Source organism: Rattus norvegicus, chromosome X (genome assembly GCF_021556685.1).
Source record: "Rattus norvegicus strain SHRSP/BbbUtx chromosome X, alternate assembly SHRSP_T2T, whole genome shotgun sequence".
In the NCBI taxonomy this organism is placed as follows: domain Eukaryota; kingdom Metazoa; phylum Chordata; class Mammalia; order Rodentia; family Muridae; genus Rattus; species Rattus norvegicus.
The window spans coordinates 82637291-82781469 of record NC_141554.1 but is presented as its reverse complement, the minus strand read 5'-3'; the positions used below and the strand labels follow the sequence as shown (position 1 = coordinate 82781469).

At 36.8% G+C, this 144179-nt stretch overlaps 1 protein-coding gene across 1 annotated transcript; it reads right to left on the bottom strand.

Annotated features, from left to right (window-relative positions):
* Positions 1-52427: 52427 nt before the first annotated feature.
* LOC102554937 (transmembrane protein 182-like) lies at positions 52428-118943 on the bottom strand. Its single transcript, XM_087600990.1, has 5 exons — positions 118700-118943; positions 109708-109828; positions 95279-95377; positions 81662-81799; positions 52428-55233 (listed from the first exon to the last, which is right to left on the bottom strand). Exons 1-5 carry the CDS (start codon positions 118853-118855, stop codon positions 55211-55213), a joined length of 537 nt encoding a protein of 178 aa, XP_087457116.1. The 5' UTR covers positions 118856-118943; the 3' UTR covers positions 52428-55210.
* Positions 118944-144179: the final 25236 nt, after the last annotated feature.

Here is a 144179-nt window from a genome sequence, read left to right as displayed (position 1 = left end):
AAAGAGAACTTCAGACCAATTTCCCTTATGAATATCGACGCAAAAATACTCAATAAAATTCTGGCAAACCGAATTCAAGAGCACATCAAAACAATCATCCACCATGATCAAGTAGGCTTCATCCCAGGCATGCAGGGATGGTTTAATATACGGAAAACCATCAACGTGATCCATTATATAAACAAACTGAAAGAACAGAACCACATGATCATTTCATTAGATGCTGAGAAAGCATTTGACAAAATTCAACACCCCTTCATGATAAAAGTCCTGGAAAGAATAGGAATTCAAGGCCCATACCTAAACATAGTAAAAGCCATATACAGCAAACCAGTTGCTAACATTAAACTAAATGGAGAGAAACTTGAAGCAATCCCACTAAAATCAGGGACTAGACAAGGCTGCCCACTCTCTCCCTACTTATTCAATATAGTTCTTGAAGTTCTAGCCAGAGCAATCAGGCAACAAAAGGAGATCAAAGGGATACAGATCGGAAAAGAAGAGGTCAAAATATCACTATTTGCAGATGACATGATAGTATATTTAAGTGATCCCAAAAGTTCCACCAGAGAACTACTAAAGCTGATAAACAACTTCAGCAAAGTGGCTGGGTATAAAATTAACTCAAATAAATCAGTCGCCTTCCTCTATACAAAAGAGAAACAAGCCGAGAAAGAAATTAGGGAAACGACACCCTTCATAATAGACCCAAATAATATAAAGTACCTCGGTGTGACTTTAACCAAGCAAGTAAAAGATCTGTACAATAAGAACTTCAAGACTCTGAAGAAAGAAATTGAAGAAGACCTCAGAAGATGGAAAGATCTCCCATGCTCATGGATTGGCAGGATTAATATGGTAAAAATGGCCATTTTACCAAAAGCAATCTACAGATTCAATGCAATCCCCATCAAAATACCAATCCAATTCTTCAAAGAGTTAGACAGAACAATTTGCAAATTCATCTGGAATAACAAAAAACCCAGGATAGCTAAAGCTATCCTCAACAATAAAAGGACTTCAGGGGGAATCACTATCCCTGAACTCAAGCAGTATTACAGAGCAATAGTGATAAAAACTGCATGGTATTGGTACAGAGACAGACAGATAGACCAATGGAATAGAATTGAAGACCCAGAAATGAACCCACACACCTATGGTCACTTGATTTTTGACAAAGGAGCCAAAACCATCCAATGGAAAAAAGATAGTATTTTCAGCAAATGGTGCTGGTTCAACTGGAGGGCAACATGTAGAAGAATGCAGATCGATCCATCCTTATCACCCTGTACAAAGCTTAAGTCCAAGTGGATCAAGGACCTCCACATCAAACCAGACACTCTCAAACTAATAGAAGAAAAACTAGGGAAGCATCTGGAACACATGGGCACTGGAAAAAATTTCCTGAACAAAACACCAATGGCTTATGCTCTAAGATCAAGAATCGACAAATGGGATCTCATAAAACTGCAAAGCTTCTGTAAGGCAAAGGACACTGTGGTTAGGACAAAACGGCAACCAACAGATTGGGAAAAGATCTTTACCAATCCTACAACAGATAGAGGCCTTATATCCAAAATATACAAAGAACTCAAGGAGTTAGACAGCAGGGAAACAAATAACCCTATTAAAAAATGGGGTTCAGAGCTAAACAAAGAATTCACAGCTGAGGAATGCCGAATGGCTGAGAAACACCTAAAGAAATGTTCAACATCTTTAGTCATAAGGGAAATGCAAATCAAAACAACCCTGAGATTTCACCTCACACCAGTGCGGTTGGCTAAGATCAAAAACTCAGGTGACAGCAGATGCTGGCGAGGATGTGGAGATAGAGGAACACTCCTCCATTGTTGGTGAGATTGCAGACTGGTAAAACCATTCTGGAAATCAGTCTGGAGGTTCCTCAGAAAATTGGACATTGAACTGCCTGATGATCCAGCTATACCTCTCTTGGGCATATACCCAAAAGATGCCTCAACATATAAAAGAGACACGTGCTCCACTATGTTCATCGCAGCCTTATTTATAATAGCCAGAAGCTGGAAAGAACCCAGATGCCCTTCAACAGAGGAATGGATACAGAAAATGTGGTACATCTACACAATGGAATATTACTCAGCTATCAAAAACAACGAGTTTATGAAATTCGTAGGCAAATGGTTGGAACTGGAAAATATCATCCTGAGTGAGCTAACCCAATCACAGAAAGACATACATGGTATGCACTCATTGATAAGTGGCTATTAGCCCAAATGCTTGAATTACCCTAGATCCCTAGAACAAACGAAACTCAAGACGGATGATCAAAATGTGAATGCTTCACTCCTTCTTTAAATGAGGAAAAAGAATACCCTTGGCAGGGAAGGGAGAGGCAAAGATTAAAACAGAGACTGAAGGAACACCCATTCAGAGCCTGCCCCACATGTGGCCCATACATATACAGCCACCCAATTAGACAAGATGGATGAAGCAAAGAAGTGCAGACCGACAGGAGCCGGATGTAGATCGCTCCTGAGAGACACAGCCAGAATACAGCAAATATAGAGGCGAATGCCAGCAGCAAACCACTGAACTGAGAATAGGTCCCCTATTGAAGGAATCAGAGAAAGAACTGGAAGAGCTTGAAGGGGCTCGAGACCCCAAAAGTACAACAATGCCAAGCAACCAGAGCTTCCAGGGACTAAGCCACTACCTAAAGACTATACATGGACTGACCCTGGACTCTGACCCCATAGGTAGCAATGAATATCCTAGTAAGAGCACCAGTGGAAGGGGAAGCCCTGGGTCCTGCTAAGACTGAACCCACAGTGAACTAGTCTATGGGGGGAGGGCGGCAATGGGGGGAGGGTTGGGAGGGGAACACCCATAAGGAAGGGGAGGGGGGAGGGGGATGTTTGCCCGGAAACCGGGAAAGGGAATAACACTCGAAATGTATATAAGAAATACTCAAGTTAATAAAAAAAAAAAAAAAGAAAAAAAAAGAAATGTATATAAGAAATACTCAAGATAATAAAATAAAATAAAATAAAATAAAATAAAATGCTTTATTATACCTATTTAAGGTTTTGTTGTGCAATAATTCATGATGCATGTTAGCATATATACTATCTTATGACTATTGGATTCCTTCGCCAGTTTACAAAAGCCTTGTTATTCTACATATAGCTGAATCAAAGAGTTTCAAAACTTTTCATGACAACTTGTTCTTTAATTCAATCTCAAGGTATTTTTTTATGCCAGTAGAGTATCTTGTTCTTAGCAGTCAGTCAGTCTATTTCTAACTGGTCATTTTAACCTAGAAGATTACTTTAATTGCTTAGCACAAAATCATCATTGTTCTATGAGGATTGGAAGGAGACAGATTGAAGGCCAACCCTAGAAGAGTTTTAGTGATAACAAGCAAGTTCCTTAACATTCATTTTCTTATACCTAAAACTACTAGTAATATGTGCATTATGTAAGACCCTTTAATAAATATACTTAGCCGAGTGCCCAATACCTTGTAGGATTTTTTTAAAGAGGAAAAACAATGAGTGGGTTTTTTCAGGAATTGAGTTAACATAAATATATCCTTCAACAATGATTTGTACTAGGAGGAAGGATCTCAAGATCACTAGAGCCATGATTACCCCTTTTAGGTGGGAAAGTGTTAGTATGAAATAGTACATTATGTATGAAACAGCATGAATGGAGCCTTAGATGACAACTTTGCTCTTTAACGTGGGAAGAAGGTGCGGGCCCAGATGGAGAAGCTGTGAGGGATTTGGAGGGAGTTGAGAGAAAGCCAGGGTCACAGAATATGGAAGGCCCAAGAGGCATTAAGGAAGAAACAGATCAAGATGCTCCAAGGGAGAGGAGAGGGAACTCTCAACATATAGGCCCAGGAAAACACACAGATGGGTAGAGCACAAAGATTCAGGCTGGAGGAAGCTAGGGAAAGGGTTGCAGTAGTCATAGGTGAGACTAAAGGAAGGACTGTGTCTCCACAGGGGAGTCAAGAAAAGACTCCAGAAAAGAGCTGGGACAATGTTTATAAAATAGCATAGTGACTAGAATTTCAATGTGGGGCATCCCCAAGGGGAATGAAAAACTGGCTTGAGAGATTTTTATAATAACAGAGAGGCATCACTTCCCAGATGACTAGAGGTCCAGCAGAGTAAGAAGTATCTTCCTGGCACAGTGCTGTATCTTTTATACTAATAACAGACAAAACAGGCAGCTCTGGAATAGCACATACCTAGTAGACAAGTAGAAATAAGTGATTTAAGCAGGTAGAAGAGAAAAAAAGTTATAGAGGTAGACTGGAAGATATTTTTAGGAAAAAGGGGGGCTTTTAAGAGAGGGAAAGTATATTAGTATGGAAAGATGCCCAGAAGGGTGTAGTAGGCTCCAGGAACCAGAGAAACATTTATCAAGTATTCAAGGAAATACAAATGGAGTCAGGGAGAAGCTGAAGATTTGGATTCTAGAATTTGAGCCAAAATTTGTGGCAAAAGCCAGCAGAAAGAAATGATCCATAGATACCATAGGAGATTCAGATCGGCATCTCGGTACCAAGTAGTGAAATTTCTTGGAAGGGAACACATTTATGACACTCCCAAATTTTGACATCAGATGAATGATAAAACAAAAATAAAAGGAAGATAGGACTGCTCCTAAAGGGTTGAAGGTTGTATTATAGATATGAGGGAGCACATGCAGAGCCATCTGGAATGGTTGAGACTGACCCTGGCCATGAGAGGAGACCAAGAGAGGAAGAGAAAAGACCTAGAGTCAATAGGCAGGGAGCTATCCAGGATACCAGGAGATCAAAAGACCAGGATAGCCCAAATGGCTGGAATTATATAGGGAAAAGAAGCTGGGAGAAGGGTAGCACAATCACTGGGCAGAAGAGGTTAGGGTGGGAGGTAAGTGTGCCAGCCAGTGTGACTCTGTAACTGGTCAGGACTGGGTGAGACAGGTGGCCAGAGTCTGCACTGATATGCTAATAGACACTTCGATTAGCCCTTTCATCCTGGTTTTGAGACTCAACAAAGATTAACTTAAAGTAAGAGTAAGAGAGCTAGCTATCACGGACCGAATGGAGGCATGTTGGGGAATTGGGACAAAGCTGAGTGAACAAACCTTTAGGGATATCCTCTGGAGGTGGAAAATACCTGATTTTTAAATTTGTTCTTGAAGATGTTTGGAAATTTTATGTGATTTAGTTCAACAACGTTTAGTGAGAAAGATTCTGGAGAAGCCAACTACCAGATAGGACCACAAATAAAGAGATACTGAAAATCACAATATAGATCATTTTCTAAACTTTTTCCCAGAAAAGTGGGAGTGGGGTACGGATGGGATCTATAGAAGGATATGACCTTATTTGTTTAGGCTGTTGATCTGGATCTGGCCTCTTAGGGTGATAAGTGTCTTAAAGGGTACTGTCATGATCTACCATGTCTTAAGAAATGTATTAAATATTTCATGCAATGCCCTATATACAATCCAAGAAACATGTGGTAAACAGTTGTCACTTCTTGCTATGTGACACTCTTTAATATTTATAGCTTAGCTTTACACTTGTGGGAATATTCTTTTCACCTTCATTTTGTCTCTAATTTTTAACCCATAACCTTTAATAAAATATATAATATTGGAAGATGTTCTGTGAACTGCTTTGTCTAGAAAATACTGACTTGTCACTTGGATCTATAAGGTACTGAAAGCTGTATAAAAGTATGGCATCTGTGTCTTCATTGAGTTTGGCTCTTACTTTAGTCAAAAGCACAGAAACAAATCATTATGCTTAACCTTTACTCATGACTCATCTTGATTTCTAGAAAGAACAAACTGTTGTAATATAGACTGTACCCATGAGGCCACATAACAATGAGGGTGATCTTGTTCTATAGAAAAGAGATAATCATTTTATAATAACCATGTTGGTCCCTTGGATGATGGTAGCAATTATCAGACTAACAATTTATCAGACTACCTTGCAAGAATGGATCTGAGACAACAATTAGTCCATGGTGTATGATATCATGTCATGACCAGACTATTTTATTCTCATTTATTTATAAAAATATCAATGAACTAAGAAAGTGAGAAAAAATAAAATCTGACATAAAAAGAATCTACATTAACTTACATATTCTTGCCTTCCATTTCAATGTAAACTTATAAGCACACCCAAAATATGAACCTTGGCATTGCTGGGCCCATTTATTTAATTGTTCCTGTTTCAAAGTGACCTCGTTGTATATTTTTTTCTGTTCTTACTTTCAACATTACTCATCATTTCCTTATACTAAGAAGGTAATTGGAACTAGGCTTTAGGGGCTTCCAAAGCCTTGGTCATTAAAATTTTTAACAACAAGTGACTATGATGTTTGTGTAGCATCTCAGTACAGTGACTGATAATCTCTTTTAATTTTTTTATTGACTATTTTGTTTATTTACAATTCAAATGCTATCCTCCTTCCTGGTTTCCCCTCTGAAAATACTCTATTACATACCCCCTGCCTCTGCCTACACAAGGGTACTCCCCCACCCACCCACTCCCACCTAACTGGCCTAGCATTGCCCTAACCTGTGGTATCAAGCCTACAGAAGACCAATGCAGGACCAAGGGTTTCCCCTCCCATTGATGCCAGACAAGGCCATCTTCTGATACATATGCACCTGGAGCCATGGGTCCCTCCATGTGTAATCTTTGGTTAGTGGTTTAGTCCCTGGGAGAACGGGGGTGGGGAGGGGAGGAGGCGGTCTGGTTAGTTGATACTGTTGTTATTCCTATGGTGATCCCATTTTATAGCAAAATAATTGAAGATTAAAAAATAAAACAGAAACTTTCTCAATATTAAACACATTGCTGATTGCAGCACCTGTGTCTAAATTAGGTTTGTCACTTTGTAAAATTTACCTTCTTTCTTCAAAGTTCACTAATGTAACACTAAACACAAATCTAATTCTGATCGTGGATTTTTAGAGGCCTAATTAAGTAACATCAGTTTCCATTTCAGAAACAAAGTCCATACTTCGTGTTACCTATCAATTCTTGACAGTTATAACCAAAGTCATAAGCAAGTGTAAGAGTAAAGATTCCCTTTATTTCAGTTTTTTTCTCACTGTATTTGTCCTTTGAGAATGCCATAACAATTACTTTGATCATGTTTATTCAGCCTCTCTCCGATTCTTCCCACATCCACTTGAGCCCTTTTCTCCTCACCTGTGTGTCTCTTTTGTATTACTTTTATTGTTTGAGATTATAATCTAACTGTACCATTTCCCCTTCTCTTTCCTCCATCCAAATGCTTCCATATACCCTTGCGTGCTTTTTAAAGTTTACAGATGGCTTCTTTTTTTAAATTGGTGTTTCATATATATATATATATATATATATAGATAGATAGATAGATATGAATAATTATACATATTTCATCAAATATAGCTTTACTGCACAAATATTCTAAGCATTGACAAGATGAATGACTTTTCCTCTCCAATATCTATCAATTGCCAATAACACCTTAGATACAGATAAAAATTTGTTCCCACCTCCCCTCTCCATGTTGGGATTTTGTGTAGCTTGAGCTCGCACAGATCTTGTGCATGCTGTCACAATTGCCGTGAGTTCATATGTGCAGCTTCCCTAATATGTCCAGAACTCAGCTTCCTTGTAGTCACCCATTGCATCTGGATCCCTGAGCCTTGGGTCCTGTATAGATATTCTATTTAGTACTAAATATTTAGCAATCTCTCATTCTCTTCAACTGGAATAATTGTGGGTCTCTGTGTTAATCACCATGTACAGCAGAAACTTCTCTGGTAAGGAAAGGTAGATATATTTTTCTATGGGTATATGGCATTAAAAGTTAATCTGATACTATGCCTATTTTTCAAAATAAGAATACTAGGTTCTTCCTTAATTTCAGACCTGATAACAGTGTTAAGCATGGGCTTCAACTTATACTCCAGGCCTTAAAACCCAATCACAAAGCAATTGGTTTCTCCCATGACAATACTTGCAACAATGGAGCCAGTGGGAATGTATTGTCAGATAGACCTTTATAGCTCACATTCTCACATTATTTTTTCCTCGAGTAACATTGATATGTTCTAGCACTATGAAACTTATCTGGTAGGTGAGTGAAAAAAGAAATTAAAAAGAAGGACAGGAATTTTGATGGGGATTGCATTGAATCTGTAGATTGTTTTCGGCAAGAAGGCCATTTTTACTATATTAATCTTGTCAATCCATGAGCACAGGTCATTCAATCTTCTGAGGTCTTCTTCAACTTTTTCTTCAGAGGCTTCAGTGCAATTCCCATCAAAATTCCAATTCAATTCTTCATAGACTTAGAAAGAACAACTTGAAAATTCATTTGGAATAACAAAAAGCCAAGGATAGAAAAAACTAGTCTCAACAGTAAAAGAACTGCTGGGGGAATCACCATCCCTGACCTTAAGCAGTATTACTGAGCAATAGTGATAAATACTATATAGTATTGGTACAAAGACAATGGTAGGTCAATGGAAAAGAATTGAAAATCCAGAAATGAACCCACACGCATATGGTCACCTGATCTTTGAAAAAGGAGCTAGAACCGTTCAGTGGGAAAAAGACAACATTTTCAACAAATGGTGCTGGTTCAACTCAAGGTCAGCATGTAGAAGAATGCAAATTGACCCATTCTTATTACCCTGTACAAAGTTCAAGTCCAAGTGGATCAAGGACCACCACATCAAGTCAGATATACTAAAACTAATAGAAGAGAAAGTGGGAAAGTGCCTCAAACACATGGCCACAGGGGAAATATTCCTGAACAGAACACCAATGGCTTATGCTCTAAGATCAAAAATCGACAAATAGGACTTTCTAAAATTGCAAAAATTCTGTAAGGCAAAGGACACTGTTAATAGGACAAAATGGCTACTGACAGATTGAAAAAAAGATTGTTACAATTCCTACATCCAGTAGAGAGCTAATATCAAATATATACAAAGAACTCAAGAAGTTAGACTCTAGAGAATCAAATAAAATGGGTTATAGAACTAAACAAAGAATTCTCAACTTAGGAATATTGAATGGCTGAGAAGGACCTAAATGTCCAACATCCTTAGTCATCAAGGAAATGCAAATCGAAACAACCCTGAGATTCTACCTCATACCAGTCAGAATGGCTAAGATAAAATACTCAGATGACATCAGATACTGGCAAAGATGTGGAGAAAGAGGAATACTCCTTCATTGTTGGTGTGATTGCAAGCCTGTACAACCACTCTGGAAATCAATCTCTTATTTCCTCAGAAAACTTGATGTAGTACTACCTGAGGACCCTCCTATACCACTCCTGGGCATATACCAAAAAGATGCTCCAACATATAACAAGGACACATATTCTGCTATGTTCATAGCAGCCTTATTTATAATTGCCAGAAACTGGAAAGAACCAGATGTCCTTCAACAGAGGAATGGATACAGAAAATGTGGTACATCTCCACAATGGAGTACTAATCAGCTATCAAAAACAATGACTTCATGAAATTCTTAAACAAATGGATGGAACTGGAAAATATCATCCTGAGTGAGGTAACCCAGTCACAAAAGAACACACATGGTATGCACTCACTTTTAAGGGGATATTAGCCCAAGAGTTTGGAATACCCAAGATACAGTTTACAGTTTACATGAAGCTCTAAAAGAAGGAAGACAAAAGTGTGGATTCTTCAGTATTTCTTAGAAGGAAGAACAAAATACTCACAGGGGAAATATGGAGACAAAGTGTCGAACAGAGATTGAAGGAAAAGAGGACATCCAGAGACTCCCACAAGTGGAAATCCATTCCACATACAGTCACCAAATACAGTCCCTATTGGGGATGCCAAGCAATGAATGCTGACAGGAGCCTGATATAGTTGCCACATGAGAGGCTCTGCCAGAACATCACAAATACAGAGGCAGATACTCAAAGCCAACTATTGGACTGAGAACGGGGTCCCCCCAATCGAGGAGTTAGAGAAAGGACTGAGGTAACTGAGGGAGTCTGCAACACCATAGGAAGAACAATGTCAACGAACCAGACACTGCAGAGCTCCCAGGGACTAAACCACCAACCGAAGAGTACACGTGAAATGATCCATGACTCCAGCTGCATATGTGAAAGAGGATGGGCCTGTTGGACTTCAATGGGAAGAGAGGCTCTTGTTCTTGTGAAGGCTAGATGTCCCAGTGTAAGGGAGTGCTAGGGCAGGCAGGTGGTTGGGTTGGGGAATACCTGCCATGGTAAGGGTTTGGGGGTTTTTGGAGGGAATACCAGGAAAGAGGATAACATTTGAAATGTAAATAAAGAAAATAACCTTGGTCCTGCCAAGGCTGGACCCCCAGTGCAGGGAAATGTCAGAGGGGGGTTGTTAAGGGGAGTGGATGGGGGGGAACACCCATATGGGGGAGGGGATGGGAGCTTTTGGACAGGAAACTGGGAAAGGGAATAACATTTGAAATGTAAATAAAGAAATATATCTAATATAAAAATAAAATTTCAAAGAAAAAAAAGAAAAGAACCAATTACAGAAAAGAAATAAAAGGATAGGACTACTTCTAAGTGTGGTGGAGGAGAAAGTTTATTGTAGAGAAGAAGGTCCACTTTGAGCCATTTTTGATTATATGATAAGGGGTATCATAATGTTTTTATGACGATTTACTGTTGACATTGGGGCATCATTGTCCAAGGAAAGCTTTCTGGAAATGTGGGCAAGTCTGGGAAGAGCAGGCTCTTTCCCTCACTGTCCAGGCTATGTTGGACTATCAGGGGCTAGGAAAGAGCAAACAAGATTGCAACAGTCTGTGAGTCTGGACCACCTACCACTAGCCACTTTGAAATCTTCTAGAACGTAGAGGCTCTGGCTGATTTGAAATTCCATCAGAAGTACCTAGGGACTTTGGAGCAGTCCCTTTGGAGACAAATATAGTTTTGGAATAGGCAAATAGAGTTTTGGAATAGAAGTCAATGTTAAGGGTTTACGGAGTAAATTTTTTATCTTGGGTGTCTACTTGAAACTGTCAGGCTTACAATACTGTCAGTTGGGAGAATGGAAAGATAGATCCCACCCTCAGTAATAGGCAAAATAGGCAGGTGGAGAAACAGGCTGCTGATTGACAATACTTATCTGGAATACATTTGACCAGTGGGAATGGGATCAGAGTCAATCCCCGGAAGCTTACGAGATTTTTTTTTTTTACATTTAAAAAAAGAGATTTTAAAAAAGTTAGCAAATTGAAGAAGACCTCGGAAGATGGAAAGATCTCCCATGCTCATGGATTGGCAGGATTAATATAGTAAAAATGGCCATTTTACCAAAAGCGATCTACAGATTCAACGCAATCCCCATCAAAATACCAATCCAATTCTTCAAAGAGTTAGACAGAACAATTTGCAAATTCATCTGGAATAACAAAAACCCAGGATAGCTAAAACTATCCTCAACAATAAAAGGACTTCAGGGGGAATCACTATCCCTGAACTCAAGCAGTATTACAGAGCAATAGTGATAAAAACTGCATGGTATTGGTACAGAGACAGACAGATAGACCAATGGAACAGAATTCAAGACCAAGAAATGAACCCACACACCTATGGGCACTTGATTTTTGACAAAGGAGCCAAAACCATCCAATGGAAAAAAGATAGCATTTTCAGCAAATGGTCCTGGTTCAACTGGAGGTCAACACGTAGAAGAATGCAGATCGATCCATGCTTATCACCCTGTACAAAGCTTAAGTCCAAGTGGATCAAGGACCTCCACATCAAACCAGATACACTCAAACTAATAGAAGAAAAACTGTGGCAACATCTCGAACACATGGGCACTGGAAGAAATTTCCTGAACAAAACACCAATGCCTTATGCTCTAAGATTAAGAATCGACAAATGGGATCTCATAAAACTGCAAAGCTTCTGTAAGGCAAAGGACACTGTGGTTAGGACAAAACGGCAACCAACAGATTGGGAAAAGATCTTTACCAATCCTACAACAGATAGAGGCCTTATATCCAAAATATACAAAGAACTCAAGAAGTTAGACCGCAGGGAGAGAAATAACCCTATTAAAAAATGGGGTTCAGAGCTAAACAAAGAATGCACAGCTGAGGAATGCCGAATGGCTGAGAAACACCTAAAGAAATGTTCAACATCTTGCAAATCAAAACAACCCTGAGATTTCACCTCACAACAGTGAGAATGGCTAAGATCAAAAACTCAGGTGACAACAAATGCTGGAGAGGATGTGGAGAAAGAGGAACACTCCTCCATTTTTGGTGGGATTGCAGACTGGTACAACCATTCTGGAAATCAGTCTGGAGGTTCCTCAGAAAATTGGACATTGAACTGCCTGAGGATCCAGCTATACCACTCTTGGGCATATACCCAAAAGATGCCCCAACATATAAAAAAGACACATGCTCCACTATGTTCATAGCAGCCTTATTTATAATAGCCAGAAGCTGGAAAGAACCCATATGCCCTTCAACAGAGGAATGGATACAGAAAATATGGTACATCTACACAATGGAATATTACTCAGCTATCAAAAACAATGACTTTATGAAATTCGTAGGCAAATGGTTGGAACTGGAAAATATCATCCTGAGTGAGGTAACCCAGTCACAGAAAAACACACATGGTATGCACTCATTGATAAGTGGCTATTAGCCCAAATGCTTGAATTACCCTAGATCCCTAGAACAAATGAAACTCAAGACGGATGATCAAAATGTGAATGCTTCACTCCTTCTTTAAAAGGGGAACAAGAATACCCTTGGCAGGGAAGAAAGAGGCAAAGATTAAAACAGACACAGAAGGAACACCCATTCAGAGCCTGCCCCACATGTGGCCCATACATGTACAGCCATCCAATTAGACAAGATGGATGAAGCAAAGAAGTGCAGGCCGCCAGGAGCTGGATGTAGATCTCTCCTGAGAGACACAGCCAGAATACAGCAAACACATAGGCGAATGCCAGCAGCAAACCACTGAACTGAGAATAGGACCCCCGTTGAAGGAATCAGAGAAAGAACTGGAAGAGCTCGAAGGGGCTCGTGACCCCTTATGAACAACAATGCCAAGCAACCAGAGCTTCCAGGGACTAAGCCACTACCTAAAGACTATACAGGGATACCCTGGACTCTGACCTCATAGGTACCAATGAATATCCTAGTAAGATCACCAATGGAAGGGGAAGCCCTTGGTCCTGCTAAGACTGTACCCCCAGTGAACGTGATTGTTGGGGGGAGGGCAGCAATGGGAGAGGATGGGGAGGGGAACACCCATAAAGAAGGGGAGGTGGAGGGATTAGGGGGATGTTGGCCCGTAAACCGGGAAAGGGCATAACACTCAAAATGTAAATAAAAAATACTCACGTTAATAAAAAAAATTAAAAAAAATTAAAAATAAAAAATAAAAAAGTTAGCACTTCCACTGTTTGAAATCTGTGCTGTCCACCCTCTGAATGTTCCATATCCCATACCTCCTCCCCAACCCACCCCCTGTCTCCATGAAGATGTCCCTACCCTACCCAGCCCACCAGACTTACAAATGTCCTAGGGTCTCCAGTTTCTTCAGGGTTAGGTGCATGGGACCATCCATGTTGCATTTTTTAATTGGGTTATTTTCTTAATGTATAGTTTTTTGAGGTTATAAAGATAATTTAAATATTGGGCCAGGAACTTGAGCCAGTACAAATCTAATGAGAAACAGTAGCAGAATCTAAGAGGGTCTTTCAGATTTTATTTTGAATTCAGTTCCCAAATGTTTTCTACCAAAAATAGTATTTCAAAGATTTAGAATATTAAAATCAATATTAAAGCAAGTTTAATTCAGGGATGTCATTAACATTGTGCTTGCATCTTTGTTTTGTAAGTCAGGAATGAGATAGTTTTGCAGCTGAAGAATAAAATCAAGCCTCTCTTAGATACAATAGAGTTCACACACACACACACACACACACACACACACACACACACACACACACACACTGGACAATATACTACATAAAATACATTGATTAAAGATCAAGTGAACTCAAGTTACTTTCCTTGTAAACGTTAAATCACAGACACCTTCTTTATCATGCCAATCTTCACTGGTCTGTTTGGAGGTTTGACTACCTTCTTTATGCTCAATTCTTAGAAAATAGGTCTACAACCTTAGTGAATTTGATGTTGTGGAGCCCTGAATTTTACTTTATTGTACTCTTGTGTTTTAAGACCTAGTACATGAGCTTAGAAGTTGCTTCTCTATATTTTATGCAAAAAAACCATGTAGCATAGTGGTGAAAAATCATAAACAGTGAAAAAGATGAAAAGATACTTGAGGTATCTACTGCAGCTCCTAAGACCAAGAGGAATGAGTGCAACAAGAAAGGAAGATGGTATTTAAATCTAAGTGGATTTTTAAATTATTTTTTGAGGTAGTAATTACATCATTTCCCACTTCCACTTATATTCTTCAAACCCCATTCATTGCCCTTCATTGCTCTTTTTCAAAATCATGGTTTCTTTTTTCATGAATTGTTTTTACATGAGAGTGTGTGGATTCCTAAATACACAAACACCACTTAGTCTTTATAATGGAAACATTTCCTTGTTTTCCCTAATTGCTCCTTCTTCCATGTGAGAATACAACAAGAAGTACCACATATGAATTTTACTATTTCCCCATAAGCACTGAAATCTGCTAGTTCTACAATAAGGGACTCCCCCGTCTTCAGAACTGTGAGAAATAAATTTATATTATTTGTCAATTGCCCAGTCTTTCAATGGTTGGCCCCATTTGTGGAAAGCATTTATACAAAAGAGACAAAATCTTGTCTATTCAGTATTTGAACAAAATATATCTGTGATGTTTTCTGCTTAATTCAGACTACCTAGAAGGCCACGTTCAAATGTAGCTAGGACAAAAGCTGGAATGAGACTGAAATTGCCGCTAAGTGCTTCATGAAGTCAATAATTAATTGATGGAGAATACAGAAGCTCGTTTCAGAATTAACAATAAATTTCCTTTTAGGAATTCAAGAATGGAGGATTTGGACCCTTCAAAACTGGTAAACACTCTACATGCTTTAGATTTGGTAGCAGGAGAGGTTGCAGGATTTTGAATGAGACAGGCTCATGGAAGGTAATGCCAGAAAGGGCATTTCAAGACTGTTACTATGGTAACCTATTTATCTCTTACCATTAGATGTAAACAAGTCTGACATGCTGCACTTTATGATATAAATTTGAATACAATCTTGTAATAACATCCATTAATTAAGCTGCAATAACATCTTAATTAATAAGAGGAATTATACTTGAGTTTCCTAATGTCTAACAGGACAGACAAGTTATTTTGAGGATGAAGAGATAAAATGTGCATGCCACTTCTAAATTTTGTGAAATGGTCAATTAGTTTCTCCCTATAGGAACACTTTTTTTTGGAGGAGTAAAGGTAATAGGGAGAAAGAGACTATATTATTCCCACATACAATGTTACAAAATCGTAGTTGTTTCCCTCCACCCCGCAAACACTTTACACAGCTTTATACAGTCAGTGCCACAAAATATACCAAGCAAACAACTGACACATTAGTTAAGAGGCCTTCCATTTTACTTTGACAGTTCATGATAATGGAATTTAATTGTGGAAAAAAGAGAATAATTTTAGCTGAATGTCATTTGGTTCATTCAAACTGGGAATCAGGGACATTTTTAACAAAGGTTTTGAAACTTCTTTTGAAATCAGGAAGCTGCTATGCACAGATAAGAGGAGAGGTTTGAGGATTCTCTATCAGAAATTTCAAGGTTTTTTCCATCTGCTTTTTCACATTAACTGGTAATTATCCAGAAAGGCACATAATAGTGAGGAAATGACAGAAGCCAACAAAGGTTTTCCTAAGATATGTAAATTGTCAGTGATCGGCAAGGTGCAACAGAAAGGCTTTCTACAGCACAATTATTTATGCCAGTTCAGTTTGCTTTTAGGTAGCAGTTACTGCCCGCTACAGAGCAGCTCCTTATCACCAGCTCTGCACATTAGCTTTCACGAGTCACTAAGAAAATGTGGCAAAAAGGTTGCTTAAAAGGCTGGTGCTTGTCCCTTATTTAGAGATGGTTTTCTGAGAAATTGTATTTTGATGATGAGTCTGTCACATTAAACAATAAAAATGTTCTTTAATTTTCCTGTTTTATATATATGTGGTATGTGCAGAGATGTTAAATACATATTTATGTGTTTATGTGCATATATGTATGTGTATATATAGTACAACTCATGTGTATGTAAAGGCAGTACGGATGTGAATTATATTAGGACCTCATAGATCACCAAATGATGCTGTTAACTCCAAATCTTCTCTGGGAATTCCTTAATGTACAGTCCTTTTTGGTTTGTTTACAGAACCTTTTCTGTCTAATAAAGTTTGACTAGGGCTAAAAGAAAATACCCCATCAAATCTCTAACAAGTCCATAGTCCTAGAATCTTTCTCTTCATAACTGCTTCGCTCTATTTGCAGTGTTAATTACACAATATGTATTTATTTTATTTCAAATTATGTCTATGTATATCATATATATGTATAAATGTATACTGTGCATGTTTTCACAGATGACACATAATGAATAATCTTAATATTAAAAATTAGCTGCAGTGATGTTTTATTGTATCTATCATGTTTGAGGTTTTACTAAAAATGAACTAATAGTTTTTATAGAAAAATAAACTCATCGAATCTTACTGAGCCTATGAGATGCTTTTTACTGTCTCTATTTTCAGATGAGGAAAGAGAATCAGAAAAACTTCTTCATTATTTAAACCTGTATTTGAAGTACTAAATTAGATATCAGATATAGGGTATACCTTTATCTAGAGTCTATTCCTTTATGAACTAAAAGACAGCAATTTAAAACTGAACATTTGTTAAAGAAATATTTAATAACACCTGTAATTCTTACTATCAGTCTCTGGTTCACATCATCATTTTAATTCTTCCTTTGAATAACTCCTCCCTTTTCCTTCTAATTCCAGTATTAATTCTACTCTGAGGCTTTAGGCATTTTCTTGGCTCAACAATTCCATGAATAGCCTTCCAAAGAAATAACCTTAACTAGCATGACCTATGAACAACTCTACTAGAATTTTATTGCAATAATTTTCCTCGAACATATACATCTATTATAATACATTGATAACATTATATTTTATTCTCAATAATTTTTACATTTATTTAATGATACTTTCCATAAATATGGTATTTATGAGACTGAACCCTTACAGTGGCCCTCCTTTTAGATAACTAACATGCACAGTCATTGATCACTGGTTGAAGAGAAAATTATGTACTGATTTTTCAATATGTACTGACAAGACAAGATATTAAAACTAAAATGAATTTTAATATGAAAATGAATGTAATTATATTTATTGTCCTTTGTTTTCTCAAATGTCTAGCTCTTAGGATATTTGAAATATTTTTTAAGTACTAAATGAAGAATTAAGCTTCAGAATAATGTTTAGTATCAGATAGTTCCTTAGACACCTGTATAATAGTGTAGTATATGAAAATCCACAATGTTTTCTCCTTTGTCATTCATACTGCCTAAGTAATATATTTTGGTTTCCTAGAATGTTTAGATAGAAGGAATAACAAGCCAGTAGACATAAAGCAGTACAGCTCCCACCGTCTGCAGAGCAGTGATGTCCAGATTATGAAGGGACATTTTACTTAGCTCACATTACCACCTAAAGAATAATGAAAACAAGAGGAGCTATCAACTCAGCTCAAAAATAACATAAAATTACTTATAACACTATGAGACTGTTTTGGTTACTTGATTTTATTTGTGCCACAACATCAAAAGTTTGAACATGCCAGAAAAAAAATCATTGTATCGAAATTCACACTACAATGCTAGGATGAATTTGTCTACATTTATTCATTATACAAAGATTGTCAAAATATAAACAGGACCAATCAAATGACCCATGCAAAGAATTCTTAGTGGACTCTTAGTATATTCTAACAAAAGGAACTTTGTGAAATTATACTATTACTAATTAACTAAGAACATTATATGCCTATTACATATTTTTAAATGTCTACTGGGTGGCTGTTAAGTTGGAAAGTAAAGAGAATGATACAGGGACAAACAAATAGTCCATGACAGAAATTGATATAGCATGGATGAAAAATCAAAGGAAGGTTGAAAAAAGGGAAAAAAGCAGAGTGAAAAAGCTAGATAGGAAGGGAGAAAGCTACTGGATGAAAAGTTTGAGAATACTAACGGACTAATAGGATAAAAAGGCAGAAAATTGGATATTGCCAATTCTAATTAATAAAAATTATATTAGAAAATTCTCTTTTAGGTGCACTCTTCCATTGTTAGTGAGACTGCAAACTGGTGCAACCACTCTAGAAATCAGTCTGGAGGTTCCTCAGAAAATTGGACATTGTACTACCTGAGGACCCAGCTATACTACTCCTGGGCATATACCCAAGAGATGCTCCAACATACAACAAAGACACATGCTCCATTATGTTGATAGCAGCCTTATTTATAATACCCAGAAGCTGAAAAGAACCCAGATGCCATTCAACAGAGGAATGGATTCAAAAAATTTGGTACATCTACACCATGGAGTACTACTCAGCTATCAAAAACAATGACTTTATGAAATTCATAGGCAAATGGAATGAACTGGAAAATATCATCCTGAGTGAGGTAACCCAATCACAGAAAAACACACTTGGTATTCACTCATTAATAAGTGGATATTAGCCCAAATGCTCGAATAACCCAAGATACAATCCACAGAACACAGGAAGCTTAAGAAGAAGGATGACCAAAGTGCGGATGTTCCCACACCTTCTTAAAAAGGGGGAACAAAAATATCCATAGAAGGGGATATGGAGGCAAAGTTTGGAGCAGAGATGGAAGAAACGGCCATTCAGAGCCTGCCACTGAACAGGCAAACCACTGAACTGAGAACAGGACCCCCTTTGGGGGAATTAGAGGAAGGATTGAAAGAGCTGAAGGGGCTTGCAACCCCATAAGAGCAACAATGCCAACCAACCAGAGCTTCTAGGGACTAAACCACTACTGAAAGACTATACATGGACTGACCCTGGGCTCCAACTGCATATGTTGCAGTGAATAGACTTGTTGGGGCACCAGGGGAAGGGGAAGTCCTTGGTCCTGCCAGTGTTGGAACCCCAGTGCAGGGGAATGTCAGAGGGGGCACCGTAAGGGGGTTGAATGGGGGGGGTGCCCGTATGGGGGAGGGGGAGGGGAAGGAGCTTATGGACAGGAAACTGGGAAAGGGAATAACATTTGAAATGTAAATAAATATATCTAAATTTTAAAAATTCTCCTTTTTTTACTAAGAGATGTTTATTTTGATGTACAGATTTTATTTTCTTTTTGATACTTATTTAAATTTTTTAATGTTAGCTATCATCATATCATCATGGTGTCTAAGCAAAGCTCTATTGACCTTTTTATGGTTTATTTTGCTTATTTACATTTCACATATTATCCACTTTCCCAGTTTCCACTCCACAAGCCCCCTATCTCTTCTTCCCTCCCCTTGCCTCAGACCTCAGTTGCCTAACACTTCCCTATCCTGGGTTATCATGCCTCCACAGGACAAAGGGGCTCCCATCACAGTGAAGTCAGATAAAGCAATCCTCTGCTACATATCCATCAAGATCTGTATGAAAAGAACTTCAAGTCTCTGAAAAAAGAAATTGAAGAAGACCTCAGAAAATGGAAAGATCTCCCTTGCTCATGCATTGAATCTGTAAATTGCTTTAGGTAAGATGACCATTTTTACTATGTTAATCCTGCAGACCCATGAGACTCAGTGCAATTCACATCAAAATTTCAACTCAATTCTTCACAGAGATCAAAAGTAAAATTCTCAAATTTATCTGGAATAACAAAAAACACAGGATATCAAAATCCATTCTCAATGATAAGCTGGGGGAATTACCATCCCTGACCTCAAGCAATACTACAGAGAAATAGTGATTAAAAAAAAAACAAATGGTACTGGTATAGAGGCAGACAGGTCAATAGAATAGAATTGAAGACCTAGAAATGAACCTGTACACCTATGGTCACTTGATCTTTAAAAAACGAAGCCAAAACCATCCAGTGGATAAAAGACAGCACTTTCAACAAATGGTGCTGGTTCAACTGGAGGTCAGCATGTAGAAGAATGCAAATGGAACCATTCTTATCTCCTTGTACAAAGTCCAAGTGGATCAAGAACCTCCACATAAAACCAGATACAATCAAACTAATAGAAGAAAATATGGGGAAGAGCCTTGAACACATGGGCACTGGGGACAATTTCCTGGACAGCACAACAATGGCTTATGCTCTAAGATCAAAATTGACAAATGGGACCTCATAAAACTGCAAACCTTCTGTAAGGCAAGGGACACTGTCATTAGGACAAATCTGCAACCAACAGATTGGGAAAAGATCTTTACCAATCTTACATCTGATACAGGGCTAATATCCAAAATAAACAAAGAACTCCAGTTAGACTCAAGAAAGCCAAATAACCCTATTAAAATGGGGTATAGTGCTAAACAAAGAATTATCAGCTGAGGAATATCAAATGGGTGAGAAGTACCTAAAGAAATGTTCAACATCTTTTGTCATCAGGGAAATACAAATAAAAGCAACCCTGAGATTCCACCTCACACCAGTGAGAATAGCTAAGATCAACAACACAGAGGACTGCAGATGTTGGCAAGGATATGGAGAAAGAGGAACACTCCTCCATTGTTGGTGGGATGGCAAACTGGTACAACCACTCTGGAAATCAGTTTGGCTGTTCATCAGAAAATTGGACCCACTTATACCATTCCTGGACACATACCCAAAAGATGCTCCAACATATGACAAGTATACATGCTCCACTATTTTCAAAGATGGTCTCTTATAATTCATATTGCACATAGTAATTGAAGTTCAAGCCCATATAATTTAGAATACAAAATAAACAAATAAACACAAAAATTAATAGATAAATACATAATAAATAAATAAATAAATAAATAAATAAATAAATAAATAAATAAATAATACAATTCTTCATGGAATCATGGTACACACCTATATCAGAATGAAGGCCAGTCTTGGTTTCATAGTGAGATTCAAATCAACCTAGTTTGCCTGAGATCCTCTCTCAACAAATAAAATAAGGTGTTTGTACTTACACCCAGAATATAGGAATGATTTCCTTGCTCCATATGCTCAGCAGCATGTGCTATCATTACAGTTTTGATCTTGGCCATTCTGATGGATGTAAAGGAGAAACTCAGAGTTGATTTTACTTTCATTTCACTGATGACTAAGGGCATTGAACATTTCTTTAAGTGCTTCTCTGCCATTTATGTTTCCTCTGTTGAAAATTCTCTGTTTAGCTCTGTACCCCATTTTGTAAATGATTTATTTGGGTTTTTACTGTCTAATTTTTTGAGTTCTTTACATATTTTGGATGTTAGATGTGTATTGAATGTAGATCCTTTTGTGAAAATCCTTTATTAATCTCTAGCTTGCCCTTTTGTCATACTGACAGTGTCCTTTGCCTTACAGAAACTTTTCAGTTTCATGAGGTTCAATTTAACCATAATAGATCTTAAAGCCTGAGACATTGGTCTTCAGTTAAGAAATTATCTCCTGAATCGATGTTGTCAATGGTATTTCCCACTTGCTCTTGTATTAGATTTAATGTATCCAGGTTTATGTTCAGGTCTTTGATCCACTTGGACTCAAGGTAATAAGTATGGATCCACATGCTTCTATATGTGGACATGTGGTTAGATCAGCACCCACTTGTTGAAGAAGCTTTCTTTTTAATTGTATGATTATGATTTCTTTGTCAAAACTCAAAAGACATAGGGAAGGCAAGTATATATTAATTAAAGAAAAACATCATCAAAAAGATATTACAATTCTAAGCATTTATGCACCAAACAAAAAGGTAAACGTAAGTTCATAAAAGGAATACATCTACTCCTACATCTAAATTCACATACAGACCCTAAAATGATGTTAGTGGGTGACTTTAGTAAACCACTCTTGATAATAGGCAGGTCACACAGAAACTGAACTGGAAACATTGTCCTTGCTTGCTAGTTTCATAGTCCCATAAGGTTTCCTGTAATCATTAACACACTTATCTATGAGCCCCACATGCTAACTACTGAGTCACCATAGATGATATGTCCACTTGTACAAAAATGGAATAACTATTATGGAAGTAACCAATTGCTTTTTGATAAGAATTGAGATGGACCTGAGAACAAAGTGGCTATATGGGTAGAGGCAGTTTATATATGAGCTCTCTAATATGACCTGACTGACACTCACAAAGGCTGACCTAGCTACAGCTGATTCTGATTGCCTGGTGTGACTATAACAGAGGCTAACACTGAACCCTGGATATGATACCATTCATCGAGGTGAACAGAAAGCAACCTGGTAGCAGGTTAACTGTAATGAAGCACTTTCTCCTTTGTCTTTATTGGAGTAGATACTTATTATGGTTATGGATTTGCCTTTCCTGTATGTCAGGATTCTGCAAAAACTACCAGCCTTGGATTACAGAATGCTTTATCCACACTCACAGTATCCCACACAATATTGCCTCTTACCAAGAAACTAATCTTATCACCAGAGAAATATGAGAGTGGACCCACGATTATAGGATCCATTATTCTTACCATGTTTCCCTCTATCCTGATGAATCTAGATTAATATAAAGAAGGAATGGTCTCTTTTTTTTTCTTTCATTTTCCTCCGAACCCTCAGTTGTATTTCTTTTTTTTCTCCATCTTTATTATATTGGGTATTTCTTATTTACATTTCTTTTTTTTTGAGATCCAATTGATAAGATATAATTGCCCACTTAACCGTACAAAGCCTGGTACCATCCATCCCTTAGGAACATTAATAACAACCTATAAATACACAGAGCAGATTCTTAACATCACCTGCCATGGCTTCTCACCCTCTCCTCTGTCTCTACGTTTCTGTCCTAGTCTCCTCCTCCTCCTTCAAACTTCTCTCCCACCCATCCTTCCTTCTCATCCAATGATAGGCCTCCTTCTATCTTGCGCCTGCCTCACCTGTAACATCATCCTACATTTCACCTTTTTTGTCTAATTAAAAAAAACTTTTCTCTCAAATATTAGCTGAGCACAACTACTATCATTTTGTAATTAAGAGCATAAAATATATCCAACACCCAGTCCAACACTACATCAGTTAAACAGAACATTTAGTTATCCATTCCAGCTTAAGAAAGGCTTAAAGTCTGTATTATATCTTGGCTAGTTTGTATACTATCTGATAACTATCCAATAAGATATGTATATTTAGAGTTAAACAGCCTGATAGGCTATGAGTCTATAATGTCTTCAACCCTGTCAGAAATCTGGGAATGACCAAATATCTATACACATAGGAAGCCTAACACGGCTTCTAAGAACTGAGAGGTTGTAGAGACAAATCTCCACTAGCACAGTCCCCTGTTAGCAACATCTAAGCGCAAGTCTTCAGCCTTCTGGCCCAAAATCAACTGACAGACTCTTGAAATGCAGATTTTGAAGGGCTGATCACCCTGTCTTGGCAGGGTTTATCAGTCAACTATTCTGTATATTTTGTCCTTTTCTGTACAGTATTAGTCTGCAGATGAAACAGGCAGTTTTGTCCAGTGGCTGGCTAGCCACAAAGTATTGCCTCACCTGGTGGTAGAGATGTTCAAATTCTTCATTAAATCTGCCAAAGGGGAATGGTTAGGAGCAGATATGTCTCAACAAAAGATAAATAACTTTAAATCTCAAATTTTGTGGATATCTGATGTTTTTGAAAACCATCTATCTATGTAAGGTAATCTGAACTGTTGTCTCCATATCCTGAATTTTATCTTGAAAGTACTCTCACAAACTCAGAGCCATGACTTGGCTATTTGTATCTTAACTCACAGGTGTAATCAAATCAGAAAATCAGAAATTTGTAATGACAACAATATGATATGACAGTATATATAAGCGATCCCAAAAGTTACACCAGAGAACTACTAAACCTGATAAACACTTTCAGCAAAGTGGCTGGGTATAAAACTAACTCAAATAAATCAGTAGCCTTCCTCTACACAAAAGAGAAACAAGCCGAGAGAGAAATTAGGGAAACGACACCCTTCATAATAGTCCCAAATAATATAAAATACCTCGGTGTGACTTTAACCAAGCAAGTAAAAGATCTGTACAATAAGAACTTCAAGCCTCTGAAGAAAGAAATTGAAGAAGATCTCAAGAGATGGAAAGATCTCCCATGCTCATCGATTGGCAGGATTAATATAGTAAAAATGGCCATTTTACCAAAGTGATCTACAGATTCAATGCAATTCCCATCAACATTCCAATCTAATTTTTCATAGCTTTAGTCAGAACAATTTGCAAATTCATCTGGAATAATGAAAAGCCCAGGGTAGCTAAAACTAGGCTCAACAATAAAAGTACATCTGGGGAAATCACTTTCCCTGAACTCAAGCAGTATTACAGAGCAATAGTGATAACAACTGTATAGTACTGGTACAGAGACAGGCAGATAGACCAGTGGAATAGAATTGAAGACCCAGAAATGAACCCACACACCTATGGTCACTTGATTTTTGACAAAGGAGCCAAAACCATCCAATAGAAAAAAGATAGCATTTTCAGCAAATGGTGCGGTTCAACTGTAGGTCAGCATGTAGAAAAATGCAAATCGAACCATGTTTATGACCCTGTAGAAAACTTAAGTCCAAGTGGATCAAGGATCTCCATATCAAACAAGATACACTCAAACTTATAGAAGAAAAAAATGGGGAAGAATCTCGAACACATGGGCACTGGAGAAAATTTCCTGAACAAAACACCAATGGCTTTTGCTCTAAGATCAAGAATTGACAAAAGGGATCTCATAAAACTACAAAGCTTCTGTAAGGCAAAGGACACTGTCATTAGGACAAAAGGACAATCCGCAGGTTGGGAAAAGAGCTTTACCACTCCTACAACTGATAGAGGGCTTATATCCAAAATATACAAAGAATTCAAGAAGTTAGACTGTAGAGAGACAAACAACCCTATTTAAAAAATGGGGTTCAACTCCTCCATTGTTGCTGGGATTGCAGACTGGTACAACTATTCTGGAAATCAGTCCGGAGGTTCCTCAGAAAATTGGACATTGAACTACCTGAGGACCCAGCTACACCTCTCTTGGGCATATACCCAAAAGATGCCCCAACATATAACAAAGACACATGCTCCACTATGTTCATAGCAGCCTTATTCATAATAGCCAGAGACTGGAAAGAACCCAGATTCCCTTCAACAGAGGAATGGATAACGAAAATATGGTACATATACAATGGAATACTACTCAGCTATCAAAAACAATGACTTTATGAAATTCATAGGCAAATGGATGGAACTGGAAAATAACCTGAGTGAGATAACCCAGTCACAGAAAAACACACATGGTATGCACTCATTGATAAGTGGATATTAGCCCAAATGCTCCAATTATTCTAGATGCACAGAACACATGAAACTCAAGAAGGATGACCAAAATGCAAATGCTTCACTCCTCTTTAAAAGGGGAACAGTAATAGCCTTGAGAGGGAATAGGGAGGCAAAGTTTAGGGGGGAACAAGAATACCCTTGAGAGGGAATAGGGAGGCAAAGTTTAGGGCAGAGGCAGAAGGTACACCCATTCAGAGCCTGCCCCACATGTGGCCCATACACATACAGCCACCAAACTAGATAAGATGGATGAAGCAAAGAAGTGCAGGTTGACAGGAACAGGATGTAGATCTCTCCCGAGAGACACAGCCAGAATACAGCAAATACATAGGCGAATGCCAGCAGCAAACCACTGAACTGAGAAAGGGACCCTCATTGAAGGAATCTTAGAAAGGACTGAAAGAACTTGAAGGGACTTGAGACCCCATATGAACAACAATGCCAACCAACCAGAGCTTCCAGGGACTAAGCCACTACCCAAAGACTATACATGGACTGACCCTGGGCTTTAACTACAAGGTAGCAATGAATAGCATAGTAAGAGCACCAGTGGAAGGGGAAGCCCTTGGTCCTGCCAAGACTGAAACCCCAGTGAAAGTGTTTGTTTGGGGGAGGGTGGGAGGTCGGTAATGGGGGAGGATAGGGAAGGGAATACCCATATAGAAGGGGAGGGGAGGGGTTGGGGGATGTTGGCCCAGAAACCAGGAAAGGGAATAACAATCAAAATATAAATAAGAAATTCCCAAGTTAATAAAGATGGAAAAAATGGGGTTCAGAGCTAAACAAAGAATTCACAACTGAGGAATGCTGAATGACTGAGAAGCACCTAAAGAAATGTTCAACATCTTTAATCATAAGGGAAATGCAAATCAAAACAATCCTGAGATTCCACCTCACACCAGTCAGAATGGCCAAGATCAGAAACTCAGTTGACAACAGATGCTGGAGAGGATGTGTAGAAAGAGGAACACTCCTCCATTGTGGTTGGGAATGCAAGCTGGTACATCCACTTTGGAAATCAGTCTGGAGGTTCCGCAGAAATTTGGACATTGTGCTACCTGAGGACCCAGCTATACCACTCCTTCACATATATCCAAAAGATGCTCCAACATACGACAAAGACACATGCTCCACTATGTTCATATCAGCCTTATTTATAACAGCCAGAAGGTGGAAAGAACCCAGATGCCCTTCAACAGAGAAATGAATACAGAAAATGTGCTACATTACACAATGGAGTAGTACTCAGCTATCAAAAACAACGGCTTCATGAAATTCGTAGGCAAATGGATGGAACTAGAAAATATCATCCTGAGTGAGCTAACCCAATCACAGAAAGACATACATGGTATGCACTCACTGATAGGTGGATATTAATCTGAAAGCTCGAATTACCCAAGATACAATCCACAGACTACATGAAGCTCAAGAAGAAGGAGGACCAAAGTGCAGATGTTTCCATCCCTCTTAAATGGTGGAGCAAAAATATTCATAGGAGGAGATATGGAGCAAAGTTTGGAGCAGAGATTGAAGGAATGGACACTCAGAGCCTGCACCACCTGGGCATCCAGCCCAAATATATACAGCCACCAAACCTAGACAATACTGATGAAGCCAAGAAGTGCATGCTGACAGGAGTTTGTTATAGCTGTCTTTTGAGAGATTCAGCCAGAGTGTGACAAATACAGAGGCAAATGCTACCAGCAAACCATTGAACTTAGAACATGGTCCCTGTTGGTGGAGTTAGAGAGAGGATTGAATGACCCGAAGGGGCTTGCAACCCCAGAAGAACAACAATACCAACTAACCAGAGCTCCCAGGTACTAAACCACTACCCAAAGAGTACACATGGACAGACCCATGGCTCCAGCTTCGTATATAGCAGGTGATCTGCCTAGTTGGCCAGCAATGGGAGGAGAAGCCCTTGGTCCTACCAAGGCTGGATCCCCCAGTGTTGGGGAATATAAGGGTGAGGAGGTGGGATGGGGAGTGTTTTGGGAGGGAGAACATCCTCATAGAAGAAAGGGGAGGGGGATGGGATGGGGGTTTTGGATGGGAAACAGGAAAAGGGAATAACATTTGAAACGTAAATAAAAAATCCAATAAAAACAGTTCCATGTTACAGTACTGCACCTTCCAAGAGTCTCTAATGCAGCATTTTCACCTCGCAACATGGCTTCTCTGGCAATGGATAACACCCAAAAACCTTTTCAGTCTGTGTGATCCAGCTGGATAGAATACAGACAAACCTTTAATCCCAGGAGACAGAGTTCAAGCAGCTTTCTGAATTCAAGGTCAGCCTTGTGTAGAGCAAGTTTCTGGCAAAGAAAAGCATAGGTAAAAGTGTGGTGTTACAAACCCCACTTAGGAAGCAGAGGAATGCAGCTCTCTGAGTTCTAGGCAGTCAGTTTCATTGAGTTGTAATTTGAAAGACAGTGCAGTAGAGTTTGTGGCAGTTCTGTTCAAGGATTCAGAGGCAGTTTTGCAAACAGAACAAGTCAGATCCACCTGAAGACAGAATGACCCAGAGAATGAGAAGGAACCAGACAATTAGAACTGATTGCTAGAGTTTGACATCAATCAGAGCAATTCACCTAGAAGCTGAGAGAAACCAGATTGAATTGGTCAGTTTGTAGAGAGTGTTGAACCAGTCAGCCAGAGTTCAGAAGATCTAGAAAGGGTGACCATATTTAACAGTAAACCTCCAAAACTGCAGATACTTCAGGTGAATAAATGATACTTGTACACAGACAGCTTTAAATTTATCCTCACAGTTAACCTGATACTAAGTATGCTATCTCTAGAAATATTATATATGTATGTATATATGCATATAACAACAATTAATAAAAAATGAATTTTAAAGAGCTCATTCAGGGTTATATAATAGGATTTGGAGGCAACACCTCGCAGTTCAGGAATCATCAGATTTATATTTTCAGCCTTGTCTTTATAACTCAGCCCTGCCTTTATAAGGGACTTTTCTCTATTGCTGATTTTAATGCCCTTTAAAATGTAGATTTTTCAGGACTCAGAGAGAGGTACCTTAGATGAAATGTACAACAGTGAGAAGAGGGAACCTGTAGATTCCACTTCCACTGGAAATACAGGGAATCAAGTAGAGGAATGGGGTTGCTATCCAAGAGTCAAAAACTCTGACTCAGGATTGTCCCTGTCTAAAAGAACTGCAGGGACAAAAATGGAGAAGATATTGAGGAAAAGGAGGTTCAGTGACTGGCCCAAATAGGGAACCAGCTCAAGGGGAGGCTGTAAGGCCTAACCCTATTACTGATGCTATGATATGCTTACAGACAGGATCTTAGCATGGCTTCCCTCCGAGAGGCTGAACAATCGGCTGAAAGAGGCAGATGCAGATACTTTGCACCCAATCTTACACCCAACCAATGAACAGAAGTCAGGACCCCAGTGGTTGAACTAGGGAAAGACTGGAAGAAGCTGAGGAGGAAGGCTACCTCGCAGGAAAACCAGCAGTCTCGACTAACCTAGACCCCAAAAATCTCTCACACACTTACCCACCAACTAGGCAGCATATACCAGCTGATATGAGGCCCCCAACATATATACACTGAGAACTTGTCTGGCTTCAACGAGAGGAGGAGCACCTAGTTCTTGAGAGACTTGAGGCCCCAGGGAGGGAAAGGATCTTGTGAGGTGGGGTAGGGTGAGGACATCCACTTATGGACAGAGGGTACAGGGAGGAGTAGGACAAGGAACTGTCTGGGGGTAGACTGGAGGAGGATAAATCTGGACTGTAAAAAAAGATTAAAGAATAATAATAAAACAAAAATAACTTGATGACTCAAAGGAACTTTCAAATACAGAAGGAACTGGAAAGATGTACCCCAAGGACCTCAATTTAAGACCATAGACTATTATACTCAGTTAAACTATTAAAATTGAAGAACAAATAAAAATCTTTTTATGACAAAAACATATTTGAGCTACATACGAACAGTAATACAGTAATAAAGGGGACACCAGAAGGGATACTTCAGTCTGAACAGAAAGAAAAACACATCTAAGAGGTTACCAGAGATAAACAATTACAGGATAACTAATCAAAAGACACCTGAGTAAATACTAGAGAAACAGGAAAATGACAGAAATCAATACACATTATTATTCAATAATAACTTGCAACACTAACAGTCTCAATTTCCTAATAAATAGAAACAGACTAGTTTGTTGGATTAGAAGATAAGATCAATCTTTTTCTTGCCTCCAAGACACTTAAATTTCTACCAAGGATAGATATCATCCTAGTGGTAAAAGAATGGGGAAAGTTATTCCACACAAATGAAACTAATAAAGTAGCAGGCATAGGTATTCTAATAGCTGCCAAACTAAACTTCAAAACAAAATATTCAGAAAAGATAAGAATGTTCATTTCAGACTCACTATAGTATCAAATGTAGTTTTTGATTGTATTTGAAGCCTGTTCCACAGGAAGGATTTAGGCCTAGTATTCTACACATAGTCAAATGACATGGTTAAGTAAGTCACAGGATAAGAGGGGAATGATTTGGTGTCAGTTACAGTTAGAGTTGCCAAGTGGCATTCTAAATATTTGTGTTTCTTCCATAGATTTGTGCTACTGTCACTCTCAGCTTTACTTGGAGAAGCTTCTTGTTTCAATGGGTAGTTGTTATTACACAGACTCCTACACATCCAAACTACTGAGAATTACTAACTATGAGTGCGCAACAAGATAAAACATTTACATTGACTCTATTCTCCATGATGTAGAAAATACGATGGAATGGGGAGTAGAAAAGAATGTAACTGACAAGAGGTGCTGGGATTCTATAAAGAGATACCCTCAGTATGTTTTGGCAGGGATGCAGATTGGTTCAGACACTCTGAAAATCAATATGAAAAGTTTTCAGAAAAACTAAGTAAATCTATCACATCATCCAGCTATTCCATTCCTGGTAATATTCCCAAAGGACTTGATATCTTTCTCACCAGATACTTGAGCAATAATGTTCATACCTGGTGAATTCACAATTCCCAGGATATGGAAACAGCCTAAATGTCATTCAATAGGTGAAAAAATAATGAAAGTGTTATAAATAGGCACAATGCAGTACTCTTCTGCTATCAGGAAAAATAAAATTTTCAGGCAAATGCATGGACCTAGAAAATGTTATATTTGGTGAGATAACTCAGAATAAGCAAGATAAAACACTACACATTCTCTTTCATCAATGGTTCCCAGCCCCAAATTTTTAAACATGAATATGCAACATGGAGTAACCACAAAATTCAGGAAAATATAAAGGGACCAAAGGGTAGGAGGGCTTTGAGAAGGGAATAGCAAAATACAGATGATATAAAGTAGTAAAAAATATCCTGGGAGGAGTCTTCAGCTGGGATGTGGGAGGGAGGTCAAAGCAGAAGAAGGAGGAGGAACAAAGGAAAAATACCACCAAAGTTTTTGATAGAGCCTCAGGGAATCATATTATTTTATATTTATTTAAATTCTATACAATACATATATATTGGGAAGGGTTCACTCAAGTAAGATAATTTATAGAATACATCTCTTTTCATAGACAAAATGCTGAATTATTAAAATGATTTCTAGGCTGCAAAACAGCTAACCCAATAATGGCTGGCTATGAACAGAAAGTCCAACAGTCCATGAGGTTTGGAATATCATGAAGGAATGTACTTGATAACGAGGCAAGAATAAGCAGGCAAAGAGCAAAAGCCTCCTTCTTTCATGTTTCTCTCCAGCAGAATGTGTTGTCCATATTAGTGTTGGCTTTTCCCACCTCAAATGATCTGGATTAAAGGTATATCTTCCTACCGCATAGATCCAGATTAAAAGTAGATCTTTCTATTTCAAAATTAGAAAAAACCCCTCACAGGTGTGTCTTTTATTTTGGGGTTTTACTTAATTCCTTAATTCAGATATAGCCAAGTTGGCCACCAAAAGCATTACAACATATGAACATGCATATATATATATATATATATATATGTATATATATATATATATGTGTGTGTGTGTGTGTGCGTGCGTGCGTGCGTGAGAGAGAGAGAGAGAGAGAGAGAGAGAGAGAGAGAGAGAGAGATTCTACACAATGTAAATATAGAAACTTATGACACTTGCCAACTCTTGACAAGAACCATAGACTAATATAAACAGTAGTAAACAGGTACCAGGAACAGGAAAACTCTTTTTGAATGAATGGACAGGATAGTTATTATCAAACCATGTGATGATTTATGTAGCATTTGGCTATTTCTTAAGATTTGAGGGTTCGTCCTTATTGTTGAAGACCACACACACTTAGGACACATGAATCAGATAATTAAAGCCGGATCTGGGCTAGAAATCTCTTTCCTGTGTTCTAGGTCCCATGGTTCCAGAAAGTATTCTGAATGCTGCCAAGGGAGGGAAGCAATTAAACAGTACTAACCAGTTGCAGTATATATGCAGCATGGATATATATATATATATATATATATATATATATATATATATATATATATATATATATATGTTTGTGTGTGTGTGTGTGTGTGTGTGTGTGTGTGTGTGTGTATAATATGGCACTCATTTATTTGGGGTAATGAACAGATGTTTAATTGACTTAATGCCACTGAATAGGAATGAAATGGCTGGTACTGGAAAACTAACTAGCTTCCTGGAGCTAGTGAAGTCATGACCATTACAAGAGAAACTCCTAATGACACTTTGCTAGAACAGCATAATTTTTTACTATATTCTAAATCTTTATACATAGAAGTGTAGATATCACACCTCATTAAAAAGCCTTCATTTACAGCAAATGGAGACCCTTGCAGAAAACAAAAACAAAATGTAATGCAGAGATCAATGGATTATGCAAAGACCAGCCTCAATGGTTAGAATACATCTATATCACAGCACCTGCATCTACAGTTCAGTGAACATTATGGAAAAGGGAGATGAAAAATGTATCAGAAATCTTCTATGTAACTGTCTCTATGTGAAACAGTACTTAACAGTACCATTATACCCAGATAATGGTAGCATTGGAGACAAGAATTGTTATGGCATTTCATCTTTAGACAAAGAATCCAAACAACTAATGCTGCCTTGGGGAGAATTAGTCTTTCACAAGGATGAGCTCCCTTATGGATTTTCCATTGCAAAGAGGGCTTCTTATGCTCTAGCCCTACCTAGCTGAAGAGCTATTGGTATTTGATGGTACTCTGGAAATGGAAAGTTATTCTTCTCTGAGGAGTGTACATTGACAGGTTTTCTATACTCTATTGAGTAACCCCTCAGTGACACACATATTAGCAGCACTGTTTGAATGCAGTAGGTTATTTCTTTTAAAGGACTTGAAGCTGGAAAAGTGCTTGACAGTGGAGAAAGGGAAGATTGAAGGAGGGAGATAAGATGATTAAGTACATTGTTTACATTATGACTATTTCAAAGAATAATATTTTAAAACAATAACAAATACATGTATATATAAAACCATATAAAAGTTGCTCCTATCTTCTAGTAGAGATGAAAGAACTCTTGAAATGGGCCATTTAAAGGAAGCGCTTCAACTCAAAATGGGAAAATATGTCCTAACAATGGAGTTTTGAATCAGATTTAGTAGCCAGAGCAATAAAATGAACCACTAAAAGGCATGAAATAAACATTAGAAACAAACTGTACACATGACAGTTTTATTGAAAATCAATGTTTTCCCTGAAAGAAGATAGATATTAAGACTATCTAGTGAAACTCTATAAAAAGTACTTCTCAGAAACCCTACTGATAACTGAACAGGTTACTGCCTTCTCATCCTATCATGGCCCATCCTCATTCTTATTGATATCACAGGCCTTTGAGAAATGAGCTTTGAAATAAGGATATGCAATGTACAAACACACATTCATTTTAATTGCTAAAACTGTACATCAAGTTGAGTTTATTATACATGTTTTTCAATCAAGTCCTGAAATAGGAAGACTGTGCACTGAGCTGTAGAGAAAAACTCATTATTGATAAGACCAGACAGATCATTCTTTGCTTCACCAAATGCTAATCTTAACTGTGACAGGCATACTTTTTAATGTGCCAGAAGGAATCTATAATTTAATAAAATATCATCTACCTTATCGGAGTCATTACATGATAAAACCCACTTCAGAGAGCAAAGCTTCTCTTGTATAATTTGATAGATTTTCTACAAATGTCAGGTTCCAGGAAATAGTTTCATTTCTATGTCAGCCAAAGCATATATGTTTGGCATGACAGGTTTATGCTTAAGAAGGGAAAGAAGAAATAAGTTTTCCTAGCGATACATATCATATAAAAATGTGTACATATATCTTACTATATACTTCTCTAGAACTCATATTAACTTATCTAAATATTATTTCAAACCATTCCTAATATGAAGAGAGAGAGATGACAAAGTACATGAAATAGGCTTTGTGGTCACTTAGGCATGTGGAATTAAGTCAGTGACCTTTTTTTCTATAAAGCAATTTTATTTATTTATTTTTATTTACAATTCAGCCATTGCCCCACCCTCTGCCATCCCTTCCACAGCTCATCATCCTATTCTTCCTCCTCATCCCGGTCCCTGATACTCCACCACTACCAGGTCTCCACTTTTCCTGGGGCCTCAAGTCCCTCTAGGATTCAATGAATCTTCTCCCACTGAGGCCAGATTACAAAGTCCTCTGCTATATGTGTGTTTCAAGGTCCTTAGACCAGCTCCTGTATGCTGTCTGGTTAGTGGATAAGGATCTGGGAGTCCCCAGGGGTCTGGGTTAGTTGAGACTGATGCTCTTCCTATGAGGTCACCCCCTTTTCTGCTTCTTCCATCCTTTCCTTAATTCAACCATAGGAGTCCCCAACATCAATCCAATGGTTGCATGGAAGTACCTGCTTATGTCTCAGTCAGCTGCTGGTTGCACCTCTCAAAGGACAGACATGCTAGGCTCCTGTCTGTAAGCATATCATAGCACCAGAAATAGTGTCAAGCCTTTGTATCTCCTTATGAAGTGGATTCCAAGTTGGGCCAATCACTAGACTGCCTTTCCCTCAGTCTCTTTTCCATATTTATACCTGCAATTCTTGTAGACCGGAAGACTTCTGAGTCAGAAATTTTGACTGACATTATATCCGCTCTTGAGACCTTGTTTATCTACTGGAGATCGACTCTGTGAGTTCTCTTTGCCCATTGTTGGGCACTTCTATAATCATTCCCATTGAATCTTGAGAGTCTCTCACTGCTCAAGTTTCTGGTATTTTCTAGAGGGTCTCCCTACCTCCCATCTCCTGAGGCTGCATATTTTCATTCATTCTGCTGGCCCTTTGGGCTTCTTTCCTGCACCACCCCCCACCAGATGCTATTTTCCTTTCCCCCTCTTCCTCACCTCTCCTACCCAATTTCTCCCTTCCTCTGTCTCCCATCGTTATTTTCTTCCTACCTATTAAGTGGGGTTGAAGCATCCTCACTTGTCATTTATGCTTGTTAAAGTTCTTAAATTCTGTGGGGTGTATCCTAGATATTCTGTAGTTTTCATTAATATCCACTTATTAGTGAGTACATACCATGTACACTCCTTTGAGTCTATGTTACCTCACTCAGCATGATACTTTCTAGTTCCATCCATTTGCCTGCAAAGGAGATCAAGAGAACACAAATTAGAAAAGTAGAAGTCAAGATATCACTCTTTATGGACGATATAACACTGTATATAAGCAACCCCTAAAATCTACCAGAGAACTTCTGCATTTGATAAACAGCTTCAGCAAAGTTGCTGGATATAAAATTAACTCAAACAAATCAGTAACCTTCCTTTATACAAATGATAAATAGGCTGAGAAAGAAATTATGGAAACAATAACCTTCACAATAGCCATGAGTCATAAAATATATTGGTGTAACTTTTAGCAAGCAAGTGAAAGAACTATATGACAAGAACTTCAAGTCTCTGAAGAAGGAAACTGAAGAAGATCTCAGAAGATGGAAAGATCCCACATGCTCATGAAACTGGTAGGCTTAACATAGTAAAACTGGCTATCTTACAAAAAGCAATCTACAGATTCAGCACAGTCTCATCAAGATTCCAACATGGTTCTTCACAGGTATGAAAAAAGCAAGTCTCAATTTCATATGGAAAAACAAAATACCCAGGATAGCAAAAACAATTCAAACAATAAAAGAACTTCTAGGGAAATTGTGATTTCTGACCTCAAGCTGTACTACAGAGCAATAGTGATAAAAACCAGAAGGAATTTGTACAGGAACAGACAGGACAATCAATAAAATAGAACTGAAGACCCAGAAATAAACCCATCCACCTATGGAGACTTGATCTTTGACAAAGAAGCCAAAACCATACAGTGTAAAACAGAAACCATCTTCAATAAACAGTGCTATTCTAGTTGGTGGTCTGTATGCAGAAAAATAAAAAGACCTATATTTATTACCTTTGCACAAAGCTCAAGTCAGTGACTTTTATAACTAAGCAGAATCTCCAAGTTACTATATCCTTATACTAGAAAAATGAGAAATTATATGTATCATTTGTTGTGTACCTTTAAAATTTTATTGAAACTGGCACAATCACTTTTCAATTTTGAAGGAACACAGAACATCTTACATTAGTCATTAACTGTTTACAGAACATTCTGAAAACTGGCTGAGCCGGTATCAACTAGCTAAAAGACAACAACTCCTGAAACTAGTCTTTTTTTTTTTTTTACTCATTACTACATGAATAACAATAAAAAAGGAAGGGAGATTATCTTTAAGTGAGATAATTATACTTGCATAATGTTTCATACTACACTCAGAGCTACAGGTGTTTATTGAGTCACTGAATGCTGAGCCCTGCAAAAACCACAATGTAGCTAGCATGAACAAATATCCATCGTTTCATCTCAAATGACAATTATCTATTAATATATTGGGTAGACACATGTCCAAGTTCCTCCAAAACAGTGTTTGCTTGTGCCATTTGCTCCATCTTAATAGCACACACCATAACTAAAAGTGTTCTAGTGTGAGCAATAAGTTATATGGCCTCTTTATTTATGCAGAATGCGTTAGGAAATAAAAACAACACCAAAATCTGTATAATAAAGCACGGTGCTCAGTGTTGAAAGAATCCCCAGGGGATATTTGAATATTCTTGAGAAAGTAAGTGAAGCAGAACTTGAGCTATTCACCAGATGCTTCCCTTCTATACGTAGACACATAATTGAAATACAATTCACAGCTCTCCTTGAAGTCAGTTGTTCAGTTGTAATCATACGCCTTGGTTCATGGGAAAAATATATTTGCAGAAATTGTGTTAATTTCCAATGAGATTCACAAAACCAAATCACACAATACTATGATCTTGTTTCTGTGCTCATCTACCAGCTGAACAGATGAAACAGATGATACTCTTAGAATTAAGAATGTGCTGAAAATGTGGGAGACACGCTGACTCCAGATTGGCTTCAGTTAGAAAGTATTACATCTCACTGATCATTTTCTAGAATTTTACTTCAAATACTTATTTTTCTAAAAAGATAAGTTCTGAATGTTCTTGGTTATAACCAGGTAAATTAAAAAAACTAAGAATGTCACTTCTCTGTGACAGAACTGCATAAGTTGAATATTTCCTAGCACTTGGACAATACTAGAATAAATTTAAAATAAAGAAAATGAACTGTCACTGGTCAAGAAAGAATTAACTTCTATAGTCAAAACTTCATAATCTAATAACCAGCCATATCAGCTATCAGAAAAACTATTAGATTTTGACTACTTCCCCTGTGTTTTGGACCTGTTTTACCTTGGAATTCATATTGTTTGTGCTCCATTTGTTTCTAAGTATGAATGAGAGGCATGTCATTGCAAATCTTAACTTTCTATGCTCTTATACTATTATTGTATTTGAGCATAAGTATTCATATCTACATTGACTAGATAATTAAAAGACAAAAATATCATCAAAAGTGAAACCATAGAAAAGAATTACCAGTTGAACCGTCAATACAATATAAGCAACACCCTGGGATATCATTTATAAATACTTAAATAAATATCTTTAAATAGAAGTATAATTCATAATATCACTAAATCAGGTTTTCTGTGCTTTTGAGTAACAAGTATATCATGTGTGAGATTTTAGGAGCCTTCATAGGGTGGTACTTGTAAATATAGAATGCACTTATTCTTTGGTAAGAAAATAGACATGTAGAACTCATTATCATTTTAAAGTGTTTTTCGCAAATAATATCTGATTTTCTATCCCCCAAAGTTCTCAAAGGGGAATATGATCTTCACTAATGAGAAGTATACCACTCCTGGGCATACACCCAAATAATGCTCTAAAAATCCCACAAGGACACGTTTGCAGTGGCTTTATTCTTAATAGCTAGAAACTGGAAACAGCCAAGGTGTCCCTCAATCAAAAAAATAGATAAACAACATATGGTACAACTACACAATATTAAACAAAGATATCAAGAATTTTGTAGGCAAATGAGTAGAACTAGAAAATATCATCCTGAGTGAGGTAAGCCAGTCCTAAAAGGACAGGCATAGTATGTACTCACTTATAAGTGGATATTAGCCATAAAGTGCAGGATAGCCATGCTTCCATCAAGAGACCTAAAGGTGCCAAATAACAAGGAGGACATAAGGAGGATGCTTGAATCTCTTTCAGAAGGGGAAATAAAATAGATATTAAAAGTGTAAGGAGAGAGGGAACTTGGTGGGAGAGGGGATGGGAAGAGGAATGGGAAAAGGGATGGAGAAATCAAGTATAGGGAGAACAGGGGAGAAAGAACAGAAATCAGTGGTGGGCAAGAGACTGCATCTCTAGGACAGACCAGAAACCTAGGAAGGGGTATGTTTTGGAGTTTATAAGGGTGACTCTAGCTGAGACTCCTACAAGTTGAGGATATGAGACCTGAAGTGACCACTGCCTGTAGCCAAACAGGACTCCCAGTGGCAAGATAAAGGCAATAACCCACCCATACAACCTTTGATTCAAAACGTGCTCTGTCTACAAGATGTACAGGGACAAAGAAGGAAAGGAAACAAAGGGAATGACCAAACATCCCAGGAACCATTGTAAAATGTGTAAGAGACACAGAATGATAAAGACCAAATCAAGACGATGTCTTTCAGACATAATAGTACCATTGTACTCAGGACTTTAGTGCTTCCTAAGACCTGTACAGGATTAAGTCAGTCAATATTCAAATGTAAAGGTGGAGAGGGATCATTGACAAATGATGACTTCTGAGGAAAGGTGAGCCAATTTTTAAGGGTGTGTTTCTTGTCATGTTGACCATTAAATGGTGGGTGCTGCCCACCCAGAGTTATACGGGAAGCACAAATTTGGACTCTGTGGATTATTTTAAAAATAGGAGAACATGAACTTTGAAAGAGAAATGAATCTTTGAAGAGTTAGGATGAGTGGGGGTAAATAATATCAAAATACATTGTATATGTGTATAAAATTCTCAGAGTTAATAAAAATATTCTATTAAAATATATACTACCAATATATAATTTTATAGAGATAACTGTTAAATTAATAGTTATTTCACTTAAATGTAAGACTACTGAAAACCATTATGATATTGTATTTACCTGCAACAAGACTCTGGACCTTAGGTTTCTTTTTTTTCTTATATGGAAAACAAATGTATGAAATATGACAATCATCAGTTGCCAATAGAAATCTGACTTAAAACAAAATAAGTTAAAATTATAAAATGAAAGAATATGAAATTATCATTAGGAGTGGCAAAGTATGAAATTGACTGAATTAGATCTCTTTTCAGCATTTGCTCAAGTGCAGAAAATATGAGAAGGTATTTATCCACCAACCAGCTTTCCAGAAGAGCTAACACAAAGCATGGATATATAAGTGTGTGTGTGTGTGTGTGTGTGTGTGTGTGTGTGTGTGTGTGTGTATGTGTATTGCTGTAAAATTATAAAAATTGGCTGATTTTTATCACGCACTAGATCCAGCACTGTAGCGCCCCACGATATCTGGTGTATATCTTCATCTCAGTCACCAAAGTATCTCACTCGCTTTGTTCCATCCCACATCATACTGCCATTGGCCACTCTTTGAGTCTGGTAACAATCTCTATACCCGTCTAGATCCCAAGGCAGGTTGCCACCATGCCAAACATACACATCCCAATTTGGTGACAGGCTAGTGCATGAGGCCACCACATACTTTCTTAAACTTAAATCGCCACATGAAAGAACACATAACACAGTAACCTCTGATCCAATTGATAATATATAATTTGTTCATCTAGACATAAAAAGTCCTGTACACATCCATCCTTTAAGAATATTCATAACAACCTGTAAATGGCCAAAGAGGAATCTTAACATCTGCTTCCATGTTTTCTCTGCTGCCTCTCTGCTCGCCCCCAGTCTCCTCCCCTGTCTAAAACTTTTCTCCTGCCCATCCTCCCTTCTTGTCCAATGACAGGCTTCATTCTATCTTATACCTGCCTTCACCTGCATAATGATATCATCCTGTGTGTGTGTGTGTGTGTGTGTGTATGAATTCATATATGTTTTTGAATCATACATTCAAATTTGAAATATATATAATATATATCACAGGTTTTTAGAATAGGAAGGGAAATATATTGAAGGAGGCTAGAAGGAAAAAGTTACTGCCAATTAATTCTGCTCCAATATCAAAACCATAGTATAAAAAAGAGAATTTACTCACAAAAGATAGGGCAAAGTAATTAACTTCAGACTCTTGAGCTGAAATTTGGTGTCACATCTACCATAAATAAAACAACATATTCTAATCAATGATACTATATGTAGCAGAATTAGAAACAATGGGTAGGTGAAAATACACTCAGACAAAGGAAAGATAAAAACATTTTTTCAAAACTGTCTTGAGAGCAATCCTGTAAAGACCCCTCAAATAAAAAGAGACACCACTAAGAAAGACAAAAACATCAAAATCCGTAAACCTTACTGGTAGTAGTCACTTAGCAGCCAACCAAAAAAATAAAATAAAGTAAATAAATAAAAAATAAAAGCCCAGGACCAAAAGGTTTTAGCACAGAGTCAAACTTTCAAAGAAGAATTAAGACTAATACTGCTAAAATTATTCCATAAAATAGAAAAAGAAGGAATATTGTCCAATTAATTTTGTGAGACCACAGTCACACTGATACTCAAACCGCACAAACAATGAAAGAGAACTACAGATCACTTCCCTTGCAACATAGATGCAAAACTCCTCAATAAAACACTCACAAAATGAATCCAAGAACACATCAAAAAGATCAACCGCTATAACAATTAGATTTCATCCCAGATATATAGAGATGATTTAACATATGGAAATCAGTCAATGTAATTCACTAATATAAAGAAACTTGAAAAAATGCATGATCACCTCATTAGTCTTGGAGAGATCAGGAACCTGTTTAAAGAAAATTTACAGCCAACATCAAGTTATGAATAGAAACTCATAGCAATTGAACTAAAATCAGTAACAAGACAAGGCTATCCATTTTCTCCATATCTATTCAATAAAGTTCTTGAAATTCCACCTATAGTAATAAGACAACTTAAGGAAATCAAGGGGAGGCTAGACAAATTATCAATAGGACAAAATGGCAGCCTACAGAATTGGAATAATCTTCACCAACCCTACATCTGACAGAAGACTACATCCAAAATATATTTTTAAAAAAACTCAAGAAATTAGATTTCTTCCTATAACCCAATTAAAATCGAGTAAAAGCTACACAAAGAACTCTCAACAGAGGAATCTCTAATGACTGAGAAACATTGAAAGAACTATTCAACATCTATTATCAGGAAAATGCAAATCAAAATGACTCTGAGATTCCATCAGAATGTCTAAGATTGGAAACTCAAGTAATAGCACATGCTGATGACAATGTAGAGTAAGGGGAACACTCTTCCATTATTAGTGGAAATAGAAACTGTTGAAAATCAAGTTGGAAACGCGATTGGTGATTTCTCAGAAAATTTGGAATTGTTCTACCATAAGACCCAGCCATACCTGGGCATATACCCAAAAGACGCCTTACCATGACACAGAGACACTGGTTCAACTTATTTTATAGCAGCTTTTATTTGTAATAGTCAGAAACTGGAAACAACCTAGATGTCCCTCAACTGAAGAATGGATAAGAAAATTTGGTATATCTACACAATGTAACACTCTTCATGTTTTACAACAACATCATGAAATTTGAAGGCAAATGAAATGGATGAAACTATAAAATATCATCCTGAGTAAGGTAACCCAAATGCAGAATTGCACACACCTGGTATCTACTCACTTATAAGTGAACACTTGCCATAACATATAGACTAACCATACTACAATTTATAGACCCAAAGACACTAAGTAATAAGGAGGTCTTAAGGTAGGATGTATGCTTCTCACTCAGACGGGAGAGCAATATAGCCATCAGAGGTGGATGGAGAAATGGAAATGTGTGGGAGAATGAGTGAGGAGTAGAACAGGAATGTGGATCACTTGTGGAGAAAGGGGGTGTCCTAGGGTTTTACTACTATGCAGAGATATCAAGACAAGGCAGCTCTTACAAAGGGAAATATTTAGTTGGAGCTGGCTTACAGCTTCAGAGGTTCAATACATTATCATCATGACAGTAGCAGTCAGACATGTTGATGGTGAAAAGAGTTCTTCATCTTCTTCCAAAAGCAACCAGGAAAGACTCTTTTCCAAATTGAATGGAGCTTGAGCATAGGACCTCAAAGCTCACCCCCAACAGTGACACATTTCCTCCAAGATCATATCTATTCTAACAAAGACACGCCTCTTAACAGTGTCATTCCCTTTAGGCCAAGCATTCAAAAACTTGAACCAAACGTATGCAAACCATGACAGGGACTGTGGGAGAGGGTTGGGAATGAGAAGAGCAATTAAAGGGGGGTGGTATCTTTTGGACTAAATGGAGATGTGATGGGGTAGGTTCTGGCCAGTCTCTGGGGTACACTCTCAAAGACTCCTACCAGCAGAGGATATAGAGACTGAAATATCCACCTCTTGAGCCAGGTGGGACTTCCAGTGGAGGGTGGGAAATATCAACCTACCCATAAATATCAACTCCAAATTTGTCCTGCCTGCAAGATGCACATAGATAAATGGAGAAGAGATTTAGGGAATGACCAGCCAATGACTAGCCCAACTTTAGATACATCCCATCTAAAATAGCCAATCTCTGATACTATTGATGATATTCTGCTATGCTTGCAGTCAGGAGTCTAGTATAATTGTTTCCTAAAGAAACAGATGTAAAGACTGACAGCTAAACATCAGGCAGACCTGGGAGGCTTGTGGAAAAGTAGAAGACAAAAATGAGCTAGCTGAGTGATCAAGGACACCACAAGAACATGCAGAGTCAAGTAACCTGGGATCATAGGTGCTCACAGAGACTGAACCACCAACCAAAGAGAATACAACAGATGGACCTAGCCCTCCTACACATTTGTAGAAGATAATACAGTTTGATCTTCATGTGTGCCCCTAACAATTAGAGCAGAGGCTCTCTCTGACTCAGTTGCCTGCCAATGGATCCTCTTCCCCTAACAATACTACTTAGTTGGGCCTCAGTGTGAGAGGATGCTGGTAAGCCTATGGCAACTCGATATCACAGGGTGGGGTGATACCCAAGGGTATCTTCTGGTACTCTGAAGGCAGGGAAGTAATGAAGGGAGGGATTTATAAGCATAGGACTTGGAGGAAAGGAAGGACTGGGGGCATAATTGGAATATAAATTGAATAAGTAAGTAAGTAAATAAATAAATAAATAAATAAATAAATAAATAAATAAATTGAAAGGAAGAAGTCAAAATATTTTATTTGCAGATGACATGATAGAATACATAAGCAACACCCACCCCTCAAAAAATGTACCACCCACACCCGCGGATCCTGGCCCGCAGCAGCTCTCTGCTCCCAGACCCGGTGAGAGAGAGACCCAACCGCCTGGTCAGGTGGGCACTCCTGAGGCTGCAGAGCAGAAGAGACCACCAACACTGCTCACCCCTGCCCACATCCCTGGCCCAAGAGGAAACTGTATAAGGCCTCTGGGCTCCCGTGGGGGAGGGCCCAGGAGCGGCAGGACCCCTGCCACAGACACCGCCGGACCCTGAAGGAAACAGACCGGATAAACAGTTCTCTGCACCCAAATCCCGTGGGAGGGAGAGCTAAGCCTTCAGAGAGGCAGACAGGCCTGGGAAACCAGAAGAGACTGCTCCCTGCACACACATCTCGGTCGCCAGAGGAAAAAGCCAAAGACCATCTGGATCCCTGGTGCACTGAAGCTCCCGGAAGGGGCGGCACAGGTCTTCCTGGTTGCTGCCGCTGCAGAGAGCCCCTGGGCAGCACCCCACGAGCGAACTTGAGCCTCGGGATCACAGGTAAGACCAAATTTTCTGCTGCAAGAAAGCTGCCTGGTGAACTCAAGACACAGGCCCACAGGAACAGCTGAAGACCTGTAGAGAGGAAAAACTACACGCCCGAAAGCAGAACACTCTGTCCCCATAACTGACTGAAAGAGAGGAAAACAGGTCTACAGCACTCCTGACACACAGGCTTATAGGACAGTCTAGCCACTGTCAGAAATAGCAGAACAAAGTAACACTAGAGATAATCTGATGGCGAGAGGCAAGCGCAGGAACCCAAGCAACAGAAACCAAGACTACATGCCATCATCGGAGCCCAATTCTCCCACCAAAACAAACATGGAATATCCAAACACACCAGAAAAGCAAGATCTAGTTTCAAAATCATATTTGATCATGATGCTGGAGGACTTCAGGAAAGACCTGAACACACTTAGGGAAGCACAGGAAAACATTAATAAACAAGTAAAAGCCTACAGAGAGGAATCGCAAAAATCCCTGAAAGAATTCCAGGAAAACACAATCAAACAGTTGAAGGAATTAAAAATGGAAATAGAAGCAATCAAGAAAGAACACATGGAAACAACCCTGGATATAGAAAACCAAAAGAAGAGACAAGGAGCTGTAGATACAAGCTTCACCAACAGAATACAAGAGATGGAAGAGAGAATCTCAGGAGCAGAAGATTCCATAGAAATCATTGACTCAACTGTCAAAGATAATGTAAAGCGGAAAAAGCTACTGGTCCAAAACATACAGGAAATCCAGGACTCAATGAGAAGATCAAACCTAAGGATAATAGGTATAGAAGAGAGTGAAGACTCCCAGCTCAAAGGACCAGTAAATATCTTCAACAAAATCATAGAAGAAAACTTCCCTAACCTAAAAAAAGAGATACCCATAGACATACAGGAAGCCTACAGAACCCCAAATAGATTGGACCAGAAAAGAAACACCTCCCGTCACATAATTGTCAAAACACCAAACGCACAAAATAAAGAAAGAATATTAAAAGCAGTAAGGGAAAAAGGTCAAGTAACATATAAAGGGAGACCTATCAGAATCACACCAGACTTCTCGCCAGAAACTATGAAGGCCAGAAGATCCTGGACTGATGTTATACAGACCCTAAGAGAACACAAATGCCAGCCCAGATTACTGTATCCAGCAAAACTCTCAATTAACATCGATGGAGAAACCAAGATATTCCATGACAAAACCAAATTTACACAATATCTTTCTACAAATCCAGCACTACAAAGGATAATAAATGGTAAAGCCCAACATAAGGAGGCAAGCTATACCCTAGAAGAAGCAAGAAACTAATCGTCTTGGCAACAAAACAAAGAGAATGAAAGCACACAAACATAACCTCACATCAAATATGAATATAACGGGAAGCAATAATCACTATTCCTTAATATCTCTCAATATCAATGGCCTCAACTCCCCAATAAAAAGACATAGATTAACAAACTGGATACGCAACGAGGACCCTGCATTCTGCTGCCTACAGGAAACACACCTCAGAGACAAAGACAGACACTATCTCAGAGTGAAAGGCTGGAAAACAACTTTCCAAGCAAATGGTCAGAAGAAGCAAGCTGGAGTAGCCATTCTAATATCAAATAAAATCAATTTCCAACTAAAAGTCATCAAAAAAGATAAGGAAGGACACTTCATATTCATCAAAGGAAAAATCAACCAAGATGAACTCTCAATCCTAAATATCTATGCGCCAAATACAAGGGCACCTACATATGTAAAAGAAACCTTACTAAAGCTCAAAACACACATTGCACCTCACACAATAATAGTGGGAGATTTCAACACCCCACTCTCACCAATGGACAGATCATGGAAACAGAAATTAAACAGTGATGTAGACAGACTAAGAGAAGTCATGAGCCAAATGGACTTAACGGATATTTATAGAACATTCTATCCTAAAGCAAAAGGATATACCTTCTTCTCAGCTCCTCATGGTACTTTCTCCAAAATTGACCATATAATTGGTCAAAAAACGGGCCTCAACAGGTACAGAAAGATAGAAATAATCCCATGCGTGCTATCGGACCACCACGGCCTAAAACTGGTCTTCAATAACAATAAGGGAAGAATGCCCACATATACGTGGAAATTGAACAATGCTCTACTCAATGATAACCTGGTCAAGGAAGAAATAAAGAAAGAAATTAAAAACTTTTTAGAATTTAATGAAAATGAAGATACAACATACTCAAACTTATGGGACACAATGAAAGCTGTGCTAAGAGGAAAACTCATAGCGCTGAGTGCCTGCAGAAAGAAACAGGAAAGAGCATATGTCAGCAGCTTGACAGCACACCTAAAAGCTCTAGAACAAAAAGAAGCAAATACACCCAGGAGGAGTAGAAGGCAGGAAATAATAAAACTCAGAGCTGAAATCAACCAAGTAGAAACAAAAAGGACCATAGAAAGAATCAACTGAACCAAAAGTTGGTTCTTTGAGAAAATCAACAAGATAGATAAACCCTTAGCCAGACTAACGAGAGGACACAGAGAGTGTGTCCAAATTAACAAAATCAGAAATGAAAAGGGAGACATAACTACAGATTCGGAGGAAATTCAAAAAATCATCAGATCTTACTATAAAAACCTATATTCAACAAAATTTGAAAATCTTCAGGAAATGGACAATTTCCTAGACAGATACCAGGTATCGAAGTTAAATCAGGAACAGATAAACCAGTTAAACAACCCCATAACTCCTAAGGAAATAGAAGCAGTCATTAAAGGTCTCCCAACCAAAAAGAGCCCAGGTCCAGACGGGTTTAGTGCAGAATTCTATCAAACCTTCATAGAAGACCTCATACCAATATTATCCAAACTATTCCACAAAATTGAAACAGATGGAGCCCTACCGAATTCCTTCTATGAAGCCACAATTACTCTTATACCTAAACCACACAAAGACACAACAAAGAAAGAGAACTTCAGACCAATTTCCCTTATGAATATCGACGCAAAAATACTCAATAAAATTCTGGCAAACCGAATTCAAGAGCACATCAAAACAATCATCCACCATGATCAAGTAGGCTTCATCCCAGGCATGCAGGGATGGTTTAATATACGGAAAACCATCAACGTGATCCATTATATAAACAAACTGAAAGAACAGAACCACATGATCATTTCATTAGATGCTGAGAAAGCATTTGACAAAATTCAACACCCCTTCATGATAAAAGTCCTGGAAAGAATAGGAATTCAAGGCCCATACCTAAACATAGTAAAAGCCATATACAGCAAACCAGTTGCTAACATTAAACTAAATGGAGAGAAACTTGAAGCAATCCCACTAAAATCAGGGACTAGACAAGGCTGCCCACTCTCTCCCTACTTATTCAATATAGTTCTTGAAGTTCTAGCCAGAGCAATCAGACAACAAAAGGAGATCAAAGGGATACAGATCAGAAAAGAAGAGGTCAAAATATCACTATTTGCAGATGACATGATAGTATATTTAAGTGATCCCAAAAGTTCCACCAGAGAACTACTAAAGCTGATAAACAACTTCAGCAAAGTGGCTGGGTATAAAATTAACTCAAATAAATCAGTTGCCTTCCTCTATACAAAAGAGAAACAAGCCGAGAAAGAAATTAGGGAAACGACACCCTTCATAATAGACCCAAATAATATAAAGTACCTCGGTGTGACTTTAACCAAGCAAGTAAAAGATCTGTACAATAAGAACTTCAAGACACTGAGGAAAGAAATTGAAGAAGACCTCAGAAGATGGAAAGATCTCCCATGCTCATGGATTGTCAGGATTAATATGGTAAAAATGGCCATTTTACCAAAAGCAATCTACAGATTCAATGCAATCCCCATCAAAATACCAATCCAATTCTTCAAAGAGTTAGACAGAACAATTTGCAAATTCATCTGGAATAACAAAAAAACCAGGATAGCTAAAGCTATCCTCAACAATAAAAGGACTTCAGGGGGAATCACTATCCCTGAACTCAAGCAGTATTACAGAGCAATAGTGATAAAAACTGCATGGTATTGGTACAGAGACAGACAGATAGACCAATGGAATAGAATTGAAGACCCAGAAATGAACCCACACACCTATGGTCACTTGATTTTTGACAAAGGAGCCAAAACCATCCAATGGAAAAAAGATAGCATTTTCAGCAAATGGTGCTGGTTCAACTGGAGGGCAACATGTAGAAGAATGCAGATCGATCCATCCTTATCACCCTGTACAAAGCTTAAGTCCAAGTGGATCAAGGACCTCCACATCAAACCAGACACACTCAAACTAATAGAAGAAAAACTAGGGAAGCATCTGGAACACATGGGCACTGGAAAAAATTTCCTGAACAAAACACCAATGGCTTATGCTCTAAGATGAAGAATCGACAAATGGGATCTCATAAAACTGCAAAGCTTCTGTAAGGCAAAGGACACTGTGGTTAGGACAAAACGGCAACCAACAGATTGGGAAAAGATCTTTACCAATCCTACAACAGATAGAGGCCTTATTTCCAAAATATACAAAGAACTCAAGAAGTTAGACCGCAGGGAAACAAATAACCCTATTAAAAAATGGGGTTCAGAGCTAAACAAAGAATTCACAGCTGAGGAATGCCGAATGGCTGAGAAACACCTAAAGAAATGTTCAACATCTTTAGTCATAAGGGAAATGCAAATCAAAACAACCCTGAGATTTCACCTCACACCAGTGCGGTTGGCTAAGATCAAAAACTCAGGTGACAGCAGATGCTGGCGAGGATGTGGAGAAAGAGGAACACTCCTCCATTGTTGGTGGGATTGCAGACTGGTAAAACCATTCTGGAAATCAGTCTGGAGGTTCCTCAGAAAATTGGACATTGAACTGCCTGAGGATCCAGCTATACCTCTCTTGGGCATATACCCAAAAGATGCCTCAACATATAAAAGAGACACGTGCTCCACTATGTTCATCGCAGCCTTATTTATAATAGCCAGAAAATGGAAAGAACCCAGATGCCCTTCAACAGAGGAATGGATACAGAAAATGTGGTACATCTACACAATGGAATATTACTCAGCTATCAAAAACAACGAGTTTATGAAATTCGTAGGCAAATGGTTGGAACTGGAAAATATCATCCTGAGTGAGCTAACCCAATCACAGAAAGACATACATGGTATGCACTCATTGATAAGTGGCTATTAGCCCAAATGCTTGAATTACCCTAGATCCCTAGAACAAACGAAACTCAAGACGGATGATCAAAATGTGAATGCTTCACTCCTTCTTTAAATGAGGAAAAAGAATACCCTTGGCAGGGAAGGGAGAGGCAAAGATTAAAACAGAGACTGAAGGAACACCCATTCAGAGCCTGCCCCACATGTGGCCCATACATATACAGCCACCCAATTAGACAAGATGGATGAAGCAAAGAAGTGCAGACCGACAGGAGCCGGATGTAGATCGCTCCTGAGAGACACAGCCAGAATACAGCAAATATAGAGGCGAATGCCAGCAGCAAACCACTGAACTGAGAATAGGTCCCCTATTGAAGGAATCAGAGAAAGAACTGGAAGAGCTTGAAGGGGCTCGAGACCCCAAAAGTACAACAATGCCAAGCAACGAGAGCTTCCAGGGACTAAGCCACTACCTAAAGACTATACATGGACTGACCCTGGACTCTGACCCCATAGGTAGCAATGAATATCCTAGTAAGAGCACCAGTGGAAGGGGAAGCCCTGGGTCCTGCTAAGACTGAACCCCCAGTGAACTAGTCTATGGGGGGAGGGCGGCAATGGGGGGAGGGTTGGGAGGGGAACACCCATAAGGAAGGGGAGGGGGGAGGGGGATGTTTGCCCGGAAACCGGGAAAGGGAATAACACCCGAAATGTATATAAGAAATACTCAAGTAAATAAAAAAAAAAAATGTACCAGGGAATTTCTACAGTATATAAATATGTACAGTGGATTAGCTAAATACAAAATTCACTCAAAAAATTAGTAGCCTTCCTCTATACAAATGTTAAAAGAACTCAGGGAAAAACACCCTTCACAATAGCCTCAAATAATATAGAATATATTGGGGTAGCTCTAACCAAATGAGCAAAGGATTCCGTATGACAAAAATTTCATGTCTTTAAAGAAAAATTTGAAGAACATATCAGAATAAAAGTTTTCCCATATATCAATGGGATTAATAGAAAAATGTCAATCCTACCAAAAGAAATCTAGAGATTTTGCACAGTCTTAATCAAAATTTTAATACAATTAATTACAGACCTTGAAAATAACACAGCGTAGATAAAATGATCTTGAATATTAAGAGAATTTCCAAGGATATTTATATTCTTGATTTCAAGCTGCATTACACAGGTATAGTCATAAAAGCCACATGACATTGGCAAAGGCAAACAAGTTGATCAATAAAATCAAATTGAAGATCAAGGCATAAATTCACACACATGTGAAGATTTGAGTTTTGATAAAGAAGCCAGAAATTCACATTAGAAAAAATAAACCATATTCTACAAATGGTACTTGTAAAACTGGATTGCTGCATGCAGAAGAATCAAAATACATACTTATTAATCATTCTGCACAAAACTCACATCCAAGCAGATCAAACACTTCAACATAAAACCAGATACACTGAACCTAAAAGAAGAAAGTGTAGGGAATAGACTTGGATGAATTAGCAAAAGAGACAACTTCCTGAGCAGAAGAACTTCAGTATCACAGGCACTAAGATTAATAATTAAAACATGAAACTTCCTGAAACTGAAAAGCTTCCATAAGGCAAAGGACATCATCCATAGGACAAAAGGCAACCTACAGAATGAGAAAAACTTTTCACCTACTACTCATCTAAGAGAAGACTAATATCCAAAAGATATAACTTACTAAAATAACTAGACACTAACAAACAAAAAATCCAAATAAAAATAAAGAAGTTCAGATCTAAACAGAGAATTCTCCATAGGCTCCTGACAGTGGGAGTGGAGTGTCTCTGACTATTTTGCCTGCACTTTGGACCCTTTTTCTCATATTGCATTGCCTTCCCCATCCTTGATGTGAAGGTTTGTGATTTGTCCTACTCTTAACTTGTCCCTGGGAGGCCTGCTCTTTTCTGGGAGAGATGGGAAGGCCATGGGTCTGGGGAAGAGGGAAGGTGGGGATATCTGTGAAAGGAGGGAAAGCTGTGGTTGAGATGCACTGTGTGAGAGAAGAATAAATAGATTTTAAGAGAACAGTATAATAACCAACCTTACTTGCCTTGCATTTCCTGTTTAATCAGCTTTTATAACCTAAGCTAATGCACAGCTACAACCTTAATTTTTTTGCTCTTCCATACCTTGACCTGGAAGAATGCAAATATATCATATGTTGTAAGCAGCAAATATGAAGTTTAAAACCAATTTTCTAAAATCCACCTGGAAGTTTGAATGCAACATTTATAGATATTGGTTGATAATAATGATATTTTAAGTACTATGAGTTGTCTGCTTCAATTCGGATCAGTTGGAGCCAATGATTTAGTCCCTATCAAAACTGTTAAAGTTTTTATAAAGTAAAAATCTTTGGCCTATGTTATGACTTTTCTGTTGAATAAATACAAAGCTATTATTTGGAATAGACATACACACAGTTCCACAGGGACAAATACAGGGACAGAACCAAGGACAGCCTTCATGCAGGCAGAAATTCAGACTGATACAACTGACATATACAAGACAGAAGACAGGGAACATGAAATAGTATATTCAAATTAGACTCAATCCCAATAGTTAAAATTTTCCTTAATGTGACACCAGGATGTTATTGTTGACTTGTATAATCTATGAATTTGATAACTACAAGGCAATTATATTTATGCTATTGTGACCTTAATGAGCACATTTACCAATAGGAACTATGCATTTTCTATTTAAAGTCTTTTAACTTTTAAAACTTTTTCTATACTGTACCACAGTACTGACTCATCGAAGGGAGCAGATTCATCAAATGAAATGTTGCTAGTCTAGAAATATTTACTCCAAAACCATTTTCTTTGCATACCAGAACATATGCTTTATTTTAAAAATGCTTTTAAAAACACGTTTATTGCTACACATTGTTCATACTCTTGGAAACTTGAAAAAGCTTTACAAATTTGACAGATCTGCTCTTTCCAGCCATTTCATTATATCTTAAACTCTTTTCTTCCCCAGTTCTTCAGATAAACCCACCAGGTACCAGCTACCACAATGGTGTTTCTCCATGGCATTATATATTATAGGATAGAAACCATTATTACAGGAGGAAATAGGTTTGTGTCCATGCTCCACATTTATCTGTAATATTAATATTACATGCAAAGAAATAGTAGACAAGTAAAACATTGTGATAAAATTTTCATTTTTATTTTATAAATTATAAAAGAAAAAAATATTGTCACCACAATAATTATTGATACAAATCACTGTCTTGATGCATATCCCTTGGTTTATAAATATGTATATGCATGACTGTGTCTATACATAAATAAACAAGCAGAGCTCTGTAAAAACAAATTATCACATTGTAAAGCTACTGAGACTGAGGAAATGGTCACATGAGACACTGTAAAATTGAAAAGTGATGATGTGTATTCATTGATAGTGTCACTATTACAAGATAAACAAAAAATGTGCCATTTCATTCAAATATGAGTGAACAAGCCAACTGAATATTATTTTGAATTATGTGTTTCTATATGTGCCTTCTCATACATGTACATACACTATAATTTCTTTCTTCATTACTTTCACATTTCACAGCCTTAAAATAAGTAGGAATACACATTCTCATTAATTAATATTAATAGGGAATATACTGTTCACCCTCATTCCCAAATTTCATTCTGTCCCAATAACTTTCTTAGTACAAAAAAAATTCCCATCTTCATTTGGGACTTGAAATAATCCTGATGTTATGCAATGATTACATGGGATAAGTCATTTGACATGGGTTTCACATATACTGACTCTGTCTTATAAATTAAGTTATTAAGAGAGAAACTACTTATAATCTGAGGTTAATTTCTCATGTCTCTAGCCTAAAAATATGGTAAAGTAAGTATGAACCACTCTTTCCCTTCAGTTCCTCTAAAATATGTTTATTCTATTTATAGGTAATAGCTCAAGACTGCAAGCATCCTCATTTTCTGTCCTAGTAATATCCATCTTAACAGAAGACTGCCAATTCCGTGAAAAATGACTTCCCACTTAGGCCTGTCCTGGAAACCAAGTAGTTTTCTAAATGTTAAAGGTAAAACTTCACTTCTGGTAGCTGAATCTCTATGCTTTGCCTCTCAGTACATGTGAATTTTATATATGCTCAAAGGTCATTACCAAATGGTAATTTCCAACATTTTTTTTACTTCAAACATTCTATCTCTAGAAACCCAGCTCAGGATTCTTTTAAATGTGAAAGATATACATGCAAGGGAAGTAGCAACTGATATAATGGTTCATGGTTCAAAATTTACTTTATTGGTAAAAATTTAAATCTAGAAATCGAATGAAATACACAGAAAGGTAACATTTAGGACAAACTAAATTTAAATTTATAATACTTGGTATGAAACTAAAACATGTACATAAATATGTCATAATAGCTGAATGCTTACTGACAGCTGCAGCAGAGAAGAATCATTAGCAATTACTGAAACTTTTAAATGGGAGAACGAATTTTAATAGTATTTGAAGTTGAGTGACTAAGAACATATACCAGTAGAAAATGAATCCATACAAATGATACATTTTTATTACTGAAAACTACCCTACAAATTCCTATTAAAATTCACCGACAAATTACAGAATATAAAATCTCCCCCAAAAAATCCTGTTATCTTTTATTTTATCAGTGAGTTGAATATGAGTCTGCATTTGTTTTAGGTTCTGCTATGAATTAAAAGCTAACATAGGCCTTTCCCATCAGCATTTCATTTGGTTGGAATTCTACTTATTAATTCTGATGAGCCTTTTAAAAACGAATAAAGGGCTGGAGAAATGGCTCAGCCGTTAAAGGCTAGGCTCACAGCCAAAAATATAAAAATGAATAAAAATAGTTAAATAATACATAGATGTGATTTAAATAATTAAAAAACTGCAACCTTTCCAATCATCCTGCAGTGAAGAATTCACATTCTATGGTACAGTTAATCCCCTAGCCACGAGAAGCCTTTTTGTTCAGATTGGCAACATGACCTTTTGTATTTACTCAAGTGGAACAGTGTGCATTGTGCAATATTTTCATAAATCTCCTGCTCATGTGAAATTTCTTTGTGTTTGAAGGATATGTGATGTGGAACATAAGACTATAAAACAGTTGACTTTTCAGGTGTAGCTGTTTCTAGTCATCTGACTGAAACGTACCTGCATTAACTGTTGTTGAATATACCTGTTCAAAGACAAGAGGGGGAAATTTGGTACTCCCCCTTCAAACACCCAAGCTTTTAGAGGAAAATTAGTCATTGGTACTCTTGTCCATTAGCTGTGATTAATTGGTTTTTTCAACTAAATCAGATGATTCAAACTTAACTCCCGATAAAAAGAAAATTCCGACTATAAATTGGTTAATGTTGAAAGGCTGCAAATTACATAATAGCACCAGAGAATTTGAGATCATCCTCACTCTTGTAAATATTTGTGATGTATTTCAAAACCCAGAGACAACCATTTTATCTTCACATCTAGACAGCAAATTCCTCCTCCCTCAAGTTCTTAGAAATGGCTTCTCTTACTTTTTACTTTATAGCACCTCTTTGCAAATGGAATCCATTTGGCTACACCAGGTTATACATGTGTATTGATAATAAATGATCCTCCATTGCTTGGCTCATATCCAAGTCTCAAATTTGCTTTGTTCAAGTATCCTTCATAAATATGACCAGGTTTCACTGTGCATTTTAGGGATTTTATCTTGTTCATTTCTGAAGCTTCTCAAGGTGCCGACCAATGAAATGAAACATAATTCCTGACATACACACAAAGGGAGTTCCAAAAGCAGCAAATGTGAAAGACCATCCATATTTTACGTCAATGAGGACATTTTCAGGAACACACATGTTGCTCCTTTCTATAGATATATATTTTGGAAAATCAACAGCATATTCCTTCCACAGTACAAACAGACTGAGGATCAGACTGAACAGAGCAGAGCCCCTGTGAAAGAAAAGAAAGATATATATTTGTGCAGTATACATTATAGCGTCTTAAATTTATTACCCATACCATAAACAAAATTGACAAATACTTCCCTATTAAGGTTTGTTTTACATACAAGAAACACATAACATGTTATTTATTTCCTTGAAATTTAAAACATAAAGTCTATACTTACCTTTGTACAGCAATGTTTTATACTCCATTACTGTTTCAAATTGAACTGTTTTCCATACCATAAAAATAGATTTTATATATATATATATATATGATTCGTTCCTACGTTCATTTTATGAATATTTTCAGGGCTATTTGGTATTGGATAACCAGTCCAATCCATGTGCATTTCCCCAGGAAAGACTATTTCTCTCAACTCTCACCATTCCCTAGCTACCTGTAGTTCTTTGTTTAAGATGGTCTTTCCCCCATCCACCCGAGCATGTCTATTTTTCTTTTTGTTCAGATCATATTTATGCAGTCATGTTACTGATATACTTTTAACAAATTCTTATTCTATAATGCAATTAAAATGAGGTCACGAGTAAAACTTCTTTTGAATGCCCAAAGAAATTATATTTACATGAACCTATATCATACTCAGATATAGGTACTATAATATTTTGTTATTATTTTCAGTTGAGATACCACAAATTTCCAAATGATTGTACATATCTGTACTTTATATAGTGTAAGTGTCTTACACATTGCATTTACTTAAAAATTGTCAGTGACTGAATTACTATTGATTTTATGGTTATGGTAATTATTTTTATAAAAATTACAAGAATTTAAATAAAGTGCTAACCATTGTATTTATTAATAGACACATAGCCCTCCAAATCAATTTAATTGAAATTAAGGTGATACTATACCAGTTGTCTGTGGGCTGGGGACCATGCAGGAAACTTGGTGAAGTTCAGTAGGTTGGAAGCCCCAAAACCTCATGCATACCAGTGGATGATAAGAGTTTCATCTGCTTCCAACCGGACCCCTGTCTCATGACCATACCAGTCCATAGAGAGGATCATGACAATCAGTCAAATAGGGGCAGTGCCCAAGCCCCTCCACATGCAGATGAGGCAAAACCTAACATCTCAGACCAAGCCAATAGAAAGCATCTGTTGTCAAGTCCCAAACCACCCCAAAAATGTATGGAAGATCTTATCCACAAGGAATGAAAGTGTGAGAGTTAGTGCATCATGGATCGTCTGAGAACTTCTGTCACATAAGAAGTATATCACTTCTTGGGGAAGGATACTCTCTCCTGAAGCTTTCACAGCTGGAAGCTACCAGGACCCACTGTGGTGGTCCCTTCCTGCCCAGTGGCCCTGACCTAGGTTCCTGGCTGCTGTACTTGCTTGCTTGACAAGCCCTCTTCCAGTGTCTTGCCTCTTTGAGCTGACTTCCAAGCAGCTGCAGTGTCAGGAGTAGCAGTTGCTAGAGCAGCGAGCATCGGTGGAAGTTGCACTTCCTTCTCCTTGCTTGTGCCTCCAGCCTGCCTTCCATGTAGTAGTGTCTGTTTGTAACAGTAGATGCATAAGAGAGCCTTGAACCAACTCCCACCTTCCCTTAGCTTGGTTGTTCCTGCTGGGCCAAAGCCCCCACAGAGTCTCTGTAGATAGCATCCAGTAGACAGACCAGCAACTGACTGAAGCCTAATGTGTGGCCAGAAGAGTGGACACAATGTAACTGATACTATGGGAAGTTGAGCACCGCATCCACCAAATCCAATATGCCAAGGGAATGCTCCCATTGAATAAGATATTTCATTTCTTTTCTGTGATGCAAAACTCCTCTGTGCATAAAAATATCCCTGAAGGTCAGGGAGATATGTACTCTACTAAAATCCCACAGAATAAAAATAGCCAAAAAACAAGCCTCCTTTTTCTGAGAGGAAATTTGCTCCCCTGGCTGTCAAGATCCTTTGTTAAACCATAAAACAACTACAAGAGAAAGTATACTGCAGACATTCCTGAGTCCTTTCAATACCAGATAACCTCCTCAGCAGCAGTTGTTCTCCAAAACCTGGGGGCCCTGGACTTACTGACTGCTTAACAGGGAGGGATTTGCTGGGGGGAGGAATGTCGCTTCTATGTCAATGAATCTTGGCTGGTAGAACAAGATGTCCAATGCTCCAAAAGCTCTAGAGGAAACTCTGGGCATGTTATGTTCCCAATACCCCAACCCTTGGTACTCTAACCTTAGTTTGGCTTCTTTGCCTCCTTGGCCCAGTACTAGAAATTAAATCTTGCTTTTTTTGGGCACCTTGTCTCATCCAATTTCTAAAGCAGCAGATGAGTGGCATTGTAAAGATCACTACTAATCAATATCAAACTGTTCCTAACATAGGAGACTGCTATTCTGATGACAACTCTCTTTTATAAAAAAGAAAAAAGAGAAGTTGTAGGCAAGTGGACTGTGCCAGGAAAATTGGTAAGGTTGAGTGGGTTGAAAGCCTCAGAACCTCATACATACCAGAGGATGGTAGGATCTTTATCTGCTTCCAACCATGACCCTGACATGTGACCATAGCACCTCATGGAGAAGGTCATGACAATCAGACACATAGGGGCAGTGCTCCGAGCCCCTCCACATGCAGGTGAGGCATCCCTAACATCTCAGTCCAAGCCAATAGGAAATATCTGCTGTCAGACCCCAACCCACCACAAAATGTATGAAAGATCCTGTCCAGAAGAAATAAAGGTGTGAGAGTTACTCATCATGGATCGTCTGAGAGCTCTGTCACGTAAGAAGTATGACACTTGAGGAAGAGGACTCTCTCCTGAAGTTTTTACAACTGGAAGCTGCCAGGGCCCATTGTGCTGGTCACTTTCTATCCCCTGCCTGGTGATCCTGATCTCTGTTCCTGGCTGCTACACCTCACTTGCTACCCAAGCCCCCTGCCAGCTCTGCACAGAGTAATGTCTTGCCTCTTTAAGCTGATTTCAAAGTAGCTGAGGTGTCAGGATCACCAGTGGCTGGGGCAGCTGGGGAGGTTGCACATCCCTCTCCTTGGTTGTGCCTCCAGCCTGCCTTCCATGTAACAGTGTCTCCAGCAGCCGCTCACCCCTTCATTTGGATGTTCCAGCCAGACTAAAACCCCTGCAGATCTCTGTGGATAGCATCCAGTACACAGACCAGCAGTTGTTTTTATAAATTCAAAGCCTGCAACCTAACAATAGAATTCCAGGAATTTGCATCCTTTAATTGTGGAGTAGAGAAGATAATTTGCGATAAAAATCCTTTGCAAGTTGTATCTGTAAATCAGCTCCGGGCCCAAATTTTGTAAAAGACTAGTGATAAACCAGAGTCACTAAGTTACCTACAACATCTGTAATTCCATGTAAAACCTTGTTAGACAGATGAGTAGGCTTTTTGTGATTTTTATTTGTTTTGTCTGTGTGTGTGTGTGTGTGTGTGTGTGTGTGTGTGTGTGTGTGTATCAAGCAGACCTTCCTTTTCATATGCCATCTGCTAGATGCACTCAAAAAAGATCTCTCATGTTTGAGGAGGTAACTTCATGGGTAATGCTTGGGCTTGTGGTGAAGTTTGATGGCTTGAGTTTGAATCTCCAGAACCTATATAAAACTGGGTGCAAGAGTATGCAACTGTAATCCCATTGATCCTATAACAAAATGAGAGATGGATAGCAGAAATGGACTGATGTAAGGTGTGTGATGTAAACTAAAATTGCAAACAAAAAAAGAGACTGTCACAAACAGGGTGGAAGGTGAGAACCAGCCCCAAGTTTGCTCTCTGACATCTATACATGCACTATGGTAAATGTGTATCTGCACTTACACACACAAACATAAGAGCAGGCACACTGTACACATATATACACACATCATATTAACAAAATAGAAAACCCGGTTTCCACTTTATGTTTTTCCATTTTGTATATCTTGAGTTTCTACTATGTCTACATCATTAGGTTGATCAAGTAGTCATCATTACCAATTTTAATCTATTTCAAAGTTATAAAGGGTAATTTGTAGGTTTTTATGCTACAAAATCATACTTTTGATAAAGCATTGGATTTGTTAATTTAATAATTCTATTTAACAAACACACAATTTTAATAAGATACATATGTATGTATGAATGTAAAATACTAAATTTGGACAAAGCAGGAAACTTCTTATTAATTTTCACCACCATAATCATTGTTCATTTAACAAAAATTCTCTAATAAAAATAATACTGTTATTTTTAGACTATAGTCAGAAGAAAGCATATATATATATATATATATATATATATATATATATTAAAGTCCAGAAACTAAAGTATTAAATGCTATCTTCCTTAAAACATATATGTTAATTATATCATGGCCTGTTGGTTTAAGTTAAATGTAACAAATAAGCAATTTACATTTAATATACAGTTTTGTCCTTAAAGTACCAATTAATCAAACTTAGACAAATTGCTGTGTTCATAAATTAATAGCCACATATTCTTCAGGAAATACAATACATCTATAAGAATGTAATTAAACTTTATTGCTTGTGTAACTTTAAATTAAATTAATGGGATGGCAAGTGAACCTCATTAAACATTCTTCTTGATATTAATTTATGTTTTATTAACATGCTATACTAACCTGAATATACATAAAAGAAAGAGTAATCCTTTGGGGCACATGACAAATACATACTAATAAAATAGTTTGGGAATTTAGGGAAAAAAATCTTTTTCTCCAGTGTTTAAACAGTATTTCAAGAAGAAATTCAATTGTTGCATTATACATTCATCTATATTATATGGAAATTGTCAGTTCTTGAGTGAATCCAAAGACATGGTAAGAAATCAAAATATTTCCTCCAATTTTGATAAGATCATACTTATCAAATGTGAGAAGGATGAATATTTTAGGAACAGCGAAGATTCCTTGTCCATGTTATCACCATCACCATCACCATCATCACTACCATCATCATCATCATTTGTTGTGGTCTTTTCTTCAAATGGTTCAGATTGTTAATGGCAGGGGATATATATATATATATATATATATATATATATATATATATATATATATATATATGTGTGTGTGTGTGTGTGTGTGTGTATACATATATATATATATATATATATATATATATATATATATTCTGAGAAGATATATTTCAGGAAAAGGTTAGGTGACTGCTAAGCACAGGACAATGTAATTCATTTGCCCTTTTAAAAGGAAAAGGCCCCCAAAGAGGCACACCAATGAAGAATAAACGAAACTCTTTATCACCCCCAGCTAGTTAGCAATGGAATATATAGAATTGCTGTTCCTTCAGTTCCTTGAAGAAATAAATATATTCTAACCCCTTTCAGAATACCTAACTAAACTTATACTGATTCTCCACCCATTAAAATGTAATATTCATTTTAACAGGTACATTTGTGTTAATTTGCTATGCTACTTTTAAAACCATAAAACTAACACACCAGGGAAAGTACTTTCCAGGCTATTAAATGAGGTGATTTTTTAAAATGTAATTAAGATATACAATCAGTTGACTAAGTTTTTTCCAAAGGACTAACCTAGACACATGAGTGCTTAAAACTGACTTGCAGGAACATCAAAGTTTCATCTACAGATTCAGCCATATGTTGGCATGCTCATGGAGGGATAACACATGGCAAGAACACAATAGTAGTTGATATAGCTGAGTGTGGGCCCTAAAATAAAATGGAAATGTCATATAATAAAAAGATTTTCAGGGGGCTGGAGAGATGGCTCAGTGGTTAAGAGCACTGACTGCTCTTCCAGAGGTCCTGAGTTCGAATCCCAGCAACCACATGGTGGCTCACAACCATCTGTAATGAGATCTGATGCCCTCTTCTGGTGTGTCTGAACACAGCTACAGTGTACTCATATATATTAAATAAATAAAACTTTAAAAAAAGATTTTCAATTATGAAAAACACTGGAAGAAAGCACTGAAATTCAAGCAATATGGCAGCTATAATCAGCCCATAGTTTGCAGATCTATGAGACCTAATACAGAGGGCTCTGATAGCACTGAAGGTGATAAAATTGACAGAATTCAAAAGTTGTGGTGCTTACAGGAAATAAGAAAAGTAGTTCACAAGAAGAAATGTCAAAATTATTGAGCTGTATGTACTAAATAATATTTATATCAGAGTAACAATTACTAGTGTTTCCATGTATAAAGTCTATTAATAGTGATTATGCTCTATAAAATTGTAAAGGACTTTGAATATTTTTCCACAAAGAAATGATTGATTCATTACAAGATAGATATGTATAAATTGGTTATGTATGAATATATATCTATGTTTATAGTTTAGGACTTTAAATAGACTTAATTTAAGCATCTTTAAGGCTGTAGTAATTTATTTGATAACACATAACTAGTATACTATCAGTTTGAATCTTTACTGCAGCAATGAAGGGAGTTATATTGTAGAAGGAACCAAACAATATGCCACAGAAAATAAAGATACTTGTTAAACCCATGTTTGAGATAAGAAGCTCTAGGAAATAAAATTTAATATCATTTAAAAATTATTAAATTATTTAAAAATATCTAATAGAAATAGAAATGAGTTTCTCTGAGCACAGAACAAATCCTGGTAAAGTTCATTTTTTATAAGTTGAATATATATATATATATATATACATATATATACACACACTCATATATGTGTATGTGTACGTGTGTGTATACATATATATGCATATCATGTGCAAATAGTTTACACAATGTATAGGTTGATTTTTCTTTTAATTGAATGCTCCATTTGCTATAAAAATATAAATAAATCAGTTTTTACAAAGGCCGAAATATCTGAAGTTTTCCAGGTTGTCAGAAAAATGTTTATGGAAAGCAAACACGTGAATGACCAATAAGTTCTATGTCACTGCTGATCAGGCTAGCACCATCAATTGTGCAAATACAAAACTGAGTGAAACTATCTGAAAAAGAGAGTACATTAAAATGCTAAATGAGTACAGGGAAGGAAGCATGTATATACTATTGTTTGGAATGAAAATTAATGGGTCCATTATTTAGAAAACTATGGAATCTATAAAATATTAAAATAGAATTATGGACCAGGAATTACTATTATGAGTATATTTTAAAAGCCAATGCACTTAGTATATCCTGGACATACCAACACTCCCATTTTTATTGGAGCTTTTTCAGAACAACTTGGACAGAAAGTACCTTAGTATATACCCTAATGTGAATAAAAAAGTGCTTATGCCCATACCATGCTGTTTTCATTACTGTAGCTCTGTGGTATAACATGAAATCAGGGATGGTGATACCTTCAACAGTATTTTATTTATTTTCTTAAATATGTTTTAATTGAAATAGAATCATGTCACTTTTCCTAACCTTATTTCTCTCTCCTGCCCTTCCAAGGTATCTCTCCCTTCCTTCCAAACCTTCTTCAGTGCCCTCTCCACTATCAAGTCTAGAGGTATTTATATTGTTCAGGGATGTTTTGACTGTCCTGGATCTTGTCTTTGTGAGTGAATTTTGATATTACTTTTTAATTTCTGTGAAGAATTACCTTGGAATTTTGATGTGAATTATAATAAATCTGTAGAATTATTTTGATTGGATGGCCATTTTCACAGTACTAATTCTACCAATCTGTGAGCATGAGAAGTCTTTCCACTCTCTGATATCTTCTTCAATTTCTTTTTATAATAAATTTTATTATATAAGACTGTCAATTCCCTGGGTCTACAAGAGGTCCTGTGGGAGAATATGGTTCTATCTATTGTTCCACTAAATAGACATAGTAATAAACTGTCCCTAAATTCTGATCTTCATACCCATACACTAGAGAACCTCTCAAAGCTCATCAGAGAACTTTTATTTTTTTCAGGAGATGATTAATGCAGAAACCAAGAGCCAGTCAATAGTCAGAGAATACAAGGCTGTGGAACACTCAGCTATAAATGAACATCTATATCATACACTTCCCACCCACCAAGATTTATGAATCACTGAGGAAGAGTGAGCAGAAATATTGCAATAGCTAAAAGTAGTGGATATCTGCAGAAAACCATTATGTGCTAGAAGCAACAGGGACTCTAAACACACGAAATCACAGTATCTTTGTCTGCATGCAGAAGATCAAGCCAGTCAAAATCTCAGCATGGATGGGAAAAGGTCTCATAGTTACATTTCTAAGTGAGAAGCTACTGATAATTGAGGAGAGCTGGCCAGTAGACATTCAGTTTTCTTCATGATGTAGCCCTGAAGAAGCTACTGACCCTTCAGTGGGGGTAATGGAGATGGTAAGTTATTTGAAATCAGTAATCATTTCACTCTCTGCATGTCAATACCTTATGTTATATATCTTAAACATAGGTAATTTAAAATGACAATGACAATATTTCAGGGATTTTTTACAAGTCTGTCAATACGCAGGATGTAGGAGCCCAGACATGCAAGCAGATTGAGATTGTAGTCCGCAACTGTGATTAAGTTTATGATAAAGTTTGAATAATAAATCATTTCCCTCCAATAGATTCTAGCTAGCCTTCAGGAAAATTTACTAGAGCTTCTCTTACCAAACTTCAACCATCCCTACTGAACTGAATGGGTTAAATTAATGTTTTGTTCACATATCTGTCTTCCTTGAAAAAAAATCTTATCTATTAATTTATACTCCACAAATGATTATTCATATGTATATAGATATAGATATAGATATCAACTTTTCTCTAAAGTCAAATCCACATTTCCAGTGTACTTAATCATAATATAAACATATCTGTGTTCCCATAGGTGACTATCATTCAGTAACTTACATCTGAAACCTAAAAGCCAGCTTTTCCTCCCTTCCTGATTATGTATGTTCTTATATTTGCTAACTGTGGTGATTTGAATGAGAATATTCTTTATAGGCTCTTTGAGTCCTCAGCCAGTGGTATTGTGGTGGAACTTTTAGGGGGAACTTTTTTTGTATAGTTTTTACAGAAGAAATACTTTAATAGAGATGGGCTTTTAGAGAATATAGCCTTAAGCCCACTTGTAGCTTACTCTCTCCTCCTGCAGGTAATCAAAGATGTTTTTTCATCAGCTTTCTGTCCCTCTGTCTATGCCTATGCCTCCTCCTCCATTATGAACTCTTATATTTCAGATATCATAAGCCAAAATAATTTCTTCTATAAATTACTTCTGGTCATGGTATTTTACCACCACAATGTTAAACTAATACACTATAATGTAATGGTCCATGGTTTGCCAAAGAATGATACCTGAGACTCAAATAGTATGCAAAAACAAAGGGCATTTTATTCTACAGAAGTCCAAAATGCTGGTTGTCTATTGTTTACAGAGACATAGACAGCCAGGTAAGATTGCAGGCCCAATTTAAAGCACATTAACAGATTCCAGGGAGGGGCAGATGATCTTTATCTTGAATGATTGGCTCAATCTCTAGGGGTGTGGGAGTCGTTGGGATTGTCTAGGGCTCTCGGGGCATTCCAGAACCTTTGTTGAAGGCTTGGGGTCTGGAAACTGTTGCTAAGGATTCCTGCAAACTGTTGCTGACTCATTGCCCTTCCTGCAAACTGTTGCTGACTCATTGCCCTTGCCTCAAGCAACAAGGTGTCAGGGCAGCTTCTGGATAGCAGGGCAGTTTCTGATTGGCTGCCCACAGCCTGTGGTTTTATCACTAACAGTCTTGCCTGGACTTGCCCAGGTCTGAGGAGCAGCATCTGGGAAAGAGAGATCTAGGCCTAGTTTCCTGAACTACAAATTTCAAACTGGTCGTGCTGTCAGCTTGTGTCACTCCTTTAATAGTGATTTATGAGTCAGCATCCTAGATATCTGTGCCCATCAAGGGTTTTATACTCATACTGATACTGTTATATAGGAAAAAATCATTTTACTTTAGAGACATAGAAAATAAAGCATAGAGAGAACTAGTAACTTTCCCAAAATTGCAGTTATATAGAAAAAACAATATTTAAAGATGGACATATGCCATAACTAGCTTAAAGAATATAATATTTCAAGTCTCACCTTACAGTAAATGCTTCACAATTCTGTTTTTTGTTTTTGTTTTTGTTTTTAATTTTTTGCTTTAATGGCTAAAATCCCCAAATATATTATTCCAAAGAACAGAGATTTTAAAAGTATTTGTGAACATATCAATGCAAACCTCTTTCAATTTGAATTGCTTTTAAATTTATTTTGATTAGCTTACACAGAATTACGTTTCATTTTGAAAAGAAAATTATACAGATTTAAGGTTTAAAATATAAAATTAAAAGAGTAAGTTTCTAAACACTGTCCAGGCAGGGCGGGGCCTGCCCTACAGCCAAGACTGACAGGCCATAAAGATACAGAAGGGCACCTCCCCCAGTTTACTCAGAGTCACACCTTAACTAGATGTCCTTCAAACCCTGATACGCCCCTAGCTTCTAAAATCCTGACCGCCCCAGTCAGCATGTACTCTTCTGCTGTGCTGTAATCTCACTGCCATGTTTGAATGAGCCAATCACTTATAGCCATGCCAGAAATTAGCCAATTGTGTGTAACAGTGCCAACCCCCCTAGCCTTCCCTATATAAACCCCTGACTTTTGAGTTTCAGGGTCAACACCTCTGTCTCCTGCACAGGATTCGTGTCGACCCGGAGATCCCCGTAATAGATCTCCGTAATAAACCTCACCTTTGCTTATTACATCCAAAATGGTCTCTCTGTGTCTGGGGTCCGCGATTTCCCGCGACTTTAGAAAGGGTCTCTCTTCGGGGATCTTTCATTTGGGGGCTCGTCCGGGATCGGTGTTTCCTGGGGCGCACCATCCTGAGACTCAAGCTAGGATCTTCCAATTTTAACAAATTTTGTGGATGGGTTTATTGGTATATTTCCTGTATCTATGTTTGTATACCACTTGCATGCCTGGTGCCCACGTACCCTGGAACTAGAGTTACAGCTGGTTATGAGTGCCACATGCATGCTGAGAATTGAACCCAGGTCATCTGCAAGAGTAGCTAGTGCCCATCATCACTGAACCACCCCTCTAATAGCTTTGTACGGCATTCTTCAATATATTTTTCTTTATTATCATCCTTCATTCTCTCCCCTGTCCTTTTGCCCCCTTTAGCCCTTTGAATCCAAGTTGATTGCTTTCTACTCCCATGACAAGTGTTCTATTACCTCCCTTTCCTGAGTCCTTCCTCCCTACCTCACCACTCATTGTTTCATTTTCTATTGTCATGATCTATACCTATAATCAATTCTTGCTTTTAATTATTTTATAAAATAAAACATAGATGCTTTTGATAATCTGCAATGTTCTCTTTTATTTGAATTTTAGCTTATGAGCTTTGCCCATCTGCAAGGAGGTATACTCATTTACAACTTTATGTCTGACCAACACCACTTATGTTTCTGGCAGTGTTCAAGTGAGTCACATATTTTTGGTTAATACATACATGTTTCTATCCCACGCTGTTAGCATTTTTGTCTAAGCCCCGCCCCACAATTACCTAGCAACAACCAGGTATGCCTGATGCACTATAAAAGGGACTGTTTGTCTCCTCCTCTCTCTTGCTCTCTTGCCTTCTTGCTCTTTCTCTGTCCTCTCACCCCCTTCCCCACTTCTCTTTCCACATGTTCATGGTCGTCCTCTAATCCTCTGCTCACTTGCTTGCTCTCTCTCTCTCTCTCTCTCTCTCTCTCTCTCTCTCTGCATTTCTCTGTCTCTACTACCCTCTCAACTCCCCTACTCATGTCCTGAATAAACTCTATTCTATATTACGTCCTGAATCTGGTCCCTTAGGAGGAATGGATACCTCAGCATCCTGACTACACACCCACCAAATATATTTCTTCCTTCCATATTTTTTATAAAACACAACATATGCTGTTACCTATTTTTTGATTCATCTCCAATTATGATCTGATAATGCTTTCGTGTCCATTTCCATGGCATGTGCAGAAAAGCAATATATGTATGTGTGTGTGTGTGTGTGTGTGTGTGTGTGTGTGTGTGTGTTAAACAGAGACAGGCATGCATATATATATATATATATATATACATATACATATATATATATATATAATATATTCTCAAAAATATTCCAGTGTACTTGAAAACAAGATGAATGCAGAGGTCACTCAGTAAGCTGTGTTAATGAAAGAATGAGTAAAACTGTCATTGAATAAGATAAATAAAGCTAATTTCTGTATTTTGTCCAGTGGATTAGAATTTCTCCCAACACAATAAAGATGGCAGTCAAATAGTTTTTAAACATTCTTCCTCATACACAGATAAAACTGCTACAAGTAAAGGCAAGTCTCTGAGTATGAGTTTCATGAAGTAGAGATAATTCCAATACCTAATACTAAGTAGAAGATGAGCTGACACAATTCTGTTTAGGTTAGAGCCTAAGACACAAAGACCCAACATGGAAGGTATTGAACAATTGTTGGTCCTGTACAATGCATCCAGACAAAGGATTCAACAGAAATGGCTAACTGACAGTGGCTATAAGCATAGGTTTTCATGAAACACCAATCTAAGGATACTAGTACTGAATAAGAAGAAAATAAAAAGCAATATATCAGCATCAATAGTAAGACAAAGGCAGTGTGAGCGTGCTCTTGATAGGGACAGAATGACTCATTTCTGTCCCTGAGACAAGGCCAGCAGATGTGAGCCTCCACTAGTATAGATGGCTGCCATGGGCATGAGGCTTGTTTATATAGTAATGTACTTATTTTCACATTCCTCTGGGTATGTCCGCTCTGTTATTGTTAACAATTCCATGATAATTAGAAGCAGCATGAGTGCAGGAGGCAAGTGTGTGTCTATCTGAACAGAATGGTAAACTCTGGAACCTTCAAAACAACCCTTAAGGCTGTGGAAAATAACTCTAAAAATATTAGTTCAAAAAATATAATTTCTCAACTATGCAAAAAGTAAAGATGGGGATTCATGAATCTAAAGAAATAGAGGCTGATACATTATAAGCCAACTTGTCAGAAAGATACAAAGACAGGCAGATACAAGTACAGGCATATTCTTGAGTTGGAGGTCAGCTTGGACACAAGTTTAGGCCCAATTGTGGTAGAAATGGTAATTTCAGGATAGGGTCCTATGTAGCTAATTTAGCATCTGTACTTAACAGAGGCAGGTAGATCTCTAAATTCTTTTGCAATGTTAAAAGGAAATGTGTATTTTTTTTTTGTCTCCTAAGAATGAAGGGGCTGGGGTCTCCTGATAATGATTCTTAGGATAATCAAAAGGAAATGTATTAAATGACTGGATTCATCTAAACTTGATGTAAAATAAGACTAGGCTTATGATCTTCAAGAGATGAAAGATCCAGAGAATTTTAGAATAAAATGAAAGAACTGCTTAGAGAACTGTCTCAAGCAGAACATAAAGAAGGTGCTGTTTGGAGCTCTTCAGAAAACAGATCACAGAGAAAGAAAGAAAACAGAACAGAGAGAAAGCAGGTTGGAAAGTTGTCTCCAGCAGAGCATAGACTGTCATCTTGGACTCTCCATTTGATTTTGAATCATTTGTTTTTGCTGCTCCCAGATGCCCTTCTCTTCAGAACCTCTCTCTAAACTGAGGCTGGTCCTTGGTAGGCAAAAGTTAGCGAGGTAGTTTAGGTATGAATTCTGAAGAGGTTCAACAATAATTAATGTCACATAGAAGCACACATGGGGGTCTTCCACAGAGGATGAGATAGAAGAGAAGCATCCAAGGTGCTTATGCTTCCACAACATATTTACATTACCTATTATGAACCATGGAAATGTTACAAAATGTTGAATGACTGAAGTAGGCTCTCCAGCATACTCCCAGTGTATTGCTGCAGGAGGTGAGTTTTACTGACCATTTGTCTCCCTTTAAAATAATGTTTTGGAAGTCATTATATATTCAAGTTATCAACTACTCAGATGTGTAGTTTGCAAGTGTTTTATTTCATTCTGTAGATTAGCTTCTCACTCTATTAACTACATTTGTCTACTTTTGCTTTGTCTCCTAAGTTTTTCGAAAAATTTATTGTTGATTCTATCCTCTAGAAACAGTTTTGTTATACATTCTTCTAGTAGCTTTAGCTAATGCATGGAAATATTTAATCCATTTTGAACTGTATTTTGTGACTTCAGATAGAAAGTAGTACAGTTTTGTTCTTATGTATATTGATATCCAGTTTGTCCTATTCTGTTGGGAAAACTGTCTTTTCTCTAGACAATCAGCTTTGTTAAAAATTGATTGGATAGCTGGGCAGGGTGGCATATGCCTTTAATTCCAGCACTTGGGAGGCAGAGGCAGGCAGATCTACACAGTGAGTTCTGGAACAGTTGGAGCAGCAAAGTAAGACTGTCATAAAGACAAACAAACAAAGCAATACAAAAATAATTGATTAGGTATGCAAGTTTACTTTGACATTGTCTTTTTGTTACCTTGTATCTACATTTATTTCAGTAGCACAGTATTTTGATTGTTACAAGATGGTAACATATGCCTTAATCATGCAATATTGAAAAGACAAATATTTTATTTAAGTTTTCAATTTTTTATTGAAAATAGATTTTAATATACTATATTATATTGTTTTCTCCTCCCTCAACTCCTCCAAGATATTCCCTACCTCCTATCCAAATCCATACTCTTTCTGAGAAGACAGATGTTTTAACCTGGTTTTGAAACAACACAAACTATGCATTTATCAGAACATATTATTCTACTTATTTGATTAATGTTTATATATTTTTTTAAAAATCTAATTTATAACCAATACTTTTCCAAGCATTATATAAAAATCCCCAAGTCTGCTATTCATAAATGTGGTACAAAACATATTCATGGCTTGAATTCAATAGTGAATTAAAGAACATTTTCCTTTTCTTCTACATGGGAATTTTATTCTTGCTTAGCATGATTGGAAAAAAGAACAAACCACACAGCTAGTGTATAAAGTATCCTGGTAATCTTCAGGTACACACTACATGAACAGAACTGGGATAATTTTTGTCTGTTTACTCACAATCATCTCAGAAGCAAGACATATTAAACTTTTTGTTACCTCACTACTTTGAAAGATAAACATTACTGTTCACATTTGAGAATAGGTGACAGAAAATAAATGTCTGTACAGGTAGTTAAAAATACAGTTTCTATTGGATCAAGAATTTTAGAAGTTTCTGATTAAGCAGTGTTCTCTCTGATCTGTTTCAAAAGTTCAAAAATATAGAAGTACCTAGTATTCTTGAAAGCTGGTAAAGAGTTTAAAATTGCATGAAAATCTTGGAACTTACCAATAAGGTAGGTAAAACAAATTAAAAGCAAAAGCACCACCCTAACTGTAGATAGCACTACCCAATAAAATATTCACCTCATAGGACTAACATCTGTTCCTCTAGAGAACAATAGTTAATACAACTGTACTGCATAAGTTAAAAGCCAATGAGTTTGTTTCATTAGCATTTTCTACTTAATGTATCTGGGTAATGGCTAACTACAACTCACTGACATGAAAAACAAAATTATGAATAAGAGAGCAAGTGTGCTTCTATAAGAAACTCTTCAGATTCTACCTGCCATCAACATTACATAGCTGTCATTCTCTACCTGGATTGTTTCCTTAATAATAGCCTTTAGTTCTATTCATGTTGCATTTGATAGGATTGTATAATTTTGATGACTGAACAGGTTCTCATTTTGTATATATACCACATTTTTAAAAAAATCTGGGTTGGGGATTTAGCTCAGTGGTTAAGCGCTTGCCTAGCAAGCACAAGGCCCTGGGTTTGGTCCCCAGCTCCGGAAAACAAAAACAAAACAAACAAAAACAAAAAAAAAATCTATTCAGCAGGTCAAATACTTAGGTTTCTTCCATGCTTTGACTGCTATGAATAATATTGAGACAGTAGTTATCCCCTTAATATATTCAATCTATTTTGAATTTATAGCCACCTATTAGGAATTTTCTCATGGTTTGGTTCAAATAATTAACAAGGAAGTATGTTTTAACTAAAACCTTTATTTTGGTTCAGGTTCTATGAGTTCATTCTGTCATGGTGGGAAAAGTATAGAGGCAGAAGCATGAGGCTGCTGGTTAACATTGATGTAAACCTGGAAGCAGAGATAGGGAACTCTGTCATTCAACTTCCTTTTTATCTCCTCCCCACACTTTATTCATTTGAAACCCCAGCTCACATCATGGGGCTGCCTATACACAAGGCAGATCTTGCTCTTTCAATTAATTCTCTCAGATAATGACCTAATAAACCCAACTAAAGCTGTACCTTAATAATCAGTTAAGTGTTTCTTACTCTAATCAACAAAAATAATGGACCATCAAATCCCAGCAGTGGAACTGCTGTCTACATGGTTGTTACACTTTTACATTTCTGAGAACTCTCCATACTGTTTTCTGAACTTCTTGTATTAATTTACATTTCTCACAAAAGGGCATGAATGTTCCCCTTTTATTCGCATCTTGTGATCTCTTTGTTTTTTGATAATAGCTATCCTTACTGGTATAAGATAATTTACTTTGATTTTCACTTAAAGATCCCTAAAATTGGTGATGGCTATCTTACTTAATTATAATACATTTATTTAATTTCATTTGAAAAATAGTCTCTCACTTACTTTTATTTTTTTAACATTTTTATTTCTCCTCTGAGAAGTGGAGCCCCACTCTGGGCATCATTGCTGCCCCAGTAGTGTATCAAATCACTGCAGGACTAGGTGCATCCTCTCCCACTGAGGCCAGACAAGGCATCCCAATTAGGGGAACATGATCTACAGGCAGGAAACAGATTCAGGGACAGCCCCGGTTCCAGTTGTTGGGAGATCTGCATGAAGATCAAGGTGCACATCTGCTACATATATGCAAGAGGCCTAAGTCCAGTCAGTGCTCACTTTTTGGTTGGAAGTTCCATCTCTGGGAACCCTAGAGGGTCCAAGTTAGTTGACTTTTTTGGTCTTCCTGTGCAGTACCTGTCCTCTTAAGGTTTGGCAATCTTTCTCCCCAACTCTACCATAAGACTCTCTGAGATCCATCCAATGTTTAGCTGTGGATCTCTGTCTCTCTTTCCATTGGGTGCTGGATAGAGCTTTTCTGAAGACAGTTATGCTAGGTTCCTTCTGCAAGCATAATATAGTATCCTTAATAATGTCAGGGATTGGATTTCAATATGGGCAGGTCATTGGTTGGCCATTCCTTCTGTCTCTGCTTGATCTTTATCCCTGCAATTCTTGTAGGCATTACATGTGCAATTAGACCCATAAAATTTAGATATACTTGTTTTTCTGGGTCTATGAATAATGTTGTTGGTAATGGAATGATGGATGATGAAATTTTAGTATATACTGTATGTGCATGTATTTGTGCATGTGTGTGTGTTTATGTAGAATTATATTATATAAAATGTACCATAGAAAATGTGCCAAAATAAACTATAAAACAAGATGAAATTCTGTCGTTGGCATTAATTAGCTTTCTTTCTTCCTTTCTTTCTTTCTGTCTTTCTTTCCTTCCTTCCTTATTTATTTATTTATTTATTTATTTATTTATTCCTTTGAGATAGGGTCTAAAGTAGTCCAGGTTAGCTTCAAACTCATTATGTAGCTAAACTGATCATAAACCTTCAGACTATATCTCCAAAGAGTTAGGATTACAGACATATATCATACCTTCCAAAAGTGGAAATTATAGGCATCAAGCCTAAATTCTGTCATTTACAAAAACATGAAATAATCTCAAAAATATTGTGTTAAATTAAATTAGTAAGAAAATGAAAGACAAGGGTCTGAGATATGGTTCAGCAGTTATCAGAACTGGATGTTCCTTCAGAGAACCTGGGTTTGATTTCTAGCACCCACATGGTAGTCCTCAACCATCTATAACTACTGTTCCAGGAGATCTGGTGTCATTTACTGACCTCTTTATTATGCTTCATACATATATGTGTTGGACAGATTGTCATGCATGTAAAACATTGTACATATAAAACAAAATAATAAAGGAGAGAGACGGAACTTTTAAAAAAGACAAATATGTATAATCTCAACAGCATCCAGTATCTAGAATGTGTTAGCTACCTAGTAGAGAATTACTTAATGAGAAATTGTGGATTGTTAAAGGATTGAAGGACTTAAGTACAAAAGTTATAGTTATACTAGAAAGAAATAATATGTTTTATTAGTTGATTGCAATATACAATGAACATAGCAAACATAATGTATCAAGAATTACAAGATAGAATTTTAAGTGTCTCATCACAAAAAACTTGACAAATGCTTGAGATGATACCTGCTGTAATTATTCTGATTATATGAATTGCGGTTTTGATGGATTAAACAATTTATATATGTATTAAACATCATATCCACTTCATAATTTTTTATAATAGATAAGATATCATACATATATATACATATATATATATATGCATAGTACTCTTCTACAGGCACCTAACAAAGTGAAATTGCTACTCTGTTATAATAACTTAATTGAAATTCTAGCCCAGAACTATAAGATTGTGTGAAGTAGACAATTAGAATTTTACCTAAGTGTACTTATTTTTGTGCTTGATAAAGTCATTAACCCTTATCTTTAAAACTCAAACATATGCCAGAGGCTGCATGGAGGAAAAATTGTCTCAGCTCGTTACTCAGGAGTTATACTGTAGATCATGCATGCTGCCACAAAAGGATTTCTTTATTGCCATTTAACAGTGTTTGTATTGCTAACTCTTAAATGTACATGGTTTTATTATCAATTAAAAAGCTTCTATGCACCAGATATAGATGTCTCCTAAGACAGCCACAGCATGTCTAATACAGAGGCGAATGCTAGCAGCAAAATCTGAACTGAGAACGGGACCGTCACTGGAGGAATTAGAGAAAGGATTGAAAGAGCTGAAGGGGCTTGCAACCCCATAAGAACAACAATGTCAACCAACCAGAGCTCCCAGGGACTAAACCACTACCCAAAGACTATACATGGACTGACCTGGGCTCCAACTGCATAGGTAGCAGAGGATGACCTTGTTGGGCACCAATAGAAGGAGAAGCCCTTGGTCCTGCCATGATTGGACCCCCAGTGAAAGGGAATGTCAAGGGGAGCAGTAAAGGGGGTGGATGGGGAGGGGAGGACTCTTATAGAAGAAGGGGAGGGAAGAGGATAGGGGATTTATGGCCAGGAAACTGGGAAAGGGAATAATATTTGAACAGTAAATAAAGAAATATCCAATTAAATAAAAAGCTTCTATGCTTTTATTACTACCTGCCAACATGTACCTGTAGAATTCTTATTTCTGTGGCTCCTGTTTCTGTAACATTTTTAACTATAATGGGAAATACTTTGGTGATTATGGGTCTCAAATGCCACCTGTTATCTGGTTTATAAAAACTTCAAGAACTTTGTAGTGGTTCTAGATCCCTTCAGAGCATTAACTTAGGTTTTCAGCCTCTGTGAAAATGAAAATTTCACCTGTCTCTTTGAGTGTATGGTTGGTATCTTTCATACCACATTTATATGTCCATTTAAATACAATACCAAGAGGTTACAACATCTTTAGTAAGATAGAGTGAATAACATATGGTGTACAACATATAACTTCATTTTATAATATTGTACTTTATTCTAGATATTTAAGAGAGTGGATACAAAGTACTCAAACAACAGGGAGAAAAGACATCAATGTGGAAGCTATGTATGTTAATTTTCATAATTACAACAATTATTTCACTATGTATATGTTTATATAGGCATATAAAACAAAATTAATGTAGGCAAATAGCCAAAGACAAAGTGAGAATTTTAGATACTCCAGGAACAAAAGCAACATGTTCCAAATAAAATATATTATTCTATAAAAATATCTACATATTACATAAAGTGTCAGGATATTTTCAAAGTGAAAAGAAATGACAACGATAAATACAAGAAACCATAAGTACAATAAATTGTTCTTCAAAAATCAAGAAAAACAAAAGGTGATGATTTCATCAATACCACAACTGAAAATCCAGTACCATTAAGGAAATTTTTCAATAATTGAACTCCCTTGGGTAAAATCAGTATGGATACTGCAGATAACATAACTATAGATAACACATGATCACAATGGACAAACATAGAGAATTCTATTCAACATAAGCAGAACAAACTTTATGATCAAAAAACAATTGAAAAAAAAGCAATCAATTGAAAAAAAGCACACTGTAGAATGGAATCACATTTAAGAGGAATGGGTTTTTAATAGATATTTTATTTATTTACATTTCAAATGTTATCCCCTTTCCTGGTTTCCCTTCTGGCAAACTCCTATCCCATCCTCCCTCACCCTCCTTCTATGAGGGTACTCTCATACCTACCGACACACTCCTGCCTCCCGATCCTGGCATTACCCTACACTGGGGCATCGAGCCTTCACAGGACCGAGGACCTCTAATGGGAGAGGTTTTTTTTTTAAGAAATAAAAATGTCTATGCCTGACATGATTTAAATTCAGATTAAAAGTGCCTTGAGATTCACTCCTGCCCCAGTCAGAATGGATATCCTCAAAAAGTGAAATGACATCAAATGCTAGTACAAACATAGGGAAGAGGAAATTTTGTTCAGAGTTAATGAGAGTGTGAACTGGTACAGCCACTATGGGAATCAGTGTTAGATTTTCCTGAAAAGTATAGAAATAGAACTATTATAGGAAGTAGCTACATCACTCTTGAGCTTGTATCCAAAGGACATTTATATCCTACAACAGAGATAGTTGCTTGTCCATGTTAACTGATAGCCTATTTACAATAACAAGTAAGGGAAATCAGTACAAATGATTATAAATGAATGAATGGATAATAAAAATGTGGCACATGGAATTTTATCCAGCTTTAACGAGAAAATGAAATTATCAGGTAAATGGAATATAACTGGGAATAAGTTACTCCAAATGACATAACAAGGACACAGAAAAAAAAAACCACCTCTTCCCCTTTCTCTACATCTTCACAAACATGTGCTGTCAGTTAAATTTTTGATCACACCCAATCTGATAGGTGTAAGGTGGAATTTCAGGATTATTTTGATTTTCATTTACCTGATGGCTAAGACTATTGAACATTTCTTTAAGTGCTTCTTGGCCATCTGAAACTGCTCTATTGAGAATTCTCTGTTTATCTCTGTGCCCCAATTTCAATAGGGTTATTTGGTTTTTTAGAGTCTAAGCTCCTATATTTCATTTTTTTTCTGAAGAATTGACCCACTAAACTACCCCTTTTTCTATCTATAAATCTTTGTATCTATAAATCTGTGGTTTAAGTAAAATTTTCAACACATTAATCAAACTGAAGATATTACGTTTAACTTGACTGATGTATTGCTTATTTAATTTATGTTAGAAGTTTTGACCTTGTGTCAAAATCATTTAAAAAGAAATGCAAAATAATCTGGTAGACAATAATTATGAAGAAACTATGAAGCATTTTTATCAAAAGCAAGATACATATACTCAAAATAGTAGAAAATTCCAGGCACTTATCTAAGCTATGATTTTGAATCATGTCAGCTAATTTTTAGAGACGTTACACAGAAACCTCCAACTTAGATGAATAGTATCATATTTAACCAATGGCAATAATCCCATACAATGATTTCACATTAGGAATTTGAGTCAAGGTAAACAGTGTCTACTTGAAAATATATAGCCATAGTCCTTTTGGAGGTGGTGGAACAGGAATGAAAATAACAAATAATAATTACACAAGAAAACAGCTTCTCTATTGGCTTAAAATAAACAAATATATGTGGCAAAGTTAGGAGTATAGAAGTAGAAACCTAAATTTCAACAATACTGTAAGGTAACTATAGAAATTTATCTTAATAATACCTCTACATGTTCATCCCAAATATTTAAACACCCCTACCAAAAAGAAGAAATAGTTTTTTGTCTTTTCTATATAAGCAATAATAGCTTGAGAAAATATTCCATAGAATGAAGAAAATGTTCACATATAATTATTTGTGCTGTAGGAAGACATTAAAAAGTGGCCAGTTCAAACACCTCTCTATTGCTGGTGGGAGTACAAACTTGTACAACTACTCAGAAGTTCAATTTGGCACTTTCTGACAGAAGTGGGAATATTTCTACCCCAAGACATTTTTATACCACTTCTGAGCATATACCCAAAAAGTGTTCCACTATCCCATGAGGACACATGCTCCACTATGTTCATAGCAGCTTTCTTCATAATAGCCAGAAACTTCAAACAACCCAGATGTCCCTCAACTGAAGAATGGATAAAGAAAAGGTGGTACATCTACAGAATAATGCTGTTGAGATATTTTTAAAAAAGACATCATGAAATCCATAGGCATATGGAGGGAACTAAAGATATCATCCCGAGTGAAGTAACCTTGAGCCAGAAGGACACATGTGATATGCAGTGACTTATAATTGGACATTAATCATAAGTACAAAATACCCATGCTACAATTCACTAACCCTAAGAAACTAAATATCAAGGAATGCCCAAGAGGGGATGCTTGAATCTCACTCAGTGAGGAATAAAATAGTCACTGTAATGGATAGAGGGAAGGAAATTGGTGGGAGAGGGGATAGGGAGGGGAATGGGTATCAGATGAAAGAAGAGCAGGAGGGAGAGGGCCAGTAGAGTGAACAGAAATTGGTGAGGTGTATCAAGAGATTTGGGATGGGGGAAGGTTTCAGGGTGTCTATGAGAGTGACTCTAGCTCCCTCAGAGTGGGAGATACCGAGACAGAAGTTGCCATCTCCTGTAGTCTGACAGGATTCCCAATGGAGGGATGAGAATACCAAAACACCCACAAAACTTTGACCCAAAATTTGCCCTGCCTACAAGAAATACAGGGACAAGGATGGAGCAGGACTGAGGTAATGGCCAAACAATAAGCAGCTCAACATGAGACCCACTTCATGGGCAAGAACCAATCCCTGACAGTATTAATTATACTCGGTTAGGCTTGCTTGTTGAGAGCAATGCCCTTGAAACCCTCCATTATTGATGTTAATATTATGGTTAGAGTTAAGTATGACTGGGTTCATGGAAAATCACCAGCCAGCTCCAGAAGACTAATACAAATCTGGTGGTCAAGATGAATAATGATATGATAAAGTTGTGACCTTGTTGAGAAATACATCTGAGGTCAAGATGCCCAATGTGATGACCTGTAACCTTTCTGAAAAACCAACATCCTCCTGACTAATAGATATGACCAACCTGTGACTTTTCTGACATCCTGTTGATGTCAGTCGATTGTCTGACCACAGGAACTGTGTTCTTGGCCTGCATAAATATTTCCCACTTCCCACCTCTCTCTGTTTTTATGGTATAAATTCAGCCTTGGGAAAAAATAAAATTGTTGCTTTGATCAGACTCTTGTCTTGGCGTCTTTGCGTCTCTTGTCCCCCATTCTCTTCCAGGTACCCTCAGCACCCTGTTGACAGTTGCTGACAAAACTCTAGTATATCTGATCTCTGAGAGACTCTACCCAGCAGCTGACTGAAATAGATGCAGAGACACACAGGCAAACATTAGATGGAGCTTGTAAAGTATTGTGAATGGATTGCAGGAAGGATCATGGAACCCGGATCGGGTAGGAACTCTACAAGAAGATCAACAGAATCAATTAACCTGGACTCTTGGGGGCTCAAAGAGACTGAGCTATCAGTTACAAAGCATTCACAGGCTGGATCTAAGGATATCTATGTCCCTATATATCCCATACATATCCCATACATATCCCACATATATCCCATATATGTAGGTCCCATATCCACTGGAGTGGGTGCTTACCCTGACTCTGTTGCCTGTTTGGTGATTTTGTTCTGCTAACTGGACTTCCTGATCTGCCCTCAGTGTTAGAGGATATGTGCAGTTCCATAGTGAGTTAATGTGTCAGGATGGCTTGGTAGCAATGGGAGACCTCCTCTTTCTAGGAGGAGAAAGGGAGAAGGGAATAGAGGAGGAGCTGTGTGAGGGGAGATTGAGAAGAGGGGAACTGTAATTATGATGTAAAATTAATAAAGTCCATAAATGAAAAAGAAATTAGATAGCTTTGACTTGTCCATTTGTCCAAAAAAACGTGCCCTGCTCACTGTCAGCAACATGTTATATAAATCATGATAATATCAAGAGAGGAAACAATTACACATTAACATGAGAGATAACATGTGAGATACATATGCCATGTGGCTGCCAGTATTACTGTAAGTGTACTTTCCCTATGCTTTGAAATTTTGAGTCTCTTTAAAGCTAATGTTCTGTTTATGAGGTGGGGGGAAAACAGACACTATATTTGTTTAAAAATCTGGCTTCTTTAGGGAAGCAATATCATAATGGTATGAGTTCCAAAATAGGCATATGAACAAGATAAAATTAGATATGTGAAGATTTTATATACTGTGTTCACCTTAGTTTATTTGTAGGAGAATATAATCTCCAGTTTCTTCATGTGTCCCATACTCATTTTTACCTCAGAGCCAGTAACTGTCGATGACATTCAGCACTTGAGTTATTTCTACTTCTGCACTTACAAGCTGGACTCTGGGCACCACAGCTTTCTATATTCAAGATTTTAAACTGATTTCTCTCTCAAATTCACTCAATTGGATATGGATTTGTTTCTTACAAATGCTTACTAAACTATTAAAATTATTTCACATAAAATACTTTCATTTATTTTTTTATCTATTATTCTCGAAGTAATCATAAGTCATTGCATACAGAATATATACACTTGTGCATATATTATAAACTAGATTGTGGTAAATATATTCTTTATTTTCACACCCCTCCTACTTCTTTGTATTTTAAATTTCCTTTATAAAAATGTATTCCTTCAAAATTTCATAGATATATACAATGCGTCTTAATTATATTCTCCCTGCCTTCCCTCCTTCCCTCAATCTCCACCTGGCTCTTCTCCCTAAACTATCTCCCTTCCTTCTTTTTTATTGTTGTTTTATATTTCAACCCATTGTGTACAATCTGTATTGTTCATATGTTTATACCTGTGGGGTTATTTGGTGGACTGTTGTCAGATGAGGAAGCACTAGCTTTCTCATTGCTCTAGCAGTCATTGGTGGTCCATAGTTCCTCAGCCAAGCATGTACTCCCTGTTCTATGCCAAAAAGTGTATTTGGTTGATTGATGGATTGATGGATCAATTGATGGTTTATTTTAAGACATGGTTCCATTACGGAGCTGAGGCTGTCCTGGAATTTACTATGTTGGTAGGCCAGGCTGACTTGGCTGCCTCTGGTTCACAAGTGATGAGATTAAAGACCTATGCCACTGAAACTTGCTAGAATTTTTAACTGGCTTGTTTTAATAAAGAGAGCTTCTTATCTTTACACCTTCCAAACCTGTTTCTTGCCTTCATGATTACTTATGTCTCTATTCCTATTTCATTTCCCAGAAAGCTTCTCCAGTTAGACAAATGTATTTCTTTGTTGTTTTCTGGTTTTGAGGACTTAAAAGCCTGTCTCCAAGGAATTTTTCAAGATTTCCTCTGTATTTCTAAGGTGACATCTGCAATTTCATGTATGTATCAAGTGGACAATTGATGTATAAGACTTTGAAAAAATGATGAGACAATATATATTAAGTGGCTTGAAGAAAAATGATATCCATGCATAAAGTTAATGAATATATTACTTGGTTATATTTAGGTATTCTATAACAAATATACAAATGTACATATATGTGAATATATACATATAGATTATACAACTGCACATATTACCATGGCTTTTTTCACAACTTCTCTTTACTATACCCTGCTATGTATTCTCTCTGGGCCTTTATATTTATCTATCCAATAGAAATGCCTTCATGTTGTTAACTTTGTATGTAGCTCAAGAAGTATGACATTTCTTTTAGGCTAGTATAATGGTGTCCCTTATTAAAGCATTATGGTTTTAATGATGTTAGGAAAAACACAAACTCTACAAACTAAACAAAATTTTTTCATCCTTTGTCTAAAGACATGAACATTATATTTCATTTTATTCTTGCCACATGGACCTACAAAACTGACATAGTGATTGCATATTAGTTTCTCAAATTTATTAACACTTTATCACATTCAAGTCTCCCCCAACCCTATGCATTTTTACATATCTCTCATGTACTTAGAGGAGAAAATAACAACAATCAACATATTTGAAAATGCACATAAATTGTTAAATATGATCTTTCTGTAATACAACCAAGAATAAATTTTCTATATGTAGAATAAGAAAATAATTTTTATGAAAAGTTAACATTGGAAAAATATGCTTCATTAACCATGACTAATTTAATCACAATTTCTTATTGATTCAGTTTATCTTCATGTAAAGATTTTATGGAAAATACACTTATGCACATGACAATGTAGTTGTAGTTTATGTCCATAAAGTGAAGCAACAACTTACCTGATATCATCAGGAAGCCACCTCCAACTTTATAACACCCAGCACTGGCAAAGGGCACTCCGTATACCAGCAGAAATCCCCCTGACAGACCAGAAGCAGCACCTAATATAATGAAGATTGTCCAAAAGCCTCTGTACACTAGTGAGGGAAAAATACTGTGTCAGAGCATATTATGAAAAATGAGGAATAACACCTGACATAAACCTTTCATTAATACAAGCATCGTTTGTTTTAATTTCTAGCATAATAGTTATTCTTAATTTGTCACCTATCATTTCCTATTTATCTTTCCAAACACACCACAGAAGACCTTTCTCATTAAATGTCTTTTGTTATTTCTATATTTTAGGTTACTGACACCTCTGAAGAATCATCATTTGACCCATCTTACAAAAGTCCTATCATAGTTGCCTTTTTTATGTACCAGTAATGTAAGATTATACTTTAGTATTTTCCACTGTCAACAGAGTGTCCTGGCCCATAGTATAATTCAAAATATATTTACTACATTGAGTCATATGCATGCATTCAGTTTTAGTTCTAAAAGGATATGCAAAGAGTTTCCTATTTGTATCATGTTTCTAGATCTAATGTTTCTGGGGGCAACTATTTTATAAAATTCATAATGTAAACCAAGACTTCAAATTGAATGATTAAAATCCAACATTTTAAAAGATTCATTTATTATATATAAGTACACTTCAGCTATCTTCTGACACATGAGAAGAGACCATGGAATCTCATTATAGATGGTTGTGAGCCACCATGTGGTTGCTGAGATTTTAACTCAGGACATCTGGAATTTGACTCATCATTTGAACACATCTTGTTCCTACTTTTCTCTTCCCCAAAATGTTACCAGCATCTATTAATGTCTGTTTAATGTAAATTTGTGATGTTAATGCTAACAACTCACTCTTCTGCTGAAGTGTATTGTTCTCTCTCTTCCTCTAGACTTTCTGAAAGGCTGAGTTCTTATATAAGAGGGATGTGTGAACATATGAAATTATTGTCACAAGTATTTCATGTAAGTACATCCTTAAAGTAAAAATAAATATATGTAATGCATCGTTATGTAGGATGAACAGATCATGGGTTTGTTCTTATGGTTGTTGTTTGGTTTGCTATTTTGATACAGGGTTTCTCTGTGAATCACTGGCTGTCCTGGAACTCGCTCTGTAGACCATACTGGACTCAGACTCACAGAGTTTCTCCTCCTGGTTCTGCCTCATGAGGGCTGAGATTAAAGGCTTGAACAGTTTTTATAATCATATCTTCTCTTTTGATTTAGCTGATTTGACTGGGTAGACAGGGGTTCCCTTCCTCTGTCATTGCTCCATGAGTATTCTTCCCAACATGCACATTTCCTCAAAGAGGACTACTTTCACTAAATAAAGGGGGGTTGTCCAAGGATACATGAATAGAGGTGTTCCCCTAATAGAAGATCCAAAACAAAATTTATAATCACACATCCTCTGTTGCTCAATATAAGCCTAAATGTACCATAGGTTTTAGGAATTTCTAAAATTCAACTATAAAGAAGTATGGTATTGTAACATAATCTTCAATTTCATGAAAGATTAAATATGCTGCATTCTTCATCTAGAAGAAATAGATAGAAAATAAAGTATAAATGATCTATATTTTAGTTTTCTGATATTACAAAGCAAAGGACTGTGGAACTCAGAATATAGTCTATCTTACCATTTCTGTGGGAACCCACATACACTCAAAGAGAAAAATAGCCCATTATGCACAGTAAAAAGGATGTTTGAAAATGAGCATCTGAATTGTAAATGTAATTGAATAATTTATTTCAATTCAACCGTATCTTTAAGGAAATAAAAGACACATGAAGCATAATTTTCCAGAATATCATTCAGTGAGTTGTCTAATTTTTAGCTGAATATTAAAATGTATGTTTTGATTTTAGAATTTTTAAAAATATATATTCTTAATAATTCTTTGAGAATGACAGACAATCTCTTATGAGCAGATTCATTCCCTGCTTTACCAACAACTCTTATATAAGTGTCTTAATTATCTATCTTGGTCAAGTGGTATAAGCACATTAATGGAGGTGACAGAAGAGGATAAGGCCACGGGCATCAAATACCCATATTACTGAAGTTATAAGAGGTTGTAAGCCATCCTGTACAGGTGCTGAGAACCAAATTCAGATGCTCTAAAAAAGCACTATGCACCTTGAAGCACAGTAACCACCCTAGCCCATCTTTCTAGAACCTAAATATTTTTCAGATAGTACTTTTTTCTTATAAGTATTAGTAACTAACATAGATAGATAGATAGATAGATAGATAGAGAGATAGAGAGATAGAGAGATAGAGAGATAGAGAGATAGAGAGATATGCATCTTGAGGGTGTGTGTGTGTGTGTGTGTGTGTGTGTGTGTGTGTCTGTATGTATACGCATGCACACATGTGCACTCAAATAAAATATGATCTCTATCCAAGTAAAAGAGTAAAATATATCAGGCAAAAGGAATGATATGTGGTGACATATAATAATCACACTAACTAAGAGAATTGTGAATAAGACCTGATTCTAGAAGATTTCTCTGTGTAATGCGATTAAGAAGAATCAGTATATGAAATATCATGGACATTGTTAGGCCCAATGACATAAGCTTAATCTCTGAAACCTACATTGAGGAAGTAGAAGAGACAAGTTGTCTTCTAATATCATATGTGTTTTGGCACATATCTAAGTAAATAAATAAATAAATAAATAAATGTAAATCTTTTAAACTATAGGCTCTATTATAAAGGAAGAAGGTCAGGCTGAGTCCTGTGGGACACCCCTAGCTGCTTGTGATAAGCCACCTGCTATCCCCCCTGCAGAGTTCCATTATCCTATTTCCTACCTAACACCTTGATTAGACTAGCTGATCTGGAAGCACACAGGTTAGAGTCCCTTCCCACATTGATCTTTCCTGCTTTCTGAGTCCTCTGGAAAAACACCACTCCTCAGCCCACATTCATCAGAACTACTGATCATACAAGACAAGAATATTGATCAGAGGCATTCCACACCAGAATCATCGAGGTTAGGCCCCTCCCAATAACTCCTACAACAGGAACATCCAGGGACTAAAGGCCATCAAAAGAACACAACCAACAAAAGCCAGGAAAATATGATACCATCAAAGCACACCTACTCTACTATAGCAAGCTCTGGATATCCTAATACAACTGGTATACAAGAAAATGACTTTAAGTCCAAACATATAAATATGACAGAGACCTTTAGGAAATGAATAAATCCCTTAAAGAAATAGAGGAAATTACAATCAAACAGGTAGAGGCTTTTAAAGAAGCAAATCACTTAAACAAATACAAGAAAACATAATTAAATAAGTAAAGGAAACAAACTGTTCAAGACCTGAAAATGGAAATTGAAGCAATGAAGAAAACACAAACTGAGAGAATTCTGGAGATGGAAAGCCTAGGGAAGGGAACAGAAACAACAACTGCAAACATCACCAACAGAATGCAAGAGATAAAGAACAGAATCTCAGGTGTAGAAGTTACAATAGAAGAAATTGATACAGCAGTCAAAGAAAATGTTAAATCTAAAAATTCCTAAAAAACAATACACAGGAAATATTGGATACCATGAAAAGACCTAATCTAAGGATAATAGGTATAGAAGAAGTTGAAAAGTCCCAGCACCAAGGCCCAGAAAATATTTTCAACAATATTGTAGGAGAAAACTTTCCCAACTGTAAGAAAGGGATGTTCATAAAATACAAGAACCTTATAGAACACCAATTAGACTGGACCAGAAAAGAAAATACTCCCAGCACATAATAATCAAAATACAAAATATATAGAACAAAGAAAGAATACTAAATTTCATGGGAGAAAAGGCTAGATAACATAAAAAATTAGACCTATGAAAATTACATCCTACTTCTTAACAGAAACTCTAAAAGCTAGAATGACCTGGAGAGATATCTTGTAGCCTCTAAAACAACTAGAGGTACCAACCTAGACTACTATACGGAGCAAAACTCTCAAACATCATAGATGGAGAAAATAAGATGTTTAAAGACAAATTCAAATCCAAACAATATCCACCCCAAATCCAGCTCTAAAGAAAATATTAGTAGGAAAACTCCAACCCAATGAGAACAACTACATTGAAAAAAAAAAAAAAACAGGAAAAAAGTAATTCCATACCAGCAAAAACAAGGGATGTGCGCATGTGCGCGCGCACACACACACACACACCACCACCACCACCACCACCACCACCAACAACAACAACAACAACAACAACAACAACATCAAAATAATCAGAAGTAACAATCACTGGTCATTAATATCTCTCAACATCAATGGACTAAATTTTCTAATAAAAAGACATAGGCTAACAGAATAGAATCCAAAGACAAGATCCATTATTGTGCTGCATACAAGAAATATACCTCAGTAATAAAGGTTGACATTAACCTCAGAGTAAAGGGCTAGAAAAAAAGTTTTTGAAGTAAACGGACACAAGAATCAAGCTTGAATAGCTACCTTAATATCTAATAAAATAGATTTTCAACCAAAATTAATCAAAAGAGACAAGGTATCTCAGTTCTGAATATCTGTGCCCCAAACACAAGGGCACTCACATTTGAAACAGTAACATTGCAATCAAACCCCACAAATTAATAGTGGGAGATTTCAATACCTTACTCTCACCAATTGACAAGCCATTTAGACACAAACTGAACAGAGAAATAATGAAACTAAGTAATGAAATGAATCAAGTGGACCAAACAGTGAACCATACTGAATAGGTATGAAACTTCTCACCCAAACACAAAAGAATGGACCTCAGCACCTCATGGATCCTTTTCCAAAATTGACCATATAGTCAGTCACAAAGGAAGTCTCAACAAATACAAGAAAACTGAAATATCCTGTATCTTATCAGACCACCATGGTTTAAAGTTAGAATTCAAAAAACAACAGAAATACCAAAGATCCTACATACTCTTAGAAACTGAACAGCTCAGTGAACATTAGGGTATAGAAGAAAAAAATAGGAAGAAAGAAAGAAAATTAAAGACTTTCTATAATTCAATAAAAATGAAGACACCACATACCCAAATTTGTGCGACACTATAAAAGCACTTCAAAGAGAAAAGTTCATAGCACTAAGTACTTCATAAAAAAAATTAGAAAGTTCTCATAGCAGCAATTTAGAAATACACCTTAAAGCTCTGAAGAAGAAGAAGAAGAAGAAGAAGAAGAAGAAGAAGAAGAAGAAGAAGAAGAAGAAGAAGAAGAAGAAGAAGAAGAAGAAGAAGAAGAAGAAGAAGAAGAAGAAAAAGAAGAAGAAGAAGAAGAAGAAAAAGAAGATGAAGAAAAAGAAGAAGAAGAAGAAGAAGAAGAAGAAGAAGAAGAAGAAGAAGAAGAAGAAGAAGAAGAAGCAGCAGCAGCAGCAGCAGCAGCAAACACAGAAGAGGATAGAAGATGGGAAATAATCAAAATCAGGGTTAAAAGCAATCAGTTAGAAACAAAGAAAACAATACAGAGAATCAACAAAACAAAAGCTGTTTCTTTGAAAAAATTAACAAGATAGACACTTAGTCAAACAAAACAAAAGGCAGAGAAAGAATATCCAAATAAACAAAATAAGACATGAAGAGTGAGATAAAACAACAATGAGAAAATTCAAAGAATCACTAGTTTTTACTTCAATAGTCTGTATCCACAAAAATTGGAAAATCTAAATGAAATGGATGATTTTCTAGGAAGATAACACTTACTAAAGTTAAATCAGGATCAGATAAACTATTTAAACCACCCTAGAGTCCCTAAGGAAATAAAAAGCAGTCATTAAATATCTCCCAACAGGGGAAAAAAGCAGGCCCAAATGATTGTAGTGCAATATTCTGCCAGATGCTCAAAGAGGAGCTAATAACAATAATTCTGAAAATATTCCATAAAATTGAAACAGAAGAAATACTGCCAAACTCATTCTATAAAGTCACAGTCACCCTGATGGCTAAACCACAAAAAGACTCAAAAAAGAGAATTTCAGACCAATTCCTCTTATGAATGTTATTACAAAAATACTTACAAACCTAGTCTAGGAACACTTCAAAACCATCATCCACCTCTATCAAGTAGGCTTCATTCCAGGGGATTCAAGGATGGTTTAATATATGAAAATTCATCAGTGAAACCCACCATAAAAATAAACTGAAAGAAAAAACATCAACATCTCACTCGTTTCTGGATAAGCCTTGGACAAAATCCAACATCCCTTCATGTTAAAAGTTTGTAGAGATCAGGGATAAAAGTCACATATATAAACATAACAAATGCATAACAAATGTAATACATAGCTAACATCAAATTAAATGAAGAAAACCTTAAAATAGTTCCATTAAAATCAGGGATAAGAAAAGGCTGTCCACTCTATATATCTTCAATAAAGTACTTGAAGTTCTAGCTAAAGAAAAATAAAGGAGATGAGGGAGATAAAATTTGGAAAGGAAGCAGTCAAAGTATTGCTATTTGTGGATAATATGATAGTATACACAAAGACCACAAAAATTCTACCAGAGACTTCCTACAGTTGAGGAAGTTATCGGAAGATGGAAAGATCTCCCATGCTCATGGATCAATAGGATTAACTTAGTAAAACTGGTCAACTTACCAAAAGCAATTTACAAATTCAATGCAATTCCCATGAAATTCCAACACTATTCTTCACAGACACTGACAGAATAATTCTCAAATTTGTATGGAAAAAAAGATATCCAAAACCATCATGAACAATAAAAGAACTTCTGGAGGTATCAACACTTCTGACCTCAAGCTGTACTACAGAGTAATAAGTTAAAACTGCATGGCATTGGCATAGGAACAGACTGGTTGATCAGTGCAATCAAGTCAAAGACCCTGAAATGAATCCACACATCTAGGGACACTTGATTTTTGACAAAGAAGGCAAAACCATACAATGGCAAAAAGAAAGCATCTTCAAGTGGTGCTGGTCTAATTGGACTGGATGTGTACATGAAGAAGAATGCAAATAGATCCATAATTATCACCATAAACAAAAGTCAAGTCAAGTGGAATAAGACTTCAATATAATTCCAGATATGCTAAATCTAATAGAACAGAAAGTGGGAAATAGCCTTGAACTCTCTGGTACAGAAGAAAACTTCCTGAACAGAACATAAATGTCTTAGTCTCTAAGATCAACAATTGATAAATGGGACTTCATGAAACAGAAGTTTTGTAAAGCAAAAGACACTGTCAATAGGACAAAATGTCAGCATGCAGATTAGAAAAAGAGCTTGACCAACCCTCCATTTGACAGAAGGCTAATATCTAAAATTTACAAAGAACCCAAGAAGTTAGACATTAACAACCCGAATAACCCAAGTGAAAAATGGGGTATGGAGCTAAACAGAGAGGCATCTCAAAAGGCCAAGAAACACTTAAAGAAATGTTCAAACCCCTTAGTGATCAGAGAAACGTAAATCAAAACGACTCTTAGATTTCATGTTACACCTGTCAGAATGACTAAGATAAAAAACTCAAGTGATAGATTTCACAGGTTGGTGAATATGTGGAAAAAAGTGAACACTCCTCCATTGCTACACAGAGTGCAAACTTGTACAACCACTTTGGAAATAAACTTGGCACTTTCTCAGAAAACTGAGAATACTTCTACCTCAAGATGCAGCTATACTACTCCTGGGCAAATACCCAAAAACTGTATCATTGTACCAAAGGGACTCTTGCTCAACTATGTTCGTAGCAGTTTATTCGTAATAGCCAGAAACTGGAAACAACCTAAATATTTCTCAACTGAAGCATGAATAAAGAAAATGTAGTACATCTACAAAACAGAATATTATTCAACATTAAAGAATAAAGTATGGATACTACAGTCCTTCTTAGAAGGGGAAAATACTTACAGAAGAAATACTGAGACAAAGTGTGGAGCAGAGACCGAAGGAAGCTATCCAGAGACTGCCGCACCTGGGGATCTGTGATGGTTTGCATAGGCTTGGCCCAAGGAGTGGGGCTATTAGAAGGTGTGGCCTTGTTGGAGCAAGAGTGTCACTGTGGGGTTGGACTTGGAGACCCTCCTCCTACCTGCCTGAGGATGCTCAGTCTGTTCTGGCTTCCTTTGGATGAAGATGTAGATCTCTAAGTAACAAAGGTTTCCACATTTCTACTAAGATAACCCATTAGGCCCCATTTAAAATATTCCACTGCTTTCCAAATCTCAAGTCACAAAATCCACATTCTTCCAAACAAAAACATGGTCAGGCCTATCATAGCAATACCCCACTCCCTGGTACCAATTTCTATCTTAGTTCACATTTTATTGCTTTGAACAGACACCATGACCAATCCAAGTTTTATAAATGACATTTAATTGAGGCTGGCTTACAGGTTTAGAGGCTCAGTCCATTATCATCAAGGTGGGAACATGGCAACATCTAGGCAGGATGGAGCTGAGAGGAGCTGAGAGTTCTACATCTTAATCCAAAGGAAGCCAGGAACAGACTGAGCATCCTCAGGCAGCTAGGAGGAGGTTCTCTAAGCCCAGCCCCACAGTGACACTCTTGCTCCAAAAAAGCCATACCTTCTAATAGCGCCACTTCCTGGGCCAAGCATATGCAAACCATCACAGGATCCATCCCATGTACAGTCACTAAACACAGACACTACTGTGAGTGCTAAGAAGTCCATGCTGACAGAAGCCTGACATAGCTGTTTCCTGAGAGCTCTGCCAAAGTCTGACAAATACAGAAGCAAAGCTCACAGCCAACCATTGGACTGAGAACAGGATCCCCAATGGAGTAGTTAAAGGATTGAAGGAGCTGAAGGGGTTTGCAACCATAGGAAGAACAACAATATCAATCAACCAGACACCCGAGAGATCCCAGGGACTAAACTACCAACTAAAGAGTATATATGGGGTGACCCATGGCTCCAGCAGCATATGTAGCAGAGAATGGCCTTGTTGGGCACCAATGGGAGGAGAGGTCCTTGATCCTGTGAAGGTTCAATACAGCAGTTGTAGGGTAATGCCAGGGCAGAGAGGCAGGAGGGAGTGGGTTAGTGGTTAGGAGATCAGCCCCATAAATCAGGGGGAGGGGATGGGATGGGGTTTTCAAGAGGCGAAACCAGGAAATTGGATAACATTTTAAATGTAAATAAAGAAAATATCCAATAAAAGAAAAGAAAAAAAAACACAAAAAACAATGACATCACAAATTTTGTATGCAAATGGATGGAAGTTGAGAATATCATCCAGAGTGAAGCAACCTAGACTCAAAAGGACATGCAAGGCATACTCACTTATAATTGGATATTAGCCTTAAAACATAAGCTACCTATACTAAACTCCATGGACACAAAGAAGCTAAACAAGAAGGAAGGTTGAATCTCACTTAGAAGTGGGAATAAAAATAGTGGTAGGAGACTGATGAGGGTAGGGAACTGGGTGAGATAGGGGAATAAGGGAGGTTTCAGGATCAGGTGTGAGGAGAGACAGGAGAGTTGGACAGAGGACCATGAAAATTAATGGAAATCTAAAGCTGGTGAGAGTTGAGGGTAGGAGGGCATCTCTTGAATGCTTTGTAGACCTGGCGTAGGGGAGGCTCCCAGGACTCAAAGAGAATGAATGACCTTAGCTAAGATACATAGCGAAATGTGGATATGGAACCTGAAGAGGTCATCTCCAGTAGTCAGGCCGGAACCTTGTTGGAGCTATAGAGACAACGACCCACCCATAAAACTTTTGACCTAAAATTTATGCTGTCTAACAAATCAGGTAGTTGGAGGTAGTTGGACAGGGGTTGGAGCAGGAACTGAACGAATGTCAAAGCAGTAACCAGCCCAACTAGAGACTCACCTCATTGGCAAGCACCAATCCCTGCTTGAAGATTCAAGAGCCTAACATGAGAGCAGCCTCCTCTCAGAGGCTGACTCAAACAGTATTGACTCAGAAGAAGAGAACCATGGACAAACTTTGGATGGAGCTTGAGGACTTTTATGGAACAGTTGGAGAAACAATTGCAGGCCCCGAAGGGGATAGAAACTCCATAGGAAGACCAACAGAGTCAACTCACCTGGAGCCTAGGGAGCTCTCAGAGACTGAATCATCAACCAAAGAACATAAACAGGCTGGACATAGTCCCCTTGCATATATTATCAGATGTACACCTTGGTCTTATGGGTCCCAAACAACTGAAGTGGGACTATCCATAAAGCTGTTGCCTGTCTATGGAATCCATTCCCCTAACTCAGCAGTCTTGCCTGGCCTCACTAGGAGACTAGGTATCTAGCCCTGTAGAGACTTGATGTGCCATGGTGTGGTGTGGAGATACCTAGAGGGTCTCCAATCTCTCAGAGGAGAATTAGATGAGGGGTATAGAGGAGAAACTGTGGGAGGGGGACCAGAAAAGGGAAACTACAATCAAGATATAAGGTGAGTAAAAGGAAGAATGAAATAATAAAAGGAAGGAAGGAAGGAAGGAAGGAAGGAAGGAAGGAAGGAAGGAAGGAAGGAAGAAGACCCCCACATAGATGACCACCAAACAATTACAAATAAAGAAAAATAATAGCTGGAAAGTTTCCCTAAAGATGGACATTGCAGAACAAAGGAATAAGCCAATTCCAAAACAGCTCCAACCACAGATCACATTTGTGTGTGTGTGTGTGTGTGTGTGTGTGTGTGTGTGTGTGTGTGTGCGCGCGCGCGCGCGTACAAAACAGAAGTCTTGTTCAAAAGGTAAAGCCAGGCTATCCTGGTAAAAACACAATGGTAGTCCTACCCTTAGGACAAGCTCATGGCCCTCACACGGCTCAAATGCAAATATTGAGGATTTCAGCAATACAATAGTTCCACAGGTAGACAGGTCATCCATAGAAGGGGAACTTCAATTTATTACTCTGTACAACCCAGAGAGCAATAGCCTGGCTAACATCCTGAGACAACACCTATTATTTAAAACTCTGATTGGAAATGGAACAACCACAAGTCATAGACACTGAGGTTAAATTGCCTAACCTCCAGCATTACAGTTGGCCCTAGGTTGTGATGGTTGGGAAGCCCAGATACTGACAAGCTATAATATGTAGATTGGGGGTGGTGGTGGTGTTAGCTTTCATGCTGCTACAAAGGGCTATGTAGGTACAGGCAGGGAAGACAATGATTGTTTGGGGTTGTTATTGTTGTTTTGGATGTTTTATTTATTTTTATTGGATATTTCTTTATTTACATTTCAAATGTTATTCCCTTTCCCAGTTTCCTGTTCATTTTCCCCCATCCCCTCCCCTCACCTTCTTCTATATGGGTGTTCCCCTCCCCATCCACCCCGCTTACCGCCCCACCTAACATTCCCTTTCACTGGGGGTCCAACCTTGGCAGGACCAGGGACTTCTCTTTCCACTGGTATCCAACAAGGCCATCCTCTGCTACATATTCAGTTGGAGCCAAGGGTCAGTCCATGTAGTCTTTGTGTAGTGGTTTATTCCCTGGAAGCTCTAGTTGGTTGGCATTGATGTTCTAATGGAATTGCAAGCCTCTTCAGCTCTTTCAGTCCTTTCTCTAATTCCTCCAACAGGGGTCCCTTTCTCAGTTCAGTGGTTTGCCGGTAGCATTCGCCTCTATATTTGACATGCTCTGCATGTTAAATGTTATCCAATTTCCAAGGATCCTCTCCACAACCCCCTATCCCATCCCTTCCCCTGTTTATATGAAGGTGCCCCCCCACCCATTCACCCACTCCCACCTCACTGTCCTAGCATTCCCCTACACTGGGGAAATGAGCCTTCACAGGGCCAAAGGCCTCCCTTCCCATTGATCCCAGATAGGGCCATCCTCTGATACATATGCAACTGGAGCCATAGGTCCCTCCATGTGTACTCATTGGTTGGTGGTTTAGTCTCTGGCAACTTTCAGGTTTCTGGTTGATATTGTTGTTCTTCCTATGGAGTTGTAAACCCCTTCAACTCCTTCAGTCCTTCCCCTAACTCTTTCATTGGGGTCCCTTTTCTCAGTCCAATGGTTCCCTGTGAGCATCTGCATCTGTATTAGTAAGGTTCTGGTAAGGCCTCTCAGGGTACAAACATTCCAGGCTCTTGTCAGCAAGCACTTCTTGGGATCAGCAATATAGTGTCTGAGTTTGGTGGCTGCATATGGGATGGATTCTGAGGCTGGGAGGTCTCCGGATGGCCTTTCCTTCAGTCTCTGCTCCAAACATTAGTAGTCTTACCTACTGCTGCACTTTGTATGCCACCACACTGACCTGACAAACTGAAAATGCTCACGGATACAATAGGGGCATATATGCCAATGACCAACTTCTTCTATTTGGTTTTGGAGCCTGCTCAACAGGAGGCAATTTGTATTTGTTAATGGTGCTATAAAACTAATCAAAAGCTTATACTTAGGGAGGTCATAGGACTTATGATAGAACCTGCTATAGTAATTTTGCTAAATAATAATGCTGTCAAATTTCCTTCTAAATCTTTGTTTATACTCATAAAAATAGACCATTCTCAACCTTGGTCAAAGTGGCTTCTTTTTTTTTCCTTTGAGCTACAGTCAATGTAGAGTTATATAACTGTTAAAAGTTCTGAGACTAAGAGACATAGTGTTCAGCCCTGACTGGGATTTTGGTATTAACCTCTTCACCACAAATGATCAGAGAATGAACATCAAGGAACAAGAAGCAGAGAGAAAGTAAGAGCTGGAGGACAGAGAGAAGTGCCATAAAATGCTATCTCCTGAGTATGACATTGTTACCACACTCATAAATCCACACAAACTATCTTTATGTACACAAGATCAAGCCAGCAAAAATCCCAGCATAAATTTAAGGGGTGCTTTATAGGTCATCCCCTATATTGAGGATCTATTAGACATTAATAGCGTCCAGGAATGGGAGAATCATTTTTATTTGAGGGCATGAGTGCTGTTAAGTTTCTTATGCTTCACTGGATGTTCCTATACCCATACAGATAAGGACTTCACTGACTAGATTTATTGTTATAAAAAGTATCAAGATATGATGATTAGCAGGAGAAGGCATTAGGGGAGACAGAGAGAGAATCAGACTTTATATGGTGATATTTAATGGATTCAACCTGTGTTCAATGTAAAAAACTAGAAACAATTTGATTTTTAGTACAGAAGATACTAGTTTTTACAGAGACATTACTTTCAGTTATTACAGAAAATGAATAATATTGTATGTTTTATATTTTTAAAATTCTGAATACTATGGTTCTACTGTTTCCAAATATAAGCATCAGTTTCATAATCAATAAAATGGAACTAGTAATATCTAATACATTAATTCATTAGAGAAAGAACACTTTCACTGAAGTTTATATGGAGTACCTAGAAGACCATAAATGTCTATACCCTTTATTTTCTCTTCACTTAAAACAAATAAGATATATAAATAGAAATTGCCAAGTAAGAACTATCTAAGAAACATAAACAGAAATAACCAACTTAACATATAATTTAACATACAACATTGATTTAATTAATCCTGAGAAAGTTCTTATTAAGTGCACACATCAATACATTGGGATATGTTTCAAAACTCACTTGCAGTTGCGTCAAATGATGGGTGTGGGAAAGGTCCAACAGCAATTTGCATTGGAAAGAGATATCCAGGAATACAGCGCTTCGGATGAGGCTGATTCACTGGAGAAAAAGAAAAAAAGAAAAAAAGAAGGAAATCTTATTTTTAATTCTAAGATCTTTCAAATTAAATTCTGGTCATCTACACATCACGAAATTTTTATACATACTTGATGAAATATAGTAATTAATATAAATTCTCTTATTTGTAGATAATTCCACTACGGTAGAGAATCGAATATAACATGCATAGCCAGGATCACTCACAAACAGTAGAAATTGGAGTTCAAATATCTTAAAACTTTTTCAGTGTTCCTTAGAGCACTGTCACCAGTGACATATTATAAGCTTTGAATTTAAGTCAAAATGGTTACCTGGCATCCACCATATATTTTAAAAGCCCATGGTAAATGTTACAGTGGTTCTTAAACCTTTAGCTTTAAGAAACTATAATTTAAACACAGATAGAAACACACAACCAAGACACCATAATTAACTGAATCTTCTGCAAGAAACATAAAATGTACCGTGGATTTTATGCAATTAAGCTAAGAGGAAATTTTAATTTAAAACAAGAAATTCTGGAGGCTGAAAAATTTGATTTTGACCTCAAAAGAAGAGCATTGACTCATCTTTCAAGTGTAATAGGAGGAAGAACATTCTTGTTAGGAACTTGGGTATAAACATGGCAAGTGAGAAAAAAACAGCAAGATTGATTTTTAAAGAAATGCAATAGAGAAGTAAAAAGCTATTTACTCTCAAAAGTTACATTGTTAAGGTTTTGTTCAGGCAACCACAGCTGCTTTGAGTTTATGAGGACAGTAAACATGTCTAGCTTGACTATATTCCAGTGGATGACTCCACATTCATTAGTATATTGGTAGTACAATTTGACTCAGTAAATTATTAAAGAAACAAAGAAGTCACAAAGCTAGGAGGAGATGGAAAGTTGAGATGTGAATCTAGAAGGAGTTAGGGGAAGAGTGGGGGTGGAAATGATCACAATATAGTATTGAAATTTTCAAAGAATTAATAAATTATATTTTAAAAGTACATTACTGAAAATAAAACATGGTTCCCGTTTTGCTCATACATTGTAAAAACAACATTCTCATATCACTATCCAACTGAGAAACAAGGCAAATTAAAAAGAGTATGAGAATCCTTTAAAAACCATAATGTACTAGACACAGGTCAAATCCTGTTGAAGTGAGTTAACCGCTTGGATGATGAGCATAGTCCATAAACAAGATGGAAGACTCATGGCATGAAAAGACCACAGTTCATTGGACCTAGCATAATTAAATGTAATATGGATGGATATAAGTGATTTCAGTTAATTTTTTTGAAGTAAGTTGTGAACAGAAGGAAAGAGTCCCAAATATCACAGAAGAATCAGAGACCCACTCTTTAGCACACCCCAGCATTCCATAAAAAGACTAAGCTAGAAACTCTAATACATAGTCAAAAGGGCTGGTGCAGAATCTGTGCAGTACCTGTTCATCTGTTATTAGCCTTGTTAAAAAAATCTAATCTAAAATATATCGATCTTTATTGAAATTCCCAAGATTAAAAAAATTAAATAAAGAAGCACTTAAGTGCAGAAAAATAATGGCAGGTGTACCACACAGAATGAGAAAAACACATGGGCAAATCTAACAATTCAATAGTAAGATAACTTATGGAATTGACCATGGACTATATAAACATTTTCATTAAGATAACTAAATAATTAATGTCATTTGAAGTTGCACAAACAGAACAAGAATACAGCTGCTGCCCCTCAAAAAAGCTGGAAGTCATATATGGTATACTTTGGTATTTGAGAGATTTGAAAGATAGGCATAAATTACAGTTCACTCACCACCACCCCCCCCAAATAAAGTCTCAATCAACAGCAGAATGAGAATTATATTGTTACAAACAATGGAATGAAATTAAGATATTTAAGAATAAGAATACACGGTAGGGATCAGAATGAGAAGAGGTGGATGATAACACTGATTAGTGACTTACTTGACAAGTAACTTACTTGTGTGGCTGTGAAACACAGAATGAGAGAGCACGGTCAGAAGTGTCAGTAAGATTGATTTCTGTTCAGCAAAACTATGTCTGTAATATTAACTTTTAGCTATTCTATTGTGTGCTGAAAGAATATAAGCTACTTTTATGGGAGTATTGGAAAATAGATTTGATGGCTACTTGTCGACATATTGTTGAGGGGGGTCATACATCTATCAAATAGGAAGTTGTACCAGATAATGTCTATGGGCTTCTCAAATAGTAATGCTCTCTGATTCTAGAAGTCCATGAAAAACCATGGTATTTTAATGGAAGTGTCATTATATCAGTGCTAATACCAGTGTCTTGTCATGATTAATGATGTACTGAGAATTTAGATATGTTAATGGAGTGACCACTTATCTTGAAATGTTTTCTAGTTAGCAGTAATACTTTATAATAAGTAGACATTTGTCTCCACTTAAAATTACCAAAGAATTCCAATTGAATTGATTATTACTGCTTCTTGAATATTAAATTAATTTGCTACATCAAATGCTTTTATAATTTGTATCAAGAGAAAATTAAGATTTATCTATGGTTTAAAAATGTATGTTGTTAAAAACAAGAAATTTTAGTGTCTGTCCTTTGACAAGTCTATTCCAACTCCATTTAGTATACTTTGTCCTCATTAGTTTTGATTTATAGGTATTATATGTCAACTATATCAATCTTGGTTATGTATCAAAAAATATAAAGTTCACAACCTCTGATAAAATGCAGTCTACCATGGGGAATAAAAATAAAAAGGGAGAGGTTGGGGATTTAGCTCAGTGGTAGAGCGCTTGCCTAGCAAGCGCAAGGCCCTGGGTTCAGTCCCCAGCTCCGAAAAAAGAAAAAAAAATAAAAAGGGAGTAATTAGTGAGTATCAAATAAATTTATATTCATTTAATAAGAATAAGCAAGCATATGATGATGTGATGACAAATAAAATATCTGATAAGAAATAAAATTAAACCAAACAAAAGTGAAACAATGTTGGTTGTTAGCTAAAAATGGTAAATGGTAAGTTTATGGACTTTAGCAAGTAGATAATTGAGATAATGGTAATTAGAAACAGTCTACCTCAATAAACAAACTGTATAGAAATCCACTCATGCTGAGAAACTTGTTTTGTGTGGTTGGTCAGGGTTGTTCAATAGACTGTAAAAACACTACAGACTATTGTTATTGACTTTGAATATACCCTCAATCCAGAGGTGGAAGATATCAATATTTTTAAAGACAGCATGCATATTGGTCAGCAGGCCCAAAGGATTCAAGCTACATCTGATCTGAAAGCCTTTTCCTACCTGAGGACTGGACACCAGAAGCTAACAAATGAGGGAAACAGCCAACAGTCCTACCCATGAACCATATGAAAACAATGGCCAGCATGGCATACAACCCTTCAGGTTGAGTTGTAGTGTGCAGACAGTGGTGATAACCAACAGCTATCTAATTGGACTTAAGACATGCTCCACTGGAGGTAAACCATGCTGAATACTGGAAACTCAACCAGCTTCCTAGAGCTAGTAAGGTCATGGATCTTAGAGAAAAATCTACTATCACGAATTTACTAAGCCAGCATTGTTCTAACCTACATTCTAAATATTTGCCCTTATATCCAACAATAAGTCTTCACTTCTTATCGTGAGAATTATATTTGTGATATATGCAGATCAATGCAGAAAATTACAACTAATCAAAATGAAGAGTCATGGAGGGTAGTTCCAACTGAATCACCCATAAAACAACTCTCACACATACTGCTCAAATAATTATGGAAGAGGAGGCAGAAAGATTGTAGAAACTAGAGGACCAGGGATTTACTGTTAGACTGGGCCTCTTTGAAAAGTCAGAAGCTATACCTATGAAATCTTACTAAGATAGTTACTTAAGCATAACCAGAAAAAAGAAGGCACCAATAGGCAAGTTAGTAAGAAAGAAAGAAAGCTCAGAAAAACCTCCACCCTAAACAAAGAACTACAGGCAACTGAAGAATGGTAAGAGCTGGACAAACAGCCTTCCTCAGGAAGGAGCACGCCAATTTTATATCTAATACCAAATGGTCAGTCCTAAAAAACATAAATATGCAAGTAACATATGAACAGAAGAGGTTGTACTTATGTATAAGGATTACACACGCGCACGCGCACACACACACACACACACACACATTTGTATAACAAAGTAAAAAGTGATGCTAGAAATTTGAAAGAGAATATGGGAGTAGTGGGTACATGGGAGGGTTAGAAAAAAAGGAAAAAAGAAATGATGTAATTATGTTATAATCTCATTTTAAAAAGATAAAATCTATATTACACCAACAATTCAATGTGTGTGTGTGTGTGTGTGTGTGTGTGTGTGTGTGTGTGTGTGTGTGTGTGTGTGTGTACCATCAGTTTATTTCATGGAAGAACCCCTCCCCCGATCAACATTCTTATAAAGAACACAATAGGAGCTAAAGTGTTTGTCGAGAAGCTGCTTGCTGTTTTTCTACAAGATCCTAGTAAGTTCTCAGTGTTTGTATCCGTTGCCTGTCCCTCCCCCAAACCCTTTGCAACTTTAGCTTCAGTGGCCTCTGATATTTTTTTCTGGCTTCCGTGGATATCCACACACAGATACACATGCACACATAACACAGAGTAAATTTTTTTAAAAGTAGGCAGTATATGCAGGCTGTAGTAGGCAAATATAGCAGTATTGTATCTGCTGACTGTTACTAGATGTGCAACAGAATGGTGTACTAGTGCAGATAAATTGGATTAGAGAAAATTAATATATTTAAATTTATTAAAAATGAACTATCAAATCAGTAAAGAGCATTCAATTTGGATAAATTACTTATAAATCATATATCAAATAAGGTCGAACTGTCCAGAGTATGCATTGAACGCTTACAACTCAATAAAGAAACACAGACAATAATGGCAAGACTTTTTTGTGGGCATTTCTTTCAAGAATCTATAAACTAAAAGAAACAAATGCAAACTGTTATGAGCCACTACTTCAGAATCAAAACCAAAAAAGAAGATTAAGATGATCGTTAATGCTTTTGTATATCCCTTTCCTTTCCTTTCTTTCTTTACAACTTGGCTTCAGTTTCCCCTCCTCCTCTCTACCTAGTCCCTTCCCTCCACCTCCCCTCTTCCTGCCTCTCATCCACTACTACTACATCTTTCTTAAGAAAATTGCAGGCCCCCCATGTATATTAATCAACCATGGCATATCAAGTTGAGTAGGGCTAGGCACCTCCCCTCCAACTGCGGCTAGATGGAGTAACCCAGTAGGAGGAAGGAGTCCCTAAAGCAAACAAAAGAGTCAGAGGCAGCCCCTGCTCCAACTCTTAGGAGTCCCACAGGAAGAATAAGCTACACAACTATTACATATTTAGAGAACCTAGGACAGTCCTATGCAGGCTCCCGAGTTATCAGTTCAGTCTCTTTAAACCCCTTTGAGCTCCTGTGGGTTGATTCTGTAGATTTTCTTGTGGTGTTCTTTTCTTATTCGTTATTTTATTTATTTATATTTCAAATGTTATCCCTCTTCCCAATTTTACCTCCTCCATCACCTGTACCTCTATGAGGTTGCTCCCCCACCTGCCTACCCACTCCTGCCTCAGCGGCCCTATCCTGGGGTCATCAAGCCTCCACAGGAACCAAGGGATTCCCCTCCCTCCAAGTGATGCCAGATAAGGCAATCCTCTGCTACATATCCAGCTGGAACCATGGGTACCCTCTGTGTACTCTGGTGGTTTAGTTGCTGGGAGCATTGGGGTGTCTGGTTGATTGATATTGTTTTTCTTCCTATGGGAATTTGAAAGTAGGTGTGTAACAGTGGGGGATGGAGAACTGGGGGTAGCCATTAGAAAGTCTCAGATGCCAGGGACCCAAGAGATTCGCAGGACCCAACAGGGAGAACTTTATCCAAAATACCCAACTAAGGGGAGATAGAACCTGTAGAGACCATATCCAGTGGACAGGCATGTGCCCAGTTGAGGGATGCTGCCACCCACCCACCTCAAATATACTAATCTTGTGGTAGTCTTAACCCCTCTAGCTTCTCCAATTCTTCCTTCCCTCTTCAGTAGGATTCTTGAAGCCCTGTGGGTCGCAGTGTCTGTTTCCATCAGTTGCTTGGAGAAGCTTCTCTGATGACAATTGGGCTATCCATCAATCTATTAGTACAGTAGAATATCATTAGGAATAATTTTCTATCCTAGGTCTCTGGGATATTCTTTCTCTGGGTCCCAGGCCTTCAGGCAGTGTCAGGAGTGGGCTCTTGATCTCATGTCATGGTTCTCAACCTAGGCCCATCATTTCTTGGCCACTCTTTATCTAAGCTACCTTTATCCTAGCACAACAGGTAGGCAGAACAAATTGTAGGTCAAAGATTTTGTGACTAGACTGATATCCCAAATCTTCTACCAGAAATCTTGCCTGGTTATAGGAAACGGACAGTTCAGGCCCCATATTCCCCATTGCCATGAGTCTTAACTAGGGTTATCATTGTAGATTCCTGGGAGTTTCTATTGTACTTGGTTTCTAGCTTGTCCAAGAGATGGTCCCCCAATTTCTGTTGTCTTTTCTAGTATTCTTTCTCTCTCCATCCTCTACCCACATGATCTCTCCTGTTCCTATACCCACCCTCTCCTGTTCCCATACTCACCTACATACCCACCACACAAACAGGCACACCCATCTATCTACTGTGTCTATTCTATTTCCTCTTCCCAGAGAAATTCATGCATCTCTCATTTAGCCCTCCTTATTACTTATCTTCTCTGGGTGTGTCAGTTGCAGCATGATTATTCTTAACTTTAGAGCTATTATCAACTTATATGTGAGCACATACCATGAGTGTCTTTCTGGGTCTGGGTTACCTCACTCAATATGATTATTTTATAGTTCAATACATTTGCCTGAAAATTTCATGTTGTCCTTATTTTGAACAGCTGAATAATAGTCCATTGTGTAAATGTATGGCATTTTCTTTATAAATTCTCCAATTGAGGGACATCTATGCTGTTTCTACTTTCTGGCTCTAATGAATCAAGCTGCTTTGAATATAGTGGAGAAAGTGTCCTGGTAGGATAGAGCAACTTTTGGGTATATGCCTAGGAATGATACAGCTGGGTCTTTAGGTAGATTGATTCACAGTTTTCTGAGATACCTACATGCTGATTTCCAAAGTGGCTGTACAAGTTAGCCTTCCCACTTGATCCACATTTTCACTGGCATGGGCATGAGCTGTCACTTGTGTTTTCTTTTTTTTTTTTTTTAATCTTAGTCATTCTGTCAGATGTAAAATGAAATCTCAAAGTAGCTTTAATTTGCATTTCTCTGAATGCTAAAGATGTTGAACAGTTCTTTAAGTATTTCTCAGTCATTTTTGATTCCTCAGTTGAGAATTCTCTGTACCACATTTTTAATTGAGTTATTTGGCTTCTTGATGTCTAGTTTTTTGAGATATTAGCTAGCCCTCTGTCAGATGTGAGATTGGTGACCATAAAGCAAAACAATTTAAATTATATAATATGGAGATTACAAGTAGTATTTTATTTTACTAAAATATAAGTCATATATCATAAATTCTCTCACTTAAATGCTTTATTTCAGCATCAATAATAAAGACAGACTAATAGCCAGCAGTGACAGCACATGCTTTTACTCCCAGAAAACTTGCTTTTCATTGTTGAACAATCAGTTTCTGTCTCTACATCTATTTACTTGATATTTTATATACATGGAACTTATTATATGTATATATATATTAATTTCATAAATACCTTTCATTTAACAATTTTCTTAGAATTTATTCATGTTGTGGTATTAGGAATTTGTTCTAACTTAGTTTCTCTAATTGTTAAGGATGACCAACAATTTTTGAGGAATTTTTAAGCCAGTTTTATTTCTTCTGTTGAGAACTCTCTATTTAGATTTCTATTCCAGTTCTTAATTGAGTCATTTGTTTCCTTGACTCTTTGTTTATTTGATTATTTCCATATTCTAGATATTAATCCTTTCTATGTTTAATTAAACAAATGTATAGCTAATAAACATTATCTCGAATTACATGAGTTCCTTCTTCCACTGAATGATTGTTTCCTTAGCTGTGCAGAAGTCTTTTAGATACATGGGGTCTCAAATGTCAATTGCTGTCCTTTCCTATATCTATACCTTATAGCTTACTGCCTATGTTTTCTTCTAGCCATTTTAGTATTTCAGGCTTCAAATTGAAGTCTTTGATTCTCTTGGATCCAATTGTGCAGGACACTGAGTACAAGTCTAATTTCATTATTTTGCATGTAGACATAAAGTTTTTGTTAGTTGTAACTTAGAAGGTGAAGGTAAGTCCCTATTAAAGACACCACATACAAGGACACAGGACTGAGATTATTCAGGCTGGATGTGACATGTCTTCCATGCTATTATGTCTATTTCCCAGTCAATGATCCTATTATATAATTTACCATGTTTCTTCTAGGTTGCTCTTAATTCCAATTAGTCAACCCACATGGCCATTATTTCATGACTCACCTAACCCATGGGAGCTTCCTCCTCCCTTCACCTTATTCTATCCTTCATGGTTCTCTTCTGACCCCAAGCCTGGCAAACCAAAACCCTATCTATGTCTCTTCTTCCAAACTATTGGTTGTCAGCATCTTCATTTATCAATCAGAAATAACTTGGTAGCAAGGTCGTAGTGTCACGTGGGTCGATGTGAAGACTCTTATATCTGGGGTAACCAGGTCTTGTTGGCCTATACTTAGCATTACAGTGAATAGCAACGGACCAAATAACATTCTCTTGAATTAATTTCATCAAGAGGCGAGCCCAAGTTTGAAAACTCCACTTTCTTTGCTGTGCTATCTGTCTTCCATTTGTGGTTTATAGCTTGTCTGTAGTCTGTCCAATGTGGGGATCTGATCTGCTCCTCTTATTTGTGCCTTGTCTTTATATATACATGTATGACTCTCCCTCTTACTATGTGTTTGTGTGTTGTGTATGCAAGTCTGATATATACCTGTGAATCTGGCTGTCTAGTAGAGCTTTGCTCTTTTGCAATCAGCACAGAAAACACTGCATGTGGAAGGAATGGGACATTCTCTATAGAAAACTTTAACTGAATAAAGGAATTAAGTTATTTACTCCAACCAACATCATCTCCAAAGCACTCAGCACTGCAAACATATACTTAGCAAGAAGTATCTATATGCTCCTTTCATCACCAATATTTGTGGCATATTCACTTTTACCTTGTTTGTTATTTTCTGCAAATGATTATCATAACAAACATATATAAATACATGTATTGCTCAAGTCAGGGCTCTGAAAGTATACATATCTTAAATTTTAAGCTTATGGATCAGATTATGTTGTAAAATCAGATTACATGGAAAAGCTAAAGCAAGTGAGGTTTGTCCTTCTAAAGGAGAAAATAACCAAAAATGCTGAGTACACAACACAATATGAGTCTTAAGGCCTTAAATAGCTTCAAAGTGTTTTATCAATGCACCTGTAAGTTATAGTAAAATCTTGGGTATATTTGAATGTAAGACATATACTAATAAAATATGTCACCATGCCTTTCCCCTTCTATTTTATGGAACAAAATGAGAAGTATTGGTATTAAATCTTCCTAGGACATTTTATAGAAGTAAGTGATGAATCCATCTGGTCCTGAACTTTTCTTTATGGGAAGACTTTCAATTACAGCAGTGGTTGCCTGGTTTGTAATAAATTTGTTTAAGTTATTTATATATTCTGATTTAATTTTGGCAGATTATGTGCAATTATAAAATTATCAATTCAATACAGGTTTTGCTAGGGATTTTTTGGAGTATAAGTTTTCAAACTATTCTCTGATGATGCTCTAGATTTTCTTGGAGCAAGTTGGAATGGCAACCATTTCATCACTAAGTTTGTTAATTTGACTCTTCCCCTTCTTTCTTTTGGTCAATCTGCTATTTCTACCTTTGTATGTGGGTTGTCTAATCAGTATCTTCCCAGAAATATTTATTAACAAAAATTAGAAGAGAAACTCCACAGGTAAGTAAGGGATGCCCCGTAACAATACCTATACCTATATTTGTATCTATAGATAGACAGATAGATATAAATGTATTTTCTCAAACAAAGAGAAACACTCAAGAGTACAGGCAAGAAATTTTCATTTTAATACTGAAAATTAACCAAGAAATTTTCATTTTGAAAGATAATTCATACCTTTGCTGTAATTCTTAATTTGCTTCTAATTTAATTTGGTTTAATTTTTATGGTTGTCTTCTTGCTTTAATTCTTCAAATGAATTATTTTAAGAATGGTATATTTAGAAGCATCTATTCATTTCATTATCTCATATTTAGATGCTTTGAGTTCATTGTATGAGTTCACTCTCTTGGCAGAGTCAAATCCTTTTATATCAGAAAAAGTTGCATTTTTTGTTGCTTCTTTGTATATATTGCTATTTATTGGGAGTAAATAATTTTAGATTATTTTTAGATTATTATTCAATTACATCAACCATCATAGGGATTGATGTTATTTAATTGAACTAATTCCATGAATATATCCCCCCTATTGTAGTTTATTTGATGGCTTAAGAACCTGATTTGCTTCTGTCTACCTTTTTTCTTTCATTCAACTTTGTTACTTAAGGATTTCTCTTGTATCAACATAAACCATTGGTCCAAAGTTTATTAAATCATTTGGTCAATTAAATTTCATCCTCTAATTTTATGTGCATAGGTTGCTTAGAAACTGTTATCATAGTTTCAAAAAATGATTTATTTTAACTGCACACCCACACAGACACAAGTAGTTTAGTGACTCCTTTTAGGTCACTCCTAATGTGGTAATCAGAGGAATGTGTATGGTATTCTAGTAATTCTGATATTACTATACTTATTTTCAAACTTTAATTCCTAGGATTGGAAAAGATTGTCTAATCATTATTTGGTCATATATTGGATTTAAGTCCATTTCAAAGTGACACTTCCTCCTCTGTGTTGAGGAGTCTGTGTTAGAAATGTGTTCAACTACCTGAAGACCCAGCAATACCTCTCTTGGGCATATACCCAAAAGATGCCCCAACATAAAACAAAGACACATTCTCCACTATGTTCATAGCAGCCTTATGTATAATAGGCAGAAGGTGGAAAGAACCCAGATGCCCTTCAACAGAGGAACGGATACAGAAAATGTGGTAAATCTACCCAATGGAATACTATTCAGCTATCAAAAACAATGACTTTATGAAATTCATAGACAAATGGTTGGAACTGGAAAATATCATCCTGAGTGAGGTAACCCAATCACAGAAAAACACACATGGTATGCACTCATTGATAAGTGGATATTAGCCCAAATGCTCCAATTACCCTGGATGCACAGAACACATGAAACTCAAGAAGGATGACCAAAATGCGAATGCTTCACTTCTTCTTTAAAAGGGGAACAAAAATACCCTTGGGAGGGAATAGGGAGGCAAAGTTTAAAACAGATGCAGGAGGAACACCCATTCAGAGCCTGCCCCACATGTGGCCCATACATATACAGCCACCAAACTAGATAAGATGGATGAAGCAAAGAAGTGCAGGCTGACAGGAACCAGATGTAGATCTCTCCTGAGAGACAGAGAGAATACAGCAAATACATAGGCGAATGCCAGCATTAAACCACTGAACTGAAATCGGGAAGCCTGTTGAAGGAATTAGAGAAAGGACTGAAAGAGCTTGAAGAGGCTTGAGACCCCATATGAACAACAATGCCAACCAACCAGAGCTTCCAGGGACTAAGCCACTACCCAAAGACTATACATGGACTGACCCTGGGCTCCAACCGAATAGCCTAGTAAGAGCACCAGTGGAAGGGGAAGCCCTTGGTCCTGCCAAGACTGAACCGCCAGTGAACGTGATTGTTGAGGGGAGGGCAGTAATGGGGGGAGGATTGGGAGGGGAACACCCATATAAAAGGGAGGGGGAGGGGTCAGTGGGATGTTGGCCCGGACACCGGGTAAAAATTGCTGACACATTACTCATTACATTGCAGACATTAAACAAATGTTGAAAGAAAAAAAAGAAATGTGTTCAAATCTCTGCTGCTTTTTCTTCCATTTACTTCTGATTTGGTATAGGGAAATATCTACATAAAGTTCTCTTGATCTTCAAAATTAACTGTACTCACAGGTGAGCTCTTCCCCTAGATTTTTTTCTTAAACTTCTTGATTGTTAATTTGTTTATTCTAGGAAATTGTCAGCCTCTTTCAAATTGGTTTGCTAAAATATCTATGTTTTAGAGCACGGTTTGCTATGAAATTCTCTAACATCTATTTCTAATACTTAGTTTATGAACTTCTCTTTAATTGTACAGTGTGCATCTCTCCTGCTAACTTTATTCTTGACCAAGAAACATGAACTGTTCTATAAGAACATTGGACAAAGGACCCGAATATCACCCTCATTCTATTAATGGAGTTTTCAAGGACAGACATCAATATCATCATCGAAGTTCCATACTCTGATCAGTCAGCTGTAGTGGAAGAAGTGCCAAGTTATCACAGTCTGTCCTTATTACGAATTCATTTCTTAAGGATTAACCTGGCAATCCTCTTCTCTTTGTACTCCACAAAGCTTGAGTCATACGTATTCATGACCATGCCTAGTTTTTAACACCGGTATGAGGATTTGAATTCAAGTCTTCATATTTGAAAAGCATATTCTCATACACAGACATCTTTACATGCACTGATCTACACCATTCTTATTTATTTCCTTCTTTATTTTTTTAACATTTATTTATTTATTATATATAAGTACACTGTAGCTTTCTTCAGACACACCAGAAGAGGGCATCAGATCTCTTTACAGATGGCTGTGAGCCACCATGTGGTTGCTGGGAATTGAACTCAGGACCTCTGGATGAGTAGTCGGGTGCTCTTAACCGCTGAGCCATCTCTCCAGCCCTCCTTCTTTATTTAATATTCAAAAGACTTCTCATTCTCAATAACTATAGTTTTGTCATATTTTCTTCCAAGTAGTAATTTCTCTTTTATTTCTAAACACATTTATATCTTGATCTCATATAAATATATACATATATATATATATATATGTTTAGTGTTAGGATTAGGACTACACATACACACACACATATACATATACATATATATGTGTGTATATATATACATATATGTTTAGTGTTTGGGTTAGGAATATATATATATATATATATATATATATATATATATATATATATATATATATTCTTACCGGATCGAGTTCACATCTAGGGACTAATCTCAATTGTGATGAATCTTGAAACAGGATTTTATTATATTGAGGTTAAAATTACTTTGTTCATTTGAGAAAGAGTCTCTTAAGTATGCTTCTACATCAAGTTGTAGAATATACACATATCTAGCATTATGAAAGTAATCAGGTGTTTTCAAAAAAGTATGCTATCAGGTATACATATAATTATCATTGTTTAATGAGTTAAGAGTCATGTTGTGCTATAAATAATATGTTAAATATATGATGCCTGGCCATATTTCAGCTTTATAATTAACCTCAAATCTAAACTCATTAACTATCATTCTTTTGGTTTGTAGCTTAATAGAGAGAAAGAATATGTAGACAAATAGAAAAGAAAATCCAATGCTTTAATATGTATTCCTTATCATGGTGTTACATATCAAATTAATGTTGGTAAAATTTGTTAACAGTCATGATGATAAGTTAACAATCGTTTTGTAACTTTACCATAGCAACAGAAAATTCCAAATCCACAATGACAATCTCTGTTTCTGAAGTATCATATTATTTCAGCAGGCAATTAAAATCCTAGTTAGTATTTTGAAATAATATGACTTAAAATAATTAATCTTGTATTAAAATGAAGACTCCAAAATTTAGATTCGTATGTTCTGACTTAGCAAGTTAGATTTGCATGGAAAGCCACAACCAACATTCAGCATGGATGATTTTTCAGTCTAGTTATAAATAAACTGCACTCTTACTTTTTGGTTTAATATATTAGAATTTAGTTAGTAAACATTTGCTTAGCATGCATAAAGTTATGGGTTAAAATCCAAGGCCATAAATGAAATCCAGCTGTCTTTCAGGGAAAACAATACATGTGATTAAAAAAAATCACTTTACAAATTTGAGGGGTTTATTACACACACACACACACACACACACACACACACACACACACACACACACATACACACGCACATACATTCAGTGTAAGATATTTCTTTCAATTTCTGTGTAAGAGATTATTTCTGATTCTGAGACAAGGATATACTATTAATAAACACATCACAAAATATTTCATACTCACTAAGCCAGTATCTCCAAACTGATGTTTGTGGATCATCTCCAAAAAACCAGCATCTCCAGAAAAAGCCTTCATGATGGTAAATAACTGACATTTCTTCATAGTCTCTTGTGTCTTCATCATACTATTAAACAAAATATGTAAAATTTTAAATTATGGTCCAATTCATTACTTGGTTTTATAAAATTTCTACAAAAAACTGGAATACCACTTATGGCAAGTTCAAGAATACACTTTACAAATCATCTTCTGGCATTTTGTTTAATCTGGTGTTTATTTCTAATGTGTACAACTAGAGAGCATCTTCACTTGAATATTCTAATTCATTTTGAAATGGTTAGTTGCATTAATTTGAATGAGCATAGCAGTAATATCTTCTCTGGTAGTTAGTAGATATTTAATTTCAATAGTAATTATTTATATTTCTTTAATGAGAAAACAGGAAAATAGTATTTTTAAAGTTTTGTGAGATGTTAGTGAGTGATATTCATACATGTCTCTCAAACTTTTCAAAATATTAAATGATGAAGGTTTGTGACGGGTGCATGACAGGGCAAGTAAGATGTGGAAGAGGGATAACTAACACTAAGGGTATTTGAAAAAGCCATGTGGATACAAATATTGTATAAATGTCCTCTAGCCACATGTGTGCTTGTACATGGATGCACATACACACACACACACACACACACACACACATTGTGTGTGTATATATATATATATATATATACATATATATATATATATATATATAAATTGGTGACTCGCTCTTACCTGAAAGCTCCCTCCCTGTTGACTAGCTTTCAGAGTACCAGAAAGTCACATAAACGATATATGGGAGAAAGAACTTAACCAGCTGTATCAACCGTACATGGTCATAACAACTGGACTGGAGATATATTCCCATGAATACACTAGTGGCATATTGTGCAAGTAATCAACTACTCTCTGATTGAATTTAAGGCCTACTCCACAGAAGGAAATGATTGCCTGATACTATAAATCTGGCCAAGCACCCATGCTTGGGCATCTCATACATCTTAGATATGAACTCACTACTATTCTTTACTTAAGGAACATAGTATCAAAAACTTATCTTTAAATAATACTCTATCTCCAACTTAATAAATTAGTTTAATTCTCAATCTTCATCAAAAACGTGTCTATATACTGGATTGTTACTAACACAGAGACTCGCAACTGGTCAAAGGGAAGAGGATAAGTGTTTTCGGAGTGCTTAGCTATAAATGAGACATCTATATCACACCCTACCCCACAAGACTTAGTGAACATTGTGGAAGAGGGATCAAAAAGATTGTAAAGACAATACATAGAGAAGTATTGGAATGGAGCCATGTCTTCCAGACATGACAAGGACAGTGCACTAAAACACCCATGTGGTTTCCTGGTATAGGTTTAAGCTAGTCAACATTCTGTTACAGAAAGGTATGGGTAAATTAGGTGTCACACCCTCCCCCTAGCTAAGGAGCTATTGAAAATTGATGACTGTTAGTGGTGGGAAGGGTTAGTTTCCTTTAGGGGTATGGTCTCTGATATGTTGATCATGTTTCAGTGTATATACTTACATACATGCATACATGGGCAACAAAATTTGAACTTGGTGGGTCAATTAGAAATAAAGGACATAAAGTTTTTGGTGGGAACATGGGAAGAGTCATAAAGAATTGAAGAGATAAAGGTGATTACATTATAATAGAAATACATTGATATGAATGCAAGCCTCGAATAAGTTGTGTAACATAAGAAAAGCATCTAAGCAGAAATAGTCAAGGAACATGAGATAAAATATTAACTATAAATCAACATTGTTCCTCTGTATATATCTTAATTTATGCTTATTTAAAATATTATAGTATATTATGAAGACAAAATAAAAATATATGCAATATCATACTTTTATATTATTCTTTGCTTGCTCCACATAGCTAAAATACAGTTTTTTAATCCTATGTAATTCTGTATCAGATATCATAAATGAATCTACTATGTTCTAATAATTTACTATTTTAATTCATTATTTTCATCAATTTTTATTTGTAGGCAGTACAACAATATTATAAATATTACTCTCAATATGTAAATGTTACAGATAATGTCCAGAGTAATAAGCAACAGTATTATTCATAAAGGCTCTCTTTATATTCATTTAAACATGAGCTTACTAATATATTAATTAAACCCCTTGATGGTGTCTTTTTGTCAGTATTTGTTAGTAATTTTCCCATGAGTTTAAAAGAATCATGATGCAGTATATGCTGAGAAATTACAAACTCATTTTCTTTCTGATTGTTAAGTATGTATACTTTTGATAACTTACAAATACACTATTTTAAAGATAGGAAAAACATTAAATAATACAGCCTGACTAGTAATTAGTTCTTGTTTATGGACCATTCAGTCTAGATCGGATTTTTGCTTTGTTCATACACATGAACAATACTAAATATATCCCAAAGTAATACAATAATGAAGAAATGATGAATGGAGCACTAAACTATGAAAGAAGTTCTGAGCTTTGGTTCTTTCTCATGTTCAAGTTCTATGAGTTTGGATATGTCCTTTGCCCTTGAAATACCAATATCTTCTACGGTAAAATCCATTTAATAACTAATACTCATATCTAGCTACATTGTAGGCCATGTACTATATGCTGTAAATACCAAATGGATTTTGTAAACAAAACAAAACAATACAAAACAATACAAAAACAATGTGATTAAAAAATAGTAAGATAAGTGATAATACTAGTTGAACTAGTTGATTTCAAATATGATAACCAGTTAAAGCATTCTATTGGGTATCTAGAAAAGTTGTTCATGGCTGTCATTATTGTTTTCTGAGGGATCTAAGCAATTTCTATCTAGCCACAGTTTAAAGGAATTATATTGAAGTGTAGATAATATTCAGTAAGAGAAACCAGAAGAATGTTCCTCCAAAAATTTCTCTCAATTTAAATAATTCATTATTTCAGGGGTTTGCAACACCATAGGAAGCACAAAAATATCAACAAACCAGACAACCCAGAGCTCCCAGGGACAAAACCATTAACCAAAGAATACACATAGAAGGACCCATGGCTCCAGCTGTATATGTAGTACAGGATGGCATTGTCTGGTATCAATAGGAGAAGAAGCCCTTGGTCCTCTGAAGGCTCATTTCACCTGTGTAGGGGTATGTCAGTGTATTGACGTGGGAGCGGGTGGGTGAGAATTAGATTGTCTTCAAAGAAGCAGGGGTAGGGGGTATGGGAGAGGGGGGAAAGGAGTTAACGTTTGAAATATAAATACATAAAATATCTAATAAAAAATAAATGTATTTGCAAGGGTCAGTCATAGAACTTTACACTTGTAATCAGAGTACTTAAGGAGATAGAAGAAAGAGGACCACAAATTTGATATTATCCTAGGCTGTACTGTGAGACTATATTTCATGAAGCAAGAAACAAGCAAATAAAACTGTACTGCAGGATCTTTTTAGAAAGAAAATAGCCTTAGAGGTGATTTCATCCTAAAAGTAATACACACTGATAAATCAGTAAGTCTGCTGTAGCATTAATTTTAAAAGCCTTTAATAATGATAGATGGGATTGTGATGAGTGTGTGCTAAGTAGAAACACCAGAAATGGAAGATCTTTAAAGAAGAAAACCATAGAAAAACAAAGAATTGTAGCAATAGACTTTAAACTGATTTATTTTTAATAACCAGGTCCTGTATTAACACATTGCTTATCCACAACACTTCATAATGAGTTGTACTCACTTTTGGGTTTTATTCTTGTTTCTTTGTTTGTTTGGTTGCTTTTGATTTTTTTCCCAAGTAAGCAATAGATTTTTTTCTTTGCAGGAGAATTATTTCAAAGAGTAAATGCATTTTCAATATGAAGACAATCCAAGAACAATAACACCTGTTTCACAGTGGATGATGATCATTGTTTTATAATATGATTGCATTTGAATTTGCTAAAATTGAAGTTGGATCAAAGCTTTTGCTTCCAATATAAACTCCTCAATAAAATCGTCTTTCATAGATTATCACACTTATGGTACCAAAATCCTGTTGGGTAGAGAGCTGGAATCTCAGAAGTGCAGACAATCCTGAGGGCTCAGAGGAGACAATTACTTGTGGTCACATTCCTGGCCCAAGAAAAACCCACATAGAGTTCTCTGTGCCCTCTGGGAAGGGGCTGTCAGGGGCTGGATATTTTCAGATTCTTCCTGCTCTGAGAGATGAAAGACAGTCTCCAGAATGCTGACACACTTGAGAACAGAGATAAGACCAACACTTCTGCTCCAAGCTACTAGCCTGGAGGCCTCAAGACACACAAACCCAGGAGCAGTCAAGAAGAGGACCTTTTCAGTTTCTGCCTGCATCCAGAGCTGACGCAGTCCCACAGCTCTCTGTACCCATATCCAGCTGAAAGAAAACAGGTCTATAGGAGTGCTCACACACAAGCTTAAAAGAGGGTCAAGCTACTGTCAGAGACAGCAAGACAAGCTAACACCAGAGAAACCTGATGGCAAGAGGTAAGCACAGGAACCTAAGCAACAGAAAACGAGAATAATTGGCATCATCAGAACCCAGTTCTCCCAACTAAGCAAATACTAGATATCCCAACTTACCAGAAAAGCAAGATTTGGATTTAAAATCACATCTTATGATGATAATAGAGGATATTAAGAAGGACATAATTAACTCCTTTAAAGAAATAAAGGACAACTCTGGTAAACAATTAGAAGCTCTTTAAGAGGAAACACAAAAATCCCTTAAAGAATTACAGAAAAAAACAAAACCAAAGAGGTGAAGGAATTGAACAAAACCATAAAGAAACACAAATGGAGACAACCCTGGAGATAGAAACCCTAGGAAAGAGATCAGGAATGATAGAGGCAAGCATCACCATCAGAACACAAGAGATAAAGCAGAGAACCTCAGGGGCAGAAGAAACCAAAGAAAACATTGACACAACCATCAAAGATAATATAGAATGCAAAAATAAATCCAAGAGGAGTAGAAGGCAGGAAATAATCAAACTCAGGGCTGAAATAAACCAAGTAGAAATGAAAAGGACTATACAAAGAATCAAGAAAGCCAGTAGCTGGTTCTTTGAGAAAATAAACAAGATTGATTAACCCTTAGCCAGACTAACCAAAGGCACAGAAAGATTATCCAAATTAACAAAATCAGAAACGAAAATCGAGACATAACTATGGAATCTGAGGAAATTCAAAAATCATCAAGATCCTACTACAAAACCTATATTTGAGAAAACTGGAAAATCTAGATGAAATGGACAATTTTTGATACAGATACCAGGTACCAAAAAGTTAAATCACGATCAGATAATCCATCTAAATTGTCCCCTAACTCCTAAAATAATAGAAGCAGTTATTAAAAGTTTCCCAACCAAAAACAGCCCAGGACCAGATGGGTTGAGAGCATAATTCTATCATATCTTCATAGAAGACCTACTACCAATTCTGTCCACACAATTCTACAAAAGAGAAACTGAACAAATACTACCCAGTTCCTTCTATGAAGCCACAATTACTCTTATACCTCAACCACACGAAGACACAACAAAGACAGAGAACTTCAGACCAATTTCCCCTATGTACATTGATGCAAAAATACTCAATAAAATTCTCCCAAAACAAATCCATGAAGACATCAAAACGATCATCAATCATGATCAAGTAGGTTTCATCCCAGTGATGCAGGATTGGTTCAATATATGGAATTCCATCAACATAATCCAATATATAAAAAACTCAAAGAAAAATAAACTACATGATCATCTCATTAGATGCTGAGAAAAAGCATTTGACAAAACTCATCACCCCTTCACGATAAAAGTCCTGGAAAGATCAGGAATTTGAGGCCCATACCTAAATATAGTAAAAGAAATATACAGCAAACCAGTAGCCAACATTGAGCTAAATCGAGAGAAACTTGAAGCACTCCCACTAAAATCAGGGACTAGACAAAGCTGCCCATTCTCTTCCTACTTATTCAATATAGTACTTGAAGTCCTAATCAGACAACAAAAGAAGGACAAGGGGATACAAATTGGAAAGGAATACGTCAAAATATTACTATTTGCAGATGATATGATAATATACTTAAGTGACCCCAAAAGTTCCACCAGAGAACTCCTCAACCTGATAAACAACTTCAGCAAAGTGGTCGGTATAAAATTAACTCAAAGAAATCAGTAGCCTTCCTCTACTCAATGGATAAAAGGCTGAGAAAGAAATTAGGGAAATGATACCCTTCACAATAGTCACAAATAACATATAATACCTTAGTGTGACTCTAACCAAGCCTATGAAATATCTGTAAGGCAAGAACTTAAGTCTCTGAAGAAAGAAATTGAAGAAGATCTCAGAAGATGGAAAGAGCTTCCATGCTCATGGATTGGCAGGATTAATGTAGTAAAAAATGGCCATTTTGCCAAAAGCAATCTGCAGATTCAATACAACCCTCATTAAAATTCCAACTCAATTCTTCATAGAGTTAGAAAGAACAATTTTTAAATTCATCTGGAATAACAAAAAAAAAAAAAAACCAACCCCAGGATCCTAAAAAGGAACCTCAACAACAAAAGAACTTCTGGGGAAAATCATCATTCCTGACATTAAGATGTATTACAGAGCAATAGTGATTAAAAACTGTATGGTATTGGTACAGAGATAGGCAGGTAGATCAATCTAATAGAATTGAAGACCTAGAAATGAACCCATACACCTATGGTCACTTTGCCTTTGACAAAGGAGATAAAACCATCCAGTGGAAAAAAAAGACATTTTCAGCAAATGGTGCTGGTTCAACTGGAAGTCAGCATGTAGAAGAATGCAAATTGATCCATTCTTATTGTGCATTCTTATTGCCTTGTACAAAGCTAGAGTCCAAGTGGATCAAAAACCTCCACATAAAACCAAATACACTCAAACTAATAGAAAAAAGAAGAGCCTCAAACACATGAACACTGTGGAAAATTTCCAGAACAAAATATCAATGGCTTATGCTCTAATATCAAGAATCTACAAATGGGACCTCATAAAACTGCAAAGCTTCTGTAAGGCAAAGGACCCTGTCATTAGGGCAAAATGGCCACCAACAGATTGGGAAATGATCTTTACCAATCCTACATCCAATAGAGGGCTGATATCCAATATATACAAAGAACTCAAGAAATTAGATTCCAGAGAGCTAAAGAATCCTATTAAAATGGGTTTCAGAGCTAAAGAAAGAATTCTCAGCAGAGGAATATCCAATGGCTGAAAAGTACCTAAAGAAATGTTCAACATCCTTAGACATCAGGGAAATACAAATCAAAACAACCCTGAGATTCCACCTCACAGTAGTCAGAATAGCTAAGATCAAAAACTCAGGTAATAACAGATGCTGGAGAGCATGTGGAGAAAGAAGAACACCCCTCCATTGTTGGTGGGATTGCAAGCCAGTAAAACCACTCTGGAAATCAGTCTGGATGTTCCTCAGGAAATTGTGCATTGTACTACCTGAGTACCTAGCTATACCACTCCTGGGCATATACCCAAAAGATGCTCAAACATATAATAAGTACTCATGCTCTACGAAGTTCATAGCAGCCTTATTTATAATTGGCAGAAGTTGGAAAGAACCCAGATGTCCTTCAACAGAGGGATGGATACAGAAAATGTGGTACATTTATGCAATGAAGTACTACTCAGCTATCAGAAACGTTGACTTCATGAAATTCATAGGCAAATGTATGGAACTAGAAAATATCATTCTGAGTAAAGCAACCCAATCACAAAAAAAAATGGTATTCACTCATTGATAAGTGGATATTAGCCCAAAAGTTAAAATATCCCAAAATACACTCCACAGACCACATGAATGGCCATTCAAAGCCTTCTCCACCTGGGGGTCCAGCCCATATACATACAGACACCAAATCAAACAATATTGATGAAGTCAAGAAGTGCATGGTGACAAGAGCCTGATATAGCTGTCTCCTAAGAGGCACAGTCAGAGCTTGAAAAATACAGAGGTGGATGCTCTCACCCAACCACTGAACTGAGAACAGGGTCGCCATTGGAGGAATTAGGAAAAGGATTGAAGGAGATGAAGGGGCTTGTAACCCAATAAGAACAACAATACTAAACAACCAGAACTATCAGGGACTATATCACTACCCAAAGTGTGAACATGGACAGATCCATAGCTCCAGTTGCATATGTAGTGGAGGGTGGCCTTGTTGGTCACCAAGGCTGAAATCCCCCCTCCAGTGTAGGGGAATGTCACAGCAGGAAGGTGGTAAGTGGAGTGGTTGGGGAGGGGGAACACCCCCATAGAAGGAGGGGAAGGGGAATGAGATGGGGGCTTATGGACAGGAACTCAGGTAAGGGAATAACATTTGAAATGTAAATAAAAATATCCAATAAAAACTCACACACACACACACACACACACACACACACACACACACACACACACACACACACACGAATGCCATAATTACAATAACAGGGCAGTGAAACTGACAAACAGGCCTAGAAGTAAAAATGATACTTTCTTCTCAGTACTTGTCTGGAGAAATGTCTTTTAAATCTATGAACTGGACTGAAATTTTGAGTTGTTTTCTCCCTCAAATCTGTACATTACTTTTAAACAGTAAAATGATTTGCAAGTCAGAAGGACATTTTATAAACTAATCAACCAAATTAACATGTTTTAGTATGAGAATAAACTTGCAGCAATATCCATTCAACCTAGATTCCTTGCTTCACAGTTTGCCATGAGTTTCATTTCTCCAGTGTCTGAATCTGCTCACAACAAAAATTATTAAATTTAAAAATAAACTTTAAGAAAATTAAAACCAAAAGAATTACTCTAATATGTAGATTTTTCAAAATATGATTCTGCTCTAATGGATAACTACTTAAAGTCCCACAATTTTTAAATAATACATCATTAGATTTATGGTTACCTCTTCTTCAATATCCAAAGTTCCATTGTTAGAATCAAAACTTCCACAAGTCTCTGTTGCAAGTAACCAATATTCAGTTCCAAATGCTATCAAAAAAAGGATAACACCAATAGCACCAATAATTCCCGCCACAAGAGCAGTGGCTCCAGTCTTCATGATAGAAGTACTATATTCTTTGCTAAAATTTCATACAGAAGCAGCACTGAAATGACCAGTTGCTAAAGCACAGCTTGTGGGTCTCAATAGAAGTCACTATTTTAAGACTGGGATTAACATCTTTTTGTGGTCGGTCTAGGTTTCACCAGGCTGTGGGAGAAGAGCTATTAAAAGCAGATGACCTGGTTCAATTAAGCCAATGGTGTATCTAACACAAATCTGCTCCCACACACATAAGTATGTGCACAGAAAGATCAGTTCTACAAAATAATTAACAATAAATAGAGGAAAGTAAGCTAGTAACGTCTATCTTACATGTAAGTGAAATTAGTGATATTCATAAACAAGTAATTACGCTAAGAGAAGATCAGAGATTGTGATGATTACCTGGGAAATTCTTATAAACATCACTGAGTAGTAAATGTGTACAAATAACTACATGATAAATAGAAAAAACACAGCATATACATATTGTCTTTTCAGACTCAGCAGTACGTCTATGACCACAACTCTGTACTAATGGAAGGAAAACCTTAAATTTCACAGCTAAAAGAAGAAATTACCATTTCTCCTCTAATAGCTATCATTTTCTCCTATAATTTGGTGTAAGAACTAAACTATATACAGATATTAAGAAAGATATGTAAATCAAATTATTATTTATTTATTCAACTTCTAACTATATTTGGAAAACAGTTCACAGAAAGCTAGTGAGATCAGAACTCCTCTCTATTAACAGGGATAGTCCAGTGAGTGACCAGAATGTTGTTATATTTGAAGAATGATCTGGACAGTTATCTGGAATTTGAATTTCCCTTATTCCACTTACTAGATTATAGTTTTGAACAAGCCTCTAAATTTCAGTCTCTGTACTATTAAGATGATGATAGAAAAAATGCTTCCCATAAATTTGTGGCTAAGGTATAAATCAAATAATACCTGACACATGATAAGCAAATGATAAATCTTTTTAATGATTTCTTATGAAAATTTTCTATGTGAAAATGTTGATTATCATAAAAGGAAGCATAGCATATTTTATCTGTCTTTATGATGCCTATTATTGATTAGAAAAAAGTTGTAAAATATGCATCAAATAAAATGTTACAGAACATAAATTATAAAATATTAATAATTATTAGCTAGATAAAAGATACAAATTGAATTATTTATCATCACTGAGTAACATGTGATTACTTCTGGGGACCAAAATGTTGTATAAGAGCTAGTACCTCTGAATATTTACAGAGAGGGGAGAGAGAGAGAGAAACAGAGACAGAGACAGAGACAAAGAACACAGATATGTGATATAGAGGTTCAAAGAATGTTATGACAGCGCAGAGAACCAAGGAATATGAAGGATTTAGACAGGTGGCAGAATGGAGATGGAAGGACTTGTGCAGCTGTCCCAGGAAGACAAGCACTGTCCAAATGCCCCAGCAACCCAACTTCAATTCCTCATATAATATAAAGAATGCAAACTTCTTTACAGAATTTCCAGGCTGGCCATCTGAAAGCATTTTCTTTAACTGAAAAGCAGTAAGGAAAGCCATGTATACAAAGAAAAAATTTCAAATCACCTTCAATTAGGAATGATGCTTTCAGGCCAAAAAAATATCCTTATTGTCATTAAACAAAATTTTATTAACAAGTCTTGTAAAATATTTACTGTAATGAACATTATAATTTTCATTATTTCTTAGTATATACTCAAGTTGCTTTTAGAGACCTCTGGCCAAAGTTAATCAACAGAGCAGTAGATTCGTAAGGAAATAGAATATGTGTACACGAGGAAGGAAGTACTGGTACATGCAAGTTACTCAATACTTTTTATTAAAAAAAAAACGAATTATATCGGTAACAAAGTACAGGCAATAAAAATAAGACAAAAAAAAAGTGGCAATATGTGAGGAATTTTCTCCTGAGATTTGAGGTTTCTCAGGCTTTAGAAATGAGGACTGCGGCCTAAAACTGGTCTTCAATAACAATAAGGGAAGAATGCCCACATATAAGTGGAAATTGAAAAATGCTCTACTCAATGATAACCTAGTCAAGGAAGAAATAAAGAAAGAAATTAAAAACTTTTTAGAATTTAATGAAAATGAAGGTACAACATACCCAAACTTATGGGACACAATGAAAGCTGTGCTAAGAGGAAAACTCATAGCGCTGAGTGCCTGCAGAAAGAAACAGGAAAGAGCATATGTCAGCAGCTTGACAACACACCTAAAAGCTCTAGAGCAAAAAGAAGCAAATACACCCAGGAGGAGTAGAAGGCAGGAAATAATCAAACTCAGAGCTGAAATCAACCAAGTAGAAACAAAAAGGACCATAGAAAGAATCAACAGAACCAAAAAAGTTGGTTCTTTGAGAAAATCAACAAGATAGATAAACCCTTAGCCAGAATAATGAGAGGACCCAGAGAGTGTGTCCAAATTAATAAAATCAGAAATGAAAAGGGAGACATAACTACAGATTCAGAGGAAATTCAAAACATCATCAGATCTTACTATAAAAGCCTATATTCAACAAAACTTGAAAATCTACAGGAAATGGACAATTTCCTAGACAAATACCAGGTACCGAAGTTAAATCAGGAACAGATAAACCAGTTAAACAACCCCATAACTCCTAAGGAAATAGAAGCAGTCATTAAAGGTCTCCCTACCAAAAGAGCCCAGGTCCAGATGGGTTTAGTGCAGAATTCTATCAAACCTTCATAGAAGACCTCATACCAATATTATCCAAACTATTCCACAAAATTGAAACAGATGGATCACTCCCGAATTCCTTCTATGAAGCCACAATTACTCTTATACCTAAACCACACAAAGACACAACAAAGAAAGAGAACTTCAGACCAATTTCCCTTATGAATATCGACACAAAAATACTCAATAAAATTCTGGCAAACCGAATCCAAGAGCACATCAAAACAATCATCCACCATGATCAAGTAGGCTTCATCCCAGGCATGCAGGGATGGTTTAATATACGAAAAACCATCAATGTGATCCATTATATAAACAAACTGAAAGAACAAAACCACATGATCATTTCATTAGATGCTGAGAAAGCATTTGACAAAATTCAACACCCCTTCATGATAAAATTCCTGGAAAGAATAGGAATTCAAGGCCCATACCTAAACATAGTAAAAGCCATATACAGCAAACCAGTTGCTAACATTAAACTAAATGGAGAGAAACTTGAAGCAATCCCACTAAAATCAGGGACTAGACAAGGCTGCCCACTCTCTCCCTACTTATTCAATATAGTTCTTGAAGTTCTAGCCAGAGCAATCAGACAACAAAAGGTGGTCAAGGGGATACAGATCGGAAAAGAAGAAGTCAAAATATCACTATTTGCAGATGATATGATAGTATATTTAAGTGATCCCAAAAGTTCCACCAGAGAACTACTAAAGCTGATAAACAACTTCAGCAAAGGGGATGGGTATAAAATTAACTCAAATAAATAAGTAGCCTTCCTCTACACAAAAGAGAAACAAGCTGAGAAAGAAATTAGGGAAATGACACCCTTCATAATAGACCCAAATAATATAAAGTACCTCGGCGTGACTTTAACCAAGCAAGTAAAAGATCTGTACAATAAGAACTTCAAGACTCTGAAGAAAAAAATTGAAGAAGACCTCAGAAGATGGAAAGATCTCCCATGCTCATAGATTGGCAGGATTAATATAGTAAAAATGGCCATTTTACCAAAAGCAATCTACAGATTCAATGCAATCCCCATCAAAATACCAATCCAATTCTTCAAAGAGTTAGACAGAACAATTTGCAAATTCATCTGGAATAACAAAAAACCCAGGATAGCTAAAACTATCCTCAACAATAAAAGGACTTCAGGGGGAATCACTATCCCTGAACTCAAGCAGTATTACAGAGCAATAGTGATAAAAACTGCATGGTATTGGTACAGAGACAGACAGATAGACCAAGGGAACAGAATTGAAGACCCAGAAATGAACCCACTCACCTATGGGCACTTGATTTTTGACAAAGGAGCCAAAACCATCCAATGGAAAAAAGATAGCATTTTCAGCAAATGGTGCTGGTTCAACTGGAGGGCAACATGTAGAAGAATGCAGATCGATCCATGCTTATCACCCTGTACAAAGCTTAAGTCCAAGTGGATCACGGACCTCCACATCAAACCTGATACACTCAAACTAATAGAAGAAAAACTAGGGAAGCATCTGGAACACATGGGCACTGGAAAAAATTTCCTGAACAAAACACCAATGGCTTATGCTCTAAGATCAAGAATCGACAAATGGGATCTCATAAAACTGCAAAGCTTCTGTATAGCAAAGGACACTGTGGTTAGGACAAATCGGCAACAAACACATCGGGAAAAGATCTTTACCAATCCTACAACAGATAGAGGCCTTATATCCAAAATATACAAAGAACTCAAGAAGTTAGACCGCAGGGAGACAAATAACCCTATTAAAAATGGGGTTCAGAGCTAAACAAAGAATTCACAGCTGAGGAATGTCGAATGGCTGAGAAACACCTAAAGAAATGTTCAACATCTTTAGTCATAAGGGAAATGCAAATCAAAACAACCCTGAGATTTCACCTCACACCAGTGAGAATGGCTAAGATCAAAAACTCAGGTGACAGCAGATGCTGGCAAGGATGCGGAGCAAGAGGAACACTCCTCCATTGTTGGTGGGATTGCAGACTGGTACAACCATTCTGGAAATCAGTCTGGAGGTTCCTCAGAAAATTGGACATTGAACTGCCTGAGGATCCAGCTATACCTCTCTTGGGCATACACCCAAAAGATGCCCCAACATATAAAAAAGACACGTGCTCCACTATGTTCATCGCAGCCTTATTTATGATAGCCAGAAGCTGGAAAGAACCCAGATGCCCTTTAACAGAGGAATGGATACAGAAAATGTGGTACATCTCCACAATGGAATATTACTCAGCTATCAAAAACAACGACTTTATGAAATTCGTAGGCAAATGGTTGGAACTGGAAAATATCATCCTGAGTGAGCTAACCCAATCACAGAAAGACATACATGGTATGCACTCACTGATAAGTGGCTATTAGCCCAAATGCTTGAATTACCCTAGATTCCTAGAACAAATGAAACTCAAGACGGATGATCAAAATGTGAATGCTTCACTCCTTCTTTAAAAGGGGAACAAGAATACCCTTGGCAGGGAAGGGAGAGGCAAAGATTAAAACAGAGACTGAAGTAACACCCATTCAGAGCCTGCCCCACATGTGGCCCATACATATACAGCCACCCAATTAGACAAGATGGATGAAGCAAAGAAGTGCAGACCGACAGGAGCCGGATGTAGATCTCTCCTAAGAGACACAGCCAGAATACAGCAAATACAGAGGCGAATGCCAGCAGCAAACCACTGAACTGAGAATAGGACTCCCGTTGAAGGAATCAGAGAAAGAACTGGAAGAGCTTGAAGGGGCTTGAGACCCCATATGTACAACAATGCCAAGCAACCAGAGCTTCCAGGGACTAAGCCACTACCTAAAGACTATACATGGACTGACCCTGGACTCTGACCTCATAGGTAGCAATGCATATCCTAGTAAGAGCACCAGTGTAAGGGGAAGCCCTGGTTCCTGCTAAGACTGAACCCCCAGTGAACTAGACTATGGGGGGAGGGCGGCAATGGGGGGAGGGTTGGGAGGGGGACACCCATAAGGAAGGGGAGGGGGGAGGGGGATGTTTGCCCGGAAACCGGGAAAGGGAATAACACTCGAAATGTATATAAGAAATACTGAAGTTGACAGCAGCTCTCTGCTCCCAGACCCTGTGAGAGAGAGACTTTAAGCAGGACATAAATAACTCCCTTAAAGAAGTACAGGACAACACAAGTAAACAAATAGAAGCCCTTAAAGGGAAACATAAAAATTCCTTAAAGAATTACAGGAAAACAACCAAACAGGCAAAGGAATTGATCAAAAGCATCCAGGATTTAAAAATGGAAATAGAAATAATAAAGAAGGGGTTGGGGATTTAGCTCAGTGGTAGAGCGCTTGCCTAGCAAGCGCAAGGCCCTGGGTTCGGTCCCCTGCTCCGGAAAAAAAAAAGAAATAATAAAGAAACACAAAGGGAGACAATCCCAGAGATAGAAAACCTATGAAAGAGATCAGGCAGGAATCAGAGAGGCAAGCACCAACAGCATAATGCAAGAGATACTAAGAGAGAATCTCAGGGGCAGAAGATACTATAGAAAACATGGGCACAATCATCAAAGATAATTTAAAATGCAAAAAGGCCCTAGCCCAAAACATCCAGGAAATCCAAAACACAATAAGAAGACCAAACCTAAGGATAATAGGTATATAAGAGAGTGAAGACTCCCAAATTAAAGGCCCAGTAAATATCTTCAACAAAATTATAGAAAAAAAACCTTTTCTAACCTAAAGAAGAGATGTCTATAAACATACAAAAAGCCTACAGAACTTCAAATAGATTGTACCAGAAAAGAAATTCCTCCCATCACATAATAGTCAAAACACCAAATGCAAAGGCAGACCTATCAGATTTACACCAGACTTCTCAACAGACTATGGGAGCTGGAAGAACCTGGGCAGATGTCATACAAACCCTAAGAGAACACATGTCAGCCCAGGCTACAATATCCAGGAAAACATTCAATTAACATAGATGGAGAAACCAAAATATTCCATGACAAAACCAAATTTACACAATATATATCTACAAATCCAGCCCTAAAAAGGATAATAGATGGAAAACTCCAATGTAAGAAGGGAACCTACCCCATATAAAAAGCAAGAAAGTAATCTCCTTGCAATGAAACCAAAAGAAAATAGATACACAAACATAATTTGACATCTAACAAAAATGACAGGAAACAACATCAGTATTCCTTAATATCTATTAACATCAATGGATTCAGTTCCCCAATAAAAGACCATAGACTAACAGCCTTGATATGTAAAGAGGACCCACCATTTTCCTGCATACTGGAAACACACCTCAGAGACAAACACAGACACTACCTCAGAGTAAAAGGTTAGCAAACAACTTTCAAAGCAAATAGTATGAAGAAACAAAATGGAGTAGCCATTCTAATATTGAATAATATCGACTTTCAACCAAACATTATCAAAAACAATAAGGAAAAATAATATATCATATTCATCAATGGAAAAATTGACCAAGATGAACTCAGAATCATAAATATTTATGCTCTAAATGCAAGGGCATCTACATTCATAAAAGAAACCTTACTAAAGCTCAAAAAACACATTGTACTTCACACAATAACAGTAGGAGATTTTAACACCCCCTCTCATCAAGAGACAGAGCATAGAATAAGAAGTTAAACTCAGACATAGAGAAACTGACAGAAGTTATGAACCAAATGGATTTAACAGATATCTGTACAACATTTCATCATAAAGCAAAAGAATACCCCTTCTTCCCAGAACTTCATGGTACCTTCTCCAAAACTGCCCATATAATCGGGCACAAAAGAGGTCTCAACAGATATAAGAAGATTTAAATAATCCCATGCATCCTATCAGATCACCACAGATTGAGGCTGGTCTTCGATAGCAAAAAAGATAATAAATGAATAAAAATGACAGAAAGCCCAAATACACATGGAAGTTGAACAACACTCTACTCAATGATAACTTGGTTAAGGAAGAAAGAAAGTAAAGACATTTTAGAATTCAATGAAAATGAAGGCACAACATACAAAGATTAATGGGACACAATGAAAGCAGTGCTAAGATGAAAACACACAGCTCTGAGTGCCTGCAGAAAGAAACAGGAGAAAGCATACATCAGCAGGTTTACTGCACACTGAAAAGCTCCAGAACAAAAAGAAATAAATACACCCAGGAGGAGTAGAAGGCCGGAAATAATCAAACTCAAGGCTGAAATCAACCAAGTAGAAACAAAAAGGCCTACACAAAGAATCAACAGAGCAAGGAGATGGATCTTTGAGAAAATCAACAAGATAGATAAACCCTTAGTTGGACTAGCTAGAGAACATGCAGAGTGTATTCTAATTTAAAAAAAAAATCACAAATGAAAAGGAAACCAGAAAGGGAATAACAATCGAAATTTAAATAAGAAATACCAAAGTTAATAAAGATGGAAAAAAAAGAAAAGGTAGACACAACACAGAATCTGAGAAAATTCAAAAAATTATCAGATCCTACTACAAATCCTATATTCAAAGAAACTGGAAAATATGTAGGAAATGGACAATTTTCAACACAGATACCAGGTAACCAAGTTCAATCAGGATCAGATAAATCATCTAAACAATCCCATAACTCCTAAAGAAATAGAAGCAGTCATTAAAACTCACCCAACCAAAATGAGCCCAGGACTAAATGGGATTAGTGCAGAATTCTATCAGATCTTCATAGAAGACCTCATACCAATATTGTACAAACTATTCCACATAATAAAAACAGATGGAGCACTACTGAATTCCTTCTATGAATCCACAATTACTCTTATACCTAAACCACACAAAGACCAAACAAAGAAAGGGAACTTCAGACTAATTTTCCTTATGAATTTCGATGCAAAAATACCCAATAAAATTCTTGCAAACCGAATCCAAGAACACATCAAAAAAAAATCATCCATCATGATCAAGTAAGCTTCATCCCTGGGATGCAAATTTGGTTCAATATTCAGAAATCCATCAGTGTAAACAAATCCAAAGAAAAAAATACATGATCATTTCTTTAGATGCTGAGAAAGCATTTGTCAAAATTCAACACTCCTTGATGATAAAAGTCTTGGAAAGATCAGGAATTCAAAGCCCATACCTAAACATAGTAAAAGCAATATACAGAAAACCAGTAGCCAGCATTAAGCTAAATGGAGCAAAACTTGAATAGATAATAAAATTAAATTTATCCTGTCTACAGGAAATGCAGGGATGAAGGATGGAACTGAGACTGAGGGAATAACCAAGTATTAACCAGGCCAACTAGAGACTCATCCCATGGGCAAGTACCAGTTCTTGACACTATTAATGATATCATGTTATACCTGTAAACAGGAGTCTAGCACATCCTCTGAGAGGCTCCAACTAGCAGCTGACTCAGACAGATCAGAGACCCATAGCCAGTGGATGGAGCTTCTTGGATGGATGAAACTTCACCCTATCCAGTAAAATCAGGAACTATACAGTGCTGTCCATTCTCTCCCTACTTATTCAATATAGTATTTGAAGTCCTAACCAGAGCAATCAGGTCACAAAGGGAGGTCACAGGGATACAAATTGGAAAGGAAGAAGTCAAAATATCACTATTTGCAGATGATTTAGAATACTTAAGTGACCCCAAAAGTTCCACCGAAGAACTACTAAGCCTGATAAATAACTTCAGCAAAGTGGCTGGGTATAAAATGAACTCAAACAAATCAGTAGCCTTCCTCTCCTTAAAGGATAAACAGGCTATAAAAGAAACTAGGGAAATGACACCCTTCACTTCAGTCCCAAATAACATGAAATACCTTGATTTGACTCTATCCAAGCAAGTGAAAATCTGTGTAACCTGAATTTCAAGTCTCTGAAGAAAGAAATTGAAGAAGATCTCAGAAGATGGAAAGATCTCCCATGCTCATGGAATGGCAGGATTAATACAGTAAAAATGGACATTTGACCAAAAGCAATCTACAGATTTAATGCAATCCCCATCAAAATTCCAACTAAATTCTTCATAGAGTTAGAAAGAGCAATTTGCAAATTAATTTGGAATAACAAAAAATCCAGGATAGTGAAAACTATACTCAACAGTATAAGAACTTCTAGGGGAATCACCAGCAATGGCCTCAATCAGTATTACAGAGCAATAGTGATTTAAAAAAAAATGTATGGTATTGGTACAGAGAACGGCACGTAGATCAGTGGAATAGAATTGAAGACCCAGAAATGAACCCACACACCTATGGTCACTTGATCTTTAAAAAAGGAGCTAAAAACATCCTATGGAAAAAATACAGCATTTTCAACAAATGGTGCTGGTTCAACTGGAGGTCAGCATGTAGAAGAATGCAAATCGATCCATTCCTACTACCATGTGCAAAGCTTAAGTCCAAGTGGATCAAGGATATCCATATCAAACCAGATACACTCAAACTAATAGGAGAAAGTTTGGGGAAGAGTCTCTAACACAAGGGCACGGGAGAAATTTTCCTGAACAAAACACCAATGGCTTATGCTCTAAGATCAAGAATCGATAATTGGGACCTTATAAAACTGCAAAGGACATTGTCATTAGGACAAAATGGCAACCAACAGATTTGGAAAAGATCTTTACCAATTCTTCATCTGATAGAGGGGGAATATCCTAAATATACAAAGAATTCATGAAGGTAGACTTTAGAGAGTCAAAGAATCCTATTAAAAATGGGGTACTGAGCTAAACAAATAATTCTCAGCGAAGAATATCAAATGGCTGAGAAGTACCTAAAGAAATGGTCAACATCCTTAGTCATCAGGAAAATGCAAATCAAAACAACCCTGAGATTCCATCTCATAACAGTAAGAATGGCTAAGATCAAAAACTCCAGCAACAGCAGATGCTGGCGAGGATGTGGAGAAGGAGGAACACTCCTCCATTGTTGGTGGGATTGCAGACTGGTACAACCATTCTGGAAATCAGTCTGGAGGTTCCTCAGAAAATTGGACATTGAACTACCTGAGGATCCAACTATACCTCTCTTGGGCATATACCCAAAAGATGCCCCAACATATAAAAAAGACACGTGCTCCACTATGTTCATCACATCACAGCCTTATTTATAATAGCCAGAAGCTGGAAAGAACCCAGATGCCCTTCAACAGAGGAATGGATACAGAAATGTGGTACATCTACACAATGGAATACTACTCAGCTATCAAAAACAATGACTTTATGAAATTCATAGGGAAATGGATGGAACTGGAAAATATCATCCTGAGTGAGGTAACCCAATCACAGAAAAACACACATGGTATCCACTCACTGATAAGTGGATATTAGTCCAAAAGCTCGAATTAGCCAAGATACAATCCAGAGACTACATGAAGCTCAAGAAGAAAGATGATCAAAGTGCAGATGCTTCTTCTTAAAGGGGGAAAATATTCACAGGAGGGGATATGGAGGCAAAATTTGGGGCAGAGACTGACGGAATGGCCATTCAGAGCCTGCCCTACATGGGTATGCAACCCATATATATATCTCCACCAAAACTAGAAAAGATTGATAATGTTAAGAGGTCCATGCTGACAGGAGCCTGATATAGCTGTCTCCTGAGAGGCAAAACCAGAGCATGTCAAATATAGAGGCAAATGCTAGCACCAAGCCATTGAACAGAGAACAGGATCACTGTTCATGGAATTAGAGAAAGTATTGAAAGAGATGGAGGGGCTTGCAACCCCATAAGAACAACAATGCTAACTGGCCAGAGATCACAGGGACTAAACCACTACCCAAAGACGATACATGGACAGACTCATGGCTCCAGCTGCATTTGTAGCAGAGGATGGCCTTGTTGGGCACCCAATGGAAGGAGAAGCCCTTGGTCCTGCCAAGGCTGGATCCCCCAGTGTAGGGGAATGTCAGTGGGTGGTAAGGGGAGATTGGTTAGGTTGGGGAACATCCTTAGAGAAGAAGGAGAGGGGGTTTGGTTAGTGGGGTTATGTTCAGGAACCAGGAAATGGAATAACATTTGAAATGTAAATAATAAAATATCCAGAAAAAACAAATTCAAACTAGAAGCATGAGGAGTATGAGGTAATTCTGGGAGCTCATCCTCATACTGTATAATATGACCTTACTAAAGCCAAAACACTTTCAGTTTGCATTGCAAAAGCCCTCATGTCATGCAGTGCCAAGTAACACTACCTAAAGCACCAAATATCAGATTTGATATTATTTTATATTATGGATTATAAGTATTTTACTGTATGTAAAATATTTTATTTCATAGACACACAATAGTTCAATTATATAAAATAAGTCACCCTATCCAACATGCTGCTTGCAAGACACCCAGAGACATACCAGTCATGAATAATATAGAATATCTTGGTGTAACTATAACCTAGCAAGTGAAAAATATGTATGTCAAGAAATCCAAGTCCCTGAAGAAAGAAATTGGAGAAGTTTTCAGAAGATGGAAAGATCCCCCATGGTTATGTATAGACAGGATTAATATAGTGAAAATGGGCAATCTACAGATTAAATATCATTCCCAAAAAAATTACAACACAAGTTTTTATAGACCTCTAAGGAACATTTCTCAACTTCATATGGAAAAGCATAAAACCCAGGATAACCAGAACAACCTTGAACAATAAAAGAACTTCTGGAGGAATCACCATACCTGACCTCAAGCTGTACTAAGAATCACCATCTCTGTCCTCAAGCTGTACTAGGAATCACCATCCTTGACCTCAAGCTGTACTACAGAGCAATAGTGATTTAAAAAAACCTGAATGGTATTGATACAGAGACGGACAGGTTGATCAATGGAGTTGAATCAAAAACCAAGAAATAAACCCACACAGCTATGAACATGTGATTTTCAACAAAGAAGCCAAAACCATACAATGGAAAAAAGAAAACATCATCAACAAATAGTGTTGGTCTAACTAGATCTTTTCACGTAAAACAATGCAAATAGATCCACATTCATCACCCTGCACAAAACTCAAGTCCAAGTAGATCAAGGGACTCAACATAAAACTATATACACTAAATCTCATAGGTAAGAAAATGGGAAACACCCTTGAATACCTTTGTAAAGGAGAGAATTTCATGAACAGAACACCAATAGCTCAGACTCTAAAATCAACAATCAATACATGGGACATCATGAAATTAAAAAGCTCTCTAAGGCAGAGAAAGGACACTGTCATAGGACAAAATGGCAGCCTACAGATTAAGAAAGGCTCTTCACCAATCATGCATATTACAGAGAGCTAATTACCAAAATGTATAAAGAGCTCAAGAGACTAGACACCTACAACCCAAATAACTCAATTTTAAAACAAGGTACAGAAGTAAACAAATAATTCTCAATAGAGGAATTTCTAATGGCTGAGAAGCACTTAGATGTTTGAAGTCCTTAATGATTGGGGAAATGCGAACCAAAATAAGATTCTGATATTCTATGTTACACCAATCAAAATGGCTAAGATTAAAGATTCAAATGATAGCACATGCTCCTAAGGATGTGGAGTAAGGGGAACTCTCTTCCATTCCTGGTAAAAGTGCAAACTTGTACAACTACGTTCAAAATCAATTTTGCTGTTTCTCAGAAAACTAGAATGGTTTTACCTCAAGCCCCAGCTATATAAATCCTGAGCATATACAGAAATATGTCCCACCATCCCACAAAGACACTTGTTCAACTATGTTCATAGCAGTCTTATTCATAATAACAACAATATTAATAGCCATAAACTGGAAACAACATGCATGTTCTTCAACTGAAAGATGAATAAAGAAAATGTGGTGCATCTACAAGATGGAATACTATTCATCTATTTAAAAGAGACATCATGAATTTTACAGGCAAATTAATGAAATTTGAGAATATCATCTTGAGTGAGGTAACCCATCTCCCCCAACATAAAACCCATGCATAGTATGTACTCACTTATAGGTTGATATTAGCCACAAAACACAGGATACCTATGCTATACTTCATAGACCCAAAGAAACTAAACAAAAGGAAGGCTCAAGGGACCATGTTTGAATCATATTTAGAAGGGGGAATAAAATAGTCCTAGGATGAAGAATGAAGGAAGGATCTGGGAGGGAGAAAGAATGGGACAGAAAATGAAGGGTTCAGGATCGGGTGTGAGGAGGGACAAGAGAGATAGCCATGAAGATGAATGGAAATCTGCAACTGACAGGGATGAGAAAGTGGGCGAGACATCCTCAGAACAATATAGAGGTTTGGGATAAGGGAGGCATCCAAGAATATCTGGGTGACCTTAGCAGTGACTCACAGCATTGGAGATACATAGTCTGAAGAGGCCACCTCCTGTGGCCAGGCATAATAAACCCCAGTGGAGTGATAGAGACACCAACTCATCCCCAATACTTTCCACCCCAAATTTATCCTGTCTACAAGAAATGCAGGGAAGAAGGGTGGAACTAAGACTGAGGGAATAACCAAGTATTAACCAGGCCAACTAGAGACTCATCCCATGGGCAAGTACCAGTTCTTGACACTATTAATGATATCATGTTATACCTGTAAACAGGAGTATAGCACATCCTCTGAGAGGCTCCAACCAGCAGCTGACTCAGATAGATCAGAAACCCATAGCCAGTGGATGGAACTTGGGGACTCTTATGGAAGAGTTGAGAGAAGGATTGTGGATCTTGAAGGAGATAGGAACTCCATAGGAAGACAGAGTAAATTCACACGGACCCTTGGAGCCCTCAGAGTCTTAACCACCAACCAAAGAGCATACATGGACTAGATCTATACAGATATATAGCATATGTGCAGCTTGGTCTTCATGTGGGTCCAGAAAAAATGGAACAGTGGCTATCGCAAAAGGTGTTGTCTGTAGGTGGGATATGTTCTTCCAGCTAGGCTGCCTTGCTGATCTCATTTTGAAATAATGCACCTAACCTTGCGGTTACTTAATGTGCCAGGGTAGGAGAAATATACCCAGGGGTCTCTAACCTCTCAGAGTAGAAGGGGAGGGAGGACAGCAGGTAGAATTGTGGGGATGTGTGAACAGGAGGGGGAGGCAGTGAGCAGGATGTAAAGTAAGTAAAAAACATAAAATTATATTATTGCATTTTGGTTGGGATTTTGTTGTGGTTGTTTTGTGACAGTGTCTCACAGTATTACCTATGCTGGCCTACATCAAGGCCACTATTTTGGTCAAGTTGGCCTCAAATGTGTGTCAAACATAGTGCCTCAGCCTCCTAGCATGATGCATATTGGGATGATAAACATGGACAATGAACAGATAAAATTTTCATTATTTTCAGATGTCATGTATACAAAACAAACTAAAGTAGGGATGTAACTATGTCCCTATAATCCATGTACTAAAGAGGCTGAGGAGGGCAGATCTCCAGAATCTAGGCTACCAAGACAAAGACATAGGCAAAATAGTAAAGCTTTTGTTAAAAACAAAAGCCAAAAAAAAAAAAAGAAAGAAAGAAAGACAGAAAAAAAAGATTACATACTGTTAAAATTAATGTGTCAAATGTGGCTAATTGTTAAAGGTTAGCTTAAAAAGTTGATTTTATTTTTATGAATATTCTAACTGTTCAATTTGTATTTTTTCATTAAATTTTGTCAGAAGTTCATTATGCAATTTCTTGTACATTTTTGCAGACTTTTTAATAAATATTTAAAATATATTTTTACTACTTATCCATTATAGTAAAATTGACTTTGTCGACAAAGGAATTTATTTAATCTGTTAATTTAGACTGCAGATGGAATGCAATTACAAGTATATCATAACAAGTCTATCACTCCATTTACACATTTCATTGAACAAATTATTTGTGGCATTCAAACATAGTAGGAGATTAAACTGTCTTCCTTACTATTAATTAGGATGGCTATGTTTTATGACATGAACTATAAAAGAATCTATGTCATAAGATGATTATATATTGTCTTACCTTTAATCTCATATTGAAATTAATTTTTGGTTGCAAGAACTTTTGTATCATAGCTGTAATTTGGTGAAAAACTGTGATTGGGTTCATGGAAATAATTTTGCTGTTTCTTTGCTTTTAACATCTTTGGAGAAATTGATAAAGGAAAGGAATGAGCTTCATGGTAAAAAAAAATCACCTGGCAAATAAACATCTAAGACTAATCTAATAAGCACTCTATTGTGCCCTTTAAGATAATATCCTCTGCAGCCATGGAACTTGAGTTGCCTATTAAGTTTATAACAAGATGTTTGAACTGATCAAGAAATGATGCCTCTATTTTCACTGTAGCACTTTCTCTGTAGGCATAGTCAATGAATATTCAAATAATTGTGATTTTGTACAACTGTAGTCTTCACCATTGGCAATAGAAAACAAAGGAAATGAAATCCCTTTTGTGCTATTTTGAGCCATGTAATCCTCAATTTATTTTATCAGGACAAGAAAAAATTGACATTATGCATGCTTTCCCTTCATCCTATAGAAATTTAATGAATTCAAATGTAAACATCATTTTTTTTCTAAATATAAATTTTAGACTCAGAGCTAAATAGTAGTAAATTATTTAGAAAATTTAAAGGACTTAAGATAACTTTAAATGCATTCCTTGGAAATCTTCCTTAAATATACTGCTCTGACAATTTCATAAATATGAATAATAGGTAAGTGGATTCTGGCATGCTATGCAAGCTAAAGGCTAAATCCAGGCTTAACATCCTTTTGATAAGGTAACTGTACCAACTGATAAAGGTTATTTATATATATATATAAGCTTGATAAAAACTTGAGCACTCATTGGAACTAGTGATTTGAGCTTTTTATCAAAGATTTTTAATGCATCATGAAACTTCATAATTTTAATATTTTCAACTACCTCTATAGTGTTATTTTTCTATTAATTTTAATAATTTTCCATTTCTTCTGATTCTTTTGCTTCCCTTCCTCCTAGGCCTTACATTCCAAATCAACTTTTTAAATACACTTATTTTCCTGCTACCATATATTCATATTGTTCCTCAGGAGAAGTTGAACATTCTCTTCTCTCAAAAATGAACTTACTATGAAGTTTTATAATTAAGTTTCCAATTCTGTCTCACCCAGTAAAAGATGAATTTGTTAAAATATTTAAATTCTGATAAAGGGAGATTAAAAATATACAAAATACAATTTATGAATAAATACAATAATATAGGCCCCAGGTCTATGTCAGAAAAGAAAAATTCAACAATAAACTAGTTCTAAAGAAAATTATTAGATAAAATCCTGACATTTATTTTCTCAGAATAAGTAGACACAAGGATTGTTTTATTAAAATATCATAGATTTCTGAAGTAAATTATTTGTTTACCTCTTGTTGAAAATGATCTAACTCATTTCCTTTTGATTTTCAAACATTCACGGCAGTGCAATATAGTTCACTAAATTATGTCCCACTAATGTGTAACTCTATTAGAAGTTTGAAATATTTACATGGAGTATCATATATATTGGGGAATCTAATACAATTTAAATGTGGATTATGGGAGAGCAGACGGTGAAAATAGCAGTTAGTTTAATTGTTCATGTTTGCTTCCAGAATTCCATGAGACCATAATGATCCCCTTCTTGGAATCATACAGTCTTAGAGTCAAGAAGTTTGGGATTTTCCAAATAAACTGACCTATCTAGTGGAGAATTGCTGAACAAACAGAAATAATATAAAATTTTGTCTTTCCTAAAACAGATCGACAGAGACATTTTCATTAGCATTTTCTTTTTCTTTTTTAATTTTTTAATTTATTTTTTATCTTTATTAACTTGAGTATTTCTTATTTACATTTCGATTGTTATTCCCTTCCCAGTTTCCGGGCCAACATCCCCCTAACCCCTCCCCCTCCCTTTATATATGGGTGTTCCCCTCCCCATCCTCCCCCCATTACCGCCCTCTCCCAACAATCACGTCCACTGGGGGTTCAGTCAGTTCATGTATCGTCTTTGGGTAGTGGCTTATTCCCTGGAAGCTCTGGTTGCTTGGCATTGTTGTTCATATGGGGTCTCGAGCCCCTTCAAGCTCTTCCAGTCCTTTCTCTGATTCCTTCAACGGGGGTCCTATTCTCAGTTCAGTGGTTTGCTGCTGGCATTCGCCTCTGTATTTGCTGTATTCTGGCTGTGTCTCTCAGGAGAGATCTACATCCGGCTCCTGTCGGCCTGCACTTCTTTGCTTCATCCATCTTGTCTAATTGGGTGGCTGTATATGTATGGGCCACATGTGGGGCAGGCTCTGAATGGGTGTTCCTTCTGCCTCTGTTCTAAACTTTGCCTCCCTATTCCCTGCCAAGGGTATTCTTGTTCTCCTTTTAAAGAAGGAGTGAAGCATTCACATTTGGGTCATCCTTCTTGAGTTTCATGTGTTCTGTGCATCTAGGGTAATTCAAGCATTTGGGCTAATAGCCACTTATCAATGAGTACATACCATGTGTGTTTTTCTGTGATTGGTTTACCTCACTCGGGATGATATTCAACAGAAACATTTTATTTCAAATTCCTCAAACCAAAGTTTTCCCAGTTCTCTCATATTTTTCTTAACATTCAGTTTTTTCATGTTTTTCCCTATTCATCCTTTGTGTAATTTCTAATTAATATAACTTCCTATAGTTCATTATTTCAGAAATATTAGAAGACCATCACTGGAACAAACATGTTTTCAAATTTACACTAAAATACTTTTGGTCAGTGAGAAAACAACCCAATTGTTCTCAATATTCTCTGTAAAATAATTCAAGCTTCCTACAAGGATTTTGTTTCTGGAAGCACCGTATGAAATTCCCCTGGGAAAGCAGCACACATAATTCAAGAAGGGCAAATGCTATAGTGCCTTGTTCATCCCATATTTTTTTAATCACATGGTAGAATTGCTTACATGTGGCTCCTCTGCATACATCTTTCTTAGGATTGGAAAGCATAAATGATGAGGAGTCCTCAAACTTAATACTACAAAATGAGTATTGACCTATAATCTTTGAAGATTTGGAGGTGTGATATGATTAATGATTTACTCTACATAGTAATGAAGCAAAAAGTTCATTTCTCAGAGAATTACTGCACTTAATTTTGTAAGAAAGGATTTCTTCCATCTTCTCTTGGTACTTGAACAGAATTGGGTTTTGCCAGTGAAATAATTTCCATTGCCTTGTGCACGATTTCTTCAATATGGTCTGAGTTATGTGACACAAGGAGCTCCTTCATGATACTTCAAAAGTGTAAGCTGGAAAATGTATACTTTAAGTAGTTCAGTATCTGTTTACCTTACTTCAGTTTCAGTCCACAAAGGTATTGGGTTTCTTAATTATCAATATACATATATATTGCATCTTTTCAATACCTTTTCAACAATTCTTTCATGTGGCTTTTCCTAAAAATTTGTAAAAATACCACTACACTCAAAATAATTGTCTTGTATATTACTAAGCTGATATTGTAGTATTGAATTCTAACAGAGAAAAGTATAGATAGCATTTTAATGGATCCCTAAGAAGCAACAACCTTTAAAGTCTGTATTGTGAAACTTGTATCAGAATCTTGTCATGGTTTTAGTTATTCACAACTCACAACTGACATCCTAACCTGCCTAAGAAGAATTGGATTTGTCTTATGAAAGCATGCTTTAATATGCAAAGGTTAAAATGACAAGAGAAAGACAAAGAATGAGAAAAGAGGGAAAGAAACAATGCATTAAATAGGGCAAGAGAGTCTTTGTGGAGTAATCTTTGTGCACTGCTTACCAGAATAAAACTATTAAAATATATTTCCATAAAACCATGCAATGTACTATGACAGCATGAAAGTGTGTTTCAAATATTTTTAAAGGACTGGAACTCTGCAAAGAATTCATTATCCACGCTCAAGCCCAAGCATTTAACAGTTTTCCACTCAGCCATGGAGTTTCGACCACCAACAATGGACTTTAACAAAAACAAATGAATAAGTAGAGTTAAAAATGTTACTTGAAATTGTATTAGAACCAGAAAGCCACTAGAAAATGCTTTGTGATATTAGCCTAGATATAGTAGTTTACAATAAGGACAAAAAAAATCATAACATGCTTACCTACTTACTTACGTACTACATTTATTTATTCATTTATTTATTTATGTCCTATCATCACTAACAATTGAGAGTTTAGATCCATGGAGAAAAATTTTAGAGAATTATATTTTAAAAAATAAAATGTTTTGAAGATTTGACATTAGTACATTTTGGATATTATGTGTAAGTGTCTTGTGTTTGCATGTGTCAAGTAACAGTTGTATGAAGAACAATGTCACATTTTCAAGTAAAAATATGTAGAAAATTTTACAAATCCATTAATATATTCTACAACTAAAGTGTAGCAAAACATAAAATACTAATAAAAGAAAACACTATGTTTTAGTTAATGACCTATCAATTTTCCTTAGTACCTAATAAAATTCTGAAAGCCCCAATTGATTTCAACATCACCTCAGAATTCATTTAATGGAAATGTGATTTACATGAAAATACTGGAAAAGTTCTCTTATTTTCTTTAATAAAATTTATACATTGATTAATAGACTTAAATTTTGTAATGTATTTTTATTTATGACCTGGTATTAATATGAAACTATCATATAACTACAAAAGTATTAAAACTACAGGTCACAAAGACAAAGTGACAAACTTTAGGAGCCATTGTTACTTTTGAATCTAAGTTTCAGTCCCAACCACAGCATGGTGACTCACAATGTCTCTATAACATCAGTTCCGGGGGATCTGATACACTCTTCTTGTCTCCATCGTCACCAAGTATACATGTGTTGTACATATACATGAATGAATGCAAAGACTCATGCACTTAGAATAAAAATAAGTCCATACCTTAAAAGTAATAGGGAACCCATATGTAAATTAAAACTCATGATTTTCAAATTTGGCTTACTTTGTTCTTAATTGCTTTGTTACAAATGATAATAGTATATAATAGAAAATTTTAAATATTTACTTAATTAGAATTAATTTTAATACAAGATGCATGCCTAGATTGGGCAGATCTAACACTACACTACTCTAATCCCCATCTATGAGATCCCTGATAACTTGCAGTTTCTCCAGGCCACATGCCTCTGCTCCATCTTCCTTCCACCTCCTCTTCCACTTTTCTTCCTTTTCCCCCTCTCCCCAACTCTTCAGCGACTCCTTCCCTTCCCCTTCCCAAAGACTCTAGTCTTTATTTTACAAGTTAAAATGGGGAGAAAGTTCTGATGAAGTCACCTGAATACCTGATTCACTCCTCCTCCCAGGAAGCACCTCTTGAGGAAGCTTAATTAACATCAAATACAAACAACATCAGGGCAACCCACAGGGACCCCATTGACCAGAAGCTTTAATTCCCAAATTGGTTCCAATAATTTTGGCTTTATTCTGTTTCATTTGCTTATTCCACATGGTTACCATTCTTAGAAGTAATATAACATTTTCACTTGTGGTAACTGTATTTCATACCAGAAGAAACAGAATGTAGAAAGTAGAGGCAAGAAAAGAAAGGAATCAAGATTATCAAAATTACTTATTCTATCTTTAATTAGAAGAAAATAAAGGATAAAAAGTTTTTACTTCTATTTGATGTGAGATTTATTTGATCCACTCGCTTTCTTCATGTACTTGTGAATTTGGTCAGGGATATAAATAATGGAGAAATTCTTTTCTTTGAAATTACATCTCAAAGAAAAGCCTGTACTGACTCTTTATGTCAGTATAAAATTGCCCCCCTGCACTCAAAGGTACACATCTTAAAAGCTCATCTACACTTCTTCCTCTTCTCTAGAATGGTACTGGTAGAAATAATGTTTGGAATGTAATTTAGGATCAAAGAAAACTATCACATTTATCATGAAATAAAATTTAAAACGGCTCTTAAGGAAGCTCTTTAAATAGCCAGTCAGTAACAATCCAGGAAAAAAATGCTTTAGCTGAGCTTTTTAACACCAGTGCTTTTATAAAAACTGAACTACATTATTCTTCAGAAATTGCTAATTGCTATGCTGATACTCCCTGGAAAACAAGGGAGGCTGCATGTTAGAAAACCATCATGTACCATACTGTGGATGCTCATTGATTCTTTCTTTGACAACATAATGTGATGTAGATAATAAGCTATTGTAGAAAGGAGGACCTGGCTTCTGGAGTGAGATTATAACTCCTCCCCTTAAGGATATAAAAGAAACAAAGAATACACCCTGAATCTGCCATACATTACCTCTCCATTTATTTCTCCAGGGACTTTAAATTATTTACATCATAGAAGTGAAGATGGAAATCTTCTCATTCTAAACACAAAACTTCTAAAATTTTTATTTGAAATACTGCAAATAGAGCTCTCCTGCAAAGCTTTAAAACAGTTTATCCCTCATTTTGCACTGTAGGTGACCTCTTAAATTTTAAAATAATTGCCAGCATAGAATCCTCTTCAGGTAATGTGCCAAATGGTAGAAGCAGGAAAAACTTAGCTGACAAAGAACTGCAAGTCCCTGAGCCTCCTTATGAGGAGTGTGAGGATTAAAAAATGACATTTCACTATTTTCTTTTTGTTAGCTCTTAATTATTTGTTGTTTAAAACAGAACTGAAATGATGAGTATTATATTTACTATCAATTACTCCCATATGAAGTTTATAATAAGAAAAAGAAGAGCAGCTCAGATGCCGTAAAGTCAGAAAGGATAGTTTTGAAAACAATGTACTAAAGAAAAAACAATCCCAAGAGGCACCCACCTGATGGACCAAACTTCAGTGTCTACTGACCATGCTACTCTGTCTCTTTGTGAATAAGCAGTAGAACTACAAAAAATCAGATAAAAAGAATATCTAGAATTATTTCCAGATGTCACAGTATAAGAGAGGATTCAATTTCCTTTCAAACATAAAGGAAATGACATTCTCCTTACTCCCTTGAATAAGTGACTGTAGGCCACAGAACATGACTTTAAGTTTGTTCCCAAATACTTCAAAAATAATATGTATGGGTTTGTGTAATACCTCAGTTCTTACTTTTGATAAGTCCTGATTTGTTAGCAATTGACAAGACATTGAAAAATATATAGATGCAAAGCTATTGAAAATTTGTCTTTAGTTAGACAACATAATGTGAGTTTATTTGCACATTCACTATTGAGACACAAATGCTTCAGTTAGTATAGTTTGACACAAATGCTTCAGTTAATATAGTTTGTTTTCATTTACCCCTGTTCATAAAATATACATTCTACTGTCTCCTTTATTCAAAAAAGCACTGTAGTACAACATCTTGCCAATCAAAATGTCTTGCCCAATTAATTTTCCATATTACAAATGATGTACAGCAATAGTCAGTTATAAGAATGGAAATGTACCAATTAAATGTAGGCCCATTTTTACCTCCATATTTGGAAGTCACTATGAAGTGACACAACTGACCATAATTTAACATGTATATTTTAACAAAAAGTGACAGTGATAGTACAGACATACACGATACTAGCCTGTGGCTGCTAATTCAGGTAACTGATAGAAATAAAGTCAATAAATCCATTGGATATGTGCATTTCTCAGTTAAAATAAAGATTGGGCCCCTGAGAGGCTCTACCAGAGCCTGACCCATACGGACATGGATGCTAGCAGGCAACCATTGGACTGAACACTGAGATCCCAAATGAAGGAGTTAGGGGAAGGGCTGAAGGAGTTTGCAACCTCATAGGAAGAACAATATCAACCAACCAGACCCCCCAAAGTTCCCAGAGACTAAACCACCAACCAAAGAGTACACATGGAAGGACGCATGGCTCAAATTGCATACGTAGCACAGGATGGCCTTATCTGGCATCAGTGGTAGGGGAGGCCCTTGGACCTGGTGAAGGTTGGATGCCCCAGTGTAGGGGAATGCCAGGGTGGTGAGGTGGGAATTCGTGGGTGGGTAAACACCTTCATAGAAGCAAGATGAGGGGGGCAGGAGAGGAGGATTGTGTAGGGGAAACCAGGAATAGGGATAACATTTGAAATGTACACAATTAAAATAACCAATAAAAAAAGAATGGGCCAACAAACACAGAAAAATAGATTAAGAATAAAAAAAGAATAAAATCACTATACACAGGACTAACGTTCATGAAACATCACTAGAACAACAGAATTTTAGTGAATTGTACTTCAGAGAAGAGCACCTTGAGATCACTACTTTTAATATGCATATGTCTATATATGTTTATGTATATATTTCAAAACTGCTATATATCATTAGAAATACTGAAAAGAAAGGCACTGTTCCCAACTTAGCTGCAATACTCATATGTACAAATACACATAAGCAAGTATATTTTATTGAAAATTTGCTTTTACTTGCTCAGATACAGTATATTTTAAAACTTTGACTTGTAAAGAAAAGTTAAATAATGAGACTTTCACCAAATCACTTGACCAGGTACTTCTGAGAATCACAGAGTTGAAGAAGTTCTTATGTGTACCAAGCAATGGGACTGAAAATCTACTAAAAAAAACTCCAAAATAAGAACAGTTCAGGTTTAGTTCCATTGCTCAAATCCATCAGTGCCTTAAAGAATAAACACAATAGTCCCATAAATAGCACAAAAATGAATACTGTGAAACATTTACAGAGTCTACTACTATTACAAGTTGAAGACAAAGAAAAGAATAAGAAGAAATTATAAACTCATTTCCCTGTTGAACGTGCATGTAAAATCTCCCAAATATTTGCAGAAAGAACATTCACAATTAACTTGAATTCATTCCAGATATGTAGGCATGTCTCAGCATATACAAATCAACAAACATTACATAACATATAATCATCTCAATATACGAAGAAAGGCTTTTGACAAAATACAACGTCCTTTTACCATAAAATTCCTGAGTAAACTGGAAATTGAAAAAAAGAAACATCACAACATAATAAGCGGCTTTATATAATAAACCTATAGTCAACTTTATACTAAAACATCCTCAGTCATTTCCACTAACAGCAGAAGCAAAAGAAGGTATCCTTTTTCTCATTCAACGTGGTGCTGGAAGTATTAACCACAGCAGTAAGAAAAGAAAAGCAAATAAATGCTATACAAATAGGGGGAAATAAGTCTATGTATTCCATTTTGTGTTAGAGTAAGTAGATTTTATTTAAGTAAAAATGTTCCTGATTGAAGACAAACTTAAGAATAACATTTAAATGAGTGTTTCTAAACGGTTATACAACATTGATGACAAAAGATCCCACATGTGTAGCTAAAACAAACCTTGAATGGATTTCCATGTGTAAGAGATCAGAACATTCCAACATAGAGATGGGAGAGGTTCAGGAACCCTCCCCACAATGGAGGAGCCACAGACAGGTTACGGTTGCTGGGAAAGAGAAACTTAGTTTCCTTTAAAGGTATGGGTCATGGAAGGTTGACCCCACTGGTAGATGCAAGGCATTCCAGTGGATGGAACTAAACCTTTGTGTACATGCAGAGTTTGAACTGGACTCCATGAAACATTTAAAAAAATGAGGACACAATTTTGGAAGAAGTGGGAAAGTGGATCTAGAAAGAGTTGGGGAAGCAATAGAGATGAAGATGATTGTAACACATCATATGCATGCAT

Bases quoted from the DNA above. Each gene is read 5' to 3' on its own strand.
- LOC102554937 (XM_087600990.1), bottom strand. From the start codon at position 118,855: ATGAAGACTGGAGCCACTGCTCTTGTGGCGGGAATTATTGGTGCTATT. The intron at 109,829-118,699 runs GTAACCATAAAT...TTTGTTTAATAG, and splicing joins CTTTGGATATTGAAGAAGAG to TATGATGAAGACACAAGAGA. The intron at 95,378-109,707 runs GTGAGTATGAAA...CTTTTTCTCCAG, and splicing joins AGTTTGGAGATACTGGCTTA to TGAATCAGCCTCATCCGAAG.